At 47.0% G+C, this 132300-nt stretch overlaps 2 protein-coding genes and 1 non-coding gene across 8 annotated transcripts; 1 reads left to right on the forward strand and 2 right to left on the reverse strand.

Moving 5' to 3' along the window:
* Positions 1-13935: 13935 nt before the first annotated feature.
* LOC115096139 (rho guanine nucleotide exchange factor 3-like) lies at positions 13936-63222 on the reverse strand. 4 transcript variants are annotated; one of them, XM_029610653.1, is made up of 12 exons: positions 62949-63219; positions 48593-48650; positions 48024-48086; positions 27551-27658; positions 26752-26916; positions 26500-26562; positions 26151-26247; positions 25924-26000; positions 22576-22833; positions 21946-22116; positions 15518-15707; positions 13936-14259 (listed from the first exon to the last, which is right to left on the reverse strand). In XM_029610653.1, the coding sequence occupies exons 1-12, from the start codon at positions 63008-63010 to the stop codon at positions 14051-14053; spliced, it is 1521 nt and encodes a 506-aa protein (XP_029466513.1). In that variant the 5' UTR covers positions 63011-63219; the 3' UTR covers positions 13936-14050. The 4 variants fall into 4 exon arrangements, with proteins under 4 accessions (XP_029466513.1, XP_029466528.1, XP_029466523.1 ...); XM_029610668.1 differs by lacking the exon at positions 15518-15707 and having other exon boundaries at positions 62949-63222; XM_029610663.1 differs by lacking the exons at positions 48024-48086; positions 48593-48650; positions 62949-63219 and adding an exon at positions 28933-29146.
* Positions 63223-95560: 32338 nt separating this feature from the next.
* LOC115096161 (adiponectin receptor protein 2-like) lies at positions 95561-122383 on the reverse strand. 3 transcript variants are annotated; one of them, XM_029610684.1, is made up of 7 exons: positions 121940-122383; positions 121286-121559; positions 118552-118723; positions 118198-118310; positions 103382-103565; positions 95964-96157; positions 95561-95849 (listed from the first exon to the last, which is right to left on the reverse strand). In XM_029610684.1, the coding sequence occupies exons 2-7, from the start codon at positions 121394-121396 to the stop codon at positions 95724-95726; spliced, it is 900 nt and encodes a 299-aa protein (XP_029466544.1). In that variant the 5' UTR covers positions 121397-121559; positions 121940-122383; the 3' UTR covers positions 95561-95723. The 3 variants fall into 3 exon arrangements, with proteins under 3 accessions (XP_029466544.1, XP_029466538.1, XP_029466533.1); XM_029610678.1 differs by having other exon boundaries at positions 103378-103565; positions 118198-118384; positions 122013-122367; XM_029610673.1 differs by having other exon boundaries at positions 103378-103565; positions 118198-118384; positions 121940-122367.
* Positions 122384-123727: 1344 nt separating this feature from the next.
* On the forward strand, positions 123728-123799 carry TRNAE-UUC. The gene has a single exon. It is a non-coding gene; the product is annotated as a tRNA-Glu (tRNA).
* The last annotated feature ends 8501 nt before the right edge of the window (positions 123800-132300 follow it).

Raw genomic sequence — 132300 nt, forward strand, 5'->3', positions numbered from 1 at the left:
CCAATTGATGGTAGCTGGAGACCGCCAGTGTTCTCAGCCAGAAGGCGTCGACACCCGGCAGGGTGGATGCCCTATATAAGAAAACATTGCCTACCGTGATTCGGCGACTCTCCATGTATACCGGCAGCCGGGCGGGATGCTGAGTCCATCTGCATACACTAAGGAAAAGGAGATTATCAGGTAAGTAATCTCTACATTTCCTAGCGTGTAGCAGATGGACTCAAAACAAGTGGGATGTACAAAAGCTACTCCTGGACTGGGCGGGAGGCTGCCCGAGGTCCATTTAGGATTGCCCTCGCAAATGCTGTGTCCTCCCTGGCCTGAACGTCCAGACGGTAGAATCTGGAAAAGGTATGGAGGGAGGACCACGTCGCCGCTTTACATATCTCTGCAGGAGACAGCATCCTAGTTTCTGCCCAAGAGGCCGATTGTGCTCTGGTAGAGTGAGCCTTGACCTGTAGAGGTGGTGGTTTTCCTGCCTCTACGTAGGCCGTCTTGATAACTTCTTTGATTCAGCGGGCGATGGTTGGCCGTGAGGCCGCTTCCCCTTGCTTCTTCCCGCTGTGAAGGACGAACAGATGGTCCGTCTTTCGTACCTCTTCTGACATTTCCAAGTATCTGGACAGCAACCTGCCAATGTCGAGATGGCGCAGTATTCGACCTTCTTCCGACTTCTTCAAACCCGCCGTGGTTGGCAAGGATATGGTTTGATTGAGACTATCTTCGGCAAGAAGGATGGAACCGTACGAAGATGGATAGCCTCTGGAGTGATCCTAAGGAAGGGATCACGGCAGGACAGCGCTTGTAGCTCTGAGATACGGCGTGCTGAACACACTGCCAGCAGGAATACCATCTTCAAAGTTAGCGAACGGAGAGACAGGCCCCGAAGGGGGTCTGAAAGTGGATCCCGCGAGGAAATCCAAAACTATGTTGAGGTTCCACAGAGGCACTGGCCACTTCAGTGGCGGACGAATATGCTTGACTCCTTTCAGGAAGCGAGAAACATCTGGGTGTGTGGCAATGGTCTTGCCGTCCCTCCTGGGACCGTAGCAAGACAGCGCAGCCACCTGAACCTTGATGGAGCTGAGGGAGAGACCCTTCTGAAGTCCATCTTGCAGGAAATCCAACACGATAGGGATTGTGGTCGCATGTGGATTGGTGCTATGAGTGTCGCACCAGGCTTCAAATACTCTCCAGATCCTTATGTAGGTGAGGGATGTGGAAAACTTGAGAGCTCGGAGGAGTGTATCTATCACCGGCTCCGAGTAACCTCTTTTCTTCAGTCTAGCCCTCTCAATGGCCAGACCGTAAGAAAGAATTGAGCTGGATCCTCGTGAAGGATGGGACCTTGACGTAGCAGGTCCCTGAGCGGAGGAAGGGGAAGGGGCTCCCCTGCCAGTAGTCTTCTCATGTCCGCATACCAGGGTCTTCTTGGCCAATCTGGTGCCACTAGAAGAACTAGGCCCCGGTGCTTCTGAATCTTGTGGATAAGGGTGCCCAGCAGGGGCCACGGAGGAAAGGCGTATAGCAGGGTCCCTGGAGGCCATGGCTGAACCAGGGCGTCGATCCCGTGAGAGAACGGATCTCGCTTGCGGCTGAAGTATCTGGGTTCTTGAGCATTGGACCTGTCTGCTAGTAGGTCCATGTCCGGAATACCCCAGTGATCCACAATCATCTGGAAGGCTGTGGGCGACAGCTGCCATTCCCCCGGATTTAGGCTTTCTCTGCTGAGGAAGTCTGCTGCGGTGTTGTCCCTTCCGGCAATGTGTACGGTGGAGATGTCCTGGAGATTCGCCTCTGCCCAAGCCATCAGCGGGGCTATCTCTAGGGACACCTGTCGGCTTCTGGTTCCGCCCTGACGGTTGATATATGCCACCGTGGTGGCGTTGTCGGACATCACTCTGACTGCCCGGTTCCGCAGTCTGTGAGCAAATCGCAGGCAGGCTAACCGGACTGTCCGTGCCTCTAGGTGGTTGATGTTCCACCCCGACTCTTCTCTGTTCCACCGCCCTTGTGCGGTGAGTTCTTCGCAGTGTGCTCCCCATCCGCTCAGGCTGGCATCTGTGGTGAGCAGAATCCACGTGGGGGAGGACATCTTCGACCCCCTGCTCGTATGGTTGGACTGCAACCACCATCGTAGCTGGGTCCGCACTCTGGCTGGTAGAGGGAGATGCACGGAGTAATTCCGGAAGCGGGGGCTCCAGCAAGAGAGCAGGGAGCGTTGTAGAGGTCTCATATGGGCCCTTGCCCAGGGTACCACTTCCAGGGTGGATGCCATGAGGCCGAGAACCTGCAGATAATCCCAAGCTATGGGCCGGCTGGCTCCCATCAAGGACCGGAGACGCGTCTGAAGTTTTAACCTTCGCTTGGTGGTGAGACTGACTTTGTCTGCCTGGGTGTCGAACTGGACTCCCAGGTATTCCAGTGATTGGGAAGGCTGTAGGCAACTCTTATTTAGGTTGACTACCCATCCCAGGCTTTCCAGAAGGGCGATCACTCTGTCGGTTGCCCGATGGCTCTCCTCTCGTGATTTCACCCTGATCAGCCAATCGTCTAGGTAGGGATGGACCAGGATTCCTTCCCGTCTGAGCGCCGCTGCTACCACTACGATCACCTTGGTGAAGGTCCACGGCGCCGTGGCTAGCCCGAAGGGCAAAGCCCAGAATTGGAAGTGGCGTCCCAGAACCTTGAAGCGTAGGTAGCGCTGATGATCTGGATGGATCGGGATATGCAGGTAGGCTTCTGACAAGTCTAAGGCCGTGAGGAATTCTCCTGGCTGTACTGCGGTCTTGACTGAGCGCAGAGTTTCCATGCGAAACCTCGGGACCCTTAAGTATCGTTTGACTGACTTGAGGTCCAGTACGGGCCGGAAAGTGCCTTCTTTCTTGGGTACCATGAAATAAATGGAATAATGTCCAGAATCCATTTCCCATGCAGGTACTGGGACTATGGCTTTCAAGGACAGGAGCCTCGCCAGGGTAGCTTCCAATGCTGCCTTCTTGTGGATTGGACATGGAGATTCCACAAACCTGTCCGGAGGGAGATGATGGAAGTCCAGATAATACCCCTCTCGGATAATGGCGAGGACCCACTGGTCCGACGTAATCTCGACCCATCTGGGGTAGAAGAGGGTTAACCTGCCCCCTATTGCTCCGTCCCCCGGATGGATCGGCTGATTCTCATTGGGAGGCACGGCCGGGCCCTGAACCCGAGCCGGCTCCCCTCTTACGCTGCTTGGTCCGAAAGGACTGGTTCCTGGCCTGAGGACGGGGTGCCTGGTAGCGACTCCTATAGGGAGTGAAGCGTTGAGAGCTTCTGCCTCTGGAAGGCCTCGGAAAGGCGCGCTGGTTCCTCTTGAACCTATCTTCCGGCAGGCGAGGGATTGGAGAGGCACCCCATGTGCTGGCCAGTTTATCAAGGTCGCTGCCGAACAGGAAAGAACCCCTAAAGGGCATTCTGGTGAGGCGTGTCTTCGAAGGAGCATCGGCTGACCAATTCCGTATCCAGAGCTGCCTCCTGGCAGCTACAGAAGAGGAGATCCCCTTGGCTGTTGTACGGACTATGTCTGATGCAGCATCCATGAGGAACGAGAGAGCGGACTCCATGTCTGCTGCTGGAGCATTGTTCCTGACCTGTGACAAACAGGAACGCGTCACCACCGTGCAGCAGGTTGCGATTCGCAAAGACAGAGCTGCCACCTCAAAAGTCTGTCTCAGGATGGCGTCTAGTCGCCGGTCATGAGGTTCCTTGAGGGCCGCCCCCCCCCCTCAACTGGAATGGTAGTGCGCTTGACCACCGCGCTAACCAAGGCATCCACCTGAGGGCACGCCAGCATCTCCTTGATTGCTGGATCCAGGGGGTACATGCCCAGCAGGGCCCGACCCCCTTTGAATGAGGCCGCTGGTGCAGCCCATTCCAAATCTATCAGTTGCTGTGTGGCTTGCAAGAAGGGAAAATGGCGGGCTGTAGGACGAAGACCTTCCAGCAGAGGGTTCTGTGTAGATGGCACCGTAGTGCTGGGGCCTGTAATAGCCAACTCCGCCAGGCACTGAGCTACCAGGTCGGAGAGATCTTCCTTGGGAAAGAACCGCCTCATGGTTTGATGTGGCTCAATCCCCGAGGGAAGTTCCCCCTCCTCGGAGGGTTCGGACTCGTCCTCTGAAATATCAGGGTCCGCCTGAACCGGACTGCCCGGAGGCGGGTATTCGTGCCCACGATAAGGGCGCAAAGGTCTAGGGATAGGATCAGCTGGAGCAGCAGCAGCAGCGGGGCCTGGACGGGAAGCTGATTGCATCTGTACAAAGGCATGGATCCCCTTAAAGAGATCTACCCAGGAAATGGAAGCGGTCTCAAGTCGTCGGGGTACCAGGTCCCCCGGGATCCCAGGTTGTTCGAGACTGCCCGCGAGATCCGGGGTGGCCCCTGGGGAACTGTCAGCAAACCTCGGTTGAGACTGGTCCTGGCCCGAGGCTCCCACTGCCTCGGCGTCTGGCTCCTCGCTATGCATGGCCCTAAGCTGGCATGCTGAGCAGAAGCCGAGAGCTTTCATGCCGGAATCAGGAGGCGCCGCCGCCAGAGACACCGGGGCATTCAAATGTTCCATTGCTCGCTGAAGAATATGCGCTCAATACAATAAGCGCTCAATAATATGCGGCAGCAATATGCGCTCAATACAATATGGGCTCAATAATAAGCGGCAGCTATATACGCTTAATACAATATGCGCTCAATAATATGTTCTGTAGAAGTTTAGTAAGTAGAAAGTAGATTGGAAACACGCTCAGTGAGCGTGCAGGCTCTCCAAACTGCTTTGGAGACGGAAATTACTGAAGTGCTTCACTTCCTGTGGGGGTATATGTACCCGTGCTGACGTCAGATCCGTCTCCGACTGCTAGCACGAGCACACTATACCCACTTGTTCTGAGTCCATCTGGCTACACGCTAGGAAACACAGTTTTATACATAAGGCCAAGCTCACTCTCAAAGTCCCTCCAGGTATGAGATTCAGTTGCTGTAGTCGCCTCAGGGTCTCGGCTTGCAACAGCGTTGGTTCACGTGTGTGATTTATTTCGCAAATGTTTGGCGTGAACTAGATCAGGCTTTTGGCATTCGAACATTTCACATGCAGCTCATACACCTGTGCTTTATAACAGTTTGGTGCCTGTTGTACTGACAAATAAAGTTAAAAAACAGGCCGCCCAGCTGTTCTCCACCAGTTTGGGTAAAGCAGCACGTTTCCATATTTAGACAAACACCAGCTCCCATGTCTTTTACCCATTGTCTTGTCTGTTCCTAACACAGCTTTCTTAGCTCTTGCCTTGGGCATGACTTTAAGCATAGTTAACTGCCTAGGGGAGGGCATTGAATTTTGAAACTGCAAATGATCCAGGCCAAGCAATGCCGTTCCCCATTTACTTTAGATCTATGCACAGGTACTGAACACGTTCCTACCTAATCCAACACCCTTTGGGACTAACGGGGTTATTTTCCAAACCACGATAGGCCCTTATCGCAGTGGACAGATTTAAAGCAGGGGGAGGGGGGGAGGGGAGGAGTCAGGGCAGAGTTAGGGAGGAAATGAGAGAGAGACTAGCCATAATGCCCTCACCCCAGATAGGTATTTATATCTCTATAAAGCTAGGTTGAGAGAACATTGCACAAATCTCATCTTTGAGTGAGTTTCCTCACTCCGAAGGTCATCAAATCTTCACAAGAGAGCACTGTTCTGTTCATAATTCTCACTTTGAATGTCAAAGTGGCCCCTAACCCCCTACCCTAATACCTAAACCTCACCTCGAGTTCTAGGGTGAGGGCATTATGGCTAGTCTCTCCCTCTTCCCCCACCCCCCCGTGTGTTTTGATAAATCCAGGCCTAAGTTTGCTAATAAGCCACAGAGAAACCAAAACCAATGAGATTGTGATCTGAAACATCCAGCCAGCCCCTGCCCATTGATATTAGGGTTACAACCATGGCCTAATGCATATATAGACCACTGAGATGAAGGGTGTAAAAATGGCTTGTGTGCAAGCCTCATACAGCTGTAATACCAATTGTTACCTATTGGCTTGTAATATCTCCAATTTATGTAGGACTGAATAAGTACTCAACCCACTACATTCATTTCATCTATTACCGTCCTTACTACACCACTATGTCTCACTGAAGCACATTTAAATTCTGCAATGATGTTGGGCACAGGGAGGCTACTTTAGGCATCTCTTACACTCTCACGAAAGAAGTATTTGCTCATGTTTCCTAACTGCAATTTCATATTATAAGCCCTTGTCTTTAAATTTCTTTATCGATGATCTGGACACTCAACCTGGCAAACACACTCCCCATACAGCCGTTAGTCTAGAAGATGGTAGTAGCCCCTGTCATTTTTACTACAATCGTTATCCCTCTGGCAATATTTGTTTTTATCATATTCCCTTTACTCTTGTGCTGAGTACAGGTTTGAGTGTCTTAAACTGGCCTGTGTATAGTGTGGTGGTACAGGCTCTGTCCTATTGCAGTAGCCCTTCTCTGAACCACCTCTATTCATGCACTGTCCTGAAGATACAGCCTTTACCAGCCTGAGTCTCACTCCCACTTGAAACAAGAGCATGAGTGCCTCTTTTTTCCTGCTGTTTCCACCATCGAGTACCTCTTCACTTTCCACACCTCCTTAGTACATTGACTACCATTAGGTATACTTACTTTTGAAGAAGGCAGCAGTTGTTGCTTTACACAAAAACTCCTACTGGTACAGACTAAAATAGTCTACTAGGGCTGTGCATTTGTGGGGCATGTGTTCTTTTCAGCCTGTGTATGCACATCTCCAGCACGGCACTTAAGCATTCAAAACTGATGGGGGGTGTGTGTGTGTATGCCAGTAGGAGCCCACAGGTGCCTACCACCACTTCTGAGCACAGACAGGCTGTTCAGGAGATACACCCAGAGTGGTCAAAAGGAATGACCTTAAAAACCCCCCCCACAAACAAATGCACATTCCTAGTCTCTACCAGCTCAGCTACAGCCGAAAGTAAAGGACAAACAGGGAGATATGTGAACACTCCCCAACAGCACGAGCCCCCTTTTTTTTTTTTACTACAGCAACCTGCAACATAGTACTAGTAAACAGTAGCAAAGCAACTTTCAAAATATGCAGTGCTACGACCATGCTTTCTAACTTCCCCAAGACTGCACCTGACCAGCACTATTTTTCTATAGGAAATAAAAGCAAGTTTGCTTACCGTAAACAGTGTTTCTATAGCTAGCAGGATGAATTAGCCATGCTGTCATAGGGACTATCAGTCAGGCCCAGGAGGCGGAGCTTCCTAAGTGATGTCAGAGCTTTGCTCTGAGGCTGCGCATGTTTTCCCACGCTGATAACGACTCACCTCAGTCTGTGATAAAGCAAACGTGGTCGTAGAGTTGATGTTAACTGATCAGGGAGATAGCAGGATGAATTAGCCATGCTGACCCACCTCTCTACAACAACACCGTTTACAGTAAGCAAACGTGCTTTTTCCTGTCGATAGTAGGGCTGAATTAGCCATGATGTCATGGGAGTCCTAAACTCCCAGCACACTGACAAACAGGTCATAGGTATTGTCTTATACAGCATGGTGAATGGTAGGTGACAGTCAACCTCATGGAGTCCGTGGACAATAACTGTAGAAGGGTTTTACCAAACTTTGCATCATCCGCCATCTGTTGGTCAAGACAGTAATGGGAAGTGAACATGGGAAGAGAAGCCCACATGGCTGCTTTGCAAATGTCTACTGGTGGAATATGTCACATATGGGCCATGGAGGCTGCCACCGGTCGTGTTTGATGAGCCGTGGGCAGAGATGGCAATGCAGAGTGACGTTTATTATGACAGAATTGTATCCACTGGGTAATTGAGCTAGAGATGATGTGTTTAGTTACCGGAAGGCATGGGGCATTCGGGTTGAAAGAAATGAAGAGTTGTGATGCCCTGTGGGGCAAGTGGGTCCTTTGTTTATAGTAGGCAATTGCTCTTTTGCAGTCCAGGGGATGTAGTAACCTCTATCATTCTTGTGAGGTTTTGGATAATAAGTCGGTAACTCAATTGATTGGTTGAGATGAAATTAGGAGATTACCTTCGGCAGGAACAAGGGGTGTGTCCATAAGAGCTCCTTAGGGTGGTAGAATGGAAGGTATGGGCTATAATGTACCAAGGCCTGTAATTCGCTAACGCGCCGTGCCGATAGTACTGCGGTAAGGAAGACAATCTTCCAGGTGAGGTATTTTGGATGTGAGGATTCTATTGGCTCAAAGGGTGCTCAAGAACTAAGTTTGCATTCCACGGAACTGGTGGTTTTGAGACCAGGGGGCGAAGGTGTGTGAGCCCTTTTACAAATGGAGAGACCATCAGATGGATAGAGATGGGTTGGCCGTTGTGTGATCGGTGAAAGGCCACAATTGCACGGAGGTGGACTCTGACTGAAGCTGTAGCAAGACCAGCCATATACAACATATGTAGTAGTTCAGCAAGGTTTCTGGTGTACTAGTAAAACGGGTCAACTTTCATGGTCGCACCACGTGGTGTAGCGCTTCCATTTGAAGTGATAGTTTTTCCTCATGGACGGCTTGCAGGCTGCTAAGATTCCCTCTTGAACTGTGATGGAGAAGCCTTGTTCCGACCGAAGGCGCCATTCAACCTCCAAGCCTTGAGATGCAGAGAGGAGTGCAACGGGTGGAGAAGAGACCCGTCTTCCTGGGACAGCAGGTTTTCTTGATTGGTGAGTCGGAACAGTGCATCCGACGACTGGTGTAGGAGGTATGCGCACCATGGTTGGCGTGGCCATGAGGATCAATTGTGCTACGTCCCTCATGCACTTTTGTAGCATCTTTGTGATGAGGGGGATTAGAGGGAATGCGTACATCGGGGCTCTGTCCATGGAATGAGGAAAGCATCCCGAGTGACCCTGTGTGGAGTCGCTTTCTGGTTGTGGAGTCACTTTCTGGTTGTGCGCTGGAGTCACTTTCTGGTTGTGCGCTGGGGCGAAAAGATCTATGGACGGGTGACCCCATCTTTGGAAGATGGTCTCTGCTACATCATTGTCGAGGGACCATTCTTGTGGATGGAATATCCGACTCAGCCTGTCCACTTGACTAGTCGCGATTCCCGGCAAGTAAGTGGCTTGACCATGTCAGGAGGATGAGCTTCGTGGCACAGAATCCAGGAGCCCAAGGCGCCCTGTTTGATGATATAAAACATGGCCACTTGATTGTCCGTGTAAACCATAACCCTGTGGCCTTGGAGGTGAGAGTCAAAGGTACGCAGGGCGTATCGGCTGGCTCTCAATTCCAAGAGATTGATGTGAAGAGATTGTTCCCGCTATGACCAGAGGCCTTGCGTCTGGAGGCTATTGAGGTGGCCCCCCCAACCTTTGTGGGATGCATCCGTGGTTAAGGAGTGCATTGTGAGGTAAGAGTGAAGTGTCTGTTTTCGTAACCACCAGTCTAAGTCTGTGATCATGGTTTTTGTCAAGGACACTTTCTAATGTAGTGGTTGAGAATGTTTCCACTGTCACTTGAGACCCCATTGGAGGTGTCGCATGTGGAGTCTCATTTTGGAGGACGCATGAATCGAGGCTGCCATATTTCCCAATACTTGTAAGACTTGATGTGCTGTTGGTGACACTGTCTACTTCAGGCGGCAAAAAAAAAAAAAAAGAAAGCACCACATGTTTCGTTTTCTGTCAGCCAGCAGAAAAACCTCTGTATTTGATTGTGTCCAAATGAGCGCCTATAAACTGTATTGGTTGTGCAGGATGCAAGTTGGACTTCTGATAGTTGATGATCAAGCCCAATTTGTCCAGGCACTGAATTGTATGTTGGAGATGTTGCCGAAGAGTGTCCGGACTGGCGGCTACCAACAGCCAATTGTCTAGGTAAGGAAAAATCATGATCCCCCATTGACAGAGGCATGCCACCACCACGGCCATATATTTGGTGAACACCCTGGGTGCTGTTGACAGGCCGAAGGGAAGGACTTTGTATTGGAAGTATTGGCCATGCACTTGGAAAGACAGGTATCGCCAGGAGGAAGGATGCATAGGAATGTGAGTGTATGCATCCTTGAGGTCTATGGAGCACATCCAGGCCTGGGGTTGGATCAAGGGTAGCAGAGATTCGAGAGAGATCATTTTGAACTTTTCCTTGACGATGAACTTGTTCAGTTCTGAGGTCCAAGATTGGACGAAGGTCCCCGGATTTCTTTGGAATTAGGGGGAATGGAATACCGTGAGATGTTCTGTTGGAGGGACACCTCGAATCGCCTGTTGTAGTAACGACTTCACCTCCTGTTCCAAGCGGATTTGGTGGGATCTGGACCACCCTTGGCGCTGAATGAGAGAGCGGGAGGGGATTCTGGACCCTTGTCAAACAATGTCTAGTACCCATTGGTGGTTTGTGATCTTCTCCCATTCCCGGATGTGTGCCGTGATTCCTCCAAATAGCACTTGTTGCCGTGGTGGCAGGGCGACATTCAAAAAAAGACGAGTTAGTCTTGGCCGGAACGGCGGGCTATTGTGCTTGTGGGCGCTGGCCCCAGGGTCGTCCCCGACTAGTTTAGTTTTGTTGATTCTGCGGCCAGGAAGTCTGCTGATAAAGCTGGGGGGACGGTTCGAAGCATATGGCCGATAAGGTCGGTGTTGGAAGATTTGTCTGCGAGGTAGTGTGGAGTACCAGCGTGCCGCACAGTAAGTTTGAGGGGTGACTAGAAATTGTACAGCTACCGACTGCTCCTTTAGTTGGGCCACAGTTTCCTGGAAACGGGTCCCGAACAAATTGTCCCCTTTACATGGTAAGTTGGCCAATTTCTCATGGTCATCTTCTCTAATGGAGCTGGCCCTCAGTCACGCCATACATCGTGCTGTAATGGTAGCTGCGGCCATGCGCAAGGAGGTCTCACATCCTTCGTAGACAGTGCGCAACAGATGGCATATGCCCTCCTTCAGGTTTTGTACATTAGTGTCCCCAATTGGGTGGACGAGGTCTGAGCTTTCTTTCATCCGTTGCACACACTCGTAGAGGTATTGAATGATGGTTAATGTGGACGGGCAGCATAGACACCTGGAATATGCGCTTCGCAAATTCATCCAGCGAACAAAGATCTCTGTCCAGGGGGGGTAGCTGAGTGTAACCTGGACATCCTAGCTCTCGCCATCGCTGATTCAACTACCAGGGATGAATGAGGTAATTGTGGTGTCGAGTAGTAGGGCGATTTTTGCATTTTATACTTAAGATCAGTTTTCCTGGAAACCGCTGGAAGTTGGAAGGGGGTATCCCAGGAGCATTCCAGAACAGAGTTTAGTACAGCATGTGGAGGTAGAGAGGTAGGCTCTGCCGGAAGATCAAAGATCTTTAGTAGATCTAAAGTCGCCTATCTCAGATCCGGCACCTTTTGAGTGTTAAAGTTGAGGACCGAACCCATCTTTTCTAAGAACTTTGGATAGGTGATGTCTTCCGGAGGAGAGTATGGTTCCGCCAGTTCATCCCATGGTTGCAAGGGATACCCTGTGGAGCTAACAGGTGATGTGGGTTGAAGGTCCGGCAACACTGCGGTAAGTGGCCATCGAGGTTGCGGTGCTGGTATCAGGGCTGGAGAGAGCACACGTGGGGATGGGGGCCTTATATCTTGTGGAGATTGAGGGCATGTGTTTTGTGGGGACGAGTGTCCGGAAGGCTGTGGAGACTCTGGGTTGGTACTGGGTGAGGTATTCCCCATCTGATAAGATTTCATGACCTCAAAGAAACCAGATAATGCCAGAGAGAGATTGACGAAAGCATCTTTCGTCGCTGGTGGCATTAGTGTTAGAGCTGGTACCTGTGGTCTGCCTGCCGGAGTTGCTGCCAATAGGATATCTGTATCTGGTGGCTGAGTCTCGGGCACGCGTGTGCGCAGTGTTTCAGGGGTTCCTGTAGGACGTCACCCCTGGCGTGGCGTTTAGAAGCTAAGGATAAGTCTGAGAACACAGGAGCCGAGGAGGCAGAAGAAACTGACAACGAAGAGAGTCTAATTTGACCCTTGTCCCTGTCTGATCTGGACGAGGAGGCTAGTGAAGAGGGTGTTATGGCCAAGGGTGCATCCCTGGACGCCTTTGATACCATAACCAGCGGTACGAAATGGGATTTCTTCCTCATCCCAGTAGGTTCTGGGGGATGTGGACGAGGTTTAGCCATTTTCTTCCTGTTTTCTGGAGTCGGCGCCATCTCGTGCTCCGATGGCACCATGCTATTAGCCGGCTGGCTTCGGTGCCGTTCTGTGCTGTCGACGCACCTGCTTCACAGTCAGCATCTAGGGCAACTCAAGGTCTTTGTCGATGCGTCGGACCCTCCGGTGCTGTAGCCTTAGTAGACTGCGTTGCGTCCACATGGCGCTGCGTCGACTGGTTGTGCGCTGCTGCTTTCGACGCATGGGTCGCTTCCTGGGTATGTTCCACTACCCGCCCCAGCGCATGCGACTCCAGACGGAGTTGCCTTTTTTCATGGGAGGGATCTAGATTCCCGGAGGCTAGATTTTTACCTCTCATGAGATCCTTTGCAGTCAGAAGTTCCATGGAGGCCGCTCGACGCTGTGGGGGCAGCTCAGTCATGGTAGGCCCTGGGGAAGAGTGGGCTTCCGACAGTGGGGCATAGGATCCGGTCCTCTGGTTGTAGATGCTCCATCTTCTCCCTCCTCTGTCGCCGTGCCCTCGGTGACATCTGACCACAATGAGGGCACGACTCGAGCGGGTGGTCTGGTCCCAGACAACGATAGCAGCAGTCAGGGTTTGAATCTTGAGGGATTGGGGGGGGGGGGGGGAAGCGTCCTTCTTGCCCTGGAGTCCTTCATATTTTCATTTTTTCTTTCCAAATTTTGGAATTGTCTGAGGAGGTCTGAGGCTCCGCATGTGATCCTGTACACGGAAAAACAGACTGAGGAGAGTAGTTATCAGCGTGGGAAACCACACGCAGCCTCAGAGCAAAGTTCTGACATCACTTAGGAAGCTCCACCTCCTGCACCTGACTGACAGTCCCCCTGACAGCATGGCTAATTCAGCCCTGCTATCGACGGGGAAAAAAGAAACAGGTGATGTTAATTGCCAAAGGCAGATAGAAGTAGGAGGCAGAAGGCCAAGACACGAAGCTGAATGAATGTTAAAATATCAACCTTAGACTGCAGCTTCCAACTCAAAGACAAAATAGTTTTAATTTATTAATTTCTTCTTAAAAATTAAAAAAAAAAGTGCAAAGAAGTGAAGCTACAGCTCAAATCCCTCTCCTCCCACCCCCCACTCTCAAAACATTCCTGGATGAGTGCCCAGTCTTCCCTTTCCTCTATTACAGATGAGATGTGTATGTGTCCTTATTTTTAAGTTCTGTGAGCAGTTACAGCAGACAACTGTTTTGCACAAGCCTCTGCAGTGACCTCTCACCCCTGCAGACAGCAAACCACTCCCTCTTAACAGCATCACCAGATATTGCCCCAGCCCCACAGCAACTGGCAGGTACAGAGGTATCACTCAACCACAAATGGTAGCAATTGGCAACAAAGTAATTTAAACTATAAACAAATTTAGCACTAGAAATTGCTATAAACATATAGCGCTACTTAAAGAGTGGTGATAAGGAGGGCTTCTTTTTGAAGATATTAGAACCACTGCTACAAGTGGTAAATAAATTATAATTAAAAAAAAACCCCAGCAGCACTATAGGAAGCGAGATGAACAGTGCTACAACCATGGACACAGCTGGGGTTTTTTTTGTTTTCAAAATTCATTCAAAAGTACAAAGCAGCTGCTCTCATGGACTGAAAAAAAAAACCAAACAGGCAACTATACACACTAACCACACAGCAAAATATTCACAGGACAACACTTCCATAGAAGGTCAGACAGCTTCACCGAAAAGAAAAAAAAACCAGAACAAAAGCTTGATCTTTTGCCAGCAAAAGTCTTGTTTATGAGGAAGTGAGGCAGTGATAGGTCCCTGCCACAGTGGAGAAGAGGTGGACTGAGGCAGTAGGGAAAGGGAGGGGAGGGGCACCTAAGGTTAACCCTCCTCCATCCCAGTATCGGCGCAGTGGATGCTGAGTCCAGCTAGTTCCGCCAGGGAGCCAGCTGCATCGTCTGCATGAGAGGCCAGCATAGCCCGACGGAGGCAGGAGAGCCACTGTTGCTTGTTGAAGGAGTCATTGGCCTGGAGTGTATGAGACTGGCCCCGTGACCTCTCACAGAAGCTGACCCGGAAGAAGTTCTTGGCTGCAGAAGAGAGAGAGGAAAGTGTTGATATAATAGCAATCCAACTTTATTTCTCAATTAGCAAAACTCCCATAACAGTTTAGCAATGCCTACTAAAAATGGTTTAACCACCCAATAAGTGTTGCTTTTTTTTTTTCTTCTTTATATTGCTATTTATAGGTTTGGGGTTTTTTTTTTAAACAAGCGACTCCTCCCCTTCATCTGGGTTGAAGGTTCTACCCAGAAAATTACTGAGAGAGGCAGGCAAATGTTCCAGCTCCTCATCCCACCTCCCCTCCTTTTTCCTTTTGTTTCTCTCAGGCAGAGAAGCAGAGTTGTGGGGCATTTCAGCATTGTGGATGCAAAGTAAGAGCTGGACTCCCAGTCCTGCGGTTCCTCCCTTTCTAGCACAGGAGGGGTGGAGGAGTGGGAACTAGTGCTTTCACACTAGGCCCAGTTTGCTGCATCCTGATCTGGGGAAGGAAGGAAGGAAGAGAGAGAGAGAGTTCCTTGACAAGTCACTGGGTTGCCAGGCAGCAGCTCGGCTGCCAGTGTTGATGGGACTCTGCTGGGCAGCAGGGAAGAGTCAAGAGGTACACTCAAAACATCTAAAAAAAAAAAAAAAAAAAAAAAGGGACACTGCACATCCCCCAGCTTTCCTGGGAGCAGCCATCTTGGCAACAGTAGCACCCGTGACATCTACCAGGCTGACCAATCACGTACTAATGTGCAATTCAGCAACATACTGCTATTTATACAGTTTCACAGCTAACAAAACCATACCTAAGTGTTTGAGAACTTTCTACATTTTCATAACCTGCCATGCAGACTGTCAACCAGAAGTCTTCCCGACCACATATTTTACAAATTTCGACCACTTCTGGGCTCACTCGGCTGATGTTTAACTTACTTGACTATACCCACCCCTCCTTATTCCTACCTAATGCACCCTACTTCTTACCTATTTAAATTGCAGTCATATCTGAATGTATCCAATATTTATGTACTCAATGTCTGGTTACTTTATGTAATCCACCTTGGGCCTAACCTTTAAGAAAAGATGGAATATCACATGCTTATAAGTAAACAATTATGGAGCCTGCTGTATTTTGATTTCTTTCAGGGTTGGTTTTTTTTTTAGCACAGTTAAGATTCCTTCAACAGGGCTAGGCCGCACTAGTGTAAAGAGTCAGAAACAAGGGACTCCTCCTCTGCCTGTTGCGATGTCCCTTCTGCTCACATGCCCCAGATCTCCTGTTAGTGGCAGGCACACTCGTACCTCGCTCGGTGCCGGTGATAAAGGCCCCCCGGATAGAGCCCCCTAGCCGCACCTCCCCATCGGGCAGGTCCTCCAGTGTAAGGTTCTGTACGGGGATGGGCTGACGATACACTTGATAATACAGCTGCTCTTCTCGGGTCAGTGGCCGTGTGATTACCAGGACAGCCTCAAAGAGAAAGACGTGGAGTCGCTACAAGAAAAAGGTAAAAAAAAAAAAAAAAAAGTCAATAGACAGGGAGGTCTGGAGACTGCAGCCAAAGAAGGGAGGAAGCTGAAGAAGTAACTGCATAAGCAGCAAAGAAATATAGCCAGAGAAAGCCAAAGGGGTGACCGGGGAGTGCCAGAGCTGGAGAAGGCTGAAGAGATGATGGTGGAGGAGAGAGCTGGCACAGACTCAAAATACTGGGAAGCATCTCTCAGCGATTCATTTCAGAGCTATTACATCACTGATTTTAACATTTAATATCACTCCAGAGCCAGGGATCATTTTAATTTTCAAGAATCTTAGGTTGAAATATGTTCCAGGGCAGACCTCAAGCTCCTCAAATGATGCCCTGCTGTCAGCACTGACAGTAGAACAAAAATAAAAGGGCCTATTTATGGGTGGTGCTGACCATTTGAACTCCTTGCCAAAAGATGACAACTTTTCTATCCAAGCTTTTAGTAATAGTTTATGGATCCACTGAATAAGGAGAGACTGATAACAATAAGTACAGTACGAGTGGTACAGCCCATATCCTATTGACTGCATTCCGAGCACTGTCAACTCGTGCATATTTGTTAGTGCCAATTTCAATGTTAATTTGGCAGGTTTTACCAATTATAAACTATTTATGTACTAAAATTTTGCTCTCCTCAATTGATCCATGCTATCTGTTCTGATCATATTGCTACTTGCCAACACAATTTATGAAAAATTTGGTCTTACTATATTTTAGGACTGTCCTGTAGATAATGCTTTGAGCATTATCTACAGGACAGTGTAACAATGGAGAAATTACTTACCTGATAATTTTGTTTTCCTTAATGTAGACAGACGACTCAGGACCAATGGGATGTATAAAAGCTACTCCCAAACCGGGAGTGAGGCTGCCCTTGGCCCATTTAGTACTGCCCTTGCAAATGCTGTGTCCTCTCAAGCCTGAACATCCAGGCGATAAAACCTGGAGGTGGTGTGGCTGGAGGACCATGTTGCCACCCGACAGATCTCTGCGGGTGACAGCATCTTTGTTTCCACCCAGGACACTGCCTGGGCTCTAGAGGAATGGGCCTTGACTTGAAAAGGAGGTAGCTTGCCTGCTTTTACGTAGGCCGCCTTGATTACTTCTTTGATCCAGCAGGCTATGGTTGCTTGCGAGGCCGCTTCCCCTTGCTTCTTCCCACTGTGAAGGACGAATAGATGGTTAGTTTTTCGTACGGATTCTGCAGACATTGAGGTGGCGGAGACTGCGAGATTCTTCTGAATTCTTATGCTCATCTGGCGATGGTAGAGAGATGGAAGTGAGAAACCACTTTGGGGAGGAAGGAAGGGACTGTGCGTAACTGGATGGTTCCTGGGGTGAGTGAGGAACAGTTCCCGGCAGGACAGTGCTTGTAGCTCGGAGATACAACGGGTCAAACAGACTGCCACCAGAAGGCTGTCTTCAATGTTAATAATCTGAGACACAGGCCACGAAGAGGTCTGAAGATGGCTCCTGCTAAGAAATCTAGGACCAGGTTGAGGTTCCAAAGAGGTACGGGCCACTTTAGGGGTGGTCTGGTCTGCTTGATTCCTTTCAGAAAGCAGGAGACATCTGAGTGAGAGGCTGTGCTGCCGCTCTTGCTCTTGGCTCTGTAGCATGATAATGCGGCCACCTGTACCTTGATGGAGTTGAGACAATCCCTTCTGTAGTCTGTTCTGCAGGAATTCCAAAATCGCAGGAATTTTGACTGATCGTGGAATGATGTCGCGGTCCTCATACCAGGCTTCGAATACTCTCCAAATCTTTTATGTATGTTACGGATTTGGAGAACTTGCGTGCTCGGAGCAGGGTGTCAATTACTACCCCCGAGTATCCGCTCTTCCTCAGGTGCGTCCTCTCAATGGCCAGACTAAGAGAATAGAGCTGGATCCTCGTGGAGGATTGGTCCTTGTTGGAGCAGATCTCTGTGTGGAGGTAGCCGGAAGGGGCTCCCTGCCAGCAGCCTACGCATGTCTGTGTACCTCGGTCTTCTTGGCCAGTCTGGGGCCACTAGAAGTACTGGTCCCTTGTGGCGTTCTATCTTGTGGATGATTGCACCCAATAGGGACCACGGTGGGAAGGCATATAATAGTTTCCTGTGGCCACGTCTGTACCAGGGTATTGATTCCCTGGGACTGGGGTTCCTGCCTGCGGCTGAAGAAGCTGGGCACTTGGACGTTGGATCGGTTTGCCAGGAGATCCATGGTTGGTGTTTCAACTGTTTACTATCAATTGGAATGGTGTGGTTGACAGCCTCCATTCTCCTGAGTCTAGACTTTCTCTGCCGAGGTAATCCGCAGCAATGTTGTCTTTCCCCGCGATGTGGACGGCCGAGATCTCTTGAAGGTTCGCTTCCGCCCAAGACATTAGGGGGTCTATTTCCAGAGACACCTGTTGGCTTCTGATTCCTCCCTGATGGTTGATGTAGGCCACTGTTGTGGCGTTGTCCGACATTACTCTGACTGATTTGTCTTGGAGTCTGTGACCAAACCATAGGCAGGCTAGTCTGACTGCCTGGGCTTCTAGGCAATTGATGTTCCATCCTACCTCTTTGTTCCATTGCCCCAGGCGGTTAGCTCTTTGCAGTGTGCTCCCCAGCCTCACAGGCTGGCGTCCGTGGTGAGCAGGATTCAGGTCTGTGAGGATAGTCTCACTCCCTGGATCAGATGGCCTTCTTGTAGCCACCATCGTAGTTGGGTCCGAACTTTGTCCGAGAGCTGAAGACGTACGGTGTAATTCTAGGACAGCGGATTCCATTGTGATAGTAGTGAGCGCTGTAGGGGTCTCATGTGAGCTCTTGCCCATGGCACTACTTCCAGTGTGGATACCATGAGGCAGAGGACTTGGAGGTAGTCCCATGCTGTGGGGCGAAGTTCACTCAACAGGGTTCGCAACTGGGTCAGTTTTGATGATCTTGTCTGTGTCAGGATGACCTTGTCTTGTTTGGTGCCGAACCGGACTCCCAAGTATTCTAGAGATTGGGAGGGCTGCAGACAGCTCTTGTTTGTGTTGACCACCCACCCGAGGCTCTCCAGTAGAGTTGACTGTTGGGCACCTGGTGGCTTTCCTCTGGGGATTTCGCCCTGATCAGCCAAATCGTCTAGATAAGGGTGTACGAGGATTCCTTCCTTCCTCAGTGTTGCTGCCACTACCACCATGATCTTGGCAAACACCCGAGGTGCTGTGGCTAATCCAAATGTAGTGCCCGGAACTGGTAGTGACAGTCTAGGATCGTGAAGCGTAGAAAACGTTGATGCTTTTGATGGTTCGGAATGTGTAGGTAGGTTTCTGACAGATCCAGGGATGTAAGGAACTCCCGGTTTTAATCGCCCTTATTACTGAGTGTAGGGTTTCCATGCGGAAGCGAGGAATCTTCAGATGGCGGTTGACCGACTTTAGGTCCAGGATGGGCCTGAACGTTCCTTCTTCCTTGGGAAAGATAAAATAGATGGAATAATGTCCAGTATTTGTTCTGCAGGCACCGGTGTTATAGCCTCCAAGGCTAGCAATCTGGACAGTGTAGCTTCCACTGCCATCCTCTTGGAAGGGTTGTGGCAGGGGGATTCCACAAACTTGTCCGGAGGGAGGTAGTGGAAGTCCAGATAATATCCCTCTCGAATGATGGCTAGGATCCACTTGTCCGAAGTTCGACCCATCTTTGGTAGAATAGGGCAAGTCTGCCCCCTATGGCTTCTTCCTTTGGATGGGTCAGCTGATTTTCATTGTGGGGTGCAGCTGGGGCCTGGGCTGGCTCCCCTTTTGTTGTGCTTGTTCTGAAAGGACTGGCTTCTGCCTGCGGAGCGAGCTGCTTTGTATGTGCTTCTGTATGGGTTGAAGCACTCTGACCTTCTGCCCCTGGAAGTTTGGGGGAAGGGTCGCTGGTTTCTCCTAGTCCTGTCCTCCGGTAGCTGCGGCAGTGGGGATTCACCCCATTGTTGGCTAGTTTCTCTAGTTCGCTTCCGAACAGGAGCGTTCCCTTTAAGGGCATCCTTGTGAGTCTCATTTTGGAAGATGCGTCGGCTGACCAGCTTCGAGCCAGAGTTGACTTCTGGCTGCCACAGCTAATGACACTCCTCTAGCTGCGGTGCGCACCAGGTCAGAAGCGGCATCCGTGAGGAATGATACTGCTGGTTCCAGGGCTTCCCCAGGAGTGTTTCTGGTCTGTGATAAGCAGGCGTGTGTCACCACGGCACAGCAGGCCGTGATCTGTAGAGACTTAGCGAAGACGTCAAAAAAAGACTGTTTGAGGATGGATTCCAGACGCCTGTCTAGAGCATCCTTGAGTGCTGCTCCTCCCTCCACTGGGATAGTAGTGCGCTTTGAAACCACGCAGACCATGGCATCCACTTTTGGACATGCCAGGAGATTTTTGGCAGCTGGGTCATGGGTACATGGCTGACAGAGCTCACGCCCCCCCCCCCCCCCACTTTTGAACGTAGTCTCCGGGGCATACCATTCCAGGTCAATTAGCTGCTGGACACTTGTAATAGTGGGAAATGACGGGAGGTCTGACGGAGTCAGTCTAGTAGGGTATTTGTCTTAGGTTCCCCCGAGGCACTTGTGCCCGGGATAGCAAGCTCTTTCAAGCTGTGTGTGACCAGGTCTGGAAGCTCGCCCTTGGTAAGAACATAAGAAAATGCCATACTGGGTCAGACCAAGGGTCCATCAAGCCCAGCATCCTGTTTCCAACAGTGGCCAATCCAGGCAAGTACCCAAAAACTAAGTCTATTCCATGTAACCATTGCTAATGGCAGTGGCTATTCTCTAAGTGAACTTAATAGCAGGTAATGGACTTCTCCAAGAACTTATCCAATCCTTTTTTTAAACACAGCTATACTAACTGCACTAACCACATTCTCTGGCAATGTGGTGAAGAAGCACCTCATGGTTTGGTGGGGTTCTGTCCCCAGGGGGAGTTCCCCTTCCTCCAGGGATTCTGATTCCTCATCAGAGTTGTCAGTGTCCCCGAAGGTGAGGCTTCTGGGCGGTGGAATCACTTCCTGGGCATAGAGGGTCCCGGGATGTTGAGGTCCTCTGGTGGTTGTGGCCGTATTATTGGAGACCCCAGTTGCATGTGGACGAAGGTATGCAGGCCTTTGAAGAATTCCACCCAAGAAATAGATGCTGGGTCTAAATTAAGAGGCTGGGGAGCCCCGTTTGAAGGAGGGTCCCACTGGGAGACACTAGGTCCGGCGTACTGTTTGAGAAGCTGGAACCCAACACCGGCTGGGGAGGGCCATGGGCCGAATCCCCCAGGGCCTCCTCACACTGTATACACAGGGCTGTGGCCTCATGCTGTGCAGCGGCCCTAAGCCTTGAGCTTTTCCGGTGGTGCCATGGCTTGTGCGCGTAAAATACAGTTATGTGCTCCAGTGTGTCGAAGTTGTGCGTACAGATCGAAGTTATGCGCCCAGCACAGTAAGCGCGTGGCTATGTGCGTCGCTTGTGCACACGGTACTTGGGTGCGCGACATGCGCACAGCTCGCCTCTGTGCGCACGGATCGGGACAGCGGCGAACAGATCAAAATGGTGATGGCGACCACGTGGACAATACGGCAACCACCTCGCAGGGTCTCCATGTAGGAGGACCCTCTGATCTGACCGGGGTCTAGCCCTGCTAGGGCAGATCAACCTGGTGGCACTGGTCCCGGCCGGCGACCTGTGCGACTGAGCTTCGGAGACCTTTAAATAGATTTCTACCTTACCTTGTCTTGGTGCTTCCCGGTCTCCGGCTGCAGGGGGAGAGGTAAAATACCTTCACCGCTGCGCTCGAAGTTGCACCTGCTGCCTCTCAGCCTCACCTGATGTCGGGGGCTAGGTCCTCGCCGAGGGTCGGCCGCCAGACCGAGGCTTACCTCCAAAGGATCATGGAAATCACCTCGGGAATTCTCAAATGGGGGAGGGACCCAACGGGTGTCACCGCAGAAGAGCGGGGCTGGTCTGTAGAGGTAAAAATTTCTTCTTGTTTTGGTTTGCTTTGTTAAATTACTCTAACACTGTGCTAGTGTGCATAGAGTCTCGAACTGCTATGGAGACGGAAAATACTGAAGAGCTGCACTTCCTGCAGGGGTATATGTACTAGGGCTGACGTCAGATTGAAATCTGATCCGTCTCCAACTGCTATCAGGAGTACACTATACCCATTGGTCCTGAGTCTAACCGCTACACGCTAGGAAAAGTTATTTTTTATTTAACAGGTCTCCTTACCTGTCCTTTGTTGTTCTTCAGCTCCCCATGGCAGAGCAGTATGCGGGAGCAGGGGATGGTGGCATCCTGCTGCGAGTCGTACAGGTACAGGAGCCGCTTCTTATAGTACTGACACTCTGCCTCGCCCGTTCTGCTGTTGATCAGTCCTACAATATCCTGGCTAAGAGCAATCTAAGAGGGAGGGAGAGGCAGAAGGCACATGGCTCAGGAGTCGCAAAAGGTAACCCAGTCATCCACAGCCTCCCCACTTGAAAGCATTACTATTAAAATCTCCCCCCATGCTTTGGTTCAGATTCCCCCCCTCCCCCGACTCGCCCATCAGCTAAACATCATACGTTCTCAGGAACATTCACCTATCGCCTCCCTATGCAGCTTTTTCTCATATTATACAATGTCTTGACCATATCACGTAACCCAAAAGCAAAACAGAACGATCAGTTCTCCAATGCAGTCTGAAGTTGGCCACATGACACTAAATCCTCCTGGTCTTGCCCACAGCTGTGTTTTCACTCATGTCCGATTCATACAGCCCTTCCTCCCCAATCACTATTCCCTTCCCTCTCCCTGGACAACTCTTCGGCACCAGGATCCTCCCCGATTTCTTTTCCCAGGGAACATGGCCACACTTACCGCTTCCTGCAGGCGGGCTTGGTCTGGGTGCTCAGCCCCCGTCTGCCTCAGTATCTCCTTCAGCAGCAATGGGTATTTCACCAGTCGGCTGCGGGGCAGGTCCAGGAAGTTCCAGAGGTCAAGGCGGCGGCTGAAGGCAGACTCCTGGCAAAGCCGCAGGAAGTTCTCCACCTGCCGGTTCTGTTTCTTGTAGTCAAGCAGGGCCTTGGCTGCCACCTGATTGCAGCAGTACCGCTCATAGGTACGCAGGCCAGGCAACTGAAGGACAGAGACAGACAAATGCACAAAAACTGTCGACAGATAAGGGAGCTCATGGCCCAGCCAGCCTGCCCCGTGCTTACTGCTGCGACAGCAGAGACCTTCATTCTCCACCTATCTCCCACCCTCTCTGTATCTGCCCCTCCCACACACACATGGTCCTGGCTAGCACCACCCTCTGCACCCACTGCTCTCAGTATAAATGCATTTCCTCACATTTTCTTCAGAATCTCCCTTCCTCCAGATCATGGTTCTTTGATTTTTTCTTGAATTTTTTTAATGCTGAAATCTGCTAAATATTCCGGTGTTTGTACTGCATCCTCCCCACCACATCCCCATCCCTTTTCCAGCGAGTACATTTTGAGTCTTTGTGTAGGGCGTGTGCTATACAGTTTCCATCCTAGCAATGTCCTGACCAAGAAAATCTCTCCGCAAAATAAAAAAAAAAAAAAAGGATAGTATCCTCAAAGGATATTATTAATGGACCTGCTGTTTGTTTTCTGTCCTGGAGAATTTTAGCCACAAAAAAAAAAAAATTCACAAGATTAGCAACCAGGCAGTGCCATTCCGTGAGTTTTGAAAATACTTGCAGCATGAGGCAGAAGAGTGATCGGCAGCAGGTTACGGGGATACAACCCGCCCCCCCCCCCGGCTCTAACTAAAAACATCTGCACTTTGCTTGGCCATGCCACAGCCCAGCCCGATTCATAGTCAGTGCTAGTGGTAGTGATCAGATACTGTAACATGCACTGGCACTTGAGGCAGCTGGGTTCTTGTTCTGCTGCCGGGACGGTACAAGGATCCAAAGATGATGCATGTGAGCTTTTGAAGTTCCTAGATCCCTTCTTGTAGGCGGGCGTCTCAGTTCAGTACAACCTATATTTTTCTTAACTCTTTAGGTCAGTAGGGAGGGCTTATTCTCTCACGCCAAATGCTTCTTTAAAGGGAAACCCAGTATAAAAGTTTCTTCTGAAGAGCATTTTACTCCCAAATCCAAGCATATAAAAGTAATCTAGCGGTGACTGGTTTATGCATGAAGTGTGGAAGGGCGACAGGAACACTGGGTCACAATTTTTGGGATTGTCCTGCTTTACAAAGCTATTGGAAAGCAATGCTAGCGTATATTCGGGAGGTAACGGCAGTTAACACTAGCTATGAAGGCAAGGGTTCTTTTGTTGAGGATATGAGAGATGGGAAAAAACCATCTTGTTATTCTCGATTATGGTGTAGTAAAGTATTGCCATTAGCTAGGAAATGTAGTCTTCAGAGGTGGGTAATTGAAGAGGTGCCAGAACATGTATTTCTCAGACACGCCAATTAGAAAAATATATTGAACAAATGAATATGAATAAGACACCAGACCATTCTGAAACTCTGACTTATATTTACAGTCTTTAATCGCCCTTGATCAGAAGCTTGATTGGAAATGACATTGCTCAATAATCAGTTGGATGACATGCCAGATTCAACAGGATATACTGGTAAATATACTCTCTCGGAGGAAAACTTGGACTTTGATATTAGGGATGGATAAGGGGGCTGAAGATTTAGGGCACAGGCTGATTGTTTGATTAATAAATGTATTTCACGTGGGCTGGGAAGAGTATTCCAGCCCATGGTGCTTGACGTTAGATTTAAAAATAAATCTTATGCAGCTTTATTTATAGGTCAAAGCAAAAAAAAACAAAAACCCGCTATTAGTGCAGTGGGTTTATACTGAAGTAATAAATAACATCACAGAAAGGGTGCCGGATGTAGGGACAGCCTCCCAGCAGGGGAGGTGGAGGAGGCAGAAAATAGAAACAGAGTTCAGAAAGCCCTGGGATCAGTACAGAGGATCCTTAGGCATGGGGGAAGTGAAATGAAAGATCGGCTGGGGATCTAATGCTCCATGCCAGTCTTGGGAGCCCCTCTGGGGATAGAGGAATACCCAACAGTATCTGAATGTAACTCATCTTCTGCCTTCAATGGAAAAGATGTGAGTGAAATATCAGAGCCCTGAATGAGGCTGGGCAGACTAGAGGGAATGTACAGTTATCTTTCAATCACAACTCAAGTTTTGGGTGGGGGGGGGGGGGGGGGGGGGGGGGGGGGGGGGGGGGGGGGGGAGGGAAGATGGTGTTATGCATTACTGTTCACATTTGGCTGGTTGCTCACTGGTGAAGTTATGTGAGAACATAACATAAGAAATTGCTATGCTGGGTCAGACCAAGGGTCCATCAAGCCCAGCATCCTGTTTCCAACAGTGGCCAATCCAAGTCACAAGTACCCAAAAACTAAGAACCACCCATGCTTCTGAAGCAATTAATAGCAGTAGTTATTCCCTAAGTAAACTTGATTAATAGCAGTTAATGGACTTCTCCTCCAAGAACTTATCCAAACCTTTTTTGAACCCAGCTACACTAACTGCACTAACCACATCCTCTGGCAACAAATTCCAGAGCTTTGTGTGTTGAGTGAACAAGAATTTTCTCAGATTAGTTTTAAATGTGCTACTTGCTAACTTCATGGAATGCCCTCTAGTCCTATTATCCAAAAGTGTAAATAACAGATTCACATTTACCTGTTCTAGACCTCTCATGATTTTAAACACCTCTATCATATCCCACCTCAGCCGTCTCTTCTCCAAGCTGAACAGCCCTAACCTCTTCAGCCTATTCTCATAGGGGAGCTGTTCCATCCCCTTTATCATTTTGGTTGCCCTTCTCTGTACCTTCTCCACTGCATACAGAGGCATTATGACATTTTCCATTTTATTCACCATTCCCTTCCTAATAATTCCTAACATTCTGTTTGCTTTTTCGACTGCTGCAGCACATTGAGCCGATGATTTCAAAGTATTATCCACTATGATGCCTAGATCTTTTTCCTGGGTGGTAGCTGCTAATATGGAACCTAACATCGTGTAACTACAGCAAGGGTTATTTTTCCCTATATGCAACACCTTGCACTTGTCCACATTAAATTTCATCTGCCATTTGGATGCCCAATCTTCCAGTCTTGCAACAGCAGTGCATCCCATGCCCTCACAAAAAAAAATAATTTTGAAATAGATGAGGTAGGTCAGAGGTTCAAACTGCTATTACTTACCCAGTCCAGCAAAGCAAGTCCCACTTCATGAACTGTCCCATCCTCCCGCCTCATCCCCAGCAAGCGGCAGAGCAGATCTGGGGAGAAAGAGAAAGAAAGGAAAGTGTTATTAATACCCAATTCTACGCAAGTAAATTGAGTGGCACAGAGATAAAATGACTCTCTCGAGATCAAACACACACCGAGCTGGGGATTAGAACGGAAACACCTCGATCCTTCCCCATTACCTTCGTGCAACGGGATGAGTGACTCCAACGTGCTGAAGATCTCGCTCAGCTCCTCCGAAGACATGATGCTTAGCTTTAACATGGGCTCATAGTAATTCTGGAGGGGGAAAAGTGGAAAGAAGCAACATGCCATAAATGCAGGCTCCAAAAGCCATGCCTCCTCTGTCAGAGATGCTTCTTAGCCAGCTGCATTTAAGAATTTCACATTTCTGTATTCTCCTTCCCACCCAGCACAGGAGCAGTTCTGGATTCCCAAGAGACTGGGAAGAAAAGCTTCATCTGAATAACTACCACATGCAGAATTACCATCTAACCAGAACAGGTCACCCCTCCCCTCTCTCACACCTACCTTTTTCACTAGGTTAAGGTCATCCACCAACTGCTGCTCCCCCTGCATGAGCTCAAAAATTACCTAGAGCAGGGGAAAGAACAGAAGAGACAGTTCGTCAAAATACTGACCCAATATAAATGGGAAAATTCTCTGTGGTATCAGGGGCACACACAGCTCACCACAGAAAAACTGCAACTATCTTGGAGACAGAAACGAAGGGGGAGCAAAAACAGATCCCGCAGGACCCGCTTCTCTGCCCGGTACACTCACCTCCTGCCTCTTCACCTCTTTGGCAGAGAGCTCCTCGCTGACATGGTCAAAAGTCTCACTCCACAGCTTGCTGTTTCGACGTTTGGAGCCGGAGGATGGGTTCCGGGAACAGGGCCGTGGAGAAAAGCTGAAAAGCTGGCTGTCGCTCCTCAGGCTGATGGTCCTCTGGAAGTAAAGGCGAGGGAAAGACATGCAGATGAGAGGCTGGGAACAGGCTGAGATTATCCCTCAAGCACAGGGAGATAAAGTGGCTCCCCTCACCCCCCACCCCCCCCCATCATATCACATACGAATCAAGAACAGAGCCAGGCATAGGCAGAGCGAGCAACTCCCAAAGGTCAGACACAATAAGAGTCAGTGACAGAACTGGGGACTGCGGAAGCAGCACAGGGAAATAAAGTGCACCTTCTCTCATATAGTGTCAATGACAGAGCCAGACATTTGAAATGAGGTGCAGGCAAGTAAAGCAGCACACCTCAATTGCTGGAAGGGCTGGGATCAGAAATCCCAAATGCAAAAATGTCACTTATTCCTTCCCTCTTATACCAAAATGTTAGTGCCTTCTCATGATTGACAAACAGGATTGCTGCTTTTTACTGGCTTACTACTATATTTTGTGTAGAGTCTACTGTATTGTACTTCCATTGGCGTACTATTGCTGTGCCTGCTGTATTTGTATGATAGAGTTCTTCGGTTAATCTGCCAATTTCAATAAATATAGAGTAAAAAAAAAGGAGATTCCAGCTTCCCTCTGTTTTCCTTTGCACACACATTTACACACACAATTCAAACCTGGTACCTGGATGGTCTGGCTAAGTCGTTTCAGAGGCGTCACCTTGGAAGGAGGCACAGAAGTGGCTGTCACTGACACCTTTGAAATAGGTTTAACCCTTTTGTTGCTGGGTTCCTGAAAAGGATAAGCGAGCTAGGCGTGAGAATTCAAAGTGAAAGCAAGTCTAGCCTGAAGTTCTTCTGTACCGCCAGCACAGGGGGATAGTGATAGGGAGGGCGTGACAGAACTAGAGCCTGAAGCTCCTCTGTATACCCAAGACAGGGACAGCCATAGTGGGGGGGGGGGGCGGCGGCGGAGTGAACCACTCTGCATACCCTCAGCACAGGGACAGACATGGTGGGGGGGAGGGAGGGGATGTAGAGAATGATCTTCTATATACCCTCAGCACAGGGGAGAGAGGGAGATTGGGGGGGTGAAGCTCCTTTAGACCCCTAACACAGGGGGATCCATAGAGTTCCAAGGCACAGATGAAATCTTTTCCAAGGCTGGAGGCATTTGAAGATAACAGTCCAGCTCGGACATATTTTTAGACATTGTATCCTGTCTGGCTGTCCTAGGGGAAAACAGTTTAGCCTCTTCCTAACAGGAAAGCCATTTTTTTCCCTCATTTTATATTATTTTCCTTGCTAGACCAGTTGCTGGGGAAACCAGCTGTTTCCTGGGAAGCAGGAAGTGGATGCAGTATTTGTTATCTCAGCTAAATTTATGTAACCATGTACAGATTAGCAGTTATTTCTTTGGTTTTTACTTTTAGATGCAAATTTATAATGCTATCTACATTTTACATATAAGTGTACCAGTACCCCTCATTCCTGCCATGCCATTCCAGTACAGAGGGCCAAAAGAAGTATCACGAATCTCTCTGCTAAGTAGGGACAACCACAGAATTTGTAGATAGAAACCACAGATTTTTTGACCGACGACAAACGAGCCCCGGTAATTTTTTCAGTTCTCTTTCTTCTCCCCCCTCCCCCAAGAGGTATGTTCCCTAGCAGAAGGAAGGAGATTGGAGTAGGGAGACGGAGTAAAGCCTTTCAAGACCATGTCACTTTAGTCACCCTGGCTGAGAGCCCCCATACTTGGAATCAGCATCGATTAGTCACCGAATTTACGATAATCCGGACTGTCAACGACCTCCACGTAAAATAGCCTTTTCTACCAACTTCATGATGCAAGAATTTTTTTTCCGCAAAGTATTTCTCATGCAACCGGTATGAAGAAAATCCCGTACATGCATAAACTCTCGCGATTCCCGCCGGAACGCTTTTTTTTTTTTTCTTTATTAACGGAGCAAAGCGGGATGCCGCGTGCTCGCCTACCTCTCCCTGCACGGGGCAGGCGCCCGTTTCTCCCATGCTGCTGCGCCCCTTCTTGTCCTTCCTGCTTACCGCCCGGAGGAAGCCGGGGAAATCGGGGGCTCCCATCGCCGCTCTCGCCCTACCTCTCTCGGGAGACCCACCGTACACCTTCCCGGCTCCTAACCCACGTGCGCTGCTCCGGCACCGGCACGCTCCCAATCTAGACCCCGCCCACGCACGTCTGCATCCGCACGGACCCGCCTTCCTCGCCTGCGGATAGGCCGCAGGAGGACGCTGACCGCGCCCCTCTCGAGTCTTCAAGCTTCAACCACGCCCCCTAGGTTTGGCTGCGCCCTCTTGGCACAGGTGTCCTACGAGGAGTCTGGTTTAAAGGGCCCACGCCTCCTCGTGAATTTGGTGCTGGTAGTTTTCTTCCTCGCTTAATTTCGCTAGGTTTTCAGCTGGTTTAGCGTGGCTGGTTCCTCAGGGGTATGTAGTAGTAAAGACAGGCACGGTACAGGAATCTGCCTCAAAGATACTGCTGGGTTATTTGGCACAGTTTTGTTAAGATTCTGCATAACCCTGCCTTATTCTCTTTCTAGAGTCTGTGTCCTGCTCTAATGTTCTCCCAGGCTACTATTCTCACCACTGTCGACGCCCTTTCCGCCTCTCCCCACACCCTCCACAGCAGCCACTTGAGTGCCCAGTATAATAAGGGAAGCCTTAAAACCTGGGTACTGAAATTCAGTGCAAAAATTTTTAATGTACTTGCTCCAAAAAAAAAAAACCCAACAAACTACAAATCCCAATGCAGTAAGCTAATAGTTATGTTAATGCATCTAGAGTTAAAAATGTGGGCAAACCCCAAACTCTGCACACGAACCGAATTAAAAGTGCTTTCGGAATCGTGCATAAGCTGAGAGCACATTTTACTAGGGAGAGTCTCTACAGTGCACACAAATGTAAAATTAAGGGGCCCATCTAATAAACTGTGTGCTAAGAATGCGCTGACGTTTCTGAACACACATGCAAAAAAAAAAGAACAAAACCTTCCAATGCAGTAGGCAAATGGTTTGTTAATATAGAAACATAGAAACATAGAAATGACGGCAGAAGAAGACCAAACGGCCCATCCAGTCTTCCCAGCAAGCTTCACATTTTTTTCTCATACTTATCTGTTTCTCTTAGCTCTTTGGTTCTATTTCCCTTCCACCCCCACCATTAATGTAGAGAGCAGTGATGGAGCTGCAACCAAGTGAAATATCAAGCTTGATTAGTTAGGGGTAGTAGGGGTAGTAACCGCCGCAATAAGCAAGCTACACCCATGTTTATTTGTTTTACCCAGACTGTGTTATTCAGCCCTTATTGGTTGTTTTTCTTCTCCCCTGCCGTTGAAGCAGGGAGCTATGCTGGATATGCGTGTAGTATCAGTTTTTCTTCTCCCCTGCCGTTGAAGTAGAGAGCTATGCTGGATATGCGTGAAGTATCAGTTTTTCTTCTCCCCTGCGGTTGAAGCAGGATATGCATTGAAAGTGAAGTATCAGGCTTATTTGGTTTGGGGTAGTAACCGCCGTAACAAGCCAGCTACTCCCCGCTTTGTGAGTGCGAATCCTTTTTTCTTCTCCCCTGCCGTTGAAGCAGAGAGCTATGCTGGATATGCGTGAAGTATCAGTTTTTCTTCTCCCCTGCCATTGAAGCAGAGAGCTATGCGTGAAGTATCAGTTTTTCTTCTCCCCTGCCGTTGAAGCAGAGAGCTATGCTGGATATGTATTGAAAGTGAAGTATCAGGCTTATTTGGTTTGGGGTAGTAACCGCCGTAACAAGCCAGCTACTCCCCACTTTGTGAGTGCGAATCCTTTTTTCCACATTTCCTCTTGCAGTTGTAGCTTAGAGTGATGTTGGAGTCACAGTAACCATGTGTATGTTTATTGAATAAGGGTATTATCTCCAGGCAGTAGCCGTCATTCTGGCGAGCCACCCACTCTTTATTGACGGCCTCTTGATTTTATGGATCCACAGTGTTTATCCCACGCCCCTTTGAAGTCCTTCACAGTTCTGGTCTTCACCACTTCCTTCGGAAGGGCATTCCAGGCATCCACCACCCTCTCCGTGAAGAAATACTTCCTGACATTGGTTCTGAATCTTCCTCCCTGGAGCTTCAAATCGTGACCCCTGGTTCTGCTGATTTTTTTCCTATGGAAAAGGTTTGTCGTTGTCATTGGATCATTAAAACCTTTCAAGTATCTGAAAGTCTGTATCATATCACCTCTGCTCCTCCTTTCCTCCAGGGTGTACATATTTAGATTCTTCAATCTCTCCTCATAAGTCATTTGATGAAGACCTTCCACCTTTTTGGTCACCCTTCTCTGGACCGCCTCCATCTTGTCTCTGTCTCTTCGGAGATACGGTCTCCAGAACTGAACACAATACTCCAGGTGAGGTCTCACCAAGGACCTGTACAAGGGGATAATCACTTCCCTTTTCTTACTCGATATTCCTCTCTCTATGCAGCCCAGCATTCTTCTGGCTTTAGCTATCGCCTTGTCACATTGTTTCGCCGACTTCAGATCATTAGACACCATCACCCCAAGGTCTCTCTCCTGCTCCGTGCACATCAGCCTTTCTCCCCCCATCGAATACAGTTCATTCGGATTTCCACTCCCCATATGCATGACTTTGCACTTCTTGGCATTGAATGTCAGCTGCCATGTCTTCGACCACTCTTCCATCTTCCTTAAATCCCGTCTCATTCTCTCCACTCCTTCCGGAGTGTCCACTCTGTTGCAGATCTTAATGTCATCCGCAAAAAGACATACCTTACCTTCTATCCCTTCCGCAATGTCGCTCACAAAGATATTGAAAAGGACCGGTCCCAACACCGATCCCTGCGGTACACCGCTTAAAACCGCTCTCTCTTCAGAGAGAGTTCCATTTACCATCACACATTGTCTTCTGTCCGTCAACCAGTTTGCAATCCAGGCCACCACCTCGGCACTCACTCCTAAGCTTCTCATTTTATTCACCAGTCTCCTGTGCGGGACAGTGTCAAAAGCTTTGCTGAAATCCAAGTAGATGACATCGAGTGCTCTTCCTCGATCCAATTCCTTGGTTACCCAGTCAAAAAAGTCAATCAGATTTGTCTGACAGGATCTTCCAATGGTGAATCCATGCGGCCTCTGGTCCAGCAATTCTCCCGACTGTAGATAGTTCACTATTCTCTCTTTCAACAGTGACTCCATTACTTTTCCCACCACCGAAGTGAGACTAACCGGTCTGTAGTTACCAGCCTCTTCTCTGTTCCCACTCTTGTGAAGCGGGACCACCACCGCTCTCCTCCAATCATTCGGCACCACTCCCGTTTCTAGGGATCTATTGAATAGGTCACACAGCGGACCTGCCAGCACATCTCTGAGCTCCCTCAGTATTCTGGGATGAACTTCATCAGGCCCCATGGCTTTGTCCACTTTCAGTTTCACCAGCTCTTCCCATACATTTTCTACTGTAAATGGAGTTACATCTACTCCATTCCCCTCCAGTTTCTTGTTAACTAGTGTCGGTCCTTCTCCAGGGTCCTCTTTAGTGAACACAGAACTGAAGTATTCATTTAATATTTCTGCCATTTCTTCGTCTCTCTCCACGCATTGATCCTTTCCACCTTTCAATTTCACTATACCATTTTGAACTTTTCTCTTTTCACTGATATATCTGAAAAATGTTTTGTTACCACTCTTTACCTCTTTGGCAATCCTCTCTTCCGCTTGACTTTTTGCCATCTTGATTAATTTCTTCGTCTCCCTCAGTTCTACCAGATATTCTTCTTTGTGTTCCTCCTTTTGGGATCTTTTATATTTCTTGAATGCTGTTCTTTTAGCCTTTATTTTGTCAGCCACCTCCTTTGAGAACCAGATAGGTTTCATTTTTCTTTTGCTTTTCTTTACTTTTCTAACATATAGATTAGTTGCCTTGGTGATTGCTCCTTTTAGATTGGTCCACTGTTGATCCACATCTCTCTCGTTTTCCCAGCCTTTTAGTTCTTCCTCCAGGTACTTCCCCATTTCATCAAAGTCTGTGTTTTTGAACATCAAAACATCAAAACATAATGCATTGGGAGTTAAAAATGTGTGTACAAGCACGGAATGCACAGTTTAACTCCGGGGTGGGAGTGCATGTTTTGGGTTCATACATTTATTTATTTATTTATTTATTTAGATATATTACCTGCATTTTATAGGTATGAAGGTGCTTTACAGTACATTAGAATGGTAGCAGATAAGCAAAAGTCAATTTGCAGCTTTACAACAGATAATGTAGACAATTTTAAAATATAAATAAAATACTTTTATTTACATAAAACCAGCTCAAACCAGGTTTCATGTGCACAAAATAAACACAACTTATGTTTTGTGCGCATATACGTATTTTATATGCGCACAAAACATGAGTTGTATTCATTTTGTGCATACAGATATGATTTATGTTTTCTACACATAGTAATACAGAGGGTGATATTTAGTGCTACTTAGCTGGCTAAGTAGCAGTCGCTGAATATCCTACCTCACTGAACAGCTGCCACTTAGGGTATAACTAGTTATTCAGAGATGTAGTTAGCCAGCTAAGTGGTGGGCAGGGCCAGAGCATTCCGGAGAGGAACTGACTATCAGGCCAATACAGTAAAGGTCACGGGAGAGCGGGTGAGTGCCCACTCTCCTGTGCATGCGATTCAGGGGGGACAAACATGCAAATTAGGGCCCGCCGTAAAAAGAGGCGCTAGGGACACTAGCGCGTCCCTAGCGCCTCTTTTTTTACAGAAGCGGCGGCTGTCAGCAAGTTTGACAGCTGATGCTCAATTTTGCCGGCGTCGGTTCTCAGACCCGCTGACAGCCATGGGTTCGGAAACCAGATGCCAGCAAAAATGAGCGTCCGGTTTTCGAGCCGCGGGCTGATTTAAAAAAATTTTTTTTTAATTATTTTAAACTTTTAGGACCTCCGACTTAATATCGCTATGATATTAAGTTGGAGGGTGTACAGAAAAGTAGTTTTTACTGCTTTTCTGTACACTTCCCCGGCGCCGGCAGAAATTAACGCCTACCTTTGGGTAGGCGCTAATTTCTGAAAGTAAAATATGCGGCTCGGCTGCACATTTTACTTACTGAATCTCGCGGGAATAACTAATAGGGCCATCAACATGCATTTGCATGTTGCGGGCGCTCTTAGTTTCGGGGGGTTGGACGTGCGTTTTTGACGTGCTATTACTCCTTACTGTATGCCAGGTATTCAGAGTTAGCTGGATAACTTATCCAGCTAAGTCTGATTGGCCCTAAGTCTGACTGTCCTAAAGTTAGTCAGATAAATGTATCCGGCTGACATTAAGATAGCTGGATATAATCAGCAGCACAGCCATGCTGCTGAATATATGGATTAAATTAGCCAGATAATTTAATATCTAAATCACAGCAACATAGTAATGATGGCAGATAAAAACCAAGTTGCTTATGGTAGTAACTGTTGATCCATGCAGGTTACCCCCATGTCTTCTGTTAAGAGTAGTAACTGCTGCTCCATGCAGGTTAGCCACATGTAGAAATGTTACATCTAAAGTTAACATAGGTTAACCCCATTACTTCATTTGCAGCCTCAAGCCTTTAGGGATCTGCAGTGTTTGCCCCATGCCCTTTTGAATTAATTTACTGTTCTCATCTTCACCACCTCTTCTGGGAGGGCATTCCAGGCATCCATCTCCCTCTTTATGATGAAATATTTCCTGAGGTTGGTTCTGAGTCATCCCCCTGGAGTTTCATAATTGTGACCCTTAGTTCTACAGTTTCCTTTCCAATATAAAAGGTTTGATGTTTGTGCATCATTAATACCTTTCAAGTATCTGAAGGTCCCTATCATATCTCCCCTGCACCACCCCAAATAAATCCTGACTATAGATCCTGATGTCAGAACTTCAGCTTCAGCCCTTAGACTAACACTAGCACCAGAAATTTTACTCCACCTCTGACTGGGGGTAAAATTTCCAGCGCTAAGAAAACCCAGGTTAAGCTGGCACACCTCTCTGCACTGGGGGACGATGGTTAATGTCTTCATTAGCACGAGATTTCCATGTAAGGGCACCAAGCAAATGCGGACTGTTTTATGGGCACATTTTTTTGTTCTCAAAACCTCCCTGCTGCACCAGGAGTAAAATGTGTTCACAACTGTGGGTTAAACCGTATGCACTACCGAGCACACCTTATTACATCGGTGATTCTCAGGGTGTTTGAGCTGTGCAGTGCACATACTGTCCTCTGTGCTTCTTGAGGTTCAGCACAAAAGCAGTGCTGGAGTACAGGCCATACACAGCTCAAACTTTTAAAGAGCCACGAAGAGGCAGATTAAAGAGGTGCCAGTGGTACCACAGGTGGTGATGGGTGTAAGCAACATGGGGCAAATAATACAGGCAATATTAATTCTGCATTGCCTAGTGGTGCAGAACTTCCCCCAGGCCTAGATGGGCCTAGGCTTCTTGCTCCTCTGTTGTGCATCTACTGCGGGGGTGGGGGTGGGGGGTGAGTTTACTGCAACAGCTGCTGCCTGCATAGGAGGAGCTTGAGACCCAAACCCTGGCAATGGATGGATTAGGGGTGGCTCACCACAGACTGGTTCAGCTGGGAGTAAAGGTGACGGCTGCTTATCAGACTTCATCTGATTTCTGCCTATATAATCCAGTGGTAGATTAACTTGTGGTCTCGACCATATTGTATTGGTCCATTTGTGGGATTACCAAATACCACAGCACCGTCTTCAGAGGCTACAAAAAACGCCCAAAATGTAGCGGCTAGAACAGTGTTGGGATGTGCTAGGAAAATATCTGTAATGATCATGCTTATACACTGACTCCCAACAGGAGTGTCAGTTCAAAATGTTGATACTGGCTTTTAAGACGATGAGAGGGAATGGTCCCCTATATCTCTCTGGTAAATTAGATTACTACTGCCCAAGTTTATGGTTCACTCAAGGGGTGCTACATAAAGTGCTCTCTGTTATACTTCAGAGATGTGGATCCCTTGTCCGAGGTAGAGTTGGCGCTACCTGTGAGGGTAAACCCCCTCAGGTCCCTACCGTCGGAAGGCGAAGCTGATCTGATGCAGGGGCCAGCTGGAGCTTCGCCAATACCAGCCCCGTTCCCCACAGGTTGAGCCCTTGGGTGCCTGAGAACTCAGTGGAATCGCAGCTGGAAGCAGCGATGAGAATCAGCCCCAGGGTCGGAAGCCAGAGGGTCGTCAACAGCCAATCCGAGGTCCGAAGCCAGATGAATCACCGAAGCCAGTCCAAGGTCAGATGCCACAGGAATCACCGAAGCCAGTCCGAGGTCAGAAGCCAGAAGATCTGTCCAAAGGAACTGGAGACAGGGGATAGGAGCAGGAACAGGACTCGGAGCAGGAACAAGACTCAGGAGACAGGAACCAAACTCAGAAGACAGGAAACAGACCAGGAGCCAAGAAACCTGTTACGTCCATCGGTCGCAGACAGCTGCAACCACTCTGCCTCACCTCTTTTTCTCCCCTTTCCCTCTCTTTGGGCAAGATGGCTGTCTCTGGTGCCAAGTGCCGCGGGCCTCGGCGTTTTCAGATCAGCATGGGCATCCCCATCCGCCATGCTCACTCCCGTGGCCTCCTAGGGTGCGAGCGCTCACATCTCTGATGCTCAAGTACACGTCATGGTGGGAATCTCGGGGGCGGCCCCACCGCATGACATCAGTACCTCCGGGTATAACTAACCTCCGCTTCTGCTACCAATTCGAGTTAGCAAAGACTTTGCTTCGCTACTCTGCCTGCTCTAAGCTGCACGCTTAGACACCTCCTTTCACTAAGGGCCTCGCTCCAGCAGAAGCTCTAGACACCCGCTCCTTGGGGGTCTCTCGCTTCCAACTTCCCTTCAGGGTCCTCACTAACCTAGACAACTGCCTCTCGGGGGTCTTTTCTCTTATTCATTCCAGGATATTGGACCATTGGTTACTCGCTCTTCGAGGGCCTATCTACTTCATATCCTGCACCACGGACCTTCAGTCCCACCATTCTACCATCAGGAAGATGCCTTCACTCTGTGAATACCTCTACAAACCGGCGCTCCAACTCCACTCACCAGCATCGGCGTTATCTGCACTGCGGGCTCCTGCCTATCATGAACATCTGGATGAGAGTATACTTCTGAGCCTGTTGAGCGTATTGGTACCTCGTGGATCAGTGCCTTACCTTCCTGCTTTACCATCTATTTACAGCAGTACAATAAAGACTCTATCCATTCTGTGTCTGCTAACTGTGTCAGCCTATCGCAGTGGTTGCTCACTTGCTACTGCCTTCAATCAGTTACACGCTCAACTGAGCTCCTCAGCTCCTCCTGTGAAGGAGTTGCTGTCATCAGTGGTAACCCTTAAGACCACTGTGCCTTTATCTACACCTACCCATTTTACGGGTGAAGCCAAGATGTGCAGAGGGTTCATCAATCAATGCAGCATCGATTTTTCTTTACAGCCTACCCTATTTCCCACTGATGCTTCGAAGACCACCTATATCCTGTCATTCCTTGAAGGACGAGCCCTGGCCTGGGCTTCACCGCTATGGGAATGTGAAGATCCTATCCTGAATGACCTATTAGGATTTCTACAACTTTTTAAGTCTGTGTTTGATGACCCAGCTCGCCAGACCATCGCTGGATCCGCCTTGCTAAACCTTCAGCAAGGTAACAAGCCGTTACAGACTTTGCCATTGAATTTAAGACTCTAGCATCCGAACTGCATTGGGACACTGGATGCCTACGTGCCATATTCATGGAGGGTCTCAACTCTCGCATAAAGGACGAACTAGTGGCTCGCAATTTACCTGAATCCCTTGAGTTCCTAATGGAACTAGCAGGGAGAATTGACCGCCGTATCCGTGATTGTACACAAGAGGCTAGCAGTCCACAAGTCTACAGTGGGAGCTAACCATCGAAAACCTGTGCCTATTGCTTCCAGCTTACTGTCTGCACCCCTAGAAGAGGAAGAGCCTATGCAACTAGGCCGAAGCCACTTGACCTCTAAGGAGAGACATTACCGCAAGCACATGGGCCTATGCATGTACTGTGGCCAATTGGGCCACGCAGTCCAAACCTGTCCCATTTGTCTGGGAAACTGACGGGCCTGGGATCTGCAGGAGGACTTCTCCTGGGCCTTACCTCTCCTACTCCTCCATTGTCTTTACCTGTATCACTGCTTTGCAGAGGTCTCGAGTTTCAGACTCTTGCTCTCATTGACTCCGGTGCCAGAGGTAATTTTATTCTGAAGCGCTTGGTCGAACATCTGAGGATTCCTACCACACCAATAGATAAGCCTCTGCTATTGTCATCCATCCATGGAGAACCACTTCCTGGAGAAATTTCATTGATCACCCAGGCCATTGGCCTGCGCACTGGAGCCCTACACTCAGAATCAATTTCCTTTCTAGTGTTGGAAAAAGCCATGCATCCGGTGGTGTTGGGTCTGCCATGGCTTCAAGACCATATGCCACAATTTAATTGGTTATCTTGGAACTGTCCCAGTGGGGACCAGACTGTCATGTTTGGTGTCTTGCTGAAGTTTCACTGCTCATCTGCATGCCTACCACTCCATCACTACCTGGCTTACCTCCACAATACGCCTCCTTTCAGGATGTTTTCTCTAAGCAAGCAGCTGATGTGTTTCCTCCACACAGAGAGTTCAATTGTGCTATAAATCTGAAGCCAAACTCTGAACCTCCCAAAGGAAGAGTCTACCCTCTTTCTGTAGTTGAGACCAAAGCTATGTCTACCTACATACAGGAAAATCTACAAAAGGGATTTATCAGACCTTCCAAATCCCCTGCTGGTGCAGGTTTCTTTTTTGTAGGAAAAAAGGATGGCACCTTACGCCCATGCATTGACTACAGGGGTCTGAATGAGATTACCATCAAGGACAGGTACCCCCTGCCCTTAATATCTGAACTGTTTGATAGCTCCAAGGGGCCAAAATATTCTCCAAATTGGACCTAAAAGGAGCTTACAACTTGGTGCGTATTCGAGAAGGAGACGAATGGAAGACTGCTTTTAACACCCGTGATGGACACTTTGAATACCTTGTCATGCCATTCGGTTTAAGTAACGCACCTGCAGTCTTTCAAAATATGATGAACAACATCTTATGGGACTTACTGTATCAATGCGTAGTAGTATATCTTGATGATATACTGATCGTTTCTCAGGATCTGCAAAGTCATCAGGAGGATGTTAAGAAAGTCCTAAGACGGCTGCGTGAGTACCACCTTTAGCTTGAGAAGTGTGAATTTCACAAAGAAGCTGTACCCTTCCTGGGATATATCATTTCGAAGAACGGTTTTCAAATGGATCCCAAGAAATTTGAGAGTATCTGGGACTGGCCTCAACCCACAGGCCTGAAGTCATTACGTCGCTTCTTAGGATTTACCAATTACTATCGATCCTTCATTAAAAACTACTCTTGGTCAAAGCAGTTCATGATGCTCAAAGAGGCTTTTCAAAAGAAGCCATGTCTCCACCACCCTGACCCACACCGTCCTTTCATCGTGGAGGTTGATGCATCCGATGTTGGTATGGGGGCGGTTCTTGTTATGTGCAGGGTGTTTTAGTGTGCCCTTGGGCCTCAGCCCGACCCCAGCGGATCCAGGACCAAATTGAGGGTTGACGGCGTGTTCCACTATGGCAGATGGTCGTACCCTCCGCCAGGCCTGCAAGCTCCCAAGGCCAACAACAGGATGATGTTGGAATGTGAATGGTCCTCCGACCATTCCGAGCCCTTTCGGACCTGCCGCTTGGAACGGCATGGAGCAGCAGCCCTGACCTGAGGATGAGGGCAGACGGGCCTTGACATGAAAACGTGACACTATGACGAAGATGAAGACATGACACCAGGGCTCTTGAAGATATGACACCAGGACTATAGAAGATATAACACCAGAGCTGATGTGAAGACATCACGGACCAATGGTCGATGCGACGGCATCCCAGACCAGGGTCGATGCGATGGCATCAGGAACAAGATGCTGAAGTGCAGACATGATGAGGAACTTGAAATCCAAACAAGACAAGACGCTGGGCATTGTCTCTCAGGGCACCCTACTCAGCCCACCTTCATGGGCGGACCCAATGAGCTGGTCGTGGACCACCCTGTCCCACTGCACGCCCTACACAGCCCGAGGAGGCTGGTCACGGACCACGCTGAGAACGGGACGAGCACAGGGAAGAATCCAGCCAAGGTAGAACTTCGACGACGGAGCCATAAGTCGCCCGGAGCTCCACAAAGGCTGGCAGGACGAGACGGCCCAGGAGCACAGGACACTAGTCCACCTGTAGGCCACTCTAACCCGGGAAAGACATCGTCCAAGGGAGCCAGGCTGAACAGGACCAGAAGGCTCAGGAGCGCTGACGTGAACACCAAGGAGGGCAGGACACCAGGAGGCGAAACACCAGGAGACGAAACACCAGGACACCTGGACGAGGACCTCAGGCACGAAGACATGGCATGACGAGGAACAGACGAGACAAGGAACTCCATGGAGAAGATAGAAGACCTGACGGAGCTCTGGCAGGCAGGAACCTCCAGAGTGAAGTAACTCCGATGCAAGGCGAAGACGTACTGTGAAGACAGCCCTTTTATAGGGCTAGGCAGGAAATCCAATCCATAGGTGGGGTCAGCCACACTTCCTGTGGCTGGCCCTTTAAATTCTGTGAAGAGGCGCGGCTGCGCACATAGAGGGAAGCAGGAAGCTGTGCAGGACCGCAGACAGTGGCCTGCACGGAACGTCGGCGACACAGACGCAGGGCTGGCCTAAGAAGCAGGCCTCAATGACGGCAGCGGCTCCAGCTGCTGCAGGAGGCCCCGGGGGCGGCTCCAGCCACTACTCGAGCCCGGGGATGTGGCCTCCGCGCCGCGAAGATCACGTTGCCGCTGCCGGCAGTCCCAGCCGCACAGATGTAAGAAGACCGCGGCTCCGATCGCGGTGAAGACCCGACTATGGCAGCACTGTGCCGCGACAAGGCAGGATACAAGGGGCGGCCTCTGGGCCGCGAGGAGAAGTACAGTCCGCGGCTCCAGCTGCGTTGGGGAGACGTAGAAACAAGGTAAACAGGGCTTGCTCGCGGGGATTAGCTCCGCGGGCAGGTTCATAACAGTTCTAAGTCAGTACAGCGAATTCAATGTGCTCCATCCTTGCTCCTTCTTTTCTAGGCAATTCTCGCCTGCTGAGAGAAACTATGGGATAGGAGACAAAGAGCTTCTCGCGATCAAACTGACTTTTGAAGAGTGGCGTCCCTGGCTAGAAGGCGCACAACATCAAATAGTAGTATACACCGATCACAAGAATCTAGAGTATCTTCGACATGCTCAATGACTCAACCACTGTCAAGCAAGATGGTCCCTGTTTTTCAACAGGTTCGATTTCCATCTGAAATACCATCCAGGAGAAAAGAACACACGGGCTGCCTTATCGCGCTCATTCTCACCTCAGGACGTGCCAGATGAACCCCGTCATATCATCGATCCCACAAGAGTAGTTCTCGCAACCACCCACATGGTACCTGCTGGAAAGACAATGGTGGCCAGAAGTTTAAGAAAAAGACTGTTGAAATGGGTACACGATTCTCGTCTGGCAGGCCATCCTAGACAGAGTCACATCTTAGCAATGTTGCACAGGTACTATTGGTGGCCAACCATGAAGAAGGACGTGCAAGCATACGTGGGTTCCTGCGCTATTTGTGCCAAGTAAAGGCCACCACCCGGGTGACCTTGGGGTTTATTACAACCTCTACCATCACCGGATGAACCTTGGACCCATATCGCTACTGATTTTGTAGTGGACCTGCCATCATCTAGCGGCAACAACACCATATGGGTTACGATCGACCGTTTCTCTAAAATGGCACACTTTGTAGCATTACCAGGATTACCCTCTGCTACTGAATTAGCTAAACTCTTCATAAAGCACATCTTCCGTCTCCATGGTATGCCCAAACATATACTATCCGACAGAGGAGTGCAATTTACTGCAAAAGTTTGGAGAGCATTATGTCAGAAGTTTGACATCGCTTTAGATCTAACCTCTGCCTACCATCCTCAGTCTAACGGTAAGACTGAGAGGATGAATAGGACGCTAAAACAATTCTTGCGATCCTATGTCACTCTAGACAGAACGACTGGGCTGAATTACTGCCTTGGGCAGAATTTGCCATCAGTTCACATCCTGCTTCTTCAACGGGGTCTTCCCCTTTCCAACTTGTCTACGGGAGACAACATTTACCTCAGCTGCCTAATCTATTGACAGTAGCCTGTCCTGCTGCCTAGGCTACCGCAGCAGAATTATCCTAGCTTTGGAGACAGACAAAGGAGCTCCTTTTTAAAGCAGGTCAAAAGGCAAAGAGGACCTATGATGGCCATCATCAAAAGGCCCCCCAGTTCCAGCCAGGCAACAAGGTCTGGTTAAGCACAAAATACCTCCGACTCAAGCTCCCTTCTGCAAGATTTGCTCCTCGATTTGTGGGACCTTTTGCCATCCTTCGGCGATTAGGAAACTTAACATACAGTCTCAAACTGCCTCCATCAATCAAGATACACAATGCATTTCATGTATCTCTACTAAAGTCAGAGATACTCTCCGAGTTCTCCAGAAAAGAACCAGAGCCCACCAGGCTGGACACAGAGGATGACATTGAATATGCCGTAGACGACATCCTTGATGTACGTTAAAGAGGCAAGACATGGGACTACCTCATCTCTTGGGAGAACTATGGCCCAGAGGAAAACGCCTGGGAACCACTGGCCAATATTACAGACAAGGAGATGCTACGCCAATTCCACCTGGCACACCCATGCAAGCCCAGACTACCTGGAAGAGGTCTTGGAGGGGGCCCTTTGAAGGGGGCTACTCTTGCGTCCATTGGTCGCAGATGGCTGCGACCACTCTGCCTTACCTCTTTTTCTCCCTTTTCCCTCTCTTTGGGCAAGATGGCTGTCTCCGGTGCCAAGTGCTGCGGGCCTCGGCGTTTTCAGACCAGCATGGGCGTCCCCATCCGCCATGCTCACTCTGGTGGCTTCCTAGGGCGCGAGCGTGCACATCTCTGACACTCAAGTACACGTCATGGCGGGAACCTCGGGGGCTGCCCCACCACATGATGTCAGTACCTCCGGGTATAACTAGCCTCCGCTTCCGCTACCAATTCGAGTTGCTACTCTGCCTGCTCTAAACTGCTAGCTTAGATGCCTCCTTTCGCTAAGGGCCTCGCTCCAGCAGAAGCTCTAGCACCCACCAGGAAGATGCCTTCACTCTGTGAGTACCTCTACGATCCGGCGCTCCCACCAGCTGCGCAACCACCAGCTGCGGTGTTACCCGCACGGCGGGCTCCTGCCTATCGTGAACATCTGGGTGAGACTATAGTTCTGAACCTGTTGAGCGTATTGGCATCTCGTGGATCAGTGCCTTACCTTCCTGCTTTACCATCTATTTACAGCAGTACAATAAAGACTCTATCCATTCTGTGTCTGCTAACTGTGTCAGCCTATCGCAGTGGTTCCCCACAGGGCTCCTCCCCTTGGGTGGAGTCATCTCCACTGCGACCAAGGGTCCACAATGCCTCAAACACAACAAAACCAAGTCAAGGTCTGAGGAGCAGACCTTGCCTTAAATAGAAAAAATCCAGGAGGAGTCCCAGGGAGGGGCTGCGACAATTTCCTGTCGTGGCCCCTTTAAATGTAGAAGAGAGAGCGCGCGCGCGTGGCTCTAGCAGGCCCGGCAGGGGGAGGAGCCGACATCAGGGAGGAAGGCCGGCTGAGACGGCCACGAAGAGAGACGTCAGGGACGGCTGCCAGCTGCTGCTAGCGCCCCGGGAGCAGCCCATCCGCACTGGTAAGTGGCCGGCACCGGTTGCGGACTGCCGCAGCCGGCGGCCATAACATTCTCTTTTTTAAAATGGTGAGGGGGGGAGGAAGTGACATCACGCTTGCCAATGGCTGCCTGAGGGCTGTGCTTCCTTCCTCGATCTAGCAAATCCCCCCGGTATCCCAACAATCCGTTGTTGTGAGCAGCCCCGACAACTCGAAATGAGTGCGGCAAAGATCAGCTATGTCAGTGCAGAAAAAAACAGTGAGTTTTTAGCAATTCTCTTATGAAGCCAGTGTGACGCTGAGGGCTGAGGAGCCGTCAGGGAAGGAGGTGGGAGAAGATGGTGCCGTGGAAGTAGGCCGTGCTGATGACGCCGTGAATAATGAATCGGGAGCAGGATCCAGGTTCGCAGTACTTATTGGAACGGGAAGGCAGGCTAGGCTGGGCTGGGGGGGGGGGGGGGGCAATCCATAGGGATCTCTGGGGAATTTCCACAGGTGTCAGCTAATTTTAAATAAATCAAATATATCAATGACATTTTTATATTTATTTCGGTGCATTCAAGTGGACTAACACGGCAATCACACTGCTTTATCCATATTAACTGAGACTATCGTACCTGGAAACTCTCTGGATTTGACCTGGGGTCGGGGACCAGAATTGTGAACAAATTGCCAGGTTTTCGGGCCAATACCTGAAAACTGCAGGTGCCCTTGCAAAAGCACACCCTGAAGAAAAAGTCATCTCCGCTGTGCGGGCCAGGAGGAGGAAGAGCAAGAGCATTGTCCCCCTGTGCAAGGAAGAAGAAATGGATTGGAGGCAGCTTCGGTCCTCGCAGTAGAAAGAGGAAGAGCAGGAGTGCCAGGCCCGTGTGGGGAAGAGGCAACGGGGGGGCAGGCTCAGGCTGCGCTGCAGAAAGAGGAAGAGTGGTTTTCCCACCCAGCCCGCTTATGGTGGGGGACAGCTTTCGTGGTTTTTGTGGACCTGGAGAAAGAGAAGGCTGCTCTGGCTGGTGGAGGGTTCAGGATGAGGAGAGAGAATCCGTGAGCATGGCAATGAGAGAGTGCATGTGGGCCTGTGTGTGTGTGTGTGTGAAAGAGGGAGAGACATGCGTGTACATCTGAGTGAATAATTTTAACTTTCTTAAAATTTATGAGTCACCTGGTGCACATGGCTCAAGTCCATTTACATTATATTTCACAACACCGAGTGATTAAAATACAAGTCAGTAAGCAAATGACATATAGCCAACCTGACAGAAAGCCCTCTCGAAGTTACCAGTGCTGAGTTTTCACATAAAAGCTAATCTAAATAAATATGAATGAGGAGTGAGCGTGTGTGTGAGAGTGCGCGTGTGCGTGTGAAACTGCATGAGAGTGAACACGTGAGTGTGTGTTTGCGAGAGAAAGTTTGGGTGCACGCTGCTGCCCACCTCCCCTCCCCCCTGCTAATCTGTGACAGTCTCAGGGTGACTGGAAATCAAAGGTTCCCAGGTACGGAGACTGTGAGTAGTTGGTGGGAATGAGGACCCCTTCTGGGGAAATAGGGCTTCCAAGGAGACATATCTGTCTACAAAAAAAAATTGAATTTTCCTGTGCAGTTTAATTTCTAACTGGTGAAAGTGAGTGAGCGTCCCTTTAGTACTCAGCATGCCACAAAGAATCTTTAAATTCTGGTGTCCTCTCAGTAACAGTGAAACAAACACCCTCCGCTAGCAGGCACTCCATGACGAAACACAAAAATCAGCACTGATTTCCGGGATATACCATACACAGCAAATTCTCTGCCTATGAAAAGGCAGCACAGTAAATATTGTAACGTGCCCTAGAACCCCAATATGCCTCCTACTGGGAGGTGCAGATTGGAAAACAGAACAAGCTGGACCGCTTTCGAATCCTACCCAGAAAATACACGCTAGCAGAATTCCTCACCTCGGTCACCTACACAGAACACACTTTCCAAATAGAGAATAAGTGACCACAAATAAGAAATAGAAATCTGCAGTCAAAAAAATGAAACCGACACCTCATGAAGCCACACTCAGTGCAACGCTGGGGAAATAAAATGTCCCTTTACTGTGCAAATACAAAGATATCAGAGCTTTTCCCAAGACTCAGAAAATCAAACACTTCCCACAAAAGAATGAGCAGGAAAAGCCCCATATAACCTTGCAGCTACAGCAGCGAAATACGTAGTTTCCTGCTACCAGGCCAGAGACATAAATCTGACCAAAGGCAATACTGAGCATCACCAGAACTCAGGAACTGCTCTTGGTACTGTCGTTTGTGTACTCTCCAGTTTTATTTTAGTGTTATCACTATTATGAACATTTTTTCTTCTTTTGGGATTACATTTGCAGCACAAGTTCAAAGCTTCCTGAACCTGAATTTGAGTGAGACTGACTGACTTGGTCCCGTGCTTGAAATAGAGCAGGTCCTGCTGTTTAAAAGGGAGAGGCATGATCAGCTATGATCCCACTAATCTGGGTGTGGAGTGTATATATGTATGTGTGTGGGGGGGACGGGACTTGTGCTGTTTTCTAACTGCTTGGTGCTGCTGCAACTCTTTTGTAGTTTGAACCGTGCAGCGCCGAGTGCAATTCAGACTGCAAGATGGCAGGAGTAGCCCAGGTGGTTAGAAAGGAGCCAGAGGTCCCCCAGCCCCAGTACAGGTTTGCAGGAAACCTGCTTCCAAGTCTTGCTATTTAAAGGGCAATGTGACTCTGTGCATCATGTTCCATCTATTGCAAGGTCCGGCTTAGAAAAGGGGATAATACTGTGTGTGTGTGTGTGTATATATACCGCACATATATATGTATATATATATATATATATATATATATATATATATATATATGGGGAGGAAGGACGACCTGGAGCGTAGCTTGAAGCCAGCACATCCCATCCGGGACTTAAAAACAATTCTGGTAGTAAATACAGGGCTCAAGAGGGGTTTTTTTTTCTCTCCCATATATATAAAGCACAGAGAATACCATGTTAAAGGAGCAGGTCTTGGAACCGTTCCCCATGTAACAGGACTTTTTTTTTCATCTTTGAATTATTATAAAAGCTCTATGATTTGAACGGTGGCGCGAGCTTCCTCAAGCAACAAGATAGTTGTGATTCCAACATACTAGTTTGCCAGATCACACCTAGTATGTTCCCGCACCACGGAGCAGCTCCTGCCATATCCGCTTATGTTTTAGGAAATGTGTCTACAAGACTTTTCAGGGTTCCCCCCTGAAGAAGACTTTAATGGCGAAACAAGGACCTTGGGGCTTTACATGTATTCATTCAGAACACGATACATTAATGCATGATGGTTGCACGGCAGGTGGTTGTATGGTAATGTAAGGTGGGATGTGCGAGTGTGTGCATGCAGGAATTCTTATATTTCACGCCACTTAATATGTCTATATACGGTTTTTTTTTCATATATTTTACAATTGTATCCTTGATTTTGTTATAAAGCAATCTGTGTATTGTTTTTGTACAACTTTTGATATGTTACATTCAATATAGCAGGTTCTGCGCTTTTATTTTAACTTTCTTATATTTAAATAAAATCAAAAAGTGTTTTAGATAAGCTCAACAGTGCTTCTTTTTTTCTGTTTTTTTTCTTTGTGTTTAACAATTAAGCACTTTATACTTTTGCCCAATGTTTTGCCAATATAATATATTTTTTTAATCTCCCATATCATGGCAGTGTAGGAGCTTGCAGACGGTCTGTCTATTATCTGGGAAATCTGAACTAGAAATCCCCAAATGCTGTGAGACATAAATTTAAAAATCCCCAGCAGACTGCCCAGACTCCTTGTAGCTGACAGGAGTCACTTGGTGCTGGGCTGTTTCCTCCACAGGGAATTAGATGGGCAGAAAAGTGAAGGTGGATTACTTTGCAGCCGTAGGTAGTAAGGACGAAAGGTTAACACTGGCACCCTTAAGGGAGTTGTCCATGCACCAGCAACTCCACCTATCTCTGCCACTGCTTCAGGGCCCGAGGCACCGAGTCTAGTGTGAGATCAGGGATGAAGAGTTTGTTCCTTTGTTCCTTGTCTTACATGCATGTATGCGTGTGTGTCTCTCTCTCTGCACCCTTTCTCTCTATTCTCCTCCCCCTCCCCCCTTTTCTCCCTCCCTATCTCTAACTTTTCTGATGCTTTGCTTAGAAGGAAATTACTTCCCCTCAAAACACACACACATACACACTTCTCCTGCACAACACCCACACACAATTATTTAAAACTGTTCTACAACAGGATGTGCTGGACCCACATATACACAAACATACACTTACTTTCTCATCCTGTGAACGTTTCTGAGGCGTTGCTCCTGCTGCAGGTTCCTGTTTCCGTTTTTTCTGGGAAGCAAGAAGCCAAAGTTTAAAACACAGTCTTTCCCTCTTTCTGCTGATGAAAGTGCCTGTGTAACAGTGATTCCTTGGGAGATGCTTCCGTGTGTGTGTGTGTGTGTCTGCTCTGTAAATCTCAGCTCAGATCTGTTTCAGTTTACTGATTACACCATTTTCTCATTCAGTTACTGTAGAGTGGCAATGGATGTGGAAACTCAGACTGTGTATTAGTTTTTATCCTGTGATAAAAGTTGCTGCGTAGCAATGACTTTTTCTGGTGGTACGTGTGTGTGTGTGTGTGTGTGTGTGCGTGTGTGTGTGTGTGTGCGTGTATATGCGTGTGTGTTTACCTGCTCTAGAAAAATCTTTGGAATAAGGTTGCCTTGTCTTTCTTCGTGCACTAAAGGGGTCGAGTTTACAAAAGTAAACAAAAGTTCTTCTCCCAGGTTGCCACTGGAGAAGGCATAAAGTCTGTCCCTGATCAGCTATCATATCAAATATTACCAGGTACTTACCCCAGAGGACTCGGACAGCGATTCAGCTGTGTAAGACCTTCCCCGTTGCACCGGAGACCTACAATATAGAAGCACTGAAAGTAGCTATAAACAGATTGGATGCAGTACATCGCAAACCTCATTTCTGGCAATGTCTGCACAGCAGAGCCATCTGCCATCTGAGTTTTCTCACAAACAGCACCAATTACCTTTTCATAGGGGTACCTGTCAACCAAAGTGAGAAGCCTCCTTTCTGTTCTGTCATAAGAAACATCACTCCTGGCATCCATATTCTGATCATAGAGCACCACTGAATTAAGCAGCCTGAAGTGCTTTTGTGTGTACCGTGAGACATCACTTGCAGCCTATTAACTTATTAGAAAGTGTTGCAGAGCAGCAATGGAGAAACATAAATGCATTTCCTCCTGTACTGTGCAAATATATCATAGATGCACATTTCTAAAGCTGATAGAAAAAGAAAAAAGACCTCTTGCAAAAGAATTAACACAAAAATTCTATGTAATCCTGGGGTAAATAGCAGCTGTAGCAGCAAAATCGGTGCTATCCTGCCACCAGGCCGGAAACATAACCTGACCAGGGCAGTACTGAACATCAGCAAGGCCTGAGAATTGTTCTTATAATAGTCCGATCTGTACCCTGTAATTTTACTTTACTGTTATTACCACTATTATGCATTTTCTTTCTTTTTTTTCCTTTTATTTTAACTGCTATGGGGTTATTTTGCAATAGCTCACATAAGAAAGCCTACAGAAGTGTGCATACGTTCCACCAGTTTTCAATGTGAGCTTACTGGCATATGTTCGCTTCGAAAATGATCCCAACGAAACTACTTGCACACAGTTACATCTGCTACAATGCGCATACAATTTTCAGGAAATTTTACACACATAGTTTTCATAGTCAAAATAACTGTTGTATTCTGATATGTATTTAGCTCACACCTTTTTGTTGGAATCTCAAGGTGAGTTATATGCAGGTCCTGTAGCTATTTCCCTGTCTCCACAGGGCCCTGATTTACTAAGGCTTTTTCTCCATTCTGCGTCTATGGGGGCAAAAGCTTAGTAGATCAGGCCCTAAATTTGTACCTAAGGCAACGAAGGGCAAAGTGACTTGCCCAAGGTCACATGGAGTAGCAGCAGGATTTGAACTCTGGCTTCCCTGGTTCTCAGCCCACTGCTCTAACCACTAGGTGGCTCTTCCACCACCCATCCAACTTTCAGGAGAAAATCTCCTATTTTAAAATGATCAAAAAATCTTGAGCTAAGTACCTTCATTCACCACCTCCAGAACAACAACAACAACAACAAAAACATTAACCTTCCCTAAACTTTGAAAAGTTGCCACAAACTTCCTGAAATTTGGCAATCATCTCTTCATAAAATGCCATAATCCACCCAAATAGGACACTGGAATTCTACCACCTGATCTACAAAATCTAAAACCCTTTGCCACAAATTTTGTATGGGAGAACAGTGCCAAATCATAGGAAAAAAGGATCCCACGTGTTTATAATTTTTCTAGCAAAGGCAGTAATTAATAATTCTTGGCATTTTACTAAGTTGATTTGGGTTCCAATACATTCTTTTTTTTCCCCACATAATGCAGACGGTCCCCTAAGTCTCATCTGACAAGGGAACCCCCAACATCTTTTTCCCATTTTTCTTTTAAAACATTTATTTATTTATTTAGGAGTTTTTTATATACCGAGGTATAGCAAAAAAATGCCTTCACACCGGTTTACATTTACAACAACCTGTTACATCTAATGCATTTAAACGGTAACTGGAACTGGTACTGACAATAACTTAGTACAATCAATATAAACAAACAAACAAACAAACAATATAAACCATAACGAAGTATATAGCTGTGCTCAAATCATGTATGGGGAAGGAATTGTTAGAGGGAGATGATTGATGAGGTTTCAGTGAGTCAGTGAAATAGTCATTGGAATGATATTGCATACCCGAAGAGGAGATGCAGTAGGTGTGATCTGTTGTGTTATCCTATGCTGTCTTTGAGTGTTTGACTGAATAGCCATGTTTTGTTCTTTTTTAAAAGCTTTAAGGTTTTCTTGTGAGCTCAGGTGTTGTGGCAAAGAGTTCCATAGATTCAGGCCAGCGATGGAAATGGCTCTATTTCTTGTGGAGGACAGTTTGGCTAGTGGTAGTGGTGGCACTTCTATCTGTAGTTTACTTGTTGACCTGGTCGTACGTAGTGACCTGTGTACATGTATGACATTGTCCAGAGCTGTGTTGTCTGCTTTATGAATTGCATTGTGTAGAATTGTTAGAACTTTGAATTCTATTCTTTTTTCTACCGGAAGCCAGTGTAGATTGTTGAGTACGGGGGTGATGTGGTCAGATTTCTTTTTACTAGTTAGGACTCTGGCTGCAGCATTCTGTAGTAACTGAAGTGGTTTTAAGGCTATTTTAGGTAGACTATCAAGAGTGAGTTGCAGTAGTCTAGGCTGGTGAAGATGAGGGCTTGTAAAACAGTTCTGAATTCATGGTGGTGAAGCATCGGTTTTAGGTGTTTGAGTATTTGGAGTTTACGGAAGCCTTCTTTTGTTTTTGTTGCAATGTGTTTTTTGTAGTTTAGTTCGCTGTCAATCCAAATGCCAAGGTCTTTTACGTTATCTTTGAGTTGTATACGGATGTTGTCAATTTGGAAGGGTGGTGTGGTTAATGATCTTGAGTTTTTTCTTATGATTAGGATGCATTCGGTTTTGCTCATGTTTAGGCATAATTTTAGGTGGTTTAGCATATTTCAAATTGCATCAAGGTGTGAGGTTGCTATTGACATTGCGTCTTCTAAGGTGGAAGTGATTGGAATGAGGAGTTGAATGTCATCAGCATACATGTAGTAAGTTATGCCTAGGCTTGATAGGAGTTGGCAAAGGGGTAGTAGGTAAATATTGAAGAGTATGGCCGATAGAGCAGACCCTTGTGGCACTCCTGTTTCAAGGGAGATGGCTTCGGAAGATTTGTTGTTGACGGAGACTTTGAAAAACCTGTTATTTAGGAAAGAGGTGAACCAGCCTAAAGTTTTGCCGGCGAGCCCAATGGTTTCTAGGCTAGCTATTAGCGTCTTGTGCTCAACTGTGTCAAAGGCTGCGGAAAGATCAAGGAGGATCAGTAGGTGGCCAATTTTTTTATCGAATCCTCTTAGTATGGTATTGGAAAGGTTGAGTAAAAAGGTTTCTGTGCTGAGATTTGTCCTGAAGCCGTGTTGGGTGGGATGTAGTATTTTGTGGTTGTCAAGATGTTCATTGAGTTGTTTCAGGACCGCTTTCTCAGTCAATTTAGCAAGGAGAGGTAGGTTTGATATTGGGCGGTAATTGTTCAGGTCTTCTGGGTTAAGGTTTTTGTTCTTAAGTATTGGTTTGATTGATGCGATTTTTAGCTTGGAAGGGAGCTCGCCTTCCTCGAGTGATTTATTGATAGTTGCTGCGACTATCGGGGCTATGGAGTGAGCGATTTCCTTTAGTTCTCGAGTGGGGATGGTGTCCATGTCATGACGTGCTGGGTTTATTTTTCTCAGCATTTTTTCTGTTTCAATAGGAGAGATTGGTTCGAAATTGAACCATGGAGTTATGTTGTTTGTAGATATTTTATTTTCTATGCTCGAGGGGGAGTTGAAGACATCAGTTATTTTGGTTATTTTGTTCTTGAAGAACATGGCTAAATCTTGGCTTAGATTTTTGGTAACGGGTTCGTTGGAGCTGATGTTTTCGGAGATGAGGTTGTTTACAGAGTTTTGGAGTTGTTGGTGGAGTTTTTTATTTTTTGACCATAGTGTTCAGTATCATTTTTTTGTAGGCTGCTAGATGTGTGCGGTATCTCTGCTGTGTTACGGGATGTTTGTCTTTTTGCCATTCTTTTTCGAGTTTCCTGAGGTCGGATTTCATTTTTCTTAGTATGGGGTTGAACCAAGAGTTCTGTTGTTCTCTCTTATTCTTTAGCCGTTTGAATTTCTCTGGGTTTATGTTGTTTGCGGTGTCTTCAGTGATTTGAAACCAGGATTGGATAGCGTTATTTATGTTTGAGAGGTCGAGATTTGCTAGCTGCTTTCCAAGTTCTTGTTGGAGAAGATCGGTTTGGAAAGGTGGTCGGTATTTGAAGAAACTTTGTGTTTCGTTAGTTTTGGCTGAGTTGTTGGAGTTCATTTGTGTCTTGCATTGTAAGAGATAGTGATCAGACCAGGGGACTGGGCTGTATGAAATGGAAGTGTCTGTGAAATGGCCATTAGTGAAGATCAGGTCCAGTGTGTGCCTGGCTTTATGTGTGGGGTTGTTCACTTGTAGGTTGCAATTTAGACTTGAATCAGTGCAGCATCTTCTCATAAGATGTGAATCTCTCCCATTCAGTTTTCCTCAAGATCTCCCCAGACAATAGGCCTCTTTCTCTCAGTCTCTAAGCTGCAAATAGTGCCAATCATTCGGGCCGATTCAGTATAGTGCGCTCGGCCGAGCGCACCTTTAGCCCTGGTTTGGCCGCAAGTTAACCCCATATATCTTAATCCAAGTTATTTCAACCTGTTCATTGTAAGACATTTACTTGTCAATGTTATTGTTTAGAATGTGAACCGAATTGATCAGTAATTTTGTTACTGGAAAGTCGGTATATAAAATGCTAAATAAATAAATAAATAAGTTTTTGACATGCTATTTACCCCTTACTGTATAAGGGGTAAAAATAGCGCGTCGAAAACACGCAGCCAACCCCCCCCAAAACTAATAGCCGCCCGCCACATGCAAATGCATGTTGATGGGCCTATTAGTTATTCCCGCGCGATACAGAAAGTAAAATGTGCAGCCAAGCCGCACATTTTACTTTCAGAAATTAATGCCTGCCCAAAGGCAGAAGTTAATTTCAGCCGGCACAGGGAAAGTGTACAGAAAAGCAGAAAAAACTGCTTTTCTGTACACCCTCCAACTTAATATCATAGCGATATTAAGTCGGAGGCCCCAAAATAAAAAAAAAAATTTAAATTAAAAAAAAAAAATTTTAAATCTGCCCGCGGCCCGCGGGTTGGAAGACGGACGCTCAATTTTGCTGGCGTCTGTTTTCCGAACCCGTGGCTGTCAGTGGGCTCGAGAACCGACGCCGGAAAAATTGAGCGTCGGCTGTCAAACCCCCCTGTCAGCCGCCGCTCCTGTCAAAAAGGAGGCCCTCATTTAAATATTTGATCGCACGCTCGCCTCGGAGCGCCGGCTCTCCCGCGGTTTTTACTGTATCAGCCCAATTGTTTTTTATGTAAAGCCTGCAGTCTGGAGGCAACGTCAAAAACAATTTCAGAATCTTTTATTGATGAAGCTGATAGACGTAACTCTTTCCAATAGAAATTTCTACCATTTATTTTCAGTTGGGTTCTTCCATATTGGTGCTACTAATGAGAATTCACGTGAGTTCTTTACTACTCTGACTACCTCCCATGAAATCGTTTCAGTGGCTCACATCATTGGGGCCAGATTTAGCCATAGGCAAGTGCCTTGGGTGTCAAATTCTGAAAGTGCCTAATAACCGGGACTCCCCCTGCTGCTTTCTGATTTCCAGAGGGAACAGGAAGAGGGAACCCCTTGCCCCCAAGTCCTCTGCTTATGGGTGGCGTCATCTTAAATCTGGCCCTGCACAGCACTAGAATACTAGTTTTGTTCACTCTGTGCACCTGTCTCACACTGTCCAGCACTGTAAACGTTTCCAGCAGCTTATTCTCCAGATGCACTCACTGGGGCCTTTCTCCTTGTGGCTTCATCTTGGCACAATGTGCAAGGTGAAAGGGCCTAGTAGTAGTACCTGGGGCACGATAGGTCCAAGTCTCCTTCCTTCCAGGGAGCCCACAAAACCAGTTTTCTAATTCAAGGGCATTTCTTACCCCACAAAAGTTCAGAATATAGATTCTCTATTTGATTAAAGACTTTTTGAGGGAGATACAAAGGAAAGCTGGAATACACTTAATTTAGCTGTGCCTGTGGGATCATTTTACATAATAACATGGTAAATGGTGGCAGGGAAAAAACCCGAGTGGCCCTCCCAATCTGCCCAGGAAAACTTTTTTTTTGAAATTTTTTTTTTCTTAATGGTAATATCTGCCTCTCCTTGCAGGTTACCTCCATGCCTTCTGTTAAGGGTAGTCATTTAATATATTTTATTCATATTGACATCAATATTCAAAAGCCATTTAAATGGTAAGATCTGAGATATTCAACCCCTTATCTGGTTAGATAATGACTTCTGGGAGCGTTTCAGGGAGGAGTTCAGTTATCCAACTAACTTAATCAATTTTCAATTTGCGGGTAGTTTACTCTTACTTAGCCAAATAACTTAGGCCGGGATTTTCCGGTCCTGAGAAAGCCGGCAGCGATCGCACCACCGCTGTGCTATTGCTGCCGGCTTTTGCACCCAATAGCGCCACCGTGAAAGGTGGTGCTATTGGGCGCGCTACTAGCGGCGATAACGGGTCTTACCTTATCGTCGCCAGCGAAGTTACCGACGTGTCCAACTCCGCCCCGGCAACCTATCGCATGCGATAGGCTTACAAAATAACCCCCTTAGCCGGATAACTTTAGACTTGCTTTCAGAGCAGGTCTAATGTGGCCAGATAACTTGCTACTTAACTGGATATCTTCAAAAGATATCCGCTGCGAAGCGCTGCCAAAATAATAAACAAAAAAAGAAATAAAAGGGCCGCGGGCGAGTCTGTCCCTTCCCCATCATATTGTAGAAGAGGGCCCTGTCGGGCCGAGCAACCCCCAGTTCTGCTTCTAGTGCTAGAAGAGGAGCTGTGGTGGCTTAATCTTGTAATGCTGGGAGCGTAAAGTGCGGGTACTTTACAATTCCAGCATGACTTCTGAGAGAAGCAGGGCTGGAGCTGCCCAGAGCAGGTGAGTTTTGGCCTTAATCCCGGCAGGGGTATTATTTGAGTATCGGGGAGGGGGGGGGGGGGGAGCAGATTTATAAATATTATTCTGAATGGCAAAGGGGGAATAGTGGATTGGGGGGGGGGAGTGAGCCTCAGAAGTCTATGAGGGGTTTGGGGGGTGGGGGTTGCACGGCCCGACAGGGCCCTCTTGTACAATATGATGGTGAAGGGACAGACTCGCCCGCAGGCCCTTTTATTTCTTTATTTGTTTATTAGTTTTACAGCGCTACTTAGCTGGAGATGTTTGGAGGATATCTAGATAAAGTAGCAAGTTATCTGGCCGGATAACTAAAAAACCTACTGGCTATATTCAAACATAACCGGTTAGGTATTTTGTTATCCGACTAGTTGGCCGGATAACTTTAGTCGAGAATATTCAGCGGGATATTACTTGTTTGCTAAATGGCCTGCTGAATATTGGCCTCACTAAGCCTACCTAACAGCAAGACAGAAAAGTCCACCCATTTTTTCCAGATTGTTTTAAATACTTTTATCACCAGAATCACATTGGCCTCAATCATATTATGAAAGCAAACCCTGGTATCAGGAAATTACACAAATATTCTCATTTATTTACAACTTTAACCAGAGAAAGACTTGGGGTGGGAGTCTCCCTCACGCCACCTAGGGCCTCCCAGTTCTAGTAATTCTGACATTGTCCAGTCAACAGTATATCCTGAGATATTTCCAAATGACTGTATTATTTCTTGAATACATAAATATGGGGATGAAATGAAGACAAATCCTCCAACTTTAACAATAAATCATTCTCACATAGAAGAGGTTTCTGCTCTCTGTCTCCAAATCCGATTCCTGTAATTTGCACTGTTTTCTTAATTGTAATCTCTAATGGTTCAGTAGCCATTGGAAATAAGAGTGGTGACGTACCTCCATCATCTCTGTTTACCAGTCAACAAGCTAATCTTTCCAAACTATCTACTCAGACTATCCATAATTTAGCAACCCAACCCTACAGTTGATCTTGCCAAGCTTACTCAGTGTACTCGGACCTTAAATTAATTCCAATACGTATCTTATGTTCTTATGTTCTTATCTTGATCCTCAGACAGACTAGACTTGGCTCAATCATTTTATTCAATTCGTTACTTTTTCGTTGCCCCCCATTTTATCTTATCCAAGTTCTACGCCCTGTTCTATGTAATTGCGATTAAATGGAAACTGGAGGACCTAAAAACTCAGACTGACAGACTAAAGAAAAAGAAAAAATGAAATTGCAGATGTTTCTGGTGAGTTGCAACCCATCATTTAAAACAGCCATGGTACCAGAAGACTGGAGGGTGGCCAATATGATATCAATTTTTAAAAAGGGCTCCAGGGATGATCCAAGAAACTATAGGCTAGTTTAGCCTGATGTCAGTGCAGGGCAAAAGAGCCAAAACTATTCTTAAAAACAAAATTACTGACCTCATAGATGGACATTGTTTAATATGGGAGAGTCAATATGGGTTAGGCAAAGAGAAGTCTTGCCTTACCAATTTACTAGATTTTTTTTAGAGGATGTAAATAAACATGCAAAGGTTAGCCAGTTGATATAGTCTGTCAGTCTGAGTTTTTAGGTCCTCCAGTTTCCATTTAATCGCTCAGAATCATCACCATCAAAAAACATTTCCGGTGTGAGTATGACCCTGACATCCTCCTCAGTAAAGACAGAAGCAAAAAATTAATTTAGTTTTTCTGCTATTCCCTTCTTAGCTAGACTGCTTTGTTACTTTTTTTTTACATCTAATTTGCCAGTGTTTATGCTCTTCCTTGTTTTCCTTATTCAGATCTTCTTTCCATTTTTTTAATGATGCCCATTTGGCTTTAATTGCCTCTTTCTCCTCATTATTAAACAGTTGTTTGGTTTTCATTTGACCTTTTAATGCATGGAATACATTTTGTCTAGGCCTCAAGGATGGTCATTTTAAACAGTGTCCACGCCCCCCTGCAGGTTTTTAACCTTGTGGATTGCTTCTTTCAGGTTTTATTTCCTAATAAATTTCCTCATTTTATCATAGTCTCCCATTTTGCAATTAAATACACTGCAGTAGTTTTCCTTAGTATTCACCCTCCAGTGATGATATCAAATTTGATTATATGATGATCACTGTTGCCAAGAGCATCCACCACCTTGCACCAGATCCTATATTCCATTGAGACCTAGATCTAATATAGTTCCTCCTTTTGTGTATTCCATGACCAACTGCTGCATGAAGCAGTCATTGATGGCATCTAGGATCTTTACCTCCTTGCATATACTGATATGACATTTACACAATCAATACTCTGGAAACTGAAGACTCCCATTATTATTGCATTGCCCATTTTCCTAGCCAGTCTGATCTCTGTTAGCCTTTTGCAGCCCGTTTCCTCATTCTGGTTAGGCAGGGGATAAAATATCCACACTACTATACTTTTTTCTTTCACTCTTGGAATTTCTGTCCATAAGGATTCCAGACTGCAGATCGACTTCTGCAAAACTTTTATCCTGTTTGACTCTATATGCCATCCTTAATATATAGTGCCACCTCTCCATCAGTTTTGTCTGCCCTGTCCTGTCAATATAATTTGTACCCTGGTATCACAGTGTCCTCCTATTGGTTATCCTCTTTCCATCAAGTTTCTGAGATGCCTATTGTATCAAATGTGACACTCTCTGAATATGATCTACATATAATCTACCTGCAATAAAACCTACCTGATCTGGAATAATTATGTTTCTAATTTTTAGAGCCTCTGCACTATTATTTTTGTTAGAATTTTTAATTCCATATGAGGAGGAAAATGGGTCTATAGCTAGAACATTCTAAGGGGTCTTTCCCTTCCTTAGGGATAAGTGTTATAATAGCTTGATACATAGTTTGAGGTAGTTCCTGCTTCTCTGAGCAGTCATTAAATAGTTTTGCTAATTTGGAACTAGAATATCTACAAACTCTTTATAATATTCAATTAAAAATCTATCCTCCCCTGGGGACTTACCATTTGGCATGCTTTTAGTAACATTTCATACATCAAGTTCCCCACTAGGAGCTGCAAGTGAGCATTCCATTCACCTTACGGCTGGAAAAATGTAAATTCTCACAGATATTTCAAATCCCTCTTCGGCATCCACAATTTGTGACTGATAAAGGTTTGAACATGTCAAGCAAAAGTCTTACTAATTGCCCAGGACCATGGGAATAATCCTGAGCTATAACCAGATAGACAAGCATTTTACTGCTCTTATTTCCAAAAGTGTAGTATTTACATTTGGTGTGGTAAAGCCGCATGTTCCATTTTCTTTACAAAACTTCTATTCAGTTCGCATTTCTGCTGGCTCAGCTTGTGAAGTGGGCTTGAGATGGGAATCTACGACAGATTCATTCACTTTCCTTTATTTCTCTTGTTGAATTTAAAATTCCCCTTTATCCTTCTGCAGTATAGCTTAAGGCTGAGATAGTAATACCCGACAAATGACTTACCTTACCTGCTTCCCAAAAGGTCTGTACATTTTTTTGTACAGTTGTGCTCATAAGTTTACATACCCCTGGCAGAATTTGGAAGACGTGTAGCATTTTAAGAAAACTTGAATGATCAGACAAAACACGTTTGTTATTTTTAATGTGTTTAAAATTAAACTATTATGCATGATAGAACAGCACAATCATTAAACAAACCATAGCAATAAAGGAAATAATAAAATGGTCCTGTTCAAAAGTTTACATACCCTTGAATGCTTGGGCTGATAATATACACTCAAGTTGAACTGCACAGGCTGAGATAGCAGTGAAGGGTAGGTATCCACACATGTGCCTTGTTTGATTGTAATCAGGGCCGGTGCAAGGGTCTGTAGCGCCCTAGGCAGACCAATGAAACAGCGCCCCCTCTCTCCCAAACCCACCCTCAGTTGAATGTGCCCCCTACCACAAAAGACTGCAAGCCATCATTGATGCAAAAGGGGCAATGCACGATATTAAGAAGAAATGGTATGCAAGCTTTTGAACAGAGTCATTTTATTATTTCCTTTATTGCTATGGTTTATTGAATGATTGTGCTGTTCTCTGATGCATAATAGTTTATTTTGAAACATTAAAAATAGTAGATGTGTTTTGTCTGTTCATGCATTGTTTTCTTAAAATGCTACCCATCTTACAAATTCTGCCAGGGGTGTATAAACAACTGTATATTTTTATTTACAATTACCCAGTGCATGAGTTACTGTGCTATGCACACTTGATATTTTTAATAGACTGGTATTAAGGCATTATCTTCTGGCAGTAGGACGTGTAAGGTTTGAACACCAATACATAGAAGCTAGAGCATAGTCTGATATTCCTGATAGAATCAGGTGCCATATGCATATCAATTCTTAAAAATTCAGGTCTCCCTGAGAAAAAGATATATTCCTTCTGTGGCGGAATGTACATGCCTCCATATAGCATACACACATCATTTTGAATATTCTAAAGTATGCAAATAAATGCAAATCCCTCCCTAATCCCGCCCCTAGGAACACATCTGCTCAGTTTGGCTCCATGGACTATATTGTGCTGCACCTACCTTGACCTGCTATCTTTAGTGGTTCTTGAGTGTGGTGAGCAGGAAAGGGGCTTGACTGAACTGCTGTGGGCTCCAATAAAGAGCCCAGAGTCCACCACTGAATGTAAAACAGCCAAGCCTCTGATGGGCTGCCATGCAAAGTTATACTCCAATCAGTTACTGGGCCTGCCGGTGAATCTGCAGGGTACTGGGATTGCTGCTGTTCCAAATTATGTACGTTGGGCTTCCAAGATGGCACTGGGGTAATCGGCATGGAATGACCATGGTTAAAACCTAAACTTCAGTGAGCATGGGGGAGCTGGATATTTTGGACAATGGTTTGTCTAATTTTGGTGGCTGTGAGGAATTATTAGAAAACTTGGTAATAAAATATGGAAGGGGAACTTGGTGTTGGATTTAGTGTTGGTCTTGTAAGGGAACATCACATGGTCTGGAATGGCCTATTAGTGGGTGTGGTGAAGGTCAATGTAATGGATCCTGGGCATGCTAGGGGCTGATTTGAAAGGCAGTGGTATTTATTTATTTATTTATTTTATATATATATATATATATATATATATATATATATATATATATATATATATATATATATATATATAGGAGAAGAGTTGCAAGTTCAGGTAGAAGACATGGGGGTGTGGGGAGCTGGTGTTAAGTATGGGAATTGGTATGTTATTTTACCCCAAGTGGAAGAATTTCATCTGAATGGGCCAATTTGGGTTTGGCTTTTTTTTTTCTGTTTGTTGTCATTTACTATGTTACTATGTTATGTGCATACTGCATACAGGACATATACATATAAGTTCACCCTCATTATCAGCAAGCCATTTTGATAGGTAAAGCACTGTTTACCTTAAAGTTTCCCCCAAAGCTAGCTGTATATGGCAATTATTGGTATATGTATTTTTTTTTATTTGTATAATTTGCCTTTTTATGACAGATTGTATTTTATTATATGTGATAATTGTAAGCCGCTTTGTATTGGCTATTGCTGAAAAAGGCAGATTACAAATACTATTTTAAATTAATTGAAATTATCCGTGGATACACCATTGAAAATTACCCTCTTTATTTATTACTTTGGTAATGCATGTAACACATTTTCCTGCCAATAAATTTTCTTGAATCTGAGTACCTGTCAACCAATTAGTAAGAAATGTGATCTCTTATACCATAAGAGACATCACTTGCAGCCCTCAGCAACTTAGCACAGAGTTGCAGCTCCTCCCTCTCCTATGCAAAGCGCAGGCATGTGCACTGGCTTAACACCTTGGCTCATGCCCACATCCTGTCCCTTGCCTTCCTCTCAGCTGAGTCATAAATTGGAGCTGAAGGCAGTGAGATGGTCGTGGAAGGATTGTACAGAGACCAGCACACAGATGCTAGGAGCCCAGAATGCAGCAGGGAAACAGTAGGAGGGTGGCTCGCAGGAGAACATTGGTTGTTATGGGGTGTTCTTGGCTTTTACCTGTACAGAGACTCTAAGAAGTGGTGCTGAGTGACATTTTGTAATCCTAGGCTCAGAGGTTTTTGGGGCTGAGAAATGGCTGCCATTTTCCTGTTACTTAAGTCACCTGGAGAGAGATTGAAATGGTCTCCAGTTATTAGAGGTGCCCATGAAATGAGGGAGCATCAGTAGTAAGTGGAGAGAGAGAATGAGATCTGAGGCAGGTAGGGGAGTGGGAAGGCAATAGAACTGGTGATGGTTGAGGATGTGTGTGGGTATCAGTCTCCCATGTAAATATATTGGAGCCAGAGATTATAGCAGGAGGACGTGGGGACAAATGGTAACTATTTTGGCCAAATAAAACCAAGTAACAAAGTAAACGGCAAGTACAAATTATTTTACACTCCCAGTCTGCCCAGTTGCCCCTACCTGCACTTCTCTTGGTAAAGATATCTCCCAGTTGTCAACCATACAAGCTTGTTCACCTGAGGGATATCAGTCCTCCTTTTGTCCTTAGCTGGGAAGTGTAGCCAACCCAGTCTACAACCAGTACTAAGAGATTTGCCACCTCTCCCAATTAATTATGAGGACAATGTAATAAGATGAGTATTTAAAACTGTGTGCTGAAATTCGGTGCAGTTTCTTAACGTATATGCTAAAAATTGTTTAAACTCCCGATGCAGTAGGCTAACGGAGTGCTAATCCATAGGGAATTAAAAAATACACACAGACCAGAAAATGTGCGTAAAGAAAAGGCTTGGAGCACAGAAAAACATGATGTATGCGCATATGTACATGAATCATGTCTTCTGCACATAATATATGACTTACGTGCAAAAAGCATTTTTTCTGTGCATAAAATCCCAACTATAGGTCCTAGCACTGGAACTCCAGCTTCCACCCATAGACTAATACTTAGCCTGAAAACTTTACCTCACCTCAGTCAAGGAAATAATTTTCTAGCGCTAAGAAAACACAAAGGAAAACCAATGCAGCTTTCTGTCCTGGGGATAATAAGTAATGCCGTCATTAGCATGGGATTTGCATGAGAGGCCACTAACCGGTACGTGCATTGCTCTGCAAAAAACTCCTCAGAACTCCACTCAAATTGCGCACTCTACTGTGTGCACCTTATTACATCTGACCCTATATTTGCAAACATACCAGACCATGGCTGCCACTGTGTGTCTTCTCACCCTCTTCTTGCCTCCTTTGCTTGGAAGCTTGATGCAGCCATACTGTACCCCTGCTCTGATAGGCCTACAAAGCTAATGATTAATTCAGAACCAAAGCTCGGTAGACCCTTTCCCAAATCTGTATCTCAAATAAACACATTTAAGTCATGTCATTTGTATGTTAGGCTGCCAAAATGTATTGCTCACCTTCTTAAGCCACAGGGCCAGATCTGGACATAGTGAAATTGAGAGGTATGGAGGGTTTCCTTACCAGTAAGTGTCACCATGCTCTTTTTCCTGCACCCTTTGGCCCGACTCCGGTCCCTGCTCCATTTTGGATCAACTCCTCTTCATCCAGTCCCATCCTAAGAGAGCCATGTATTGTTCTATGTGTGTCTGTATGTATGTGTGAGCGGGAACAACCTTCGTTCCTATGGCGATGAGGCAGGCTTCAGCATAGTCATATAGGCCCCATTCCAATTCAGTCGTTTGTCTTTGCCTCTTTTCAGAACCAGAATTCACAACAAAGTGAAAGAGACAAAGAGTGAAAAAGAGAAGCAGCTGCAGCTGACTACTGGCAGTCAAAAAAAAATAAAAATATATATATATATAGATATTTCCGTCCTTCACCACCGCTTCCTGCCAAAAGGAAGGTACGCTGAAACATTTCCTGTTTGCTACACTATATTCTCGCTCCCAGCCACCATTTCAAGAGCAAGTTCTCAGAAAATCTTCTAAAGAGTGTACCGCTATTTAATTCCATCTCACTACCTCATATTTCAGGAAGAAACTGTTCTGTTTGGACGGTGTGCACAGAGTTTTAGGCAGTAGCTATGCAATCATTTTCTATTGTCAAGATTTCACTATGAATTGTATTGCTCTGAGGTAGAGGGGAACAAGAGGCTTAATCTGAGATGGAAAAGCAAGTGGTAAAAAAAAAAAATCCTATTCATTTTAAGCAAGATGGCCTTCTAATGCATATCATAGTGTAGCCACGCACAAGGTTTGTGCTGAGAGTTGAGGCTGGGTTCCTTTTCTCTCAGATTGAGAACCTGTTGATCATGAGGGGGTTAATGCCCTGCCACCCGATCCCACTGGGGACATGAAAGGTGATGATGTAACAACCATTGCCAGAAAAAGACAATTAAACCTCCTGCTAAAAAAAAAATAGATACATATGTTGTTGTTTTTTTTTTTATTTAAATTTTATTACAATCACCAATCAGCACTACGAACACAGTATAACTCAAAATCAGCTACAACAACATATTGAAATAAAAACTAACATTGCAAGGTTTCTTTTAAACTGAAAAACCCTCACCCAAATTTCCCTTCCCCCACTCCCCCTTCACTCAGAACCCAATAGGATTGTTCCCAAGCCTGGGAGAAATAAGTCTCCCAGAAATTCACTCAGTTCCTCAGTTGTGACGCCATAGAACAAACGGTGACCACATCTTTTCATATCTGTCCAAAGTCTTATGTTTAACTGAAGTAAGCTTTCCCAAGTGATAGACTGTCTCCAGTCATTGCTGCACAGCCGAAAACGATGGAGTAGACACTTTCTTTCAACAATATGCCAGTTCACATCAAGCAGCCAGAAAAATCTGCTGTATCAAGAGGGTTGAGTCATGTGGGAAATTTGCAGTAATGGTAAACCCCTAACAATGCATATTTAGGATCTGAAGTACACACAGCACCAGTTATTTCATCAATCATATTAATAATCAGGGTCCAAAAACTGTGTATAATTGGGCATTCCCATCAGATTTGGTAGAAAGTGATCATCGCCCCACAGCTCTCCAACATTTATCGTCCATAAGCAGATATAATTTGTGAAGTCGATCAGGAGTGAGATACCAGCAAACTAGCACTTTATAACCATTTTCTACCAATAGGGAGTATTCTGAACATTTCCCTACGGTCATAAAATATATAGATCCCATGCTGACTCACTTAAAGAGATTCCCAGATCTCTCCCCCAAGCCCCGATATGGCTAGATTTCCCTCCCACTTTGTGACTGAGCATAGCATAGATCTTGGGTATTAGACCTTTAGTATTATCTGCTTTATCACATAGAACTTTGAAAAAGGGTTTTACCCTTAAGGAGCTTGGCCTTGACCTTTGGTTGCTTGACAACATATTTAATTTGAGCATAGGAGAACCAATCACTAGATGGTATATGAAACGTTTGTTGTAACGATGTGAAAGTAAGGAGCAGTCCTCTTACCCATGCTCTAACCTAGAAATACCCGCACCCTTCCAGTGTTGAAACATACTAGAGGAAATTCCTGGCTGAAAATCCTTATGAAATAAAGAAGATCAAAACAAGAAATCTTTTTTCCCAACAATACACTCCTCCCATTTACTCCAAATATTAAGTGTAAGGGAAGTGGAAGGAGTTTGCAATGATGTTGACTCCCTCGAGCACCTAGGCATGTACAGTAGATCCCTTAGATGCTTGGCTCCTACAAAGTATTTGTTCAATACAAACCCATTGCTTTATTTCATGTGACTTATACCAAACTACCACAGCTCAGAGTTGTGAGGCCACGTAACAGTGTTTAATATTTGGAACTCCAAGTCCCCCTCTGATTTTTGGCTGAAAGAGGACATTCCTCGAGACTCGAGGCAATCTGGGTCGCCAAATGTAATAAAAAAAATTTTTTTTTTTTGGCGTGCTTTCAACGGGGGCCTCAGAAAGAAATATGGGAAGGGTTTGGAAAAGGTAACAAAAAACGAGGTAAAATGTTAATTTTTACTGCCTCAATTCTTCCCAACTAAGAAATATTAAAACGCTCCCCCTTGCCTAACATCATAAGAAATGGCCTCTAGCAAGAGGGAAACGTCACCTAAAATAACCGCCCCAGTCTTGCCCCAGTGAAAACTTCCAAATACTTGAAGTGTCAGGGCTCTGTCACTGACTCTTTGTTGTGAGACACAACGGCGCTGAAGAGAGTTCTTTAGAATGGAAGGTGCAGAACGGATGGAGCTTTCCTTACCATATAATTTCCTTGCTTTGGCTTCTCCATTCTGTTACGGGGGTGTGGGGGAAGAGGGGGTAGGTTGGTGTGTAACATCTCACAGGTTACCTTTCTTTTTCAGGAGGCCTCTTAGTGAAATGGTATTGCCATGTCTTCTGCTGAAAGAGCATTCTTGTTACTATGGGCTGCAGGCAGGCAGAGCTGGTGGCTGAGGTTTGAAAATGTTGTTCTCTTTGTAGAAGAACCCGGCACCTGGAGATTTGTGCTGTGGCACACCATCTTGTAAGCTTGATTTACGTCTGTTTACCGGGATTTAGTGCAACATGTGATCTACGGTTGAATTGTTTTATGTTTTGGGGGGGGGGGTTATAAATATATATGTATAATTTTTCCATCTTCATTTTTCATTTCTGTGATCCAACTTTGTCTGTCCCTACATTTCTCCTGGATTTTTCTAGCATAGGCAGTGGGAGGGGTTTTTTACATTTTTTTAAATTCTCCCCTTGCTTTACCCCCACCTTTTTCTGGGAGGCTTGAAGGGATTCTAAAAATCTCCAAGAGCAAGGGATCTGGGTCATTGCCTCTCCCAGAGCCGTAGCGTGCCCATAGCCAATATGGCCTCAGCCATAGCCTCTGCTACCAAAAGGTGCCATAGAGCTGCCATGGCCAACAAGAGCAATGTGGCCAGCGGGTTCTCAGCAAGAGAAAAAGCAACATGGCGCAGCTTTAGTAAGTAGAAAAGCAGCATGGCTCCACCAGAATCAGCAGTACGGCCAGCGAGGCTGCGCTGCTTTTCCACTTACTAAGGCTGCACTTACTATACTGTCAATTTCAGCGAGGCTGCACTGGTTTGGAGGAGGATGAGTGCACCCTAACCTGCCGGAAGGAGTCCAGTGTTAGAGCTAGGTTGGCCCCGTGGCTGGAAGTTGTTCCCTTGGCTGTGAGGGCTTAAGAAAGAGACTGCTGCTGCCTGCTACTTCAAGGGGGCAGTGAGAGGGAGCATGTGTGTGGGAGAGTGAGAGAGAGCATGCGTGTATAAAAGGGAGCATGTGTGGTGCACATAATCCCAGTTACCATTTGCTTGCTAATCCATGACAAATTCAGGGCATCTGGAAATCAAAAGTTCTAAGGTATGGATAACGGGGGATTTTCTTAAATCCTTCTTTTAATTGTTGGGTGTTATTTGATGTGTCTGTTTTGAAGTATTTTATTGGTGTTTGGAAAATTTTTATATTAATTTTTAATTATTGAATGTTATTCTATTCATTAGTTGTTTTGAATTATTCTTTTTGTTGGTATGGTTTTACTAATTTTGCTTTATGAAGAATGGTACTGTTTCTGTTTTTTGCATTGTTGCAGTGCATACATAATTTGGCTTGTTGCGGTTTCCAGTTTTTTGTATGTACATTTCTATTTATACTGTATGGTCTCTTTATTCTGTATTTGAGGGTCTATCTGTGTTTTGCATGTGTGACTGAAGTGAGGAATTCCATTAGTGTGTAGTTTCTATGTAGGGATCTAGAGCATCTTGGCTTGTTCTGTTTTCCTAATAGGGGCTGTATTACTATTTTCGTCCTGGTGTAATATTTGCAGAATTAACTTTCATAGGTAGGGTTGTTGCTGTTTGATTGCTACAGTTAATGCTGTTTTGATATAGAAATTCTGTTTTCTCGTGGCTCTCTAAGGGTCATGCCCATGCTCAAGATGCCCAACTATGAAATATTTCACATCCCCAGAAAAAAACAAAACGGTGAGCGTCTATTAATAATCTGTAAAAAAAAAAGAGGGGTGGAGCCAAGATGGCAACTGAGTGAGGAGTTGGAGAAGAGTCTCGCTATTACCTCGGTGCCTATTGCCTGGAGTTTTTGTTTTCCTGCAATTTCTTTATGCCTCATACAAAACGTAAGGCCAGGCTTCGTGAAAGCCTGGCGGTTGCGGAAAGTTTGGATCTTAAACAACCTTGTATTGAGACTTTCTTCCCCTCAACGCCGAATGAGTCGGGAGCGAGGGCCGCGGAGGGAGGAGATGCGGAACGAACATCCTCCCCTAAGGTCAATGAGATCTCGCTAAGCCCCGGCGCGCCTGAGATCCCGTCCCCAACCCAGCGTTTGAGAACAGCGTGCGAGGCTGCTGGCATAGTTCTCCCGGCCAGCCCTAAAGAGCTTGATGCGCAACAGGAAAATGGCTTGGGAGCTTTGAGAGAAGGGTTTCAGAAGATTTTACCTAATGGAGGGACCTCGGAGCCCCATATTGGAACTTATGTGCCTTTGTTGATGGAGAACACCGGTTCTGCTGTTCCAGCGCTGGATTATACACGAGACACTGACACGGAAGCCACGAGACAGAGTGAGCATTTGCCTGTATTAGGCTCTTTTCTTGTTAAACCAGCCAAAATAACGATGGAATCGATTTGGGAAGCTTTAGCCTCGATTGAATCAGCTATTGTCACTCTAACTAGATCTTACTTGGATACGAACAAACGCAGTGTTAATAATGAAGAGAGGATTTCTGAGCAAGAAAGGAAAATGAATATAGTGGAAGAAAGAATAAATGTGGTTGAAAAACATCAGCAGAATCTGATACAAATAGGAAATATTCAAAGTAAAAAGATTGAGAACATAGAAAAGTCACTAAGAAGTTCGAATATTAGGGTGTTAAATTTCCCTATTATTCCACAGATTTCTGCAATGGATTTGTTCAAGAATTACTTGATTAAGATTCTGAAAATTCCATCTGAAGCTGTTCCCTTAATATCAAAAGCGTACTACCTGCCTCAGAAGTCCACGGAGAATACACAAGGAAATGTGGAGAATCAACAGCAGTTAAACATTACAGAAATATTGGAACTTTCTCAGGAAGATGAGGTTACTAGAAGAGGAGTACTACTAGTGACTTTTGCATTCGTTAGTGAGAAAAATAATATACTTAGGCTGTTTTTCCGCAATAGATCAATGCTATTCTATGGTAAAAAATTATGGCTTTACTCAGATATCACCAGGGTTACCCAAGAAAGAAGAAGAATATTTCTAAGTATGAGAACTGAGGCTTTGATTGTTCTAAGTATACTCTGCGTTACCCATGTAAATGCTTTGTAAAGTTTCATGACTCTGCTTATATATTTTTTCAACCGTCACAATTGCGATTCTTTTTAGATTCACACTCTAAGTGACAAAATCAGTGCAGATAGGCAAAGTGTAGGCTACCTCAGATTTCCTTTTGCTTATTTCTTGTTATTCGCTCATAGTACCTATTGAATCCACCCCCCAAGATTACTTACAATAAAGGGGTATATAACATCACTTAGATGCAGTTCCAACACATTGATGGCGGGGGTGGAAGGGAAATAGAACCAAAAGGTTACTAAGGGCCAAGAGTAACATAAGTATGAGAAAAAAAAACAACCAAGTGTGAAAGCTTACTGGGATGGGCCTTTTGGTCTTCTTCTGCCACATTTCTTTGTTTCTATGTTTCATTGTATTACCTTTGTGAGTTGTAGAGGAAGATGTATGTAGTAGGTTATATTATTTCTTTATTATACCTCTGATTTCTGCCACAAATAAATGTTTGTGTAAAAAAGTGAAATGCAATAAAAGCAAAATAAAAAATAAATAAAAATAATCTGTAAAAAAGAACTCAAACTTAAACCCTACAAAGTTGAGATAAACCCTCCCTACGAGTGTTACGGTTGCCACTCGCGGGGCCCAACCCGCCGGCACCCCTCTCACCTCTCTACTGCCTGCCATGCCGGTTGGGCCAGTGCCCAACCGCCTTTCCTTTCTCCTTTGCGGTGGCCTCTGCTGTGGCTTCCCTCTGCCGCTTGGAGCTGCCGCCGCCGTCCGCAGCAGGAAAGGCCGCCGCAGTCTTCACTATTTGCGGCATGGAGCCACTGCCGGAACACTGCCTCCTTGCGGTAGGAGTGCCACTGCTGTTGCTTCTACATCTTTGAGGCAGAGATGCTGCCGACGCCGACTTCCTTCACCACCTGGCTCCTCTAGGTGCACGCGCACGCCAGCAGCAGGAAAAGCCCTGCGGCCCCATCGGATGATGCCATCAACCTGTTCCTTCACTAGACCTATAAAAGGGCCCTGCTTCCTTTCCTCAGGGCCTTCGCATCGGATCTTCACAGTTCCGACAAGGTCCTCCATGGTCTGCTCCTGTCCAGATGGTTCCGTGTTCTGTGTTAGATGTTCCTGGTCTCCGTGGATGCTCCTGTTCTTCGTTGGAGCTCCTTCATCATCTCTCCAATGTTCCTGATGTTCCATGTTCCTGATATTCCAGTTCTGGTCCTGATGTTCCTGTTTCCAGCTCTTCGCCCTGCTTCCAGGTTTCCTGTTCGTCCACCTTTCCTGGCGTGCCACCATTGTGGTCCGTGGTCAGCCCATGGGGGACTGTGTAGGGCACAAGGCCTATCTTCATGTCTGCAGTGCACGTCTCCGGAAGGCCCTTGCTTTTAACGCTGAGATCTGTTCCTGAATCCTGAGACTTGAATCTTTGAATCCTGCTCCGGTCTTCGCAATTCCTTGTTCCTGCTTCCGTCCATGCCCTAGACTCAAGTCAGAGCCTGCCCCGCTTCAGTGTGGTCCCTGACCAGCCACAGGTGGTTGTGTAGGGTGCGCCTCGGTGCAGGCCTCTCCTGAATCTTCGTCATGTTTCCAGCTCAAGTCTTCATCTTCTCGTCTGGAGTATGCTTCGCTTCTGGCATGGTCCGCGACCAGCCATGGGTGGCTATATAGGGCACGCTGCAGTGCAGTTCTCATCCTGTACTAGTGCCTGAATCCTCATCTGAGTCTTCCAAGTTCCTTGAGTCTGAGTCTGAGTCTCCAAGCTCCTCGAATCCTCGTCTGAGTCTTCCAAGTTCCTCAGTTTCATGTCTCGTCATGTTCCTGCCGTCAGCCTCCATCTGGCCTCATGCACTCATCGTTCCCAAGCGGCGGATCCAGAAGGGCTACCGAGTGGCTGGAGGGCTACTCTTGAGACCAGCATTGCGTTGCTGGGTCTCACCTGTGCATGCAGGTCCAGTGGAGGTCTGAGCCTGCCTTGTTCCAGTTCCTTGATGTTTCATGTCTCAATCCTGGTCCAGCCTTGTTCCAGCTCCAACCTGTGCTTGGACACTCTCGCCTACCATGGTGTGTGCCTTGGGACTCCTCCCTGAGCCGCGCCATGGCCCAAGAGCTCACATCCCCCTAGAGCAAGCAACCGCACCCCTGCGTTCGCAATAGGATGCAAAGGCGGTCACAACAACGAGGTTGCTATACTAAAATCACCACTTCTAAATATTGGTTTGATCTCTTGCCCACCTGGAACTCTCCAAAAAGACTGCTCACCCCTAATCGAAATCTTCACTAAAATGTTTCCAGCTTCTGAATCAACTCTAATTGTAGGAGACTTTAATCTACATATAGACCAGTGGCGTAGCCAGAATTGATTTTTTGGGTGGGCACAAGGTTAACATGGGTGGACTGTAGGCATGCAGGTCTACTAGTTGTTTTTTTACTGATAAATAATGCCAAATTATGCAGCATAGCATTCACATCTACGCCTAAGTATGAGGTTTACTTAATGATACAAACATAATTCACGGTGATTTGTGGTACTTTAGCCTTCTTATTATTACGATTTTATACACGGCTCCTACCTGTCCATAAATTTTGAGAGAGCGGTTGTGTTGCTTATATTTAAATTGCTAACATCTCAAAATATAGATATATATTTTTACCTTTGTTGTCTGATCTTTGTATTTTTCTAATCAGTTGGTCCTGGTCTCTTTTTCCCATTTTTTCCCTTATAGCTCATTTCCTAATTCCTTTTCAGTGTCTTTCTTCTATTACTGTCTTCTTCCCTTCCACACACACACACACACACACACACACACATACACGCTTTCTCTCACAGACTCCCTCTCACACACTCAAGCTGTCACTCTCATATGCTCTGCCCCCCCCCCCCCCACAAGCTCACATTCAAGTTCTCACTTTCTCACCCCTCCCCAGGCTTATATTCTTATGCACACACAGACGCACATCCAGGCACCCATTCTCACCCACACACATAAACCCAGACTCCCATTCTCACCCACACACATAAACCCAGACTCCCATTCTCACCCACAAACCCATGCTCCCAGTCTCACCCACACATATTCAAGCTCCCATTCTCATCCATACATATACACATTTAAGGTACTATTCTCACCCACACATACACACATTCAAGCACCCATTCTTATCCACATATTCAAGCTTCCATTCTCACCCACCCACACAAACCCAGGCTCTCATTCTCACCCATATATACACACATTCAAGCTCCCATTCTCACCCACCCACAAACCCAGGCTCCCATTCTCAACCACACATACACACATTCGAGCTCCCATTCACCCACATATTCAAGCTTCCATTCTCACCCACATACACACCCAGGCTCCAGTTTTCACCCACACACACTCCCATTCTCATCCACACATACACATTCAAGCACGTGCACAGCTTCCGCTTTCTCCCCCAGAGCAGGAAGATCAGCTGCCTCTCCTGCTGCCACCGGCCTCCTGCTATCTTCGGGCGTCGGGCCGTACTGCCCGCCGAACTTCCTGTCGGGGGGGGGGGAGCGGAAGCGCAGCGCACAACGTCCGCTTCCTCCCTCCCCCCCCCCCAAGCAGGAAGATCGGCGGGCAGTACGGCCCGACGCCCGAAGAAGATAGCAGGAGGCCGGTGGCAGCAAGAGAGGCAGCTGATCTTCCTGCTTTGGGGGAGAAAGCGGAAGCTGTGCGCGGCGCTTCCGCTCCCCCAAACAGGAAGTTCGGCGGGCCGTTTGACCCGAAGATAGCAGGAGAACGGGTGACAGCAGGAGAGGCAGCTGATCTTCCTGCATTGGGGGGAGGAAGCGGAAGCTGCGCGCGGCGCTTCCGCTCCCCCCCCCCCGAACAGGAAGACCGGTTGGCCATACGGCCGCAGCAGCGCTTCCCCATGTGTGCGGTGATGGCGCGCGAGGCGTGGGTTCTCTTGTTCGCTGTCGCAGGGATGGGATCCCGCGACAGCCTTGCAGTTCCGGTGCCAGTTGGGTGGGCCTGGGTCTAAGTTGGGTGGGCACCTGCCCACCCAGGCCCACCCGTGGCTACGCCACTGATATAGACAGCATACCTAAATCTACAGCATGTGAAATCTTTCTAGATATGATGGAAGCCATGGGCTGGACTTAATTTATAACTGAACCCACTCATAAAGCAAGATACATTCTTGACTTAATTTTCGCCAATCACAATAACTGCATAATCAATCCTTCCAACAAGATATTACCTTGGTCTGATCACCAGCTAATAAAAGCAGAAGTAACTCTCATCACCACACAACAAAAGAAACACGCATAATAATCAATCCTTCATATACAGAAAAAAGATAGAACCGGAAATACTTAAAGAAACAATTAAAAAGAAAATAAATGAATTTGATCATGATAATGCCTCCTCATCCTTTGACTCCTGGGATAAAATCATTAGCGAAATAACGGACACCCTATGCCCAATCCAGAAAAAAAACCATTCCAAAATGAAGGCAACACAACTTAAGAAAAGAAACCTTGGTACAACAAAGAGCTAAGACATACCAAACAGACCCTGAGAAAATCTGAAAAGCAATAGAGGAAATGCCAATCTACAGTTTCTCTAGAAAAATACAAATCCCTATTAACAAAATACCATAAACAAATCAATAAAGCAAAAAAAAGAATATTATGCAAAACAAATTCTTTGGGTAATATTTAATTCCAAATTACTCTTTGAAACAGTTAAAAACCTAATCCAGGACCCATCTTCCTCCGTCTCCAATAACTAGGAGTTTTCAAAGAACTCATGCAATGAATATGCCAAATCTCTGCTAAACAAAATGAACAATCTAAAAACACAATTCTCCCCCAGCTCATCAACATTACAGCCTGAAGAAAAATCCGGTCAAGTGAAATGAAATTAATTTGATCCAGTATCGAAATTTGAAATAAACCAAATCATCACTAAAATGAAGCCTGCCACCCACCCATTAGCCCCTATCCCTGCAAGTATCCTGAAAACAGTAAACAGCGTAATAACTCCGATATTCACAACCATAATAAACCTCTCGCTAGCAGAAGGATTGGACCCCAGTAAGGCAAAACAAGCTGTAATTAAACCAATACTAAAAAGTAAAACTGGCAGAATAGACGATTGGGATAAATACCAACCAATATCCAACCTGCCTTTCCATCGCTAAAGTCCTGGAAAAAGCAGTGCTAGCACAATTAGAGAATCACCTAGAATAATATACTATACCCGAATCAATTCAGATTCAGGAAAAACCGCTCAACAGATACTCTACTCATCTCCTTAGCTGATCCTGTACTCCAGGGGTTTGACAACAATGAATCATATATCCTGGTACTAATTGATCTTACCGCAGCATGCGACACAGTTGACCACTCCCTGCTATGCCACCAACTGAGAAAATTGGAATAGACGGAAATGTCAACAAATGGTTCTCTTCCTTCCTAAAAGATAGGGCATTTCAAATCAAACTTGACAAACAAATATCTAATACCTTTCCAATTGATACAAGTGCCCCCGAAGGTTCGGCTCTCTCGGCCACTCTATTCAACATTTATTTGCTGCCTATATGTGTACTACTGGCAAATCTAGGAATCAACTTCTTCCTATATGCAGACGACATTTAATTCTACATCCCTTTCGACAAACATTTGAAAAAACTGCATGATCACTGTCAACATACATGAAGGAAATACAACAAAAACTTTCTCAATTGAAACTAACTCTAAACCCCACAAAAAATGAAATTGTGTGGTTAAGGAGAGATACAACGATAATCAAACCAACAACACTAGACCTAGGAATTATTAATATTACTCCCTTAGATCAAGTACAAGACCTAGGAATAGAAATCAATGAGAACTTCACCATGAAAAAGCATATAAACAAATTAATAAAAACAGGATACACCAATCTGAGAATATTACATCGACTGAAACCTCTACTAATAATACAGGATTTCCGCACTGTCTTACAAACACTAATATTTTCAAACTTAGACTACTGCAACTCCCTATTATTAGGCCTGCCTTCAAGCTTTCTAAAACCACTTCAGCTACTCCAAAATGCCTCTGCTAGACTATTACTAGGAACAAGGAAATTTGACCACATCACCCCTTCGCTGATGGCACTGCACTGGCTTCCTGTTCAATCCAGAATTCATTATATTAACCCTAATTTTCAATATCGTCAACAATACTGACCCATGCTTATTAGGAGTGACACTTCAACCCTGTGCATCACAGAAAACTGTAAGATCACAAAACAAGGGACTTCTAACAGTGCCTTCTACTCGGAACATGCATCTAACACAAATAAGGGACTGAATGTTTTCTATAGCAAGCCCCAAGTTGTGGAACTGCCTGCCAGAGTCATTACGCCAGATAATAGAAAAAAAGAATTTCAAACATGAACTGAAAACGTGGCTCTTTAGAGAAGCTTACGAATTAACATAAAACACCAATATACTGAAAACCTCATCGTCAATACAAGAGACAATGGTGATGAAGTGCGAAAATAAGTAATGATTGATGTAAAATGTACAGATAGTTGAATTAGAAATCTGCTGTGATTTTGACCTACATTATGAATGCTGGGACAGAATATGATTGTTAAAGAAGAATATGAACGATGATTTTGTAAACCGCTGTTATCTTATTCTGGAAGGATGGTATATAAAAAGCCTACATAAATAATTAAATAAATAAACATGCAAGCAGCATTTCCTACCACAGACCTCAAAGGCACCGGGCAAGGCTGGGGCAGTGCTTTCTAAAATCCATGAGCCAACATAGTAGCATTTATTTGCTGCCAAAATAGGCAAAATAAACATTTTCTTAGCTCTTTTGTTTGTGTTTCTTCATCTCTCCATTTTCTGCCGGGCTGAAAGCAACTAAAGGGAAACTGGAGAAGATGCTTTTCGCCATGGACAAAGCAGGATTTCAGTCCTCACACATGGGTGACATCATCCAATGAAGCCAGGCACAGAAAAGCTATGTCAAAGGTAACAGAACTTTGACTGAGCCTCACTTGGTCATGCCCATGACATGCCATTACACCACACGCCCATACAGGGACCCTTCAGTCTCTCTTTTTCCACGGAACTCTTCAATCACGCTTTTTTCCTCCTTCTCCTGACTGGGCCTTCTTTTTGAAGTTTTTAAAATATCTTTGATTCCCAGTCACAGAATCATTCGCGTGGGATCCCACAGTCTCATTTTCCTTGCAATTCTAACCAAGGAAGGTTTTTCAGCATTTTTGTTATTCCCCTATCCGGTGCCCAACAGAAATCGACCTGTCATCACCATTAAGTTCGACTTTACATCCCTTTTGTTTGATTCCAGCATGTCTAGTGGGTTTAGCAATACTCCTGATGCAAAATAATGTTGTCTATCCTAGACACCTATGATAGATGTGTCCTTTGCTTGGGAACATCAAATGATGTCCATGAGTGTTGACAGTGTTCAACCACGATCCAGAAAGGATGCCGGTTCTGACTGGAACTTATGGATAGACACTTTGGGCACTGGAAAACCAATCTTTTCACATCGGCATCAGAGGCTTTGACATCGAGAGACTTCAGAGCTGCATCAGTGGAAGGAGTGTCATCAGCATCGGAGGAGGGGGGGATCATCCGTTCCTTTGATACCATCAGTTGATAGGAAACCTAGAGACAGGCCATCATCTAACACTGTTAGGACTGCCAGCCACGGCGGTCTGCAGCTGGGTGTTATGGCTGCCGGCTGCGGTGGGCCGCGACCAGGGTCGGGCCGGCAGCCACGGTGTTAGAAACTCACCCGAAGTATCGGGAGTAATTGAGACTCCTGCTCTGGCAGGCAGCCTTCTTCTTTTTCCTTCTTCGCGGCCGCCTCCGCTGCCAAACCCGGCCGCATGGGTTCTCGGCTGGGCCGGCTCCTCCCCCTCAGCCTACTAGGAGCCGCGCTTGTGGCTGAAGAGAGAATTTAAAGGAGCCATGACAGAAAATTGTCATGGCTCCTCCTGGGACTCCTCCCTCCAGTTCCTGTATTTAAGGCAAGGTCCATAGAGAACATAGCCAACATTCTGGTCAGGGGAAGGCTGCAGTTTTATATAAACAAGTAACCCGGTATATTCATGGACTTGGGGGTCCTCAGCATCATAAAAAAAGGATACAAATTGAACCTATTAGGTTTCCACACAAATCAGTCCCCAGTCCCATCTTGGGTTAGTCGCTGCATCAGGAATTGCTTCTAAAGGAGCTCTCCTTCTGTTATGAACCCTCCTGTAGCTGGGCTACGGGAGGCTCCTTACCTGTTCCTGGAGGCCGCTCCAAGCCAGGGCCTCGCCTGCGAACTGTCCAGGATTTGCTCCAGGGCCTGGGAGGCCTCGATGTCCGTGGGGCCTGCCTGAGGCTGCTTGTGTTTGCATGGACTTCCTGGTTTGAGCCACGGTCTTCCCTAGGGGCCGGCCTGCAGCACTTTTCCGTAGTTATAGGGCCAGCTAGGTGTGGGCTGCCAAACTCCTCCCAGGGAGTCACCGGTCTGCAGCCCTATAAAAGGACTTCAGCTTCAGTCTGTCTTTGCCTTGCATCATGGTGACTTCCCTATGGAAGTTCCTGCCTGCCAGAGCCTTATAAGGTTGTCTGTTCTTCGTGGAGCTCCTTGTCTCGTTTGCTTTTATACCATGTCTTGGTGTCTTGATGTTTTGCCTGAGGTCCCTGACCATGTCCTGATGTTCCGCCATGATCCTCCTTATCCTGATGTGTCCGCTTGCCAGGATGTTCTTCCCAGCGCCTTCTTCTGGTGCTCTCGAGCCTTCTTTTCCTGTAAGCCGGTGCTCTCGGATGGTGTATGCCCGAGAATGAGGTGGCTTGCAGGTGGGAAGTGTCCCTGTGCTCCTGAGCCTCTGTTCCTGCCATCACTTTGATGGCCGCAGTAGAAGAGATCCAAATAAGTCAGCAGACGTCAGCATGGCACATGTTGAGGTTGTTGGGCCTCATGGCATCAATGGAACTCAAAAAGGTGGTGAGACTGAGAAGCATCCAGGAGAATGAGGACTACATCGATGAAATGTTTGTCAAAGCATCTAAGATGGAGAATTCAAGTAGAGTGGAAGGTGAACCTGGTCCATGAGATGACAGCTGGACCCAGATTACTATGACTGGTAGACCCTATACCACGGCTCTAATTTCCTGTGAACTGAAGAACCGGTATGCAGCCCTGAAAGTGGAGTAGGAGATATCATCTCATGATGAGGAGGAAGCAAGACATGCAAACCACAAAGCTGTGGGTACAGCAACCACTGCACCTAGGAGGCAGAGGGTAGTGGTTGTTAGTGACTTGCTTCTGTGGTGCTTAGAGGTATCTATCTGCTGACCAGATGTTGTTCCAGGAAGAGTACTGTCTGCCAGATGCCAAAATCCAAGATATTATGGATACATTGCTGAGAATCCTCAAGTCTACTCACCACTATCTGATACTGCCCATTCATGTTGGCCCAAATGATACTGCTACGTACCACATGGCTAGTAAAGCAGTTAGGTGCACAAGTGGTACTCTCCTCAGTCCTCCCAGTTAAGGATAAAGGTATGGGCAAGGAAGCTTGCATTCTGGAGATAAATTGATGGCTGTGTAGATGGTATTGACATAAGCATTTTGGCTTCCTGGGTCATGGGATGATGTTTCAAGGATTGATGAGCAGAGATGGGATCCACTTGTTGAACAAGGGGTGAAGTATCTTTCAGTACACAATGGCAAACCTACTGAGGAGGGCTGGAACAGGACCACATAAAATGAACACAAATGAGATTGGATGTGAGGTAAACCTCAATCAATTTTTGGAACAGTGTGTTCATGAGGAGCTAACTAAACTTAAAGTAGATAAGGCGATGGGGCCAGATGGGATACATCTGAGGATTGTGAGGGAGTCTATAGAAAACTCCTTCAGACTACCTTAAGGGACTGGGCACAGCTGTCTTGCCCAGTCCTCCTTAAGATCCTTTCTCACAGGGAATCCTGGGTGAAGGGAGTAACCCTTCACCCAGGCCCTGAGTATAAGAACTCAGGGCCTAGAAGGGTTAAATAGGCCTCAGGCAGCAGGCAGAGACCCAGTCTACACTAAGACCTGAAAAAATATGTTAATTTTTTATTCTCAGTTTTTTTTAACACAGTTCCTATCAATTTCTCTCTCCCCTAGCACTTCACTACCTTTCTCCTTCCCGCAACTTCTGCGCTTACTGTCACCTGACCCCCATCCTCTCCTTTTTCCTTCACTGCTCCACCTCCCCCCTCCCTGTTATTTGTAATTTCCTCTTCCTCCTTTACAATGTTGATTGTGAACCGGCATGATATGTCCTATGAATGTCGGTATATTTTTAAAGCATTTAAATAAATAAATAAATAAATAAATAAATAAATAAGACCTGCTACGTTTAAGGACTGTGCGTTACCTGAAGTTAAGATGAACAGCACTATTTGTTTGATTTTGATTTTCTCACTATAAATAAACTGCACCTAAAAATATTAAGGGAACTGAGAGATGTCCTGACAGCTCCACTGACTTACCTTTTTGAATGCTTCTTTAGAGTGTTTCCAAAGGGCTGGAAGAGGGCAAATGTGATTCCTATTCATAAAAGTGGAAGTAAGAAGGAGGCTGCGGACTGCAGGCCAGGGAGAGTGCTAGATGTAGTGACCTTTGACACAGTTCCGCACAGAATACTTATAAATTGAGCGCCCTTGGTATGGATCCTAGAGCGACAGACTGAGTTCGAAACTGGCTGAGTGGGAGGCGACAAGGGTAGTGGTAAATTGAGTTTTTTGTTAGGAGGGGTTTGTTACTAGCAGTGTATCTCAGGGATTGGTCCTTGGACCAGTTCTTTTCAACATATGTTTGACCGACATAACAGAAGGGTTGTTGGGAAAGGTTTGTCTTTTTGCCAATGATACCAAAATCTGTAACAGGGTGGACAGCCAGGAAGGTGTGGAAAACATGAGGAGGGATCTAGCGAAGCTTGAGGAATGGTCTAAGGTCTAGCAACTAAGATTTAATGCTAAAAAATGCAGAATAATACATTTAGTATGTAAAAACCTAAGTGAAAGGTACAGTATTGGAGGTGAAATTCTTTTAAGCACAAAGGAAGAGTGGGATCTGGGAGTAATTGTGATGACCTTAAGGTGGCCATACAGGTGGATAAAGAGACAGTAAAAGCCAGAAAGATGCTGCTTTGCATGCTGCCCAGAGCAGACCCGGGGCACGGCCCTCTCACCTTCTCATGCGGACTCCAGCTCCTGGTTCCTCTTCACTGGTGGTGGGCCACCAGCTCCGACCTCAGGATGCCTTTGGTCCCTCCGGCTCTGCCATGGTCCCCAGTGTTGCCAGCCAAGATGTCCTTGATCGTCGGGCCTTTCTACGTGGCCCGCGGAGAGACACCGCCATCAGCGCCACACCCCTCCCTAGGCGCGCATTCGCATCACTAGTTCTTTTATAGGGCCCGCGGCGGGAACTTGGCCGCAGCTCCGGATGCTGATGTCAGACTCTTCAGCGTATAAAAGCTCAACAACAGGTTGCCTCGTACTCCGTGTATTCGTTCTTGATAGAGATTCCTCTCTACTTCGTGTTCCTGATTCCTGTGGTTCCCGGTTCCTGTCTTTCTCGTTCCATTCTCATCTATGTGTTGGACTGACTCTTTGGATTTCAACTCTGCTTCGTTTGACTACTCTTCAGCCTATTTCCAACCCCAGACCTTTGCTACACCTGACTACTCTTCAGCCCATCTCCAACCCCGGACCTCAGCTACGCTTGACTACGCCTGCCTTCCCCGTATCCTGACCATTGCCTTAATTGACTACGCCTGCCTTCTCCATGTCCTGACCATTGCCTTGATTGACTACGCCTGCCTTCTTCGTGTCCTGACCATTGCCTTGATCGACTACACTACAGACCTTTCTGTGTCCAGAGTTCTACATTGCTTGCCACGACTTCCACTTGCCGCCGGCTCTGATCCTAGCCTGTCAGTGACGCCTCCTCTCGTCTATCCTCTGGACGTGGACTTACAAGGCTTAGGCCTTTCTTTGCTTGAGTGCCTCCAATTACTTGTTGTTCCTTTGGCACTTGAGTTCCTGTACCGAATCCAGTCCAGGGGAGGACTACGCCATCTACCGGGTGCTGTCTCTGGGCTGAACTACTTCTCGTTATTCACTAACCTCGAGGCCCACCTAAGTCCTGCCGATCCCGGCACCCAAAGGCTCAACCCGAGGGGAACGAGGGCTGGTATATGTTAAGCTCCAGCGGCCTCTAGCTTCAGCCCACTCCACCTGCTGATGGTGGGGACCCAAAGGTCCTTACCTACAGGTTACGTTAACCCCACCTCGGCCCAAGGGTCCACCTCCGACGCAACAGGTTGCAAAGGCCATGGACTCGGTGGATCCACGTGTCCTCCAGGCCATTCCAGGCCTGGCCTACAAGGTACAAGAACAGCAGCATTTCCTTGAGGCACTGGCCTCCTCCATGGATCGTCTTCATGCCCGGCTTGATGCCCTTAGAAATAATCCGGTTCCTCTTCCGGCTCCTCCTCATCCACAGCCACCTTCATCGATGCCTCGAGCCTTGTTGGCACTTCCAGCGCCCCCTCGCTTCAACGGCGACTCCAGACTCTGCAGAGGGTTCATTAACCAATGCTACATGCAATTTGCTCTGCAGCCCTCCGTCTTCCAGGACGAGTTGACTAAAGTCACATTCATCCTATCCCGCCTTGAAGGAAAGGTGCTGGCCTGGGCTTCTCCCTTGTGGGAACGCTCGGATTCCTTGTTGATGGAATTGGCTCAGTTTGTAGCTGTATTCAGACAAACCTTTGATGATCCAGGGCGACATGCCGTGGCAAGCACCAGTTTACTACACCTCCGTCAAGGACAAAGAAGTCTTTTGGATTATACCATTGAGTTTCGGACTTTGTCTACTGAGCTCGCTTGGCAGGAAGACTGCCTCCAAGCTATCTACCTGGATGGACTCTCCCCGCAGCTGAAAGATGAGCTGGCTGCACGGGAGCTCCCTTCCTCTTTGGAGGACCTTATAGACTTGGCAGGCCAAATCGACCATCGTCTTCAACAGTGTCAGCGGGAGAGTCAGATGCCCAAGAAGCCTTCGCGGGTTCGTTCCCATTCACCACTTATTACCAACCCTGCTTCCTGCAGTGATGTCAGAGTGGTCAAGATGGAGGAACCCATGCAGTTGGGTCGAGGGCGGCTGACACCGGAAGAGCGCTTCCGGTGAAGACAAACCGGTCTATGTCTATATTGTGGAGTACCTGGCCATCATCTACAGACTTGCCCTATCCGTCCGGGAAACTCCTTGGCCCAAGTTCAGTAGGGATCTGATCTTGGGTGCAACTTCTCTGGCCCCTCAGTTATCTGTTCCTGTTACTCTGTTCTGGGACTCCCGGTCCTTCCCGGTACTTGCTCTGGTAGATTCCGGAGCAGGAGGTAATTTTTATTCTTAAAGACCTTGTTCAGCTTTTGGGCATAAAGACCCACTCACTAGATATGTCACTATGCATAGCTTCTATCTATGGAGAGCCATTACCCAGCCGAATTTCCTTGACTACGGAACCTGTCCAGTTACGCACTGGGGCCTTACACATCGAGGAACTCGAACTACTAGTGTTGGATAAATCCATCCATCTTGACTCCCTTGGCTACAGAAGCACTCTCCTCAATTCAACTGGGCTTCGTTGCAACTGGTGGAGAGGGGTCCTGCCTGCCACCAGTCCTGCCTTCAGAAAGTGATACCATCTCCTGAGGTCCCTCTGGCTACTACGTCCTCTGACATATCTGCTCCATATGCAGCCTTTGAGGACGTGTTGTCTAAACAAAAGGCCGACCTCCTTCCACCTCTCAGAAGGTTTGACTGTCCTATCGACCTCCTTCCAGGAACCACACCTCCTCGTGGATGCACCTATCCTCTGTCGTTGCCCGAGACAAAGGCAATGATGGAATATATTCAGGAGAATCTTGCAAAGGGGTTCATTCGCCCGTCTATGTCTCCTGCGGGGGCGGGATTCTTTTTTGTGACCAAGAAAGTTGGGTCACTTAGGCCGAGTATTGACTACCGCGGCCTAAATGCCATCACCCTTAAGGATAAATACCCCTTGCCATTGATTTCCGAATTATTTGACCGCCTCCATGGTGCCACCATATTCATGAAGCTGGATTTACGCGGAGCATATAACTTGGTGAGAATTTGTCCTGACGACATTTGGAAAACTGCCTGTAACACCCGAGATAGGCACTACGAATATTTGGTGATGCCCTTTGGCCTCTGTAATGCGCACGCACTATTCCAACGAATGATGATCGAAATCTTCAGAGATCTACTGTAGAGCAAAGTTGTGGCCTATCTGGACGATATCCTCATCTTTTCCAAAGGCATCAATACTAATTGTGCCAACATCTGAACCGTTCTCCAATGCCTTCGTGAAAACCATCTGTTTGCGAAGCTGGACAAATGCCTATTCAAGAGATCCAATTTACCTTTCCTTGGTTATATAAATCTCTCGGCAAGGCTTCTTTATGGATCCAACCAAATTAAAGAGAATCCGGGATTGGCCACAGCCAGTGGGCCTCAAAGCGTCTTATACAACCACTTCCAGCACCCGAAGAACCGTGGACTCACTTGTCTATGGATTTCATCGTGGATCTGCCACCTTCTAAGGGTCACACCGTAATATGGGTGTTAGTGTTTGAGGTAGTTGAGGGTGGATCCTTGGGCTGATGGCAGATGACCACGCCCCCGGGGGAGGTTCCCGAGAGGGACCACCAGTTAGGCTCAGAGTATGGAGACAGACACACACTAGTTCTTTTATTAGACAGTATATGGAACCACCAGAGGTGGCAGTAGTGAGCTGGAAGAGCCCGGCTGGGCTGTAGTCCCTCAGACACTGGAACAGCGAAACCCAGGATGGCTGAGCTGTAGAGAAACTTGAATATAGTGAGTAGGCAGGTATGCAAAGTTCAGGAACAGAACGTTGATGGTAACACTCACACAATAGTCTCTTAGAAGCAGCCCAGGAGCTGGAATGAAGTAGGCCCTCGAAGAGCGAGTACCTGGTTCCAGGGAAAGCTCTGAGAGAGAGATGGTAACTCACTGGTGTAGTAGGCAGCGATGACTTCCTGGTAGAAGTGGTGTTCAGTAGCTAGTTAGGGAATGAGGGTCCTCGAGGAGCGAGTACCGAGTCCAGACTGTGATCTGAAAAGCAAAAGAGAAAGCAAGGCCCCCGAGGAGCAGGTACCCCTGGTAAGTCCAAGGAGGCAGAGTAGCAAGGAAACCCTGTAGTCTAAACCTTTGCTAACTCGATTCGTTAGCGATATCAGAGACCTTAAATATCCGGTGAAGATGACGTCACCTCAGGGGGACGCCCCTGAGGTTCGTGCCACTGCTGGTACTTGAGTCGTGGCCGCGCGCGCGCGCCCTTAGACTGCTGGGAAACATGGCGGATGTGCAGCGTCGAGCCGGTCCGGGGACACCGGAGGGGAATGGCAGAGAGATGCCGCAGCAGCCAAACTTCCAACAGGCAAAGAGGGCATTGCCAAAGAGGTAAGGTGGGCGTAGTGGAGACATCGGGCAGCGACGGTCGCAACAATGGGTCACCATAGACCATTTCTCAAAAATGGCCCATTTTGTACCGCTACAGGGCCTACCATCTGCTCCAGAACTAGCACGATTATTCGTCCATCATATGTTCAGACTACACGGCTTACTCTTGGACATTGTTTCAGATCAAGGTCCTCTGTTACCAGGTACTGGTGCTCCCTCTGTAGAAAGTTTTGCATAAACATCAGCCTCACGACGCCTATCATCCCCAAGCCAATGGGCAAGCTGAGCGGATGAATCGCTCCTTGAAAGCCTTCCTGCGCGCTTATATCAACGACCAACAAGATAATTGGTCAGACCTCTTGTCCTGGGCAGAGTTTTCACACAACTCTCACATCACCACTGCTACTGGAACGTCTCCATTTTCAGTCGTCTATGGGAAACAACCACGACCACCATTACCCATACTATCAGTGCCATCCCCTGCGGCACAGGCTACTGTGGATGCCCTTAAAATGCTATGGGAACAGACAAATCTCCGCTTGCATCAGGCCGCCTCCCGGGCCAAGCGAACTGCTGACAGTCGACGTCGCTCGGCTCCTGAATTCCTCCCTGGCCAGAAAGTCTGGTTAAGTACTCGATACATCCGACTTCGAATTCCATCTCAGAGATTTGCTCCTAGATACATTGGTCCTTTTGCTGTTACCCGACGCATCAGACCTATTACATACCAGCTTCGGCTACTTCCTATGCTGGGAATACATAATACATTCCATGTATCGCTCTTAAAGCCCATGATCTTATCCTGGCCTGCCTGGAAAGCCCCTGAGCCACCTCCTTTGGTGACAGAAACCGATACCACGTACAAGGTCCATGAAGTCCTAGACGTCCGCCGTAGGGGCCGCCAGTGGAAGTACCTCCTCTCCTGGGAGGGATATGGACCCGAAGAGAATTCATGGGAACCAGCTCAAAACATCCTGGATAAGACCCTCCTCTTAAATTACCATCGTGCTCATCCAGGCAAACTCCAACCTCCAAGAGGGGGGGCGTAAAGGGGGGGGGGGTACTGTTATGCGTGCCACCCGCAGCAGACCTGCGGCACGGCCCTCTCACCTTCTCATGCGGACTCCAACTTCTGGTTCCTCTTTGCTGGCAGCGGTGGGCCGCCAGCTCCGACCTCGGGTCGCCTCCGGCTCTGCCATGGTCCCCAGTGTTGCCAGCCAAGATGTCCTTGCTCGTTGGGCCTCTCCGCGTGGCCCGCAGAGAGATACCACCATCAGCACAGCGCCCCTCCCTAGGCGCGCGCGCATTACTAGTTCTTTTATAGGGACCACGGTGGGAACCTGGCTGCGGCCCCGGATGCTGACATCAGACTCTTCAGTGTATAAAAGCTCAGGCCTCACTCCATAGCTTTGCCTTTGCAACAGGTCTCCTCGTATTCCGAGTCTTTGTTGCTGATAGAGATTCCTCTCTACTTCGTGTTCCTGATTCCTGTGGTTCCCTGTTCCTGTCTTTCTCGTTTCATTCTCATCTATGTGTTGGACTGACTCTTTGGATTTCGACTCTGCTTTGTTTGACTTCTATTCAGCCTATCTCCAACCCTGGACCTCTGCTACACCTGATACTCTTCAGCCTATCTCCAACCCTGGACCTCAGCTACACTTGACTATGCCTGCCTTCTCCGTGTCCTGACCATTGCCTTGATTGACTACGCCTGCCTTCTCCATGTCCTGACCATTGACTTGAGCAGTCGATCAAGTCAATGGTCAGGACACAGTCTGGACTCGGTACTCGCTCCTCGAGGACCCTCATTCCCTAACTAGCTACTGAACACCACTTCTACCAGGAAGTCATCGCTGCCTACTACACCAGTGAGTTACCATCTCTCTCTCAGAGCTTTCCCTGGAACCAGGTACTCGCTCTTCGAGGGCCTACTTCATTCCAGCTCCTGGGCTGCTTCTAAGAGATTATTGTGTGAGTGTTACCATCAACGTTCTGTTCCTGAACTTTGCATACCTGCCTACTCACTATATTCAAGTTTCTCTACAGCTCAGCCATCCTGGGTTTCGCTGTTCCAGTGTCTGAGGGACTACAGCCCAGCTGGGCTCTTCCAGCTCACTACTGCCACCTCTGGTGGTTCCATATACTGTCTAATAAAAGAACTAGTGTGTGTCTGTCTCCATACTCTGAGCCTAACTGGTGGTCCCTCTCGGGAACCTCCCCCGGGGGCGTGGTCATCTGCCATCAGCCCAAGGATCCACCCTCAACTACCTCAAACACTAACACTACAGACCTTTCTGTGTCCAGAGCTCTATGTTGCTAGCCATGACTTCCACTTGCCGCCGGTGCCTCCTCTCGCCTATCCTCTGGATGTGGACTTACAAGGCTTAGGCCTTTCTTTGCTTGAGCGCCTCCAGTTACTTGTTGTTCCATTGGCACCTGAGTTCCTGTACTGAATCCAGTCCAGGGTAGGACTACGCCATCTACCGGCCGCTGTGTCTGGGCTGAACTTCTTCTCGTTACTCACTAACCTCGAGGTCCAGCTAAGTCCTGCTGGCCCCGGCACCCAAAGGCTCAACCCGAGGGGAACGAGGGCTGGTATAGGTGAAGCTCCAGCGGCCTCTAGCTTCAGCCCACTCCACCTGCTGATGGTGGAGACCCATAGGTCCTTACCTACAGGTTACGTCAACCCCACCTCGGCCCAAGGGTCCACCTCTGACGCAAAAGATGCTTGGTTGCATATGGAAAGGAATGGTCATCAGAAAAAGAGAGGTGATATTGACCCCGTATAGATCCCTGGTGAGAACTCACTTGGAATATTGTGTGCAATTCTGGAGACCACACCTTCAAAAGGATATAAACAGGATGGAGTTGGTCCAGAGGGTGGCTATTAAAAGGATCTGTGGTCCTTGTACTAAAGCATATGGGGATAAACTTAAAGATCTAAACATGTACACCCTAGAGGAAAGGTGAGATAGGGGAGATATGATAGAATCATTCAAATAACGCAAAGATTTCCATGCACTGGAGGCAACCTCTTTCAATGGAAAGAAGGCCCTAGAACGAGGGGTCATGGGATAAGGTTGAAAGGGTATAGACTCAGAAGTAATCTTAGGAAATATTTCTTAACAGAGAGGCTGGTGGATGTGTGTAACTGCCTCCCAGTGGAGGTGGTAGAGACAAAAACAGTATCTGAATTCAAGAAAGCAAGGGATAAATACAGGGTATCTCTAAGGAAGTGATGGGAATTATGTTAAATTAATTGGACAGATATGTGGGCTAGATGGGCCATACAGTCTTTTTCTGCTGTCATGTTTCTATGTTTTTATGTAATTCCCATGGCACATCTTTACATGAGAAGAGCCCAATGGATCTTGAAGTCTCAGTGGCTGCAGGCCACTTAAGATCTACGGGACAGCATCTGAATAACTCAATTGCTCAGGGACTCTCTGTTCTGGTGGAAAGACAATTCCAGTCTGGTCAAGGGAATCCCCTTCCAAATATTTCCAATCCAAATTGTCCTCACTATGGGTGCATTCACTCTGGATTCAGGATCTCATGTAGATGGACTCTGCATCCAGGGCTCTTGGTCTGCCCAGGAAAAGTTACATCAGATAAACTTCCTGGAGTTCCCGGGCAATGTGGTATGTTCTATGGGCATTCAGAGATTGGCTGTCCAGATGTGTTGATGTATTACATCAACAAGCAGGAAGGTACTGGCTCATACCTTCTGTGTTAGGAGGCCATCCAGTTGTGGAGGTGGGCCATCTCTTAGAGGATGGCTCTCAGAGTCACTTGCTTGGCTGGTATGGAAAACATGCTAGTGGACACACTGAGTTGGTCCTTGCAACTATACAAGTGGCCCCTGATCCTTGGGATAGTGAATCAGATCTTCCACCGCTGGAGAATTCCAATGGTGGATCTGTTCACATCTCTTTGGAACAGGAATATCCCACTCTTCTGCTCCAGACAGAGGGTGTGAGGCAAATTAGCCTCAAATGTTTTTGCTCTGCTTTGGGGCAAGGGTTTTCTGTATGTGTACCCTCTGATATTGCTAGTGGCGAAGCTCAAAGAGGACAAGGGAACCATGACTTTCATAGCTCCCTCTCCTGCAGGAGATGTCCATAAGAACATAAGATATGCCATAGTGGGTCAGACCAAGGGTCCATCAAGCCCAGTATCCTGTTTCCAAAGTGGCCAATCCAAGCCACAAGTACCTGGCAAGTACCCAAATATTAGAAAAACACAAGCTACTATTGCTGATTAATTACCATAATAGCAGTTTATGGATTTTTCCTCTAGGAACTTATCCAAACCGTTTTTAAACCCAGCTACACTAATTGCACTAACCACATCCCCTGGCAACAAATTCCAGAGTTTAATTGTGCATTGAGTGAAACAGAATTTTCTCTGATTAATTTTAAATGTGCTACATACTAACTTCATGGAGTGCCCCCTAGACCCCTTCTATTATCCAAAAGAGTAAATAACTGATTCACATTTACCCGTTCTAGACCTCTCATGATTTTAAACACCTCTATCATATCGCCCCCCAGCAGTCTCTTTTCCAAGCTGAAAAGTCCTAACCTCTTTAGTCTTTCCTCATAGGGAAGCTGTTCCATTCTCTTTATCATTTTGGTCACCCTTCTCTGTACCTTCTCCATCGCAACTATATTTTTTGATATGCGGTGACCAGATTTGCACACAGTATTCAAGGTGTGGTCTCACCATGGAGCGATACAGAGGCATTATGACATTTTCCATTTTATTCACCATTCCCTTCCTAATAATTCCCAACATTCTGTTTGCATTTTTGACTGCCGCAGCCCACTGTGCTGATGATTTCAAAGTGTTATCCACTATGATGCCTAGATAACTTTCCTGGGTGATAGCTCCTAATATGGAACCTAACATCGTGTAACTACAGCAAGGGTTATTTTTCCCTGTATGCAACACCTTGGACTTGTCCACATTAAATTTCATCTGCCATTTGGATGCCCAATGTTCCAGTCTCACAAGGTCCTCTTGCAATTTAGCACAATCTGCTTGAGCCACTACACTTCTGTGGCCTGAAGTATCGGACCTGCAAGGTCACATTAGCGGTGGCAGTCACTTCAGCATGCAGGGTCAGTGAGCTTCAGACTCCAGTAACGTATCCACCTTCTACCAAATTCTACCATAATAGAATGGTCCTGCACACCCATCCTAAGTCCTTGCCTAAGGTAGTGTCGGAATTCCATCTTAGTCAGTCAGTTGTCCATCAAGGTGAACAAGTTTTGCACAGTTTGGACTGCAGGACAACCTTGGCCTTCTACATGGAGCAGACTAAAGCCCTAAGAAATTCCACCTAATTTTTTGTTTCTTATGATACAAAGAAGCTGGGGATCGCCAATTCAAAACAGACTACATCCAATTGGTTGGCAGATTACATCTCCTTATGTTAATCCCAGGCAGGGTTGAATCTGGTGGGCCTTGTTAAGGTTCATTTTGTCTGAATCATGGCATCGTCGGTGATTCATCTGTGATCAGTAACTATGAAGAAGTTCTACAAGGAGTTCTGTCTACTGTTCACATCTCATTACTGTCTAGATAGGGGTAGCCAACTCAACAGCAGGTTTGGCCAATCTGCCTTCAAAATGTATTTGAGGTGTAGATTCCGACTCTTTCCCACCTAAGGCCGATTGTTCATGGCCGCCCCCCCCATTGGTTAAGAATAAAATACAAAAAAGACTTGTTATTGTACCTGTTGGCACTGGCTTTGCTGTTTTCACATTTTTCATTGGGTGCAGCTTGTAGCTAGGGATTGTTCATGTTTGAGGCCTGCCATCCTGCTTGTCCTCGGAAAAAGCAGAGTTGCCTACATGTAACGGGTGTGCTCTGAAGACAGCAGGATGTCAGTCCTCACAAAACCCGCCCAAATGGTTTCTCCAATATGTAGTTTCATTCTTTGCTAAATACAAGACCGAAGGGACCCCTCATGGATGCGAGGTATAATGCCCAATGAGGCTCAGTCAACGTTCTGGAAACTGTGACCTAGCTTTTCTGTACCAGGTTCCATCAGACGATACCAACCATTTGTGAGACCTGACATCTGCTGGAGTAAGGCCCTGAATGATGTCTAGAAGGAAGCTGTGTTCCATTTGCTAGGCTGGCATGTGTAGAGAAACTGAGCAACAGATTCTTTCTGCAACAACCATGGCCATTTCTACATTAGTGTTATCATTAATTGCACCAGATATACTCAGCTCTGTACACAGACACACAATGGACAGCCTCTACTCCTTGGATTTACAATCCAGTCAAGACAGACAAGCCACATGACAAAAAAAAAAAAAAGATTCCCCAGAGCTCAGACTGAGAAATCTGCAGAGGTATACACCAAACATTTTTTTTTTTCATTTTGGTTTTCTTTTAATTTCTTTTTTTTTTTTCCATTTGTTTTGTTACTTTAAAACAAAACAAACAATAAACAAAAATAGAAAATGAAAAAGCTCTCAAGTCCGAGACTCCTCATCCTCCCATGTTTAAAAGACAAAAAAAAAAAAAGTGCCCCAGGGATTGGTACCAGCACAGCCCTCCACCCCCGGCTCTCTCATGCCTCTCTCCCACCCCAACTCTTTATTTCATCTGCGGGGCTTCACAGGACAGCAGTGATTCCCAATCACTCATGCCTCACTGTGGCAGTTTTTCAAAATGGCGCCAGCTGACCTGAAACTGGTGCCATTTTGAAAAATAGCAGCAGCAGCAACAACAGGAGGAGGACAGAAGCGCTTGGGGATTATTCCTGCTCTATTTAAACACACAGAGATAAGAGAGGGGGAAGAGTTCTCTAGGGACAGCGACAACCCAGGATTTCATGTCACACAAAAGCACATCCTTACAGACCTGTTAAAGGAGCAAGACTAAGTAAGCTTTCAGTATTAAAAGCAGGCCCGAAGATGTGAGATTCCAGGCTGGATGTGAAGCAGGTGAGAGAGGGAGCAGGCTGCAGGCGTTCGGGGCCCTGGATGCAGCCAGGTGCAGAGCACATGGACACTCTCGGCAGGGGAATAATGGCACTTTATATTACAGTTCTATACATGGACACGGGGTGCTACGTGGAAAAGTTTCAGCCAGTCGCTTTCTATTACAGATAGAATAATCTCCCAACCTGCTCTGTAAGGTGTAATGAAACATTTGGCAGCTTCCGGAAGTCACCAATACAGAAGATCCAGAATATCTCTCCTCAAGGCCACATCTAGACTGGGCTTTTTTTTTTTTTTCCCCTTTTTCCTGCTTGGTCTGGCAGATTCTGTCTGCTTCTGTGGGAGTGCAGCTCAGTCAGAACCAATTGGGCTTCACTGCCTTGAGACTCCATTCACAATGACCTAGGGATGTGGCCCCACATTAAGCCTCTCCCCCTTCCATCTAGCCTACAGGTCGATCCAGTAAGGCCGCGGTAGAAACAGTGCGGTAGTGTCAGGCGCACCCTTCCTCCCCGCACGCACAGTTCTCTTCACTAACTCCCCGATACTCTCCTCTAATCGCATGCAAATGCATGCCGCGGCTTTAAAGCGGTAGGGAAGGGTTATGGCCGCGTAACCCATTTTACTGTATAGGCGCTTAATACAGCGCCTATACAGTAACCAGGGTGCGCTGGTACCTGTCATTTCAAATGACATTTGAAATGACAGGTACCAGGAAGTGTAAAAATCAAAATTTTTAAATACCTGTCGGAGGGCCGCGTGGGTCCAGGCGGCCGGCAGGATCCGGGGGGCCGGTGGTCGCGTGTTAAATCTAGGCCGCGGGCGGGTGGGCGCCTGTTCCGGGCGGCGGGGGGTGGACGCGCGTTAGTTTCAGACGGCCGCGTGGGTCCAGGCGGCCGGTGGCGGCGGGAGCCGGGTGGTCGCGTGTTAAATCTAAGCTGCGGGCGGGTGGGTGCCTGTTCCGGGCGGCGGCAGCGGCGGCGGGGGGACATGCGTTAGTTCGAGACGGCTGGCGGGTGGTCGCGTGTTAAATCTAGGCCAGGTCCGCACAGGCGCGCATTCACTGCCGGTGGGGGCTGCCTCTCCCGGCAGTGAATGAATTCATTCATCCAGGCGGAGGAGCCGGTGGCGAAAGCAGCCGGCTCCTCCGCCTGGATGAATGAATTCATTCACTGCCGGTGGGGGCTGCCTCTCCCGGCAGCCCCCACCGGCAGTGAATGAATGCGCGCCTGTGCGACCCCTGCGATTCGGCGCTCAAGGCAGTCACATGCCGTGACGTCACGCCTTGAGCGCCCAATCGCAGGGTCGCACAGGCGCGCATTCATTCATTCACTGCCGGTGGGGGCTGCCGGGAGAGGCAGCCCCCACCGGCAGTGAATGCGCGCCTGTGCGGACCCGGCCTAGATTTAACACGCGACCGCCCGCCGGCCGTCTCGAACTAACGCGTGTGTCCCCCCGCCGCCGCTGCCGCCGCCGCCCGGAACAGGCACCCACCCGCCCGCGGCCTAGATTTAACACGCGACCACCCGGCTCCCGCCGCCTGGACCCACGCCGGCCGCCTGGACCCACGCGGCCCTCCGACAGGTATTTAAAATTTTTATTTTTTCTTCTGACAGGTTTTATGTGTCCCACATCATTACATTTTCTCGATCATCTCTGTATCGCTTTTTTTTTAAATTGTGTTTTATTGTTTTGAGTATCTTAAGCGGTGTCGATGGATTTATTACTAGACTCACAGTCCTAACTCCTACTAGGGGGAGGCGGTAAACTAACACGTTACGGCCGCGGCAAAACAGTGCGTTACTAATGAGAGAACCTGAGCGCGCCTTACGGTATCGGAGGGGAATAGCTAATTCCTTCATTATACAGCTAATTCGTTCATTTACATGCCGGGTGCGGGAAGGGTTACGCGTCTGTCAGGTCGATCCAGTAAAGTTCAGTTGAAGATTTCTCGTCTGTAACGAGCTCGCTGCGCACAATTCGGACGCGTAAGGCAAACCAGCGATACAGTCTCCAATTTTGCGCATCCGTAGTGCTTCTTAAAACAGACGCGTAACCCTTCCCGCACCCGGCATGTAAATGAACGAATTAGCTGTATAATGAAGGAATTAGCTATTCCCCTCCGATACCGTAACGCGCGCTCAGGTTCTCTCATTAGTAACGCACTGTTTTGCCGCGGCCGTAACGTGTTAGTTTACCGCCTCCCCCTAGTAGGAGTTAGGACTGTGAGTCTAGTAATAAATCCATCGACACCGCTTAAGATACTCAAAACAATAAAACACAATTTAAAAAAAAAGCGATACAGAGATGATCGAGAAAATGTAATGATGTGGGACACATAAAACCTGTCAGAAGAAAAAATAAAAATTTTTAAATACCTGTCGGAGGGCCGCGTGGGTCCAGGCGGCCGGCGTGGGTCCAGGCGGCGGGAGCCGGGTGGTCGCGTGTTAAATCTAGGCCGCGGGTGGGTGGGCGCCTGTTCTGGGCGGCGGCGGCAGCGGCGGCGGGGGGACACGCGTTAGTTCGAGACGGCCGGCGGGCGGTCGCGTGTTAAATCTAGGCCGGGTCCGCACAGGCGCGCATTCACTGCCGGTGGGGGCTGCCTCTCCCGGCAGCCCCCACCGGCAGTGAATGAATGAATGCGCGCCTGTGCGACCCCTGCGATTGGGCGCTCAAGGCGTGACGTCACGGCATGTGACTGCCTTGAGCGCCGAATCGCAGGGGTCGCACAGGCGCGCATTCATTCACTGCCGGTGGGGGCTGCCGGGAGAGGCAGCCCCCACCGGCAGTGAATGAATTCATTCATCCAGGCGGAGGAGCCGGCTGCTTTCGCCACCGGCTCCTCCGCCTGGATGAATGAATTCATTCACTGCCGGGAGAGGCAGCCCCCACCGGCAGTGAATGCGCGCCTGTGCGGACCCGGCCTAGATTTAACACGCGACCACCCGCCAGCCGTCTCGAACTAATGCGTGTCCCCCCGCCGCCGTTGCCGCCGCCCGGAACAGGCGCCCACCCGCCCGCGGCTTAGATTTAACACGCGACCACCCGGCTCCCGCCGCCGCCGGCCGCCTGGACCCACGCGGCCGTCTGAAACTAACGCGCGTCCACCCCCCGCCGCCCGGAACAGGCGCCCACCCGCCCGCGGCCTAGATTTAACACGCGACCACCGGCCCCCCGGATCCTGCCGGCCGCCTGGACCCACGCGGCCCTCCGACAGGTATTTAAAAATTTTGATTTTTACACTTCCTGGTACCTGTCATTTCAAATGTCATTTGAAATGACAGGTACCAGCGCACCCTGGTTACTGTATAGGCGCTGTATTAAGCGCCTATACAGTAAAATGGGTTACGCGGCCATAACCCTTCCCTACCGCTTTAAAGCCGCGGCATGCATTTGCATGCGATTAGAGGAGAGTATCGGGGAGTTAGTGAAGAGAACTGTGCGTGCGGGGAGGAAGGGTGCGCCTGACACTACCGCACTGTTTCTACCGCGGCCTTACTGGATCGACCTGTGTTTTAAGAAGCACTACGGATGCGCAAAATTGGAGACTGTATCGCTGGTTTGCCTTACGCGTCCGAATTGTGCGCAGCGAGCTCGTTACAGACGAGAAATCTTCAACTGAACTTTACTGGATCGACCTGCTAGTTATCAAAGTGACAGACATTGGCCGCTGAACCCTGGTGCGCATGCCCCCCCCGAGTCTGGCTGCTGTGTGTGCTGTTGGGAATCCTTCCCCTATGGGGCAGCGGATGCCGCCTTGGCACACCCAGGAGCAGAAGGCGTCGGGGGGATCCTGCCCTGATCCCTGCTGCTATGTGAGCATGCAGCACTGCTACAGAGTACGGTTAACCTTCCGGCACCCTAGTTTCATTATCTGTCATTCAGGCTTCGATGAGAAGATATCGTGTGCTACAAACGTCACGGCTCTCTGCTGGCTCTTACCTCAAAAGTTAGTTGGGGTTTTTTTTTCTTTTTCTTTTCACCAGGAGCAGTTTATTGGTAGATCTTAAGGTTGGGGACCAGCAAGCCTGCTTATATCACCACCGAGTCTGAACAACTCTGATATTGCAAAACAAACCAGACGTGATAGCTGCACAGGGAATGCATGAGGAAAGAGACTAACTGTGATGGATCCCTGATGAGAGCCCCTTCTTTGTTAGCCCAATGCTCACTTCTAACAGAACTAAGGCCCCTACTAGAGGGGAAAACCCATAGCCGAGCCAGTCCATCCCCTGCCCCTCACCTCCCTCCCTTACCCTCCTCCCTGCTGATGTTAATAAAAAAAAAAGACACAGACACAGAATAGTAGGTCCAGTGGTTTACAATAAGTCTCTGCCCAGACTTCCTGGGGGCATAGATAACCCTGAACACAAAGGTTGGAGAGGATGGAGGGCAGGAGAAGCCTGGCGTTTTTTGTTCCCAGCTGTCTTTTCACCCAAGCAGCTGCTGCCTCCTGATTTCCTCATCATTACGTGAAGAAGTCGCTCTCACACCCGCCGCGGGACGCTCGTAAGACCTGCAGCCGCCAGATGCTATAGAGGTGCACCAAGGCTCCAAGGATCACCAACACGTGGAAGATCTGGTGGGAGTGAAACTGTGGGGGGGAGAGGCAGAGAGAGAAGAAGCTGTCATCGCAATAGGTGTCTTCCCTTCTTGCAGGAGCAATTTTGAGGGAGATGAGGCAGGGGAGTGGAGTGCAGGGACTTACCCAGATGTCACACCAGCCCGGGAAGAAGCGTTCAGGAATGCGGGCCGTGTAGAAGGCAGCCCCCAGGATGTACAGTAATGCCATCACGATGAGCCACTCTGTCTGTCCATATGTGCTCGCTTTAAGGAAACCCTCAAGTATCGTGATGTGCAGGGTGGGAATGACCCCACAGAGTCCCAGACCGAGAAAGACTGCTGTAGGGAGAGACAGAGATAAATTACTTGAACACTCAGCTCTTCTGCACAGTCCCTGCTGTCTCAGGACAGGATGTTACAGGGTCACTCAGTCCTTCTGCACAGTTGCTGCTTTCTCAAGGCAGGGTGTGTTACAAGGACACTTATCCCTTCTACACAGTCTCTGCTGTCTCTTGGAAGGGTGCATTACAGACACTCATCTCTTCTGCACAGTCCCTGCTGTCTCACAGCAGGATGTGTTACAGGGACACTCATCCCTTCTACACAGTCTCTGCTGTCTCATGGCAGGGTGCATTACAGAGACACTAAGTGCTTCTGCACAGTCCCCGCTGTCTCAAGGCAGGATGCATTACAGAGATACTCATCCCTTCTACATAGTCTATGCTGTCTCTTGGCAGGGTGCATTACAGAGATACTCATCCCTTCTACACAGTCCTTGCCATCTCACAGCAGGATGTATTACAGGGATACTCATCCCTTCTGCACAGTACCTGCTGTCTCAGGGAAAGATGTGTTACAGAGACACTCAGTCCTTCTGCACAGTCCTTGCTGTCTCGTGGCAGAATGTATTACAGAGACACTCAACCCTTCTGCACAGTCCCTGCTGTCTCAGGGCAGGATGTGTTACAGGGAAAAGGAAAATTAGTTCTTACCTGTTAATTTTCGTTCCTGTAGTACCAAGGATCAGTCCAGACTGCTGGTTTATGCCTCCCTTCCAGCAGATGGAGTCAGAGAAAAGCTGAAAAGCACCCACCATATAACCTGGTGTGCCACCTGCGCTCCCTCAGTATAATCAATATCAAAGCAGAATGAATAATTGTTATTGTAACTATTTTATTGTATTCTAATTCAACAACCAATGACTAGACCAAGTCAAACTTAAAGGTCTTGAGGTAAACATTTAGAGAAACTTCTTGAACAACACTGGCCATGTCGCGTAGATGCATAGTCTGTGAAATAATCTGTCAAAAGAAATACAAACTGCTATACGAACTCTCCTGCCAATGGGCAGGCATCTGGACTGATCCTTGGTACCATAGGAACGAAAATTAACAGGTAAGAACTAATTTTCCTTTCCCTGTACGTACCAGGATCAGTCCAGACTGCTGGGATGTACCAAAGCTGCCCTAAAAGGGGTGGGGCGTGGAGAGTCCAGCTCGAAGCACACTGCTGCCGAAGGAATCCACCTTCGAGTCCCGAACATCCAATCGGTAATGTCTAGCAAACATGTGCAATGATTTCCAAGTGGCTGCCCGACAAATCTCTTGGGGCGAAACACATTGGCTTTCTGCCCATGACGCTGCTTGTGACCTAAGAGAATGCACCTTAAGGCCCTCTGGTACTGGGCGCCCGTGACTTATGTAAGCAGAAGCAATAGCGTCTTTCAACCAGCGGGCAATAGTAGTCTTAGAAGCTTTAGACCCTTTCTTAGGGCCGCTCCACAACACAAAAAGATGATCCGACAATCTGAACGGATTGGTAATCTCTAGGTACTGCAAAAGGACTCTACGGACATCCAACCTCCTCAAATTCCTATCCTCAACAGAGAATGCTGGCAACTTGATAGACTGGTTGACATGAAATGCCGAGACCACCTTCAGAAGGAATGAGGGCACTGTCTGAATAGAAATCCCCGAATCAGAAATACGCAGAAAAGGCTCCTGACATGACAAGGCTTGGAGCTCAGAAACTCGTCTAGCCAAACAGATAGCCACGAGAAATACCGACTTAAGCGTTAAATCCTTCAATGTGGCCCGCTTCAAAGGCTCAAAGGGAGAGCCGCAAAGGCTACGGAGAACCAAATTTAAACTCCATGATGGACATATCGCGCGCAATGGAGGCTTCAAGTGCTTAGCCCCTTTCAAGAACCGTGCCACATCTGGGTGAGCAGCAATGGAAGTACCATCAACCTTACCACAAAAACAGCCCAAGGCTACTACCTGCACTCGGAGTGAACTATACGCCAAGCCCTTCCGTAATCCGTCCTGCAAAAAGGCAAGAATGTGGCCAATGGGGGCAAGTCAACCCATGGCTCCAAGAATCAAACACCTTCCATACTCGAATGTAGGCGATAGATGTAGAAGTTTTTCTTGCCCTTAGAAGGGTGGTAATAACCGCCTCCGAGTAACCCTTCTTTCTTAATTGTCTCCTCTCATAAGCCAAGCCTCTAGACAGAAGCGGTCTGCCTGATCAAAAAATACTGGACCCTGATGGAGTAGATTCGGCAGATGACCGAGACGCAAAGGACCGTCTACCGCTAGATTGACCAGATCCGTGAACCACGGTCTTCGCGGCCACTCCAGAGCTACTAGAATCACCTGTCCTTGGTGAGATTCTATGCATCGTAATACCTTTCCTACCAACGGCCAAGGAGGAAACACATAAAGGAAGATGTGATACGGCCAAGGAAGTACCAGGGCATCCACCACCTTCGATCCGTGATCCCTTCTGCAACTGAAGAAACGGGACGCCTTGGCATTCAGACGAGTCGCCATTAGGTCTAGCTGGGGAGTCTCCCACCGGCTCGAGATCATCTGCATCGCTTCCTCGGATAGCGCCCATTCTCCAGGATCTAGCCGCTGATGACTGAGGAAGTCCGACTGAATGTTGTCGACCCCGGCTATGTGAGATGCAGCAATGCGGGCAAGATTGCGTTCCGCCCAAACCATTAACATGTCCGCTTCGTCGGTCACAGGGTGGTTTCTTGTACCTCCCCAATGGTTTATGTAGGCCACGGTGGTCGCATTGTCGGACAGAACCCGTACTGCTCGGTGATGGATCAGGGGTAGGAATTGCAGCAGCACCAGATGAACTGCTTTGGTCTCTAAGCAATTGATGGACCACTTGGTCTGTGACTGTGTCCAAAGACCTTGCGCTGACCTTGACTGACAAACTGCCCCCCAACCTGAGAGGCTGGCATCAGTAGTCGCGATTATCCATTGAGGATTCTTCAGGTCCACCCCTGGAAGTAAGTGATCCGGAATCAGCCACCAATCCAGACTGGACCTGGCTGGTTCCAGTAGAGGCAATGGAAGTTGAAACTCTTCCGACTTGGGGTCCCAACGCGAAAGGACTGCCCTCTGCAAAGGTCTCATGTGCGCAAAAGCCCAAGGAACCAATTCCAGCGTAGATGCCATAAAACCAAGAACCAGCAAATAGTCCCACACTATGGGCGAGGGGAGAGATAACAGGCGTCATACCTGAGACATCAACTGGTCCATCTGCACCAGAGGGAGTGAAATCTTGCCAACAGCGGTATAGAAGCGGGCTCCTAAAATCTCCAACACCTGGGAGGGAATCAACTGGCTCTTGGCACAATTGACCACCCAGCCCAAGGACCGTAGGCGGTGCAATACCGAACGAACCGCTTCCCTGCAAAGAATCTCCGACTTTGCTCGTATAAGCCAATCGTCCAGGTAGGGATGAACCAAGATGCCTTCCCGTCAAAGGCTCGCTGCCACTACCACCATTACCTTGGTGAATATGCAGGGAGCTGTCGCTAGCCCGAAAGATAGGGCGCAAAACTGATAATGATGTCCCATGATCATGAACCTCAGAAACCTCTGATGGGATGGTTGGATTCCTATGTGACGGTAAGCCTCCATCAAATCCAAAAAAGCCAAAAATTCGCCTTTGTGGACAGCCGCAATGACCGATCTTAACGTCTCCATGCGAAACCGTGGTACCCTCAACACTCTGTTGACCTGCTTGAGATCCAATATTGGTCAGAAGGAGCCCTCCTTCTTGGGTACTATGAAATAGATGGAGTAGCGACCGGTCCGGCGTTTGGCTCCAGGAACCGTAACAATGGCCCCAAGAGCCTTCAACCGGGACAACGTTTGGAGGACGACCTGCTGCTTCTGTGGGGGTCCGCAAGGTGATTGCAGGAAGAGATCCCACAGGGGTCGAGCAAAATCCAAAGATTACCTCAGACCCACTGGTCTGAGGTAATCTTTTTTTATTTATTATTTTTATATACCAACATTCATCTCAATTGAGATATCACACCAGTTTACATTCAGGTACTGTAGGTATTTCTCTATCCCCAGAGGGCTTACAATCTAAGTTTTTGTACCTGAGGCAATGTAGGGTAAAGTGACTTGCCCAAGGTCACAAGGAGCGATAGCAGGACTTGAACCTTGGTCTCCTGGTCCATAGTCCAGTGCTCTAACCACTAGGCTATTCCTCCTCCCATCTTGACCCATTCCTCCCGAAAACACAAAAGTCGACCTCCGATCTGTGGAACCGAGGAATGGGCCGGCGCTCCTTCATTGGGGAGATTTATTGTTGTGGGCAAAGGCATGGGTGGCTGCAGTACGCAGAGGCCGCCTGCCCCAAAAGGAATATGTCCATGATTGTGCTCGGGTAGCCGATTGTCAAGGGTTATAGGACGAGGAACCCCTTCCAGTCCTGAAACGGAATTGCCCCCGAAAATGGCCCCTGTAGGCACCAGGTGAGTGGCCCGACCTGGGCTTGTCCTACAGGAGCTTATAAACCTTGTCTTCCAAGGCCTTTATAAGCTGTTCGAGCTCATCTCCAAATAATAATTTCCCCTTAAAAGGGAAGGAACATAGCTGAGACTTGGAGGAGGCATCCGCCAACCAGTTATGTAGCCATAGAAGTCGCCTGGCCGACACTGCCGAAGACATAGTGCGTGCCGAAGTACGGAGGAGATCATACAAGGCATTAGCTGTATAGGCCACTGCCGATTCCATTCGGTTAGCCTGCTTGACCTCCCCCGGGGGAAGGTCCTGGACCGTGAGCATCTGTTAAACCCAACGGAGAGTAGCCCTTTGCATAAGGCTACTACATACTGCCGCTCGTACCCCCAAGGCAGACACCTCAAAAATCCGTTTAAGTAACACTTCCCGTTTGCTATCCTGGAGGTCCTTGAGTGCTGTGCCTCCCGTCACCGGGATAATAGTATGCTTCGCTATGGCTGTGACCACTGAATCTACCTTGGGAACCTTAAGGAGATTGAGTGAATCATTGGGAAGCGGGTAAGGCTTCTCCATGGCCCTGCTAACCCTCAATGAGGCCTCAGGTGTCTCCCATTCGCGGGACATGAGCTGAAAAAGCTTGGGATGGAACGGAAAAGTTTGGGGTGGAGCCCGAAGACCCACCAAAACCACATCCCCTAGGGAGTTATCCGACACATCTTGCGGGATAGGGATCTCCAATTCCTGGAGTACATGAGAAATTAAGGGGTCCAGTTCCTCTCTGCGGAACAAGCGAAGTACCTGTGGATCATCCCCCTCCACCGGGATGGCATTATCTATTCCATCACCCCTGCCTGGGTGGAGGGATCCAGAAATTCTGAATCCGCCGGAATAAGGGGGTCCGACAACCCCCCCCCCCCGGATTCTGCTGCGTAGTGCCAGGTTCAGGCCTCCCCTGATCCTTGGAAGCTCTGAAAATCTTAGCCTGTACAGGAGACTGGAATTCCTCATCAGCCTCAGCTTCCATATATGCCTTGTGTAACAGTAGAACAAACTGAGAAGAAAAGGGGTGCTGCCTCTTTAAGGGCTCCCCCGACGACATAGGCAGAGGCGGAGCCAAGGTGTCCTGCAAGCCGCGCGGTCACTGGGGACTAAGAGCCGGGGGGGGGGACAACAAAGGGGAAGGATCCTCCTCCCCCGATGAAACTGCGTCCCTGTCAGCTGCAGGCAAGATGGCCGCCGCTCCTGCGCTGATTGGGAGCGAGGCAGGCCCTTGCCTGACAGCTGACTGGCAACTGCGCGGACCCAGCAAGGCCGCCCCCCAAGCCGAATTTGGCCGGCGTGAAGGCCCCTCGCCCCCGGGGAGGCACTGGGAGCAGAGGCCTTCGCGGGAGAGCCGGATCCCCAGCTTTCCACACGCTGAACACGCACTGCCACGCAGCATGAAGAAGAGAAGTGCAGTAGCTGGGTGAAATCTCCTCCCCCTCCGGAGGCCCGGGAGACTTTGAGCAGGCAACGACTGACCAAGGGGAGGAAACAGAGCTAAAAATAAAAATAAAGTGTCTTAAATAATGCTAGTTTCCTCCCCCCCCTCCCCTTTTTTTTTATTTTTTATATGTCAGCCTTGGTGGGCAGCCAGGCCATAATTTGAAGGCTCAAACGTTTCAGATCTGTCCAGGGAGGGGGAGAGTGACCGGCCCACCGGTAAGTTTTCCCCCTCTGCTCACTGGGTCAGTAATCCAATTTTCCGGGAAATTAGCTGCAGGGCAATGCCCTGCCTTGCCTGCCAGAAGATAGCTGCTGTTTCCCTGCAAACTCAAAAACGCCCTTCTTTTCATTGGGGTTTTTTTTTGGTTTTGTTTTGTTTTTTACAGTAAAGTCTGATTTAGTCAAAGGTTGTTTGAAAAAGTGAAATCAAACCTGACGGGAACAAATCCCGGTAAATTTAGTCAGAACCAGCACCGCAGGTTATGCCTCTCAATCTGCTGGAGTCAGAGAAATACTGAGGGATCGCAGGTGGCACACCAGGTTATATGATGGGTGCTTTTCAGCTTTTCTCTGACTCCATCTGCTGGAAGAGAGGCATAACCCAGCAGTCTGGACTGATCCTGGTATGTACAGGTTACTCAGTCCTTCTGCACAGTTGCTGCTGTCTCAAGGCAAGCTGTGTTACAGAGATACTCATCCCTTCTGCACTGTCTCTGCTATCTGACAGCAGGATGTATTACAGGGACACTCATCCCTTCTGCACAGTACTTGCTGTCTCAGGGCAGGATGTGATACAGAGACACTCAGTCCTTCTGCACAGTCCCTGCTGTCTCATGGCAGGATGTGATACAGAGACACTCAGTCCTTCTGCACAGTCCCTGTTGTCTCATGGCAGGATGTGTTACAGGGACACTCATCCCTTCTGCACAGTCCCTGCTGTCTCATGGCAGGATGTGTTACAGGGACACTCATCCCTTCTGCACAGTCCCTGCTGTCTCATGGCAGGATGTGATACAGAGACACTCAGTCCTTCTGCACAGTCCCTGTTGTCTCATGGCAGGATGTGTTACAGGGACACTCATCCCTTCTGCACAGTCCCTGCTGTCTCAAGGCAGGCTGCGTTATAGAGATACTCATTCCCTTCTGCACAGTCCCTGCTGTCTCACAGCAGTTTGTGTTACAGAGACACTCTGTCCTTCTGCACTGTCTTTGCTATCTGACAGCAGGAACTGTTACAAGGACACTCAGTCCTTCGGCACAGTCCCTGCTTTTTCTGTCCCCTTCCTCCTTTACCTACGCGGAAGATTCTGTACTCTGGCCTGGAGAACCGTTCCCACTGCGTGATGATGATAGTAGTGGCCCCTAGGATACAGATGGCCACAAGGTAGATGATGCGTGGCTGCGGGGAGCAGTAGAAGGTGTAATAGAGCCAAGGGATGAAGCTTCCCATAGTGAGGATTGCAATGCCACAGTAGTCCAGCCTGTGGAGAGCAAAAGGGTTAAAGATGGTGAGGTGCAGCCTAAAGCAATCTCTACAACCATATTAAACAGGACTCCAGTGGGAGAATAGGCACAGTAAGGTGTGATTCACATGCCTGTGTTTCCCAGTGGATTTAGTTTTGCCTATCAAACTAAATAAATAAACAATCAACTGAAATTTAACAAAAATAAGTATTATTTAAGAGGAAATCAACAAAATTGTTGGGCATTTTTAATTATTATAATCCCTGCAATGAGGACAGGAATATTAATAAAATAAAATACTAACAATGAATCTGTGACTATAATATAGTAATGGTGCCATCTTTTGGCCAATGTATAAATTCCAGGCTCCTATTTCTTATGGATTAATATTTTGGAATAGAAGAGCACCTGCCTGTCTCCTTACATCACTTTCAGATAATTGGAAAAACTGTTAAGGTTTTTTTTTTTGCTTGGGACAGCCTGGAAGCTCCACAGCGCTGCCACGCACTGCCAGTAAGAGGACTTAGGTTCGACTCCCAGGTCAGTTCAGGTCTTCTTTTCCTCCGGTTTGGCCAGGGCTGCGAGATGTTCCAGGAGCAGCATTCACAGCCCCTGGGTGGTGGGCTGATGGGCCGGTGGGGGAGGGGGAAGGAGTTCAGCAGTGACACGTAGTGGCCAGATTTGGGATCCATGTTAGCTGAGTTCTGGAGGGAGCTGTCTACTGTGTTACTGTGTTGGCTGGACTGAGAAGGGAGGGGGATATAAAACACATTCACACCCCACTCCCACCCGCATCACCTCCCCTGAGTTATTGTGACTGAAGGCTCACGGTGTTCTATTGCAGTAGAGGCAGTTTCTGATTTTCTTCGAAGACGAAAGGAGCACAAGCAGTTGGGCCATTAAAAAAAACATATAGATATATGCCTTTGCTCATCCACCAGAAACTGCTTTTTATGTTTCTATCTTCTTCTTTTTTTTTTTTTTTTTACATTTATTGAAATTTTTTTTGGGCCTACTCTAATGCAGGAGAAATGGTGCACCCAGTCAAAATAATCTTAGAAATGCCAACATATTTAAGGAGGAAAGTAAATAAAGGAAAACGAAAAAAAGAGGCTGCTATGGCTTTCTGCAGAAACAGCTGAAAAGGTGAGGAAAAAAAAGGTAGTATTTACAAATTACAAAGTACCAATATCTGGAAAAGCTAAGAGAAGCTGGGAAAGAGGTCAGGAATGCAACGATGCACATGTAAGAAAATACAGAAAATACGGTAAAACTGCAGGGCAAGACTTTTTTTTTTAGATATAGTAGTGACAGAAGGAAGTACAAAAACGGGATTGAAAGACTTAGGTGAAGGGACAGAGTGGAGAGGCTGGCGAGAATAAAGTAGAATTGCTTAATAACCATAGGTGTCAGAATGGAGTGGGCTACAGGGCCATAGCCTGACTAAAATCTGGCCCTTGCTGCAGAATCCCCGTAGGAGATCCGGGGCCAGGTCAGATAAGCAGGCAGCAGGCTGTTCAGCAGCTGGAGGACAGCAGCGGTGCAAAAGCCGAGTACATCTTTGCAGCTCTGGGCCTGACTGCTTCTTTGAACCGCAAGGGACTCTGTACAGCTGCATCATTCATAGGAACAGCTGAGCCAGGTGGCAGAGGAGGAGCAGGATGTGGGCCTGAGGAACCCCCGCTCTCTTCTTCCTGCCGCTGATCAGTGTAAGCGGGGAAAATGGGGGTCACGTAGGGGTGGAAGGGGGTGAGGGCAGGGAAGGGGAAGAGACCAGAAGGGGGGTAGGGGGGGGTCAGAAAAGAAGGGGTAGCAAGGGGTGGAGCTTTGTTGGCTTGCTTTGCAAATGAAGAGGCATTCTGCTGCCCCGGCTAACAAATACATTTGTGTTCATTGTTCACCGAGGAAGGGCTTGGAGCAGGACCACAGAAAACTGCCACAAATAGGAATGGAAGAGAGCTAGACCTCAAGCAATTTTCAGAAGGCTGTGTTTGTGAGGAGCTTGGTGCTGACCTTTTCAATGCTTCTTTAGAGTCAGGAGTAGTTCCAGAGGGCTGGAGATGGGCAGATGTGATTTCTATTCACAAAAGTGGAAGTAAGGAGAGGCTAGGAACTATTTGCTGACCTCTGTGATGGGCAAACTAATGGAATCACTGCTAAAACAGAGGATAGTGCAGTTTTTGGAATCCAATGGCTTGCAAGATCTGAGGCAGCTTGGATTTACCAGCAGTAGGCTTTATCAGACAAATCTGATCAATTTCTTTGAGTGGGTGGCCAGAGAGTTACATCAGGGGAGAGCCTTGGATGTAGTATACTTAGATATCAGCAATATAGGTATCAGAGTGGGGTGGGCCACGGCCCAACCATGATCTGGCCCTACCTGCAGAACTGCAGAGGGAGATCTGGGGCAGGGTCGGGCAGGCAGCAGTAGGAGGAGAGCAAGAGTACATCGACCACGTCCTCCACCTCTGCAGCTCTGAGCATGACTGATGTTCTGAATTGCACAGGACTCTGTACAGCCGCACAGTTCCAAGCAGCAGCTGGATCAAGCGGCAGAGGAGGAGGGAGAAGCAGCCTGAGGCACCACTGCTCTCCTGCTCCTGTTGCTGATCAGTGGGGGAGGGAGGAAGATGAAGGAAGTGAGAGGGAGGTGGAAAGAGAGAGACTGGTGGGGAGAGAGGAAGGGGATGGGAAGTGGGCGGAATTTGGTTGATTTGTCCCATCCCAAAACAAAAAGACATTCCACCACCCCTGTTCAGCAACATCTTTAAGGTGGTTCTACATACATAGGCAACTGATAAGCAAACTGAGTGTCCCAGGTATAGGCCCTAAAATGACTGAGTTTGAAACTGGTTAAGTCAGAGGTGACACAGGGTAGTGATAAACAGAGTTCACTAAGAGGAAAGAGGGGGTTACCATTGATGTGTGGCAGAAGTGGTTCCTTTTGCTAGTGATAATGCAAAAGGTGTATTGGATAAGGTCTGCCATTTTGCAGATGATTTCAAAATCTGCAACAGCGTAAGCTCTCTGGAATGTGTGGAAAGCATGAGGAGGGATCTAGTGAAGCTTGAAGTGGAGTGTGCCAACTAAGATTTAATGCTAAAAAATTCAGAGTCATGCCTACAGGATGAAGATCTTATGTGCACAAAACAGGAATGGAATCTGAGGTGATCATGTCTAATAATCGAAAGATGGTCAGACAGGTGGATAAGGCAATAGCAAAAGCCAGAAAGATGACATAAGAAGAGGAATGGTCAGCAGAAAAAAGGAGGTGATACTGCACCTGTATAAGACCCTGGGGAGACCTCATTTGGAATACTGTGTATAATTCTGGAGACCGCATCTTCAAAAGGATATAAACCAGATGGAGTCAGTCAAGAAGTTGGCTACTTTATTATGGTGGTCTTCATTATAAAGCATATGAGGATAGATTTAAAGATCTAATTATGTATACCCTGGAGAAAAGTTAGGATAGGGGATATATGATAGAGATATTTAAATAACTCCAAGATTTCCATGCACAGGAGGCAGGCCTCTATCAACAGAAAGAAGTCTCTAGAATGAGGGGTCAAGGGATGAGGGTGAAAGGAGTAATCTAAAAAAATATTTTTATTACAGCGAGGACAGTGGAACAGCCTCTCAGTGAAGGTGGTGGAGACAAGGACAGTATCTGAATTCTAGAAAGCAATCAAGACGGCAAAAAGTCAAGCAGAAGAGAGGATTGCCAAGGAGATAAAGAGAGGTGACAAAACATTTTTCAGATACATCAGTGAAAGGAGAAAAGTTCAAAGTGGTATAGTGAAATTGAAAGGTGAAAAGGATCAATGTGTGGAGAGAGACAAAGAAATGGCAGAAATATTAAACGAATACTTCAGTTCTGTGTTCACTAAAGAGGACCCTGGTGAAGGACCGTTGCTACTTAACAAGGAACTGGAGGGGAGTGGAGTAGATGTAACTCCATTTACAGTAGAAAATGTATGGGAAGAGCTGGAGAAACTGAAAGTGGACAAAGCCATGGGACCTGATAAGGTTCATCCCAGGATACTGAGGGAGCTCAGAAATGAGCTGGCGGGTCCGCTGTGTGACCTATTCAATAGATCCCTAGAAACGGGAGTGGTGCCGAGTGATTGGAGAAGAGCGGTGGTGGTCCCGCTTCACAAGAGTGGGAACAGAGAAGAGGCTGGTAACTACAGACCGGTTAGCCTCACTTCGGTGGTGGGAAAAGTAATGGAGTCGCTGTTGAAAGAAAGAATAGTGAAATATCTACAGTCAGGACAATTGCTGGACCACATGCAGCATGGATTCACCAGGGGAAGGTTCTGTCAGACAAATCTGATTGACTTTTTTGACTGGGTAACCAAGGAATTGGATCAAGGAAGAGCACTCGATATCATCTACTTGGACTTCAGCAAAGCTTTTGATACGGTCCTGCACAGGAGACTGGTGAATAAAATAAGAAGCTTAGGAGTGAGTGCCGAGGTGATAGCCTGGATTACAAACTGGTCGAAGGACAGAAGACAATGTGTGATGGTAAATGGAACTCTTTCTGAAGAGAGAGCGGTTTTACTCAGTGTACCGCAAGGATCGGTGTTGGGACCGGTCCTGTTCAATATCTTTGTGAGCGACATTGCGGACGGGATAGAAGGTAAGGTTTGTCTTTTTGTGGACGACACAAAGATCTGCAACAGAGTGGACACGCCGGAAGGAGTGGAGAGAATGAGACGGGATTTAAGGAAGCTGGAAGAGTGGTCGAAGATATGGCAGCTGAGATTTAATGCCAAGAAGTGCAGAGACATGCATATGGGGAGTGGAAATCTGAATGAACTGTATTTGATGGGGGGAAAAAGGCTGATGTGCACGGAGCAGGAGAGAGACCTTGGGGTGATGGTTTCTAATGATCTGAAGTTGGCGAAACAATGTGACAAGGCGATAGCTAAAGCCAGAAGAATGCTGGGCTGCATAGAGAGAGCAATATCGAGTAAGAAAAGGGAAGTGATTATCCCCTTGTACAGGTCCTTGGTGAGGCCTCACCTGGAGTACTGTGTTCAGTTCTGGAGACCGTATCTCCAAAGAGACAGAGTCAAGATTGAGGCGGTCCAGAGAAGGGCGACCAGAAAGGTGGAAGGTCTTCATCGAATGACTTATGAGGAGAGATTAAAGACTCTAAATATGTACACCCTGGAGGAAAGGAGGCGCAGAGGTGATATGATACAGGCTTTCAGATACTTGAAAGGTTTTAATGATCCAAAGACTACGACAAACCTTTTCTGTCGGAAATAAATCAGCAGAACCAGGGGTCACGATTTGAAACTCCAGGGAGGAAGACTCAGAACCAATGTCAGGAAGTATTTCTTCACGGAGAGGGTGGTGGATGCCTGGAATGCCCTTCCGGAGGAAGTGGTGAAGACCAGAACTGTGAAGGACTTCAAAGGGGCGTGGGATAAACACTGTGGATCCATAAAGTCTAGAGGACGTGAATGAAGAGTGGGTGGCTTGCGGGAATGACGGCTACTGCCTGGAGATAATGTGAATGTTTATTGAATAGTGTGAATGTTTATTGAATAAGGATTCAATAAACATGTTTAAGGATTCAATAAACATGTTTATTGAATAAGGATTCAATAAACATTCACACAGTTAATGCGACTCCAACAATGCTCTAAGCTTCAACGGCAAGAGGAAAAGTGGAAAAAAGGATTTGCATTCACAAAAAAGTGGGAATATCTTGCTTGTTACGGCGGTTACTACCCCAAACCAAATAAGCCTGATACTTCACTTTCAATGCATATCCAGCACAGTTCTCTGCTTCAACGGCAGGGGAGAAAGACTGATGCTTCACGCATATCCAGCATAGCTCTCTGCTTCAACGGCAGGGGAAAAAGACCGATACTTCACGCATATCCAGCTTAGCTCTCTGCTTCAACGGCAGGAGAGAAAGACCAATACTTCACGCATATCCAGCATAGCTCTCTGCTTCAATGGCAGGGGAGAAAGGCAGATACTTCACGCATATCCAGCATAGCTCTCTGCTTCAACGGCAGGGGAGAAAGGCAGATACTTCACACATATCCAGCATAGCTCTCTGCTTCAACGGCAGGGGAGAAAGACAGATACTTCACGCATATCCAGCATAGCTCTCTGCTTCAACAGCAGGGGAGAAAGACAGATACTTTAAGCATATCCAGCATAGCTCTCTGCTTCAACGGCAGGGGGAATGAAGCTAAATGGATCTATATCCAGACAACAACCTACAAGGACTGAATTACATAGTCTGAGTAAACAAAAGCATGGGTGTATCTTGCTTATTGCGGCGGTTACTACCCCTAACTAAGCTAGATATTCATTTAAATGCAGTTCCAACACTGTTCTCTACATTAATGGTGGGGGTGGAAGAGGAATAGAACCAAAAGGTTTCTAAGAGCCAAGACTAACAGAAGTATGAGAAAAAAAAAAGTGCAAAGCTTACTGGGCAGACTGGATGGGCCATTTGGTCTTCTTCTGCCGTCAGTTCTATGTTTCTATGTTTCTATATGTTTCATTGTGATAAGCACAGAGAGAGGAAAGGATTGTAAAGATGAGCAGGAGACAAGGATGGACAGATTGGATGGACTGGATGGTCTTTATTTCTATAAATTTAAAAAAATATTGTTCCATCAGTTCTGAGAAAAACATGGCAGAGTCACTGAGTAGAATATTAGACTGCTATATGGTCCCCATTTACATCTGACCATACCTGGGTCCTTAAGAAGCTCTGCTGCCTTGAACGGAGAATGAACATAACCCTAGTTTTATTCTTATTTTAATAGTGAAGACTTTGGATTTATGACTGCAAGCTTTCTAGGATCCAAACAAGCCCAGTAATCTCTATTGGGCTATTACAGTCTAACTAACAAGATGGAATGGTGCAGACCGGCAGAAGACTTCATTGAAGGCGTGGACATTCATGAATTTACTCAGTGTGTGAACGAGTCCAAACACAGAGCCAAGCACACCCTTGATCTCATCTTTCTGCCTTCAACCTCCCTCAATCCAGTCTCACTTCTGTTTTGGTCAGAACAGCATCTGGTGATCCTTGTCCACCCACTGGACCACCATCATCTGCCCCCACTCACCACAAGAAACCCGCAACACTAAGAAGATCACCCTGGGACTTCTCCTAGAGAACCTCCATCTCGTACTTGCCACATCACCTCAACCCACCACAGATAACATGGTACATTATCAAGAACACTGGATAGACTAGCCACAAGAAGAACCTATGTTCCAAAGCAAGGCAAATCTCTGTCAAATCTACTACACACCCTATGACATAAAAAAGGAATTCTAGAAAGACACTCTGTGAAATCCGGCTCCATATCTGACAATCTGAAAATGTAAACCAGCCTACAACAGAGCTATCATCCTCACCAAAATAAAAATGACTTCTTATCACTAATTGCCAGTGTTGAGAACAGCACTGAAGAACTGTTCAGGATCCACACAGACCTCCTCTAATTAGACACCAAGCATGACAGCCCCACCACCCTCCAGTGATGACTGCAAAAGCTTTGCCTGCCATTTTGCCAACAAAGTCCTAAAGATCTGCCCAGGCCTAGCGTGTTAAAGAAAACATAGAAACATAGAAATGACGGCATAAAAAGACCAAGCGGCCCATCCAGTCTGCCCAGCAAGCTCCCACACTTATTTTCCCATAAGTATCTGTTTCACCAACCACCAATTTCAGGGTCCTTGTTGGTAATTGTTCGATTCAAGTTTCCTGCCATCCCCTGCCACTGATGCAGAGAGTAATGTTGGAGTTGCATCAAAGGTGAGCATAAGGCTTAATGGTTAAGGGTAGTAACCGCCGCATCAAGTAAGTTACCCCGATGCTTGTTTACCCAGACTGCACAGATCAATGCCATGTTGGATGTTGTCTGAATGTAAATCCTGTTTTCCACATTGCCCCCTGCCGTTGAAGCAGAGAGCAACGCTGTATATGCATTCAAAGTGAAGTATCAGGCTTAAGTGGTTTAGGGTAGTAACCGCCGTAATAAGCAAGCTATCCCCCACGCTTATTTATTTACCCAGATTGTGAAGTTCAGTCCTTGTTGGTTGTTGTCTGAATGCAAATCCTCTTTTCCACATTTCCCCCTGCCGTTGAAGCAGAGAGCAATGTTGGAGTTGCATTAACCATGCGAAGGCTTATTGAGTAAGGGTAGTAATCACCAGGTAGTAGCCTCCACTCCAGTAATCCACCCCATGGCTCTTTTCTTCATTCCCATCCTCTAGCCTTTATGGATCCACAGTGTTTATCCCATGCCCCTTTGAAATCCTTCACAGTTTTAGTCTTCACCACTTCCTCCGGAAGTGCATTCCAGGCATCCACCACCCTCTCCGTGAAGAAATACTTCCTGAGTCTTCCTCCCTGGAGCTTCAAATCGTGACCCCTAGTTCTACTGATTTTTTTCCAAAGTAAAACAGCTGTACATAACTCCTCAAGAAACTCTCCCTCAACCACAAGGTTCTAGACAACTGTAGCCCATCTCAACACCCCTCTGGCTAACCACAGTCATCAAAAAAGTAGTCCTCCACCAACTGCAAACTCTACTAGACTGAAGGCATTTCCTAGACTACTTGGGTGTTAAGAAGTGCCACAGTACCAAAACAATCCTCCTGACTCTACCTGACATCTTTCTCAGAGCCTCTGATTCAGGAAAGCCTTCTGTCCTAGTCCTATTCAACTTCTCAGTGGCCTTCAACAAAATTGACCATGAAAGACTGGCTGACACTGGCCTCAGGGGCCAATGGTTCCAATCATTTATAACAAAAGAACACAACAAGTTATCATGGGTGACTTCCCTCAACCGCCAAACCCTTGCTATGTGATGCTCTCCCAAACCCTGTCCTACATCTACCTCAGACCCCTAATGAATGAGATCACAAAATCCTGGTTCCAATTCTTCATCTATGCCGATGACATTCAAGTCTTCCTCTCACTGGGATCTGACCGAGATGCCGTGTTGCACAGAACAGACCGTTGCCTCTCTGTTCAAGCAAACTACAACTAAACCCCAACAAAACAGAGGTACTGGTCCTAGATGCAACGCCTTCCCCACACAACGACCTCAAACTGATACTGAATGACACCCCTTTCACAATAAAAGCCTAAATCTGGAGTCTGTGTGTGATCCTAGAATCCAGACTACATTTGGACTCTCAGATATCCAAAGTGGCCTTCTACCACCTCAGGCAGCTCAAGCAGATAAAACCGTATCTGGAGACAGGCCATCTGGCGTCCCTGACCTATGCATTTGTCCTTTCCTGACTGGACTACTGCAACACACTGTACATGATCTGCACACAAAACTCCTCCATTGCCTACAGCTAGTATAGAATCCTGCTGCCTAGATGCTATCTGGGTTCAACTACAGAGACCACATTTCCATCAATCCTCCAGAGCCTCCACTGGCTTCCAGTTCTCTACTGGTTACAATATAAGGCCCTATGTATTCCTAAAAAGACTAGGCCCTACCTATCTGAAAGATTGCCTGCCCCCCTACAAACCCACCCAGAGACTGAGATCAAAAACAGCCACTAATGCATCACCCAGTCTTAGACCCTGGTTTAGTAGAGGTCACTGAATTCAGCTGTCTGGTGAGTTCAGTGGCCTCCACAGTAACTGAGCAGTAGTTGGCATCCATTAATTGAACCACAATTGTGTTTACTAAAACACAGTAACCTTAAATACACATGGCTATTGTTCAATTTCTATAACTCTTTGCACAATTAACTCAGCAGTAGCTGTGTTTATTCCACAGTCTAGACTAATCACAATTGCTGCTCAGGGAATTGACTAATTACGGCTCTGGTGGACGTCATTGCCATGTTTCTTAAGTCTCTCATATTCCCGCCAGTGCCAACGGAGGAGGTCTCTCATCAGCCATGTCTCATGCCGACACCAATGTTCTGCCTGTGCGCCAGTGCTGTCCTGCCTGCCTGCCCAGCTGCTGACGTCATCAGTCTAACAGTAAAATCCATTCTCTTAGTATGGAGTGCAAGCAGGGAGTTTTTATATGTTTTGTTATCCTATTTTATCTTATTGTTTTTATAATCTCTTATATCTAATTTTTCAATTTTTATGATGCTTTTATGTATTATTTATACTCTAATATCATTTTATGTATTTTATGAGGACTTTTATTATTTGTAAACCGGTATGATTGTTCCAGAATATCGGGATTCGGTATAGAAAAATCAATCAATCAATCAATCAATCAAAGGCCCGTTTCAGCGCGTTAGCAAAAAGGCAATGTTTTGGGTCTTTGATGACTTTGTTGAGAACTGGGGTAGGCTGCAAAAGCCTTGGCAGGCCGCATCTAATGCATTTTTTAATTTCTCCCACAGGCTGGATTTGTCCAGCGGGCCGTAGTTTGTCCACTCCTTCATTAGAGGGATGTGTTAGTGGAGTCAGTAGGATACATTAGTGGATTGAGGGACTTAGTGAATGTGTTGGTCAGTTGGGGAGTATTAGGGATGTGTATTAGTGATTTAGAAATCAGCGGGGTGCATAGGTAGATTAGAGAGCATTATGAGTGAATTGGCAGGTTGGGGCATTATGGATGTGTATTAATGGGTTGGGGGCATTAGGGGGTTGGTACTGGTCAGTTGGGGGCATTAGGATTGCATAGGTTGGTTGGGGATTCAGTGGGATGCACTAGTGTGTGGGAGTAGGCTGAGTAGGGGTAGGTTAGTGAGAGGGTGAGGCTAGAGTAGGGAGTGGGTTAGTGGTTGGAGGATCATAGTGAGGGATGGATGATTTGCGTAGGGAGGCTTTAATGGGTAGGTGATTTATAGTGGGGAGGCAGTTTAGTCAATAGAAGGGCTAGAGTAGGATGTACTTTAGTGGTTGGATGAACTTATGGGGTGAAGGGCCCATAATGATGAATAGATTTGAGGGTTCAGGGGCCCCCATGGGCTTCCTGGATATGAGGACCCCAGACTCAGGCTTTCTTGGCTGAGGGATCCTGAACTCATGCTTCCTGCATGTGAAAGTCATAGACTCAGGGCTCTGGGCAGGGGAGTCCATGATTTGAAGTCCTGGAACCCAGATCAGAAAGTCCCCAGTATGGAGATCCCAAAATTAGAGATCCTATGTCCAGGACTCTCCAGCCTCGAGAACCCGTGTGTGTGTGAGTTACTGATCATTAACTTTCATGTACTTTTCATTGAAGTAAATAAAAGTAAAAACTACTTCAGCTCAAGGGGGTGAAGGAAAAAAAAATCTGCTCTAACCATCAGGCCAATGCAATAAGCTGAGCATTAAACAACCGTGCACTGGTTTCCAGCGCACATTTTTAATGCTCAGGTTAAATTTTTATTAACTCCTGATTGCAATGTTATACAAATGCATCTGGAGTTAAAAAACAAGTAAAAACTAACAAGTGCCAAATGCACATGTTAACTCATGAAACAGAAGGGAGGCATCATGGTAAGGAGAGAAGAAAAGCGGAACCCTCCTGATAACAGCATGCAGCTGCTCTGGAAATAATAAGGCAACGAGTGAAAGATTATCCGGGTAAATGGCTGCACCTGCGGCCACTTACCCAGATAAGTACCAATCTAATCAGTTATCTAGTAAGAGAGAGCTGCTGTCACTTAGCTGAATAAGTCAGTACTTATCCAGCTAACTAGCCGTGAACAGCGCCAGATACCCAGATAAGTACTGACTTGTCCAGCTAAGTGACAGCAGCTCGCCACTGCCAAATAGCCAGATAAGTACTACTATTCCTGAACTCAAATCTCTGTATCTCCTCTGCAGTTTGAATTTGTAATCCTTATTGCTTCTTTTTTTAAAGCCCAGGAAGAGCTTCAACAGAAAAAAAATATCTTCCTTTATGGCAATTCTCTGTCTTTCACCAACTTTCCTTAAAATAAATGACTACTGTTAAAATGGTTAGTGACTCTGCAAGAAACGTCTTTGTCTCTAAAGTTACAAAAATAGATTTCTGTACAAAGAGAGAAGACTTCTAATTGCAATTACACATACAGACTTTTATACTTCAATGCTAGCAAGATGTCTGCTTATAGGCGAGAAAGACCATGATATTGGAGTCTTCCCTTGTATTTATGGATTATACTTTGGAGACCATTTCAAAACAGATACTTCAGCACTTTAGATGAAAGTGCGAGGTACCAAGAAAACAATTCTATTTAAACATTCTTGGCAGCCACCTCTGCCACTTACCTGGATAAGTACCGATCTATCCAGTTATCTGGCAGCGGCGAGCTGCTGTCACTTAGCCGAATAAGTCAGTACTTATTCCGCTAACTAGCGGCAAACAATGCCAGATACCCAGATAAGTACCAGCTTATCCGGCTAAGAGACAGAAACTTGCCAGTGTCAGATAACTAGATAGATCTTTAGGGCACAAAAATGTGCCCTACAGCCAAATTAAAGCAGTGCACTAACAGGCCCATGCAGGAAGCTGAGCGACGGAGCTGTGCGCTGCAATTCAGTGCACAGGTCTCTAACTCACAGGCAAATATATTCCTTTAACTCCCAATGCAGTAAGCTAACGGTATCCAAATACAAAGGGAGTTAAAGAAAGCTGACTGCATGTAAAATGCGCATTTGGCACAGGATGAATGCACATTTTAACTCAGGAAGGGGGGCATATAGCGGCAGCAACAGCAAAACGTGCCACATAGCTAGAGAAGTCATTATCTGGCTAAGTGGTGGTGGCTGCCACCACATATCCGGATAGGTCGGTACTTATCTGCAAAGGGGTAGATTTTAAAAGAAGCGCGATCAGCCTACTTTTGCTTGCGCATCAGACTCAAGCAAAAGTACGCTGGATTTTAGTAGATACGCGCGGAGCCGCGCGTATCCACTAAGGGGTAGATTTTCAGAGCCCTGCTCGCCTAAATCCGCCCAAAACCGGGCGGATTTAGGCGAGCAGGGCCCTGCGCGCCGGGAAGCCTATTTTACATAGGCCTCCCGGCGCGCGCAGAGCCCCGGGACTCGCGTAAGTCCCGGGGTTCTCGGAGGGGGGCGTGTCGGAGGCGTGTCGGGGGGCGGGCCCGGTCGTCGCGGCGTTCCGGGGGCGTGTCGGCAGCGTTTTGGGGGGCGGGTACGGGGCGTGGCTCCGGCCCGGGGGCATGGCCGCGCCCTCCGTACCCGCCCCCAGGTCGCGGCCCGGCGCGCAGCAGGCCCGCTGGCGCGCGGGGATTTACGTCTCCCTCCGGGAGGCGTAAATCCCCCGACAAAGGTAAGGGGGGGTGTAGACAGGGCCGGGCGGGTGGGTTAGGTAGGGGAAGGGAGGGGAAGGTGAGGGGAGGGCAAAGGAAAGTTCCCTCCAAGGCCGCTCCGATTTCGGAGCGGCCTTGGAGGGAACGGGGGGAGGCAGCGTGGCTCGGCGCGCGCAGGCTATACAAAATCGATAGCCTTGCGCGCGCCGATCCAGGATTTTAGTGGATACGCGCGGCTCCGCGCGTATCTACTAAAATCCAGCGTACTTTTGCTTGAGTCTGATGCGCAAGCAAAAGTAGGCTGATCGCGCTTCTTTTAAAATCTACCCCTAAAATCCTGGATCGGCGCGCGCAAGGCTATCGATTTTGTATAGCCTGCGCGCGCCGAGCCGCGCTGCCTCCCCCCGTTCCCTCCAAGGCCGCTCCGAAATCGGAGCGGCCTCGGAGGGAACTTTCCTTTGCCCTCCCCTCACCTTACCCTCCCTTCCCCTACCTAACCCACCCACCCGGCCCTGTCTACACCCCCCCCTTACCGTTGTCGGGGGATTTACGCCTCCCGGAGGGAGACGTAAATCCCCGCGCGCCAGCGGGCCTGCTGCGCGCCGGGCCGCGACCTGGGGGCGGGTACGGAGGGCGCGGCCACGCCCCCGGGCCGTAGCCACGCCCCGTACCCGCCCCCAAAACGCTGCCGACACGCCCCCGCAACGCCGCGCGCTCCGGCCCCGCCCCCCGACACGCCCCCCTCCGAGAACCCCGGGACGTACGCGAGTCCCGGGGCTCTGCGCGCGCCGGGAGGCCTATGTAAAATAGGCTTCCCGGCGCGCAGGGCCCTGCTCGCGTAAATCCGCCCGGTTTGGGCGGATTTACGCGAGCAGGGCTCTGAAAATCCGCCCCAAAGTGTTTTGACATTTGTTTTCCATTTTTTAATGGTTTTAAGTGCCATTGCAATAGTGCTGGAAACTCAACTCCATCTCTGACCCTGGAGTTAAGTTTCCAGCGCTAAGAAAATGACAGCCAGGCCAACGGACTGCTCTGCATCGGGGAAATACTGCTTAATGACCTGATTTCCATGGGATTTCCATGCAAAGGTGCTAAGTAGCGCTCCCACTTCAGAAAGCCCATTTTGTGAGCATAAAATTCCTTGCTGCATTGGCAGTGACGTTTACACTCATAAAATGAGCATTTACACGCAGGCAAAGCAGTGTAACTGAAGGCGCCTTTCTGCATTGGCTTGTAAGCTTTGCACACTTTATTACATAGGACTAAAAGAGAGAGTAAGACAGAGAGACAGACATAAAAGCATCTGTAGATGGTGGGAACAGAGGCAAAGGGCAGTGTGAGGGGGGAAGGTGGATGCACACAGATGGAGGGAAGAGACAGACAGAAAAAAGTCAGGCAGGGAGAGACCGTTGCCTTACTTACCTGGATAAGATAAGAGCCACCTGTTGGGAATGGCAGTAGAAGGTATGGAAGAGCCAGGAGAAGCACATGCAAAGGGCAGCCCCTAAGAAGAACACGCCAAGGACCATTTTGTCCTGCAAGGAAGCCACATAATTCAGGTTGGGACTGAACATGTAAGCAATGCCAAGAATCAGGAAGAAGAGGCAGCCTGGAAAACAGAGGGGCAAGGGAGAAGACACAAGCAGACCAAAGTTTGAAAAAAAACCCAAAACAGTTATCAGTTGAGGATGATGGTCAATACTCAGTTCTATAAGGCCTCTTATTTACAATCACCAGGAATAAAAATTAAAGAGAGATGGGAGAGCTGGTACTCACCAATTAGATGTGTCCAGATGTTCCAAGTTTCAGTATGCAGGCGGAAGATGCTGCGGAAACAAGCTCGGAAGGAGAACAGGGGTGGGCGGTGCCCCCGCAGCAAGAAATCATTATCCTGCAGCCAATCAGGGAGCCGGGCATGGGACAGAGCCTGCCAGCTTCCCCTCCATAACTGCCAAGGCAAGAAAACTCACCAATCAGGACACAGGGTTCTGGGGAGGAGTGCGGCCTCAGTGAAACTCAAATGGGCCCTGGACTTTGGAGATCTGCCTAAGAAGTTGCTGGAACCCAATGATACACTAAGGGTTCATTTATTTACTCCATTTATCAATCGCCCCATTCACAAAGTCTTGAGGTGATGTACAAATGCAACATGCATGCACTGTGAACACACAGAGCAAGAAGACAATATTCACAATTTCATAACAAAACAGAATAACCAGTACATAAAATGACAGAATGGGGTTTCCCATTGTGTAAGAGTCATCTCTTCCAACCTTATTTTGTGGGTTCTTCGAATGGTCATGCAGGTGGTGATGTGGGACCTGTACAGGGACAGCCTGGGTACCACAATAACCTCACTCCTCTTTTCTCCTGACTGTACAGGGAGCACCCCCCCCCCCCCTTTCAATCCCCTCCATGAACTCCGGGCCCAACATCTGATAGCACTGGCCAAATACATGCAGAAGACACCATAGTCAGGCTTCCAAACACTTTTCTTTGTTAGCTGGATGGACCGGCTTTTAACTATTTAACATGGATGTGAGCACAACATCAATGCTGAAGTTATCAGAAGTTCATGGGCATTCTACAATCAGGATCTTGGGAGCATTAAAATTATAACCTGCGAGTGTCTTATGAGACTCTACTGCCCCTTATATACTTTACTCAACACTCATGCCTTTTTAAGGGATGGGGTGTCCCGGTCCCCTTGTGCACACCCACAATCAAGACTCGCATCCAAAAGGGGCCAAATGCAACTTCACATCTCAAATGGTTTTATTCAATCCTCCTGTGGTCTTGGACCTTTTCCCTCACCACCTTCCTCCCAGTGCAGGCACTCCTCTGCTCGGACCTTCCCCACTCTTGAACCCCCTGCTCTTGACCTTTTGAATAAGTTCCTCGGGAGGAGGAAAAACACCACTCCATTCTTCGGCCAGTGACCCCTCTGGTACGCTCATTGAGGAAGAGGAAACTTCTTCTTCCTGGCCTCTTGAGGGGAAAAAGCCCTTACAGGGTCCCAGTGAAGGGCGGCTGGGCCTAGCAGCCTTTAGGGTGAGTACTCAAGACGATCACACATAGCTAGCTGGAAAGGGCAGGGGATAAAAAGGGCGTAACCCATCTAAAGGTCTCATTTTTATATTTCCCATTACAAAGCTGGTCACCCAATCAGAAAACCTCAACACTTCAAGGGAACAGACATACCCCTTTACCATAAGCACATTATCACATGCTCACACATCTAAAATGCCATTCACAGTGGTCAACTATTAGGACTACTTGCACAAAAGCTTTCCAAACAAGGCACAATTACAACTCCCCGGGTCTCCCCGCCCACAGTCTCATCAGGCTCAAAAATAGAGCACCATATTTTGGGGGTCCCCCCTACCATTCTAATAAAATGTGTGAAAAACAATGAAATAGTAAATCCCTCCTGAACAAAGAAGCCAGGTCTTACATAAACATTTTGAATCAGGTTACCAACTTTGACTCTCTAATTGTCAGTGGTAAAGTGTTCCATAATCAGGGTCCTACAAAAACAAAACAATTTTGTCCTAGTATCCATCGACCTCAATCTATAAGGCACATTTAGTAACACTTTATCCATTAAGCACAACTGTCTCACGGGACGGTTTGACTTTATAAGCGAAAACGGATAATCAGGAGCCAGAGCATGCACCGCCTTAAAAACCAATAATAAAATCTTGAATTCTATACAAAACAAAACAGGGAGCCAGTGCAGCATGATCAAAATACTTAAGAAAGAGCTGCAGTACTTTGCATTAGCAGGCAGACCTACAAATTAAGAATTACAGTAATTCAATCTCATTAAAATTAATGCATGGGTGAGCATGAGCAAAACTTTTTGTTATAAAAACTAAAAGGATTTAAATTAGAAAGTCTCTGTATGTGAAAGAAGAATCTCTTTGCAACCTTGCTAATTTGAGATGGAATCCATGATTACAACTAGTGGTCTTACTTCATCATTCAGTTTCAAAGCAGTTCCATCAAATGAGATTTCAGGCATAATTACTTCTTTTTCCAAACTTTTTATTTTTCTCACATTCAACATAAAGCTATTCAAAATATATTCTTAGGCAAACCCATACGAGACAAAAAAATATATAAAAACTAACACTAGTACAACACAAATCCACGCCTCTGTGTTAATAATCACTGAGATTTATGCCATATCTGGTAAACACATCAGACTCGCTCATAATTACTTTTAAAGATTGGAAATTGCTCCAAAGAACCTCGGATTTTGATTGATCAAGACTTAATTTGTTTAATTTCAAACAGGACTGAGCTTTTCTTAATCAAAACAGGCCGAAAGTCACGCAGTCAATGACAAAACTAGGGCTTAGAATCGAGGCCCAGGAAGATAAAGTGACTCAGTCCTGAGGTCACACACAGAAAGTCAGTGACAGAGCTGGGTATCAGAGACAAGGCACAGGGAGATAAAGTGATTCTGCTCAGGTTTGATTCCCCTCCACCATTCAGTCCTACTCACTGAAATCCTGCTGGTGACTTTGGTAGGCTCTTCCTCTGGCTTCTCTGCTGAACTGGGGGTTTGGCTGTCAGGGTGCTCCCGTACAGCTGCACTGGAGTCAGAGGTGGGCATGAAGGTTGAACGGGCGTCAAAACAAAAAAGGAAGAGGACTGGAAAGGGAGTAGAGGTTGTAGGGAAGGGGAAGTGCCACTAGCCAACAGCTAAGGGAGTGGATTTAGATTGACCCCAGGGCACACCGCTCTTGGTCTCTCAGCCCCTGGTTTCATCTTTTCACCTGTAGAATATAGGAGAGAATGGGACTCAGTAATGCAAACAATAAGATTAAATTTGCTGCCTGGGATCTCTCCCTGCCTCTCTCCCTCACTCCAAGGGAATCGCCCTCCACTCCCCACAATGCCACAGGTATCACAGTAGTCCCATTAGAGCTTGCCCCCATATTAACATCTCCATCCCCAGGTCCATCTTTCTCACCTCCCTAAATTACACTGCATAGACCCCTCCCTCCACAAATGGAAACCTCTGATTCCTATGCGCGCCTTCATAATTCCTCCAATTCAGCACTCCCAGGACTCCTTTATTTCCTCCAAAAATGCTCCCATAAACTCTCCCTGTCTGACAAATGACCCCATTACTCCCTGGTACCTTCCATCATACCTAGAGCTCCCACAGGCAGACTTCCTCCCTCCCCTCCAGCACCAACACCTATCTGTTAAACTCTCAGCACCACCTCTGCAGTTTACTGGAGATCAGACATACTGGAACCCTATAGCCCTGATTCCCTTACAAAGCCCTTAGGCTTTTTATTTTTTTCTTTCTTTCTCTTTCCTGCCTTGTGATGCGAATATGTGACATCATAATAAGCAGCTGTGCTATCACACAGTAATGAATGTATCTTGGGCCTCTGGGCAAAGATCCAAACAGTGCTGACATTTCCCTCACCCCTCGGCCTTCCTGCCAGGGAGTCCTGCTGAGGAAGGTAAGAATCCTTCCCCACAGTCTGCATGGCTCTTCAGGATTCTAAACCATGCACAGCTAGGCCTCTGCTATTTCCAGCCCTAGCACCTATTATTATTATCTATCTGGCTTGGAAAATGAAGCACCGTCAGATGTGATCACTGGAAGCCGTGATTCATTTAAAATGTCTTGCTTTCTTTTTCAGTTATCTGGCAGTCTCTTTCTGTTCCTTAGGGCTTCCTGCCAAATCAGAGCTGGGATCTGGCACAGTGAGCCTTCATTCGCAACTACCAGGGGATGCTTCCCATATTTAAACCCTCTCCCCTCCCCCCCTCCCCATATCTAGTACAGCCATTGCAGGCATTGAGGGCCATGGAAGGAGGCTTCTTCTAGAATCTTGCAATCATGGACCCTACATCCAGCCACTAGGTGTCGCCATTGCAGGATGACATGAACTCTTTCCTCTCAGTCCCTCTGTAGCCTTCCCAGACTAGTAGACCTACAGGCTGATACAGTACTGTGCGCTCGCACTGTTAACCTGTGTTTGGATGTGCGTTTTTGACACACTAGCTTTACCCCTTATTCAGTAAGGGGTAATAGCGCATCAAAAACCCGCGTCCAACCCCCCCCCGAAACTAATAGCGCCCGCAACATGAAAATGCATGTTGATGGCCCTATTAGTTATTCCCGCGTGTTACAGAAAGTAAAATGTGCAACCAAGCCGCACATTTTACTTTCAGAAATTAGCACCTACCCAAAAGTAGGCGTTAATTTCTCTCGGCACCGGGAAAGTGCACAGAAAAGCAGTAAAAACTGCTTTTCTGTATACCCTCTGACTTAATATCATGGCGATATTAAGTCGGAGATCCCAAAAGTTAAAAATAATAAAAAAAAAAATAAATTTTAAATCAGCCCGCGGCTCGCGGGTTGAAAACCGGACGCTCAATTTTGCCGACATCCGGTTTCCGAACCCGTGGCTGTCAACGGGTTTGAGAACCAACGCCGTCAAAATTGAGCTTCGGCTGTCAAACCCGCTGACAGCCGCCTCTTTTTACCGAGGGCCCTAATTTGAATAATTTTTTTTTTCTGAATCGCGCGCACAGGAGAGCGGCCTGTTGCGCATGCCGGGAGAGCGGGCACTCGCCCGCTCTCCCACGGTTTTTACTGTATTGGCCTGCAGGAGAGCAGAAGACACAAGCAGCTAATCAAAGCCAGGTCCTTCCCCAGCACTGCTACTGAGATATCAGGCAGTCCTTAAAAGATTTTTAATTCAACTTAAAAATGTCTCCCTCCCCTGAGGAAAAAAAAATAATTTTTCTTATACGAAACTTAAAGATGCAAGTTGTGCATTTAATTGCTGTATCTGAAGCTGAGCACTGGCTAAAGAGATTAAAAATGTAAAAAATGTAATATTACATTCTACCATTAGATGGCACATTGACATCATCTGAGATGCACTGGATCCATTTGGCCACACTTCTACAGCTCTCCCATATGGTCTAGCGGTTAGGATTCCTGGTTTTCACCCAGGCGGCCCGGGTTCGACTCCCGGTATGGGAACAGCCACTAATTTAACAATTTTTACTAAACAGACTTTAGTATTCGCCCACAAGAAAAGGCAAGTACAACAAATAGTTAGCAAAGCAGGAAGCAGTCTTTTCTTCTCTGTAGTCAAACAATTGTTAATAATTTTAAGTACCTATAATTTAACACACTTTTAATTGCCTACAATATAATAGACCAAGCAAAAATCCAACACAGTACTTAAAAAAGTCAATTTATGCTGAAATGCTGTCTTGGAGGAAGTTTTGTGGTAACATAAGAACATAAGAAATGTCATATTGAGTCAGACCAAGGTCCATCGAGCCCAGCATCTTGTCTCCGACAGTCACCAGTCCAGATCAAGTTCCCAGGCAGATCCGATAAAGTAGATCTATTTCTTGTAAATCACTCTCACAGATAGCAATGGCTTTCCTTAGTCTATTTGGCTAATAATGTTTTACAGACTTTTCTCTATGGCCAAACCACTTTTAAACCCTGCTATGCTATCCTGGTCACCTCTGGCAACAGATCCCACAGCTTGTTAGTGCATTGAATGAAAAAGTGCTTTCTGATACTGTTTTGAATATGGTGGTGGTCAAGTTTCATGAAGTATCCCCTTAGTTTACTATTATTTGAAAGGGTAAAATAATGATCCTTTATTTGCCCATTCCATCCTACTCATGATTTTATAAACTTCTCTCATATCTCCTCTCAGCCGTTTCTTTTCCAAGCTGAAGAGCCCGAACCTGTGTAGCTTTTTATCATAGAGTAGTGGCTCCCAACCTGGGAGTCTATGGACCCCCAGGGGTCTGCAAAACCATCCAAGGGGATCCGCCAGAAGGGATGCAAGAAAGTTTGGCTGGGGAGCAAAAGAATGGGCTGCTGTGACAGGCCCAGGAGAGAGAGAGAGTGGGGGGCCTGCTGTGGCCCTGTTAAACTTTACCCCCACATTGCTGCAGAGCAGGAGAAGGAGTGACAGAGATGGGCCGTTTGCACCCATTAGGAGCCTCAAACTGCATTGCCACATGTCCAGTGGAGGTGGGGAAGAGAGAAACCGATTTTAGCCCTTGAGAGTTATAAACTAATCTGCTGCATCTTGAGGCTGTGGAGAAAAGAGGAGACAAGGAGGAGAAGGCAGGCTGATCACAGGTGGGTAGGCATTTCCTCCTACTGCCATGTGCCCTGCGCCCTGCCACTGGACTGACATAGGGGCCGATGCAGTAAAGTGCGCTCAGGCTGAGCGCACCGTTAGCCCCTGTTTGGCCGCGCGTTTTCGACGCCTATTTTTACACCCCCCCCCCCCCTGAAACTAATAGCGCCCGCAACATGCAAATGCATGTTGATGGGCCTATTAGTTATTCCCGCGCGTTACAGAAAGTAAAATGTGCAGCCAAGCCAAAGGCAGGCGTTAATTTCAGCCAGCACCGGGAAAGTGTACAGAAAAGCAGAAAAAACTGCTTTTCTGTACACCCTCCGACTTAGTATCATAGCGATATTAAGTCGGAGGTCCCAAAAATAAAAAAAATTAAAAATCTGCCCGCGGCCCGCAGGTTGAAAGACGGACGCTCAATTTTGCCGGCATCCATTTTCCAAAACCGTGGCAGTCAGCGGGTTCGAGAACCAACGCAAGTAAAATTGAGCGTCAGCTGTCAAACCCACTTCTGTCAAAAAGGAGGCGCTAGGGACACGCTAGTGTCCCTAGCGTCTCCTTTTACCGCAGGCCCTAATTTGCATACGGGCCGATACTGAATCGCGCGCCCAGGTCAGTGGCCTGTGCGCGCGTCGGGAGAGCGGGCGCTCGCCGGCTCTCCCGCGAGTTTTACTGTCTCGGCCCGAAAGAGAGTTGGAGAGAAGAGCTGCACTAAAAACAAAAGTGAGTGGAATGACTGAAAGGAGGAAATGGTACTGAGGTTGACAGTATGAGAGGAAAGAGAGGGGAGAAGGAATGAGGCAGGAATGAAGGAAGAACAGGAGGATAAAGAGAGAGACAGGAACCCATGCTTGACCTGGTTAAGGGGCAGGACAGGGGACCACCAAAGGCTGGGGAAGAGAAGGAGAGGACCCTCAGGGACCATACTGGACCAGAGGTAGAGTGAGAGGGATGAAGAGGACCACCATGGTCCAGGAGGGAAGAAGGGAGAGATGACCACCAGAGATCAGAGAGGAGGGAGGAAGAGACAACAGCCAGGGGTTTATATGACATTAAACTCCCAAAAGTTATTTAGGGAGTCGCACAGACAGACATGGAGATCTCATAAGCCTTCTTTCCCTTTAAAAAGCAGGCTACTGCTTTGCTTTTTCGAAAATCTAAATTATTTTGTAAATCATTTTCTGTATGTATTTGTAAGAATCATAAAAAAACCCCAAAAAAACCCAAAATCATAAAGTATAAAAGAAATGCAGACTAAAAGGGGGGTCAGTTTTCTGGGAGGGTAATTTTCCTTTTAGGTGGGTAAACACCTGTAAAAAGGCCCTTTGAAAATTGCTCCTCCCCGCCCCTGAAGGTAAAAGTACCTGCGTTGTGATCAGCATGCATACTTTTACCTGCCAGGGGGAGAAAAGGAGCAGGGCTAGGCTGGGGGAGGGAAAATACCTGCAGGGATTTCATTTTGAAATCCTTGTGTACCCTACAAAGCAGGTGCGACGTACACAGCTGCAAAAAATACTGGCTTTCCCTCTGCGGCCCAAGTTTTCAAGAGGAAACTCCGCAAACGGTCTCCTTTTTTTAAATTAGCTGGCGGGTCTGCAGGTACCGGTGCAGGTTTTCTGCCAGGCCATACCAAGTTGCCAACCTGGGACTTTTTTGAACTCGCTTCCTTTTCCCCATTACCCTTGGAGCGGGAGGTGGAGGCCACTGCTGGCCTCAGCCTTCAAATTATTAGGACAATTTTTAAATAGCTTTAGGAATTTCTCTCCCTGTGTATTCAATTTAGTTCGGTAAGCACTATTAATGATTCTGGAGCGCATATCATTATTTGGCAGATGAAATTTAATGTGGATAAGTGCAAGGTGATGCATATAGGGAAAAATAACCCATGCTATAATTACACAATGTTGGGTTCCATATTAGGTGCTACAACCCAAGAAAGAAATCTAGGTGTCATAGTGGATAACACATTGAAATCGTCGGTTCAGTGTGCTGCGGCAGTCAAAAAAGCAAATAGAATGTTAGGAATTATTAGAAAGGGAATGGTGAATAAAACAGAAAATGTCATAATGCCTCTGTATCGCTCCATGGTGAGACCTCACCTTGAATACTGTGTACAATTCTGGTCGCCGCATCTCAAAAAAGATATAGTTGCAATGGAGAAGGCACAGAGAAGGGCTACCAAAATGATAAAGGGGATGGAACAGCTCCCCTATGAGGAAAAACTAAAGAGGTTAGGACTTTTCAGCTTGGAGAAGAGATGGCTGAGGGGGATATGATAGAGGTGTTTAAAATCATGAGAGGTCTAGAACGGGTAGATGTGAATTGGTTTTTCGGTTATTTACTCTTTCGGATAGTAGAAAGACTAGGGGGCACTCCATGAAGTTAGCATGGGGCACATTTAAAACTAATCGGAGAAAGTTCTTTTTTACTCAACGCACAATTAAACTCTGTAATTTGTTGCCAGAGGATGTGGTTAGTGCAGTTAGTATAGCTGTGTTTAAAAAAGGATTGGATAAGTTCTTGGAGGAGAAGTCCATTACCTGCTATTAAGTTCACTTAGAGAATAGCCACTGCCATTAGCAATGGTTACATGGAATAGACTTAGTTTTTGGGTACTTGCCAGGTTCTTATGGCCTGGATTGGCCACTGTTGGAAACAGGATGCTGGGCTTGATGGACCCTTGGTCTGACCCAGTATAGCATTTTCTTATGTTCTTATTTCTTTTGCTACAGCATGCAAAATTTAAAGAGAAGCGGGTGGGGGTCCACAAAGCTTTTTTTCAGAATGAAAAAGGGTCTGCGTTCCCTGAAAGGATGGGAAGCTTTTTTGAGATGGTGGTGACCAAAACTGCATAATACTCAGGGAGTGATTGCACCAGGGATTAATAGAGAAGCAATATGATATTTATTCTCTCTCTTTTTTTTTTTGGATCATTCCTAACATTCTGTTTGCTTTTTTGACTGCTGCTGCACACTGAGCCGAGGATTCCAATGAATTTCTCCACAAGGACAGCAAGGTCCTTTTCCTGAGCAGTGACTCTCAATACTGAACTCAGCATTCTGTACCTGTAGTTGGGGTTATTTTTCCCTATGTGCATCAGATGGCCAGTGCCCTAGTTTCTTAAGGCCCTTCTGCAGTTCCTCATAATCCTGTGCTGATTTAAGAATAATTTTGTGTTATTTGCAAATTTGATCACCTCACTCTTTCCCTTTTTCAGTTCATTAATGAATTTGTTAAACAGCACAGGTCCCAGTGCTGATCCCAGTGGTATTCCACTAGTGACCTTTCTCTATTTGGAAAACTGACCATTTAGTCCTACTCTCCGTTTTTGTGTCTTTTATCCAGTTCCCAATCCACAGTAGGACACTGTCTCCTATCCCATGACTTTGTGATTCCCTGAGGAGTCTCTCATGGGAGACTTTGTCAAATGCTATATAAAATAACCGTTTTAATTATACTTCTGCACCTTTGTGGTCCCAGCTTGATCGGAATCAGCCTCTTTTGGACTACAGCACGATTCACAAGTTAGCCAGAGTCCTTCTTTTCCCAGATGTTTAAAATCCTCTCTTCCAGTGCTGCCAGTGTAAGTTCAGGTCTCTGGCTGAGCAGCAGCAGCATGGACCTGCGGCTCCCTCTGGAACCGACGCAGGCAGTCAGCGCACAGGATCTCAAACCTAACTCAGAGCCTCCCAAGGGAAGGGTATACCCTCTCTCAATAACAGAGACTGAGGCCATATCAGCCTATATCCAGGAGAACCTGCAAAAAGGGTTCATTAGACCTTTTAAGTCCCCAGCTAGTGCAGGGTTCTTTTTTGTTGGGAAAAAAGATGGATCCCTTCACCCCTGTATCGATTACAGAGTTTTCAATGAAATCAGCATCAAGGATCGCTACCCTCTACTGTTGATAACCGAGCTGTTCGACAGACTCCAGGGGGCCAAGGTGTTTACTAAGCTGTATTAAAAAGGGGCTTACAACTTGGTCTGAATCCATCACGGGGATGAATGGAAAACAGCTTTTAACACTCGTGACGAACACTTTGAATACCTAGTCATGCCCTTTGGACTGTGCAATGCACCAGCGGTGTTTCAGAATATGATGAATGATATTCTGCGAGATTTACTGTACCAGTGCGTGGTGGTATATTTAGGTGACATCCTGATTTTCTCTCAGGACCTCCAGACACACCAGGCAGATGTGATAAAGGTACTAGAAAGGCTACGTGACAATCGCCTATATGCGAAGCTCGAGAAGTGCGCTTTCCACCAGGAATCAGTGCCCTTTCTGGGGTACATCATTTCCAAGAACGGCTTTCAGATGGATCCTCAAAAGCTGAAAAGCATTCAAGAGTGGCCTCAACCCACTGGCCTAAAGGCATTGCGCAGTTTCCTCGGCTTCACAAACTATTACTGTACCTTCATCAAGCACTATTCCACCCTAACAGCACCACTCATGGCCATGACCAAAAAAGGGGCTGATCCATCTCGATGGTCTGCTGAGGCTGTAGCGGGCCTTTCAAACTTTCAAAGAAGCCTTCCTAACGAAGCTATGTCTTTGTCATCCCAATCCTCAGCAGCCTTTCATCGTCGAGGTTGATGCCTCTGACATCGGCGTAGCAGCAGAACTAAGCCAATATAGCAATGCCAATGTCCTCCATCCCAGCTCTTTCTTCTCCCGACGATTTTCTCCCACCGAGAAGAATTATGGAATTGGAGATAAAGAATTGCTAGCTATAAAATTGGCCTTTGAGGAGTGGTGTCCTTGGTTGGAAGGTGCATAGCACCAAATAACAGTGTATAAAAATTTGGAATATCTACGACATGCCCAACGCCTTAACCACCGGCAAGCGAGGTGGTCGTTGTTTTTCAACCGCTTTGACTTCCTACTAAAATACAGTCCTGCGGAGAAGAATGTCAGAACAGATGCCCTTTCGCGCTCCTTCTCTATGGTGGACGTACCCAACGAACCTAGTCACATCATTAGTCCGGAGAAGGTGGTGTTAGCAGCCACTCACGCCGTCCCCACTGGGAAAACTATGGTGCCACTGGGAATGAGAAATTACTAAAATGGGCACATGACTCCTGTCTGGCCGGCCATCCCGGGCAAGGCCGTACATTAGCCATGCTTCAGCGTTTCTATTGGTGGCCTACCATGAAGACAGATGTCCAAGCCTACGTGGCCTCCTGTGCAAGACAAAAACCTCCTGCTGGATGTCCCTGGGGTCTCCTCCAACCTCTGTCTGTGCCAGAGGAATCTTGGACAGGCTCACTAGTCTATAGTTTCTAGGATCGCTCCTGGAGCCCTTTTTAAATATTGGAGTTATATTGGCTACCCTCCAGTCTTCAGGTACAATGGATGATTTTAATGATAAAATTTGCAACCTAACTAATAGATCTGAAATTTATATTTGAGTTCCATCGGAACCCTTGGGTGCATACCATCCGGTCGAGGTGATTTGCTACTCTTTAAGTTTATCAATCTGGCTATCACATCTTCCAGGTTCACAATAATTTGGTTCAGTTTATCTGACTGATCACCCTTGAAAACCATCTCCAGAGTCGGTATCTCCCCAACATCCTCATTAGTAAACACAGAAGCAAAGAATTAATTTAGTCTTTCTGCAATGGCCTTATATTCACTGAGAGCCCCCTTTAACCATTCAGACATCTAATGGTCCAACCAACTCCTTCACAAGGTTCTTGCTTTGGATATATTTTAAAAAGTTTGTATTATGAGTTTGCGCCTCTATGGCCAACTTCATTTCAAATTCTTTCTTAGCCTGCCTTATCAATATTTTACACTTAATTAACAATGCTTATGGTTCTTCCTGTTTTCTTCATCTGGATCCTTCTTCCAGTTTTTGAAGGATTATTTTTGGCTCAAATAGCCTCTTTTACCTCAACTTTTAATCATGCTGGTAATCGTTTTGCCTTCCTTCTACCTTTCTTAATGATTAGACTGCACTTCTAAGATTGTATTTTTAAACAATGCCCATGCCTGTTGTGCACTTAATTTTTGCAGGTGCATTTTTCCATTTTTTTTCTATTTTTCTCATTTTATCAGTTTCCCTTTTGAATATTTAGTGTTAGAGATGTAATTTACATATTGTCCCCCTTCCAGTCATTAGCTCACATTTGATCATGATATAATCACTATTATCAAGTGGCCCTAACACAGTTAGCTCTCTCATCAAATCCTGCGTTCCACTAAGAATTAAATCTAAAATAGCTCCCTCTCTCGTTGTTTCCTGAACCAATTGCTCCATGAAGCAGTCGTTTATTCCATCCAGGATTTTTATCTCTCTAGCATGTCCTGATTTATTTATTTATTTATTTAAAAATATTTCTATACCGTCTTTACAAACAGTGTTTAATCAAAACGGTTTACAAATATCAAATAAAAGGGATAAAAACTAATAAAAACTAAAGTAAAGGTTACTTAAAGATAACTTAGTTATAGAAGATATAAAAAATTACAAAAATTATTCATTAACATAAAATAAATTGAAATAAAATAGGTAATTTAAACAGATCAGAAAGCAAGTGAAAAGAATCGGGATCAGGTGCCAAAACTGGGAATATGATGCATTATTTGGTGGGTGGTATATGAAATGCAATTTGAAATAAATGTGTTTTTAAAGATTTTTTGAATTGTTTGGAGTTGGGTATGGATCTGATGGAATTACCCCAGTCAATATTGGGGTAATTGAAATCTCCCATTATTACTGCACTGCCAAATTGGTTAGCTTCCCTGATTTCTCTAAGCATTTCATCATCTGATCATTTTGGCCAGATGGATGGTAGTAGACTCCTATTACTATACTCTTACCCAATACACATGGGATTTCTACCCATATAGATCCTAACTGAGCATTTAGTCTCTTGTATGATCTTTATCCTGTTGGACGCTATACCCTCCTGGCCATAAAGTGCTACACCCCCACCAAGTTGATCCTCCCTAGCATTGCAATATAATTTGTACCCTGATATAGCACTGTCCATTGGTTATCCTCCTTCCACCAGATCTCATCATTCACTGCTATACACTCTAACTCCCATCTTACTTCTTAGACTTCTGGCATTGGCATTCAGACATTTCAAAATGTGTTTTTTGTTTGTTTGAACTTGCTTTTCAGTTAGTATGGAATTCTTTAGTTCAGGTGATTTTTTACATATAGGCACATGGACTACTTTTGCTTTTATTGGAACCTCTTTGTTGGGATGCCCTAACTCTCCTGTTTCATTAGTATCCTTCAAGGATACATTCCTCCAAATCATGCACTGCTGAGTGACTGTCTGCTTTCCCCCTTGTTCTAGTTTAGAAGTTGCTCTATCTCCTTTTTAAAAGTTAGCATCAGCAGCCTTGTTCCAC

The sequence above is a fragment of the Rhinatrema bivittatum genome, chromosome 1, assembly GCF_901001135.1.
Source record: "Rhinatrema bivittatum chromosome 1, aRhiBiv1.1, whole genome shotgun sequence".
Lineage (NCBI taxonomy): Eukaryota > Metazoa > Chordata > Amphibia > Gymnophiona > Rhinatrematidae > Rhinatrema > Rhinatrema bivittatum.

Excerpts from the sequence above, each read along its gene's own strand:
- LOC115096139 (XM_029610653.1), bottom strand. The coding sequence starts at position 63,010 with ATGGAGCAGGGACCGGAGTCGGGCCAAAGGGTGCAGGAAAAAGAGCAT. Across the intron at positions 26,563-26,751 it reads AAGAGGTGAAGAGGCAGGAG|GTAATTTTTGAGCTCATGCA; the intron begins GTGAGTGTACCG and ends CCCCTGCTCTAG. Across the intron at positions 14,260-15,517 it reads TATCACCGGCACCGAGCGAG|CCAAGAACTTCTTCCGGGTC; the intron begins GTACGAGTGTGC and ends TCTCTTCTGCAG.
- LOC115096161 (XM_029610678.1), bottom strand. The coding sequence starts at position 121,396 with ATGCCCACCTCTGACTCCAGTGCAGCTGTACGGGAGCACCCTGACAGC. Across the intron at positions 118,724-121,285 it reads AAGTCACCAGCAGGATTTCA|TTATGGAGGGGAAGCTGGCA; the intron begins GTGAGTAGGACT and ends TTGCCTTGGCAG. Across the intron at positions 103,566-118,197 it reads GTGGCTCTTATCTTATCCAG|GCTGGACTACTGTGGCATTG; the intron begins GTAAGTAAGGCA and ends TGCTCTCCACAG.